General features: G+C 45.4%; 1 protein-coding gene across 1 annotated transcript; it reads left to right on the top strand.

Annotated features, from left to right (window-relative positions):
* Positions 1–31678: 31678 nt before the first annotated feature.
* Positions 31679–119338, top strand: WNT3A (Wnt family member 3A; the record flags this gene model as incomplete). The annotated part of the gene is made up of 4 exons (XM_082307257.1): positions 31679–31749; positions 81925–82166; positions 115592–115857; positions 118859–119338. The coding sequence occupies 4 exons, from the start codon at positions 31679–31681 to the stop codon at positions 119336–119338; spliced, it is 1059 nt and encodes a 352-aa protein (XP_082163383.1).
* Between the last annotated feature and the right edge of the window lie 14973 nt (positions 119339–134311).

Here is a 134311-nt window from a genome sequence, read left to right as displayed (position 1 = left end):
ATTTTTCATTCATGTTTTGCAACAGTTTCTAGCCATCCCAGTTGTCTGTGGATGTTGCCATCCATCATGGGGTTTTTTGAAGTTCCCCTAATTAATTACTGTTCTGATATTTTTTTTTTTAATTCCTCTTATTGATTTCATTTTGGATCTCTCCCTGCTGGTAAAGGACAGGTCGTAGCATCTGCTTTACCTGGACTGCATTTATGCACATGGGTCGCAACAACACAGGGCCAGACGTGGCTGAGATGGGCTGGTGTGTGTTGAATGCCAACGTGTGGTCACGGGAAGCGAGGGAAGGAGCAGGGTACGGGTTGGTGGATGCTCATCCTGGATCCTGTTCCCTCTGTTGGCTCCACTGAGAAGGGATGCTGGGTCAATTTTTAACATAGCAAAGAACAAGAAATCATAATAATAGGGGATGAGGAGCAGGTCTGTGTAGTGCCTTTTCTCTATTTTTATTTTTTTTAACGAATAGTGAATTTTTTTGAAATGGAGATTTGGAAGGGACAGAAGATATTCATAAATTCATATTGAAATTCTGTGGGCTGGAGAAAAGGTGGGAGAAAGTTTCTGGGGAAAAAATGAAACATTTCCCTGCAACGTTCTCAAGGCAGGTCCAAAATGCCAACAGATTTCCTTGGATATTTCCAAATATGACCTTTTTGTTTGAAAATTACATTCTCTCTTTATAAAAAAAAAAAAATCCCTATGTGCAAAGGAAAGGCAGTAAAGGGAGGAGTGAAATGCCCTGAGAAGGAAACAAAACTAGCAACTGAGCTCAAATGGACTGTTACGAGCTGAGCTGAAAGGACATTTGCTGTTCTCCGATTTCATTTTTTGCTGAAAAGCCTGAAAAAAAAAAAATCAAACCCTTTGGTCTTTCCAATCTACCTGAACTTATTTCTGACACCATTTTCCAGTCCCTGTTTTTTGGCTTCAGCCTCCCTTTGGCTGTCCCTCAGGAGATCCACCTCTCTCCTCCCCAGGCTGGGGCCGTGCGGGTTGGCGGAGAGGAGCCAAGAGCATTGTCCAAAACCACTCACTGCCAGCTCTTGGATGGCGGGCATCTCCCCGGGGACCTGTCCTCCCGTGCTCCTCCATCCTGCGAGCAGCCACACGTATTTAAACAAAAGGGGAAAGCTGCTGCTCCTTGGTCCTGCTACGCCCTGTTTGAAATGCCGAAGCAAGAAGATGATGTTGGTTGTTTTTAAGCAGCTCTGGGCAGTTTCTCTGAAACTGTTGACAGTTGCAGTGATTCAAAACAGTGGGATATTTCTAGGGGGGCCATTTCCCGAGTCCGGTGGCACTGCTGTCTCTTCAAGCCACATGGGTAAGCTAGCGAACCCATCTTATTGAATGCCAAAGCAGAAGGTATCCAGCCAAGAGATCTGGCAACCCGTCAGCTGCAAAACAGCCAGAAACAAACTGAGCGAAAATATTTTTGTAGTCACAATATCAAGCCCACCCATTGAACATGTCGGGTATTTTCCAGTGCTGCTGAAAACTCTCTCTTTGCTTTTATTTTTAGATGAAGGGTGATTTCGGTCATGTTATTTTACTTTTTGGATGTTTCATGCTAATAAAAGGAGTTTATTTCACAGTGTTTAGCCTTCTGTTAAAGTGGGACTTACGATTTACTGCTGTAACTGAAATATCATTGTCTTAAAGGTTGTCATCTGTCTGGTCTTCAGCCAAAGAGTCTAGGAGCTTGGTGCTTTTACCTGCGTTAGTGCGTGAGTAGACTGCCAGGTTCTTGCTCATGAGCCCCGAGCTGGAAGAAACTTCTCATGAGTAAGTAAGTCCCCATCCCTGTGAGCAAAATGAGCCTTTTGAAAGAAAACTCAAGCTCAGAAGTCAGGATTGCAGTCACTGGGCTTGTCAGCTGTGACGGTCCTGAGTGGATATGCGGCAAAACACACAACCCCTCAGTGGGACCCAGCCCTCTCCATTCAGAGGTCTCCAGTGAAGGTGTCCCATGTCTGTTGGGCGCCTGAGCTTGGGCCCCTTGGACATCCACACAGGTGTGATGCAGGAGACCTGTGTCTTCTTGGACCAGCAGATGAAGGTCACCAGGACACCTTAGGGCATCTCAAACAACACTAGATGACCATGTCTGGACACTTGAATCCCACCCCATTAACTGCACTGAGCATCTCCATTGGCTATATTGCCTTTAAAGGTCCCTTCCATCCCAAAGCATTCTATGATTCTATGACTCTATAAAGGGAGCTCGAACACCCAGGGTGCCTGTAAAGACTTAAATGTTCCTAGGGTTAGGACTGCCTGAGTGGCGAGTAGAGGATCATTCTTGCTGTGCTATTTGTCTGCTGCCAGTCCTGCTCTCTGCTTGCTTCCTCGATGTTTAACACCTCCCTGCACAGCTGGAGTGATGAAATAATAATTTTGCAATGTGCAAGCTGCTGCTCAGACTCTTGCAAACCTTATCCCAGCCCACTACATCTCTGAAATACTTTACCACTTCTTTCCATCTAAGTAACAGACAGAATAAAAATGCCAGATCTCAATAGGTAACTCACTGCTGGGGAAAATCTGAATATCAGTACTGAGCTAGCTGGTGCAGCTGGGGTGGTCTCCATATACAGCCGATGCAATGACTCAAGGCTGAACTCTGTGATGCCATCATATTTAGGCATTCAGGTACCATTGGTGGTGGGACACCATCATGATGACCAAGGATGATGATAGCGTGTACTGCTTGATCCAGTGTAACCCCTTACGAGCACACCATTGTGTGCCGTCTCATTGTTTCCTTCTGTTGTCTTTCCTCTCCGTAGCCCTTATGTCCTAGATTGCAAGCTCAACACCTAATACAGCCAGTTTGAGAGACAGCCTGAAGCCCTGTTATCTTGCAGCATCCAGCTTTGTGTGTCCACAAGGCTCTTGCAGATGGGCTGAACCTTCCCACAGTCCAAGAGTCCAAATCTTAGGAGGAGTCCCAGGCCATATTGTCTGTTTGATGTCTGTGATGTGACATTACTATGTGGGCAGGCTGGGTAGTGGATAAGCAGAGCACTGAAAAGCAGGGTCCATCTACACTGGTAAGCTGTGATCTGCATGCAGCCTATAGGGCAGGATACTCATCCTAGATGTACCAACTGGGTCACTCCAGATCTGGCCCAAAATCCACCAGCTGGCATATATTTGGTTAATCTGTCTTCCATCCAATCCTTAAATGATATTCACTGGGTTGGATGTAGAAGTCTACAGTCGAGATACCTCCATCTGACCTAGTCGCTCATGTCAGACTCCTTTTATAGCTATTGGAGATCTACGCAATATATGCAATGGAACCTAAAGGGCAATTCTTCTCCCCTTAACATCTAAACTCTCGTCCTAGTTGGTGGAGACATAATCAGTACAAGCCATATGTGGGAATCAGTTGTCTTAACACAAATGTCTTGGGCCATTTGAGAGGACCTAGGTTATTCAAGACAGCAAAATGTGGCTGGCAGATGTGACCCAGGTCCTCCTGGATCAGCACCTGGAGGCCAAACAAGACTGACTGAGACAACATCTCCAGAGCCACAGCCCTGAAGGGCAGGGCTTGAGAGCCAAAATATGCTTAGTCTCTTGCAGAGCAATCTTGGTAGAGTATTGGCAAGTAGGCACAGGAGCACAAGAGAAAGCACGATAAGCCAAGCCCTGTCTGACACTAGGATACTGAGCACGCCAGGGATTTAAAATATCTTGTAAAATGTCCCTTTAGCATCCAAAGCTGAAGGTGCACTTAACTCCTGCTCTCCATGTCTTTGAAGAACATACATACCTCAGGTTGAAAAAGACCTGGGCAAAATTTCTCACCTAAAAGAAGGGGGAGTTGTTGGGAATGAAAGTTTTCTTTTATTTTTCAAGCAGTTTGTGGGGGGAAGTAGACATGAAGCTCAATATGTAGAAAAGCTTGTCCTTATTTGTTTCAAATAGATGTTTTGTTTCAAAGTTTCAGTTCAAATGCTGGACTTTTTTTTTTCCACTCTTTTTCTTCCCAGTCCCAAAACAGATCTTTTGTATCCTATTTTCATCTTTAGAATACTAAATACCTTTGGAAAATTGACTCTTAGGTAACTTTGAGGATCCCAGACTTAGAGCTGCCTTTAGGAATACTGAAAATCCTGGGAACCCTGAGATACACCAAGGAATATCCCATATACCAAATGTGCAGCTTGCAGAACATCCACCCAGTCTACATCCATGTACTAGCCTGAAGAAAAAAAAAAGGTATCTTCCCATCACAGTATCGGGTCTTAGTGTCACATCATGATTTTGGTGACATCCAGATGGAAGAGATTCCCCCTTCATATCATCACATCACCGGTTTTCCTTCTCTTTTGACATTAGAGAGGTGGGAAATTCAGTGTCCTGAATTCCCAGTAGCAGCCGCCAAGGAGAATGATGGGTCATAAGTACTGGACAGCTGAGCATGCACAGAGGAAAACCACGAGGGTTATGGTTTGATGAGGAAGGCATCTGACTGACAAGGCAAGGGTGGTATGCAATGCAGGGAGTAATTAGTAATGCTACACTAGAAAGGAAGGGGGAGTTTAGATTGGATATTAGGAAAAATTTCTTCACCAAAAGGGCTGTCAAGCATTGGAACAGGCTGCCCAGGGAAGCATTTGAGTCCTCATCCCTGGAGGTATTTAAAAGACAGGTAGATGTGGTGCTTAGGGACATGGTTTAGTGGTGGGCTTGGCAGCTCTGGGTTAACAGTTGGACTCGACGATCTTAAAGGTCTTTTCCAACCCCAACGATTCTATGATTCTATTCTATGATTCTAATGGATGATTAATTCTGCCCTATGCAAGAACTGATGGGTGTTTGGCCAATACCTCCAGATGAGTAAATTTTTGTGCTTTAGCAGCTACTGAATTCAGTCACAGCGTTTCTGCAATGTGTAGACACATTGCATGCAAAAGTGAGGGTGAAAAATGAGTGGCAGCTATTAAGTCTCCCGGAGTTTGATACAAAGCACGAATTCGGGCAAGATTAGTTTCCAAGGTCAACGCAGTGCAGGTGAAAATGTGGGGAGCACTGGCCTCCGGCACGCGATTGGTTGCATGAGAACCCGAACTGAGTCATTACATCGCAATATCCGCACGGTCTGTCAGCAGCGGAGCTGACGAGATGGACAAGTCGGGGTGCTTTCTGTATGGGACCCATTGTTTAGCAAACCAGAGGGCCTTCCTATTTGGTTAATGGGTCAGCAAACTCTGTTGCTTTAATGGTTAATCATCTACTTACATTGTTCAACAAGTAAACCCACGCAGATAATGCTCCTTGCCTACAGTTCATGTGACAGGCTGACTTCCCAGCTGTGAGCAGGGAAAGGATTTGACACTGGGACAATAAGAGAGAGGAGAAATGCCAGGCTGTGAGGCTCTGACTTCAAATTGGTGGAAAGAATGGGAGAATAACACACATAAATACATATAGCGTATATACACACAACCTTACGTGCACGCACATGCAAAAATGTGTGTATGAACAGACACACACACACAGATCCACATAAAATCCATATTTCAACCCCAGACCATTTTCCAACAGTTAAATTAGCTGACTATCAGGTATCACACAAGTGACTGCAAGCTGACACGCAAAACTCACTCCAACCTCTTTTAAGCAGCAAGTCAGGTTGAGGGCCATCACCATTCAGGATTTCAGAATCTCAGTAGTATCTCTTATTCTGGTTGCTTGAACATCATACAAGTCCAGACTTCTAGATCCCAAACTTGCACATTCCCACCCCTGCACCAGTTACAAGTGTCCTTGATTTCCTGGTGTTATTTAGGAGGTGTCTCTTGCTTGGACATCTCTAATACAGGGAACACCTGGAGTCATCCAGGTGAGAAGTCAGAGCTTGTCAGGGTCAAAGCAGGAGTCACTGCGTCCTATTTTCTGATTTACTGTGTTCAGGCTATCAAACTGCATAATTACGTCTTGACCTAAAAATCTCTGTCTCTGTGTGACAGTGACAAATATGCACTTTAGCTGGTTGAGGGTAATGGTGATTTCACTCCAAGCTTCCCTAATTTGACAGGAGTTTAATTCTACACGTAATCGAAACTGAGCATCCAGCCCCACTCTTTCGAGATGGTCACTTCCAGAGCATGATCTGTCCCTTCCCAAGACAGATGTCTTTGAGTTGATGGGAGGAAACACCAACCACAAATATGCTGGGGAGATGTCCTTTATAACTACCTTTGATACATTCCCATCACCCTGAGTAGGATGCAATGATTTTCCTATCATCTGCTAAAGCACACAGCCAGGCAACCCAACACTGAGAAAACCTGGCATTTACCACTAGATGAAAAATGACACATCTCAGACAATAACGGCTAACAGTCCAGACAAAGGACTCCCCATGGCAGTCTTGAAATGCTTGTGACTCAATATGGTCAATACACTTCAAGTGCACTTAGGAACAATGGCCTTGACTTCATGTCATCATCTAAGGTGGTAAGAGGTAATAGGAGAATGGTCTACAAACACTTGGAGTGTTTGTTCCTCCCCAGCGGATACTTGTCACTTGGGAAGTACTTCCAGCCTTCCAGGGCATCGATGGGTAACCTTTGAAGCAAAGGTCCCCTTCCCGCCTGGAGAGGCACGCCAACACCGCAGCCTCACCAGATTTTTTTGTTGTTAAGCACTGAACATTGCGCTGGATGACGGGGAGAGGTCATGGCTGCCAGGTTAGAGAAGAGGATGATCCAGGGAGAAAATGTGCTTAACTTGCATCCTAAAAATGCAGGGAAAGGGACAGTCTGTAGTTTCTCCACAAGGAAGCAGACTGAGATAAACACTGACCGTCTGAGCTGGCATGGGTCCATTTGCCCTGGTTTCAGACATGAGCTCGTCCACTTGTCCTTGTGCCAGAGGTTCCGGAGGAGTTTGTGGAATAGTGCCCACAGCCCAACTACTCCAGATGAGCTCACTCCCTTGGACGAAATAGCCAACCCCACTGTGGGCAAAGGGTAACGGAGATGGACCTCCCTCCTACTTTTGCTCAGGGACCATGAGACAGAGCCCTCTTACCCTGTAGTCCTGGATTTGACCTGTTTCAGGATCCTGTCCTCATCCCAGCACAGGAATCCACATGTCCTTCCTAGCAAAAATAAGTCTTGATCTGTCTCAGGCTTCCTGCTGCTTCAAGGAAGGATGTGTCCCCCCTAGGGAGGGTCACAGGACAGCAACTGAGATGGAAAGAGGTCTCAAAAGAGGACCTGTGAAGGGCAATGGAGGAATGGACTTGTTTGGTGTAGGGGAGACCGAGAGGTGATGGGGTCAGTGTATCCACTTGCACTGCTGGGAAAGGGAGGGAATAAACCACTCATCAGGACGGGAGGCAACAACAGGCTCCGAATGCAGTGACACAGGCTGAAGTTAAACATTAGTGTGACCCGTCTGCCAGCCCGGCTGGCTGCAACGTGGACCGGGCTCAAGTGTGAAGGGGTCACTCAGAAAACACCAGCCTGGGCCTCCAGCCCCAGGGATCTGAGGACATACAGCAATGCTCTGGTGCCCAGTGAGCTAAAACTCCCCTGCTTACCAAGGCAAATAATTTAGTTCAACAAACAGTATTTTACTGAAGGGAGAAAAGGCAAAGCTAACAAGAATAAAAAAGCAAAGGAACACACAAAATCCCTCCCCAGCACAAAAAATTAACCTATGTAAAATAAACACGGTTCACAACTGCCTGTTTGTCCCCCCTATTTTAGCTCTGCTCCTCTCCATCCAATGCCAACACACCCTCTTGTCTTTGGGATCCTGTCCCCATTGAGGACACCTGTGATGAGTGGGTTGCTTTGTCTTTCAAACCTTGGCTACCAGGCTTCTGTTTTCTAACTGGGAATCCAGTTAAAGCCTGGAAACCACCTGCCTGTGGAGGTCCTTAAGGGCACGTTCCTGCCCAGGGTGGTTTGGCAGATGTGGTGCTGTCTTGGGGCAGGGCAACAGGGTAGGTGAAATCCTCAGGGTTTTTTCCAGCCTGGCCGGTTACAGCTTTGTGAGAGCCACCCCTCCCTTTTCCAAGGGCCCTATCTCATGAAATTCAATTCAAATTCAAATCTCACCTCATTTTCTGCTGATGATGTCTGCAAGGTACAGAAAAAATATGCAGTCGAGCCATGCGTCGGTCATTTCTAATAGCACGTCTGCCTGCAGATTGCTCTGCTGCTTCTTGTAGCTGGTCTCCAGTTCCCCCATCTCACTCTTTCAAAGTTTGCTCTCTCCTTTGCACGGTCTGAAAGACTGGAAACTGAAATGCACGGCTATGCCAGGGAAGAGAGAGGCTGATAGTTCCCCCCAAAATGCCCAATGCAGATAATTGCAATGCAATGCAAGCAACTAATAGGTCTCACCTCACCCAAGTATCTTCTTCCAACAGATGCAAAGAATTTGCCATACTAATTGTCAGCTAAGAAAAAAGCTTCAGAGTTTAAACTTCCATTTCTTTACAATGTGATTTCTCTTTACAATGTTATTGCTGTAAAAATAGCTTGGCTAAAGCTATTGACATTGATTCTCGGTGGTTCCCCTTCTGAATGTCCACCACTTCCCTGTAGCAAATGGTTTTATTTTATCGGTTCTTAAGTCTATGGCCAAAGGCAAGACTGGCAGCAGCCCAGGGCAGTTCATTCAGAGCTAGCTAGGAGACTGCTGGCGACAGAGCTCATGCCCAAGAAAACAATGCAGAGGGTGAAGACCCACCTGCAGGTCCCAGTTGCCAGATATTCACCAGTTTGGCTGTTTTCTTCGCATTCGCCACTGTCTTTAAAGCTCTGCTGACCATAGAAAGCCTTTGGATTTAACCTCCACCTTGAAAGAGCCATAAGAGTAGGATTTGGCTACACATTAAAGCACCTAAATTTTGGTGTCTAGGTCTGGAGGCACAATTCAGTTACTTAATCACAGGTACCTACTGCCATCTAAAATGCTCTGTGGGATGCCCCACGAGCCTCCAGCTGCCATCCCACCTGAATGCAAGCCTCCAAAAGGTCCTGTATCCTGCAGGCCAGGCTCATGTGGACGTCTTAGATGCCCCATGGTGTCTCATATAGCACTGGACACCTACATTGAGGCAGCTGATTTGAGCTTTGGGGTCTCCATTTCAGCGGATATCTACGCTCCCATAATAATCAGCGGAGATCTGATCAATGGGGACTGTGGAGGAGTTCAGGCGGCCACATGCTGGTATCTCTGAGTCTCTTGCTCATACCAGTATGAGGGAGAGCAGCCTGGATTGTTGTCAGTGAAGGGGGCTCAGCTGCCATGGCACTTGCTACCATCACAAAACACATGGGCAATCCCTCAGCTGCTCTTGGCAGCCACGCAGCAGCTGCTTATCTCCTACTTATGTACCTGGACCCCATCGAGCGACAAGGAATGACCCAAATGTAAGGAAATGTTACTTGAATTTGCTGAATTCATCACAGCCTTTTTCTGGGAGGTTTCTGGGGCCCAGAGGTCCATAAATGGCAGGTTAACTTGCACATTGTTGCCTGATGCCCTCAGCTTTGACCTGGAATGAGAAGCAAAATTTGACCTTGGAAGGGGCCACAAAACCAACTGACAGTGATTCTGCATTTGCATCTTTCCCTGCCTACCAGGGAGGTTATGGGAGCCTTGTTCACTAAGTTCTGGTTTACTTTATCTCCATGTTACTTTTACTGTCCTTCATCTTCTGGCTTTTTTGAATCAGTGCCGGGTTTCCAAGGACGAGCTAGTAGGAAAATGTTCTGCTGTGCGCACTGCAGATGCTGGATGCTCAGGCCTGTTTCTTTATGTTGCTCCAAAATAGTCATACCACAACACTGGACCATGTGCACGAGTCACAGGTTGGGTGGTTTGCCTGGGAACATTTGTCCAAGCTTTTTGTTGTTGCATGAAACTAGTACATGTGTGTATCCGGAGGAAAGGATCAGAGTATGTATGTATACGAGTATGTAGTTTTTTGCTGGGTGCTTTTATCTTCCAGTGCATTTCTGGAGAAAACCTAATTTTCCCAGGAGCCAATTTGGGGAAGCCACCCTATTTGGAGGGAGGATGCCATGCAGGTATCTGGATGTGCTTTGTGCCATGCTGCTTGCTCTCAGATGCAGAAAGCATGCTCTAGATTGTTTTATCTAGTGGCACAGGTGTTGCCACAGGGTCCTGGCTCAGACCTCAGGTTGTTGGGCAAACATGGCCAGCATTGCAGCCAGCCTGGCATACATGAGTTCAAAATGCAGCGTAACATTTTAAAATTGCTGCAGGCATTCAAATGTGATGTGCAGGGTTCACCTCAGGTTCCTCCTGCAGCCGATTCCCCGTCACCCATCTGCCCTCCCCTCCTCTCCCCTGTTTTGGTTGTTGCTAAACCTCAATGCAGAGCAAGAGGGCAGCAATCTGCTCTGCCCTCTTGCCTTGCACAGCTGACGGCATTGGACCAGAGAGGCAGAACCTGCCTGTCCCATGCCAGGGCATCCTGGGGGATGGAGGAGAGGGCATAGCTACCAGCACGCAAGGACATTTCAGCACCTGTGAGAGTGTGTGTGTGTGTGGGCATGCAAACCACTCCTGGCCTGTAAATCATTGTCAGCATTCACAAATATTAGGCCATAGTTCAGGGACTAACCAATGAAGCATCCACTCTCAAACATGCCATGGTACTGCTGATTTATGAGCAGTCGCAGCACAACAGTCCCCAGATGGCTCCTCATGCAAGTTCAGAGGGGCATCAGGCTTTGGGGAGCACAAGATGCTTTCAGGTGCTCCTGTGGGGGAGAAGAGATGCATCTTTGTCACATTCAGATGCCTCACACATTGAAAATGCTGGTTTCACCAGCAAAGAAATGATAGAGCTCACCTACATCATCTGTCAAGAGTAAGCCCAGTTGGCCACTCGTCCACTACATGACCGCATTTTTATTCTTGTGATTTGTGTGGGTAAGGCATGGGCAAAGCACACCACACCACGGTCCATCAGCCATATGCCATGGGTCTCCTTCAGGTTATCTACCGAGAGATTTTGTGCTTCTCAAGCACAATGTTGATTGTTAATGTGAGCTGGAGCCAGGCAAACAGCGATGTGAATGGAAAACACAAAGATCATCGTGATCAGCTTGCATAAGCCTCTCTTAATCCCCTTAACCTTTTTATCAGCCCAGGTCTTCTCTTTCCTCCATTCCCACATTCTTTCTGCATCCCAGCTCCAGGCCAAACAACTGTCTCCCTTCCATCTCCCCACAACATCTGTCCTCACCCCTCAGACACCTCCTGAGATCCCTACCAACCTGAATCATTCTATCTTTCTGCAATTAACATTAATTTCAGTCTTAACCCCAACCCAGTTAGGACAGAGTTGTGACAGGGTTTCCATGCACCGCAATGGTGGCAGAAAGGGGCTGACATGGGTATCTCAGTAGGTCTGTGCGATCCCACGTTCAGGGAAGGTGCAGCAGTTAGGCTTCCTGCAGAGAGGGGTCTGGGTGCCCTTAGTTCCCTCCACTGTGGCATGTTAAAAAGCCAAAAGGCACGTGCAGCTTACAAGTGCGTGTTTCTGCTGGCCTTTGCTCTTGGGCAGATAAAAGTAATTCTCATCTATTTTAACCACTGACTTTAAATCCTCAAAAATATGTGAGTTGGACAAGGTTTGTTGGCACTTTTAGTACAGGCTGGACCTAGTCCATCCTTCCTTCAGGTTCTGTCTCGAAGCAAAGCCATTCTGAAATTTGTAAGGACTCATGCAACTGCGAGTTGCAGCAAAGCCCGGGACTGGCAGGCCAAGCTGGAAAGCACTGAAATAGGTCTACAGCAGCAGACGCTTTTATAATGAATGACGGTTTAGCTGCTGAAGGTGGCCTCGATGCTGAAAGTAGGTGTCCTTGTAGTCTTGGCCAGAAGTCATAGTAGGAGCCTAGAGCCTGGGAAGAGGTTTTTGGGTGAACCGGTTGGCCTTGAGAGAAGATGAAGGACATGGGGACTGATGGAAGAGAAGAACTAGGATAATACAACATTTGTTACGGTTCAAAGTTTGGGTATTTTCTCCCTGAGAAGCCCAAGACCTGAACCACCAGAGAAAGAGTGGGAAAAGGTTTCTTTTTATTTTTGGCAGCCAGGACGACTTATCTCCAGAAGGTGGAAGGGTTTCTTTGAAACTTCACCTCTACACATTCCAGAGAAGCGAATGCAGTTCACTCCTCTAGGAAAGGAAGGTTTCCTCAGCTGAACATTTACCTAAATCTGTGGTGTGCAGATGTTCACAGAGACTTATGGCATTGAGAGGATGGCTAGTCTAATAGGTGCATACGGTGTATATATGAGCGGTGTACGTCCTGGGCCATCTTGTCCTGCTGATATTTCCTTTCTGATGGGCACCAGTGCCATGCTCCTCTGTCTTGCTGTGATTGCTGAGCAACAAGAGTGATGCTGTGAGGGAACACAAGGCTGGAAAGAGAAATACTTCCACAGATGTGACTGGCAGTAGCCATGTAAAAATATAGTACTAGCACTCACCTGTGCTGCTGGGTGATGGTTGGGTGACTCAGAAATGTCCTGGATTAAAACTGAAGCTTGCTGGGCTATTGCTGGGGGGCGAGTGTTTGTTTTGGAGGCTTTTTTTTTCCCCACAGGACATGAACAGTAATTCAAAGGTCCAGACAATGAAATCCACACACCAAATGGTAGCTAGCAGGCCAAAGCAAGTCAGAGCACTACTCTCTTCCCCTTGGCCATTGCATCACGTCTAAGGGCAATTAATCAGCAGGAAAATTCTGCTGTGGCTGCCTTTATTTCTGCTCTTTCATGTTCAGGTCTTAATGCACAAGGGATCAAAAATGACTGTTGAAACTGGAATAAAAGAGGAGCTCCTATCTTCCTCTCCAATTAGCGTTTCTCCATTTTCTCTGCTTTTCCAGATGTGGGAGAACTGGGTTTTTCTGCCATTCTGATGGACCCACTGCTGGTCCCAGATCCCAGTGTGGGAATTCTGTGATTTATCAGTGAGTACCTGACCTCTTCAAAGTGCCATGAGTCATTAAATTAGTAATAGCTCAATTTCCTCAAGGCACAGAGATGTCCCATATCACTACAGGAGGAAAGTTTGGGACAGAGTGGGTGCATTGCCTGTGGCCCTGGTGGGTGTGGAGAGCACTGGGAAAAGCTCTGTGCTCTTCCCTGCTGGGGTCCCCTGCTTTGGCAGGCTAGCAAAGCCTTGCTTCTCCTCTGAGGAACCAACGCTGCCCTCAGGTAGTTTCTCCAGGTTTTATGGGGAGAATTGGCAGGTTTTTTATCTTGGGAAAAAAGTGGAGCAACAGGAGACTTACTCCTGCCTGTCTGCTGGTCTTTTGCAAAGGGAAGAAGGGGAGACCAAGCATTGACCTTCCCCCGACAACATTTCCTAGCCTCATAGATAGGAAGCCTTCATACCAGGAACCACCTCCTTGCAGGCACTGGGAGAACCTGCTCTGGTGGACCTGAAGGTAGTAGGTGTGGAAATGGCCCCATCTATTGGCCACAAAACTGATCTAGAGCACAGTGACTTTCAAACCATGCCGACATAATGCAAAACTGCTCCTCTGCCGCTGGATAATGGTCCTTAGTCTCCTGCTTCTCCCATGGTCTCTGTGGACTTCTCCAAGCAAGGGCCTATCATCTGCTGGAATGAGCAGATGTACATCTCCTGTGGCTGCCACTTAGCTGCAAGTGTAGAGATAAACAGCAATTAACCTAAAACAATCCTTGTCCTTGCCAAGCTGAATAAACTTATTTCAGATGCTTTTTCTCCTTAAGAAAGCAAGGCTTTGGGATGAGGGAGTGAAATAGTGCAGGAAGAAAAAAGAGATGGATTTTTCATATGTTCACGAGAAGGAATCCACCCTGCAAGTTCGGCATTCATTACATAGGAAGAAATGTGACTCTCCAGGACCTGGGCTTTGGCCAGGCAGGGATAAAGCTGCCCTTGTGTTCCCAATAAGCCAGCAACCTGCAGGATCCCGGGGAGGGAGTGTCTTGGGGAAGGGCTTTAAACCAAGCTGAGGAGCATGAGCTGCTGGGAAGGATGAAGATGCACCTGTTACCACATGCAGCTCCATGGAGAACCAGTGCCATCTTCTGGCAAATGAGACCTTTCTCACCCCAGCACCAGCAGGCAGGCAGCACAGGGCCGGGGGATTGCTCACTGGCCAATGCGTAACACCAGATTTTAGTGCTGCTTTGGACAGGGAGGTCTCCAGAAGATGCACTGACATTGTTTGTATCATCACCACACTTAGCCTTGTATTACAGCTGCGTTTTGCTAAAGTGTGTGCAGATGTAGAATAAAAGATTGTCCATGCCTGGAAGAGCTGGAAATCCACTCTTTTCCTTGTCCATGCAGTATTATGTGATAATACAATGTTGTGCTAGCTCAGTTTTGGGCTTCTCAGAGACAGTGCGATGGAGAGCAATAACATAGACTCCCTTGGCCTTTCACCCTGAATGATCCAGGGACTAATTGTAATTTCAGTCCCAATTTGCTAATCCGCTAAGACTGAGGCTGAAATTTTGTGTCTGAGATGTAGTTTGGGACCATCCTGAAGTAATTCATCTCATGGGAAGCTGAGGATGAATAGCTGGGAAACAGACCCCTTAAATCACAGTCCTTCCTAGAAGTGGGTCCCTCTTACACTGCAGAAGACAACACTATCAATTAATGTAATTAACACTCTGCTAAGTGAAACTGTTGGATTGCATCAGGAATAGTGTGGCCAGCAGGACTAGGGAAGTGATCGTCCCCCTGTACTTGGCACTGGTGAGGCTGCACCTCGAATCCTGTGTTCAGTTTTGGGCCTCTCACCACAAGAAGGACATCGAGGTGCTGCAGCATGGCCAAAGAAGGGCAATGAAGCTGGTGAAGGGTCTGGAGCACAAGGCTGGTGAGGAGCGGCTTAGGGAGCTGGGGGTGCTCAGCCTGGAGAAGAGGAGGCTGAGGGGAGACCTTATTGCTCTCTACAACTCCCTGAAAGGAGGTTGTAGCAAGGTGGGAGTTGGTCTCTTCTCCCAAGTAACAAGTGATAGGGCAAGAGGAAATGGCCTCAAGTTCCTCCAGGGGAGGTTTAGATTGGATATTAGGAAACATTTCTTCACCAAAAGGGTTGTCAAGCACTGGCACAGGCTGCCCAGGGAAGCGTTTGAGTCCCCATCCCTGGAGGTATTTAAAAGACAGGTAGATGTGGTGCTTAGGGACATGGTTCAGTGGTGGACTTGGCAGTGCTACGTTAACGGTTGGACTTGATGATCTTAAGGGTCTTTTCCAACCTAAACGATTCTATGATTGTCTGCACCTTTGTGGCTCAGCTCTAGCTTGAGCCAAAGGGACAGCTATAGCAGCTGAAAAAGCAATAGGTGCATAAACCCTGCCAAATCACCCTCTCCATGGATAGGACAGCTTTTGCTGAGAATATGAGCAGCTAGTTGAAGTCCTCAGAGATGGTAGCTATTAAGGACACTTCAGTGGAGTACATTTTCCATTCCCACCTGCTCAAGAAATGACGAACCAATGGACAAGGAAACACTGTCTCCAGGTGCAACCCTAAATTAGCCTCACGTGTACCTACACACAGGCTTATAGGCCTTTGACTGAGGCTGACGGGTCATCTCCTTTCCCATGTCCCCTTGCAATTGCCCCTCAGGAAGCCAGAAAAGTCTTCCAGTAGCTGTGAGCTGTTCCGTGGTCACTAGATGGCAGTGACTGTTTACATTTGCAGCTCTTGGCAGGTGAGGGCTATCTGAGGGTGACAAGAAATCAGTGTCACTTGGAACAAAGATTCTCAGCGAGGACATTTTGGTGGGCTGCGGGGATGGATGCTGACTGGTAGCCCACTGGGGTAAGCTACCTAGTGAAGCAGAGAAGCTCCTTCGTCAGCGGTTAAGAGCAATTTTGGATCAATGTGTCACAGCAAGTCGGAGCTGGGGGCTCTGCACTCCTTCCCCACCTCTGGTCATGGGTACCACCAGTAGCAGTAACAGCTACAGGCTGCTGCCCACTTAGTGCGGTAGTGTGGATGGACTTAGCTTTGCATCAGCAGAGGACACAGGGATCCTGCCAGACGTTTAGATGTGCAGCTCCAGGGGCTCGGACAGATGAAATGGAGTCATCTGAGCTCGTTCAGCCTCTCTGCAGCACAGGAGACATGGGGCTCAACCACATCCCTGAACAATCTTGGTTCCTCGGGACACGTGGGTTCACATCTCCTTCACACAGGTCTGAGTTCTTGGCTGGCCTCATGCCAGTGCAGGACTTGTATGCAAAGCCATGGAGTGCAGCATGGCTGGTGCTGCCCAAAACCTGTGGGAATCCCCCAATCATTGTCTTACGCTAACAGCAGGGGAGGTAGCAGAGTGTTTTGCTGGTGACCCCTTTTTCCCTCTATAAATCCCACATTTGTAGTCACATTCAGGACATGCTTGTGGCTAACAGTTTGGGAACCATTGACTAAAAGGTCACAGTGCTATTCCGGACGCTACGTGTGAGATGCTCCTACGCTTCTGAAGCCTTCTAAAGTAAGGGTAAGTTTTGCCATACATCATTCATCAGTGGAACTCACTGCTGCAAGATATTGAGGCAAGACAACAGCCAATAATTTATTTCAATAGAAAAATGGATTACACACTTATCCTCTTCACAAAAGCATAGGAGATATAACAGCAAATGGAAAAAAAATTAACATTGTGACAAGGTGAGAAGCGTTCTCATTCCAGGGCAGAAAGCAACCCATAAATGCTGCGTGTGAGCAGTCTCCCACAAGATAATTCCCCAGGAGAGCCCTTAATTGGGCACAATGTGTCGATGATGGCTTTTAAGTGAGGCAGACAACTAATCTAATCAATTATGGTTGGCCCGTGGTTGCATTCTTGCCACATATATTTATCTCCTGAGGTAGAAAAGCCTTAGGTGATGTAAGGAAACCTTTGAGAATCTGGGCCTCAGGACATGGAGGAACCTATCCCTCCTTGGTTAACCACCGCTCTGACACCTTTGAAGACCTGGGTCTGAGATGCTGAGGGCACATCTGAATACAATGCTTTGCCTTTGTGTTTGAATACAGAGCATCGGTGGAGACTGGGCATGTCCTCTTCTGCGTTTGTCCTCAGCTTGGTGTCTGGCACAGGTCTTTCCAGCTCTACAAGGAGTGGGTTTCCTCTGCAACCTCGAGTGGACACCTCAGTGTCTCTGACAGTGCAAGGAGCTGGGAGAACAGAAGATGTTGTCCACTGTGTTGTCTGAAGCACCCTGGAGGATGGAGAGGAGAAGGGGGAAGGAAGAGATTTGCTCCCCATGTGAGGGCACTGCCCTCTCCTCTGCCAGGGCAGCACCTGAGCACTGCAAGCCCGTGGCAGTGGTTAATGCCATACAGATAACACTGGGAAAGGAAAAGAATATCTTAAAATAGGCTTTTTTTTACAGTTATGGAACATACATCCCATTCTCCAGTTTTTCTTGAAAAACCTGAGACGGAGTTTTAAAAAATCATCAGAATCCAAATAGTTATTGCAAAAACCACCCCTCATCTGTCCCACAGAGTAAGGCTGTCATGGTGGCTGGGACGGTAAGGGCCTACCCTAATAACAATGAGAAAATTTGTTTTTTCACAAGATATGTCTCAAGGTGATTTTCAAGATGGTCGTGCATTTTTCTGTCCAGATCTGACCAAGGAATACAATTCTTAAAAACCCAACAAAAAAAGAGATCAGTGGATTTGGTTTTGTTAATTTTCTAATCAAGTAAAGGCTTGAGATGGCTGGAGGAATTGTTTTAGTCTAATTTTTTGGGGGTGGTCAGATCTACAAGCTTTAAATACGATCTGAGACCAGACCCCACTTGGGGTACATGCCAGGTGGGCATAGGACAGTGGGTGCTCATCTGGGATGGATATATTTAATTTTGGATGTAATATCCATTAAAATTGTACATTATCCTTTGTAGTCAGTGAATTCTCATGTACTGGTATGGGGGCGGGGGGGGAGAAAGAGAAAGTTATTTGCAAGCTCACCTCCATTTAATCTGTATCTGTGATCAAGTGCCATCACTTTAGGAACCACAAAGCAGCCTCACAGATGCTAGAAACCAGATCCAATGCAAGCCAAGGTTGAACATCCTCAAGGGACCCCTAGCGAGGCCCAAAACAGAGACTCCAAGCCACACTGGAAGTGTTATTACAACATTTCTCCAAAACATAATCTGGAATGATTTGATTTATCAGAGCATAAAACTGCTTTTTCATTTCTTTGAGGATTTTTTTTTTTATTTGAATCCTGCTAAATGCCTGCGCTGTCGCGTGGCAGTGAGTTCCTCAGTTTAATCATTAGCTATGTATATAAAAACGTCTGCTTTTACTGGTTTTAATTTTGTTGCTTTTAATTCCATTGGGCTGGTATCGTGAGTCAGAATAAATTATAACTTCTTGACTGATTTCTGTCCTGTTCATTATGTTGTACATCTCTTACTCACCACCTCTCGGCAATGAAACCCTGATATTTTTAATCTTCTCCTCTTCTTCTCTCTCTTTTTCTTCTTTTTTTTTTTTTTTCTATTTTGACAGAGGGTGACTGGAGCTGAATACAGTTTTCATGTTTAGGCAGTCTCATGAGGTACTCCCAGCATTATTCCCACTTTCTTCCTAGATATATTCTGACTCCTTTTCTCTTTTTTTTCAGATTATTCCTGTACAGGGAGCTGTCCATGAAGGACAACAGCTTTTTTCGGAGCGGTGGCGGTCCGTGGAGAAACCCTGCATGGTGACCACCAGGCTAGGTTCTTCAAAGGCAACATCACCTGCTACCTGCACTGGATGCTATCAGCCAGTCTCGCTTGCCCGATGCTAATCAAACCCTGATTAGTCTAAACCATTAATAGATTTTTTACCACCTTGTTGCCATGACCATAAGCTATTTTTTAACCAGTATGTTTGACTTGGATGGTTCCCTCTTCCTCCACCTCCTTTAACAGGAACTGACATTTTCCCTCCTGTCCACATGCTTTTATCTCTCCTTTTCCCTGTTCTTCCCGTCTCTTCATCTTTCCATCTTTCCTCAGCAGAGTTTAGTATTTTCTTTCTGCTTTTGCTGTTCTGTTCTTCTGGACAGCTGCTGGTTTCTCTGTGAGCCGTGCTGCCCCTGAACCCTAAGAAATCTATCCCATATTTCATGATTCATGGTGTTGCAGTAATCTTCAGTCTGAAGGAGATGTCAGGCCACTACTTTACAACCAGGATGGTGCAGAAATCTTGAAAATGCCATAGGAACCTTTTTTACCCTTTGCTGGCTGTTGTCTGTGGACCCAGGGAGAAGATGTGGTGTTCAACCTGTTTAGGCATGCCATGGGTGATTAACTGCAGGGACTGAGCAATGATGGCCCTGCTTCATCATGCTGTCCATGATGGACAACAGCATTGAGAAGGGTTATCAGGCAGACCCTAGAAGGCTGAGTTTAAAGTAGGTTCAAATGACGTTCTGTGGTGTTTGATGGTGCAAAGCTCATGAGAGCATATTTCCTCCCACCATCCAAGGCAACGCTACATTTCTCACCCCACACTGGTCTAAGAGACCTCTCATTTCCTGCCAACCCTCTACTGCAATAGGAGAAAGGTTTTAACCTTCTCTTGTCATGTACCTCTCCCTTGAAAAACCACTGATGCCTTTTCTTCAGCTGTAGCCTTACACTGGGAAATACGCTCCGTAGCTTTGAACAAGGTCATTGGGACCTTTGCTTTAGGGCATATTCCAACTGCTTAACTGCGATGAGAACTTCCTTCTGTTGGCCCTCCTAAAAGTCACTGCCTCCTGTATCCAAGGGAGCTCCAGAGTTTGCCATGTTCAAAACTGTGCAGGAAGTGTCAGGCAGACTTGGGATGGTAGGTAGACTTTGGGGGCAGGTATGGCAAAAAAGACACTTTGGATAACATGGCTTTTTGTCCTCTCCCACCAGCAGCTCCCTCCCAACTTCCCTTAACTGTCCACACTGAGCTGGCGGGGACTTGCTCCAAATGCCCCTCGCCCCCAGCTCTGCAAAGAGCTTCAAGGAGATGTTAGAATTGCAAAGAAATTATGGGAGGTGAATGCAAATAGAATTTTCTTCAAAAACAAAAATGTTTCCAAAAATTTGCATTCTTTATGACCAGTCTTGCCTACCCATTCTGAATATAGCTGTCATTTTCTCCATTTCATGCACTACTTCTCCAAATGTCTTTATCTCCAAATTAAGTTACCACATATCTCAATATTTGATGGGGATTTTTGTTTTTTCTTCTCAACACATCAGCTTCTGGAGTCATGTTATTTTGTGCAAATATACAGCAAGTTTCATGATATGCAAAATATTTCAAAAACCATCTTCCCCACCTATTTTAAAAGTTCAGAAACTAGAAAGCAACTCATGACTAAATATATCTGATTCCTTAAAACCTTACGAGTTCTGAGAGGAGGAAACAGAGGCAGAAAGAGCTGACTCCTGATGTCTGGAGTGCCAATGGTTTACTGCTTGATGTCTTCTGTATTTGCAGGTTCAGATTTGTGCAGCTTTAGCTCCGAGGAGTCCGCTGAGGGAAAGAGAAGGTGAGGAGAGGATGAGAAAGCATCTCAAGAGAGGACTCGGCAGCTGTAAGCTATCTGCAGGGCTTTCCTAGCAGGTGGCTGAAGATCTCACTCCTCTCCAGCGCAGGCAGTATTGCCACCATGGCCCAGGGACGGGAGCAGAGCAGCCCCTTTTCTGGGAAATGCAGGGCTGGGAAATGATGGGCCAAGTCCTTCCAGGAGACCCAAGACTTTTGAACTGACCTGAATATCCCCAACATTGTATAGTACCCACCTTCCACAGGGACATGGTCACAAGGTACCTCTCCCCTCCAGTCCACCGGTCTCTGGGAAGTCCTGCCTGGAGCCAATGAGTCAGGGCCATGAAGAACTGATGGGAGTTCAGCAGCTGCCTAAAAAGAAATAACCTGTGGAGTGGGCCCCACTGCAGGCTCCAGGGTTTAACACTTGCCTTAGTAGATAAAGGTATTTTCCAGACACTGGACCCACTCATCCCTGGTGTGACAGCAGCAGGGCAATGGCACATGGGTGACCCATGCCCCGTGAAGACCTAAGCACTTTTTCTACCTGACATGGCTGCAGAGAAAGAGTATAACCCTTTTTTCTTGTGAAAAAATAAATAAATATTTTTTTAAAAATCACAGCTGCCAGTGGGGCCAAGCCCTGCAGATTTTCCTCCCTTCTTATTCCGCAGAGCCCATGGGATTTCTGGGTAGGATCGAAGCCAAGTAGGGCTGTTAGGAGGCAAAGTTCTTCAAGCCCTGTGATTTCCTTGCCATTCCCATGAAAAAACCAACTCCAGCAGAGCCCAGCTCTGCTCTCTTGCTGAATCCAGCCAAATACAACCCACATTAAGGGAGTTGCTCTACATTCATATTGAAAAGCAGGTGCTTGCCAACGGTATGTGCCTTAAAACTTCTCGTTTTAAACTCCTGAGCACTGGCCTGGGGAAAGGATTGTGTTGAGGAATATGTTCGTGCAGTGCCTGGCACTGGGGGGTTCTGGCTCACGACTGGGGTTTGTAAGCAGCTCCTGCAAGACTTGTAAAGCGCTGTAACGCATTTGAAGTCTGGTTTCCTTGGGAAACTCGGTTTAGCTGATTATGTTGTGTGTCTCTATCTGCTCGTTTCCTCCCCTCCAACTTCTGAACCCCTTGGCCAATCCCAGCCCAATTTGGCAGAAAGATAAAAGTTTCAGAGACGTTAAGTTGTATGAAAATAAGTGTACAGGTAGGGAAGAAAGACTTTATTACTGCATTTCCCTCCTTTCCCCCTGGGAGAAATGGGCTGCAATGTGAGCTCAACCTTTACTAGGCACCAGAGAGCCCACATAGGAAGGGGGAAGATACAGGGGACAATGAGCATCATTAGCATCGTTTCCCACTGAACTGCTTGCTGCTTAAGCCACTTTGATTCATGCCCAGGGCTTGGAAACAACCTTTTAAAGCAATGTGAAGAAGGGGAGGACCTGGACTTAAATTTGATCCCGGAAACGGGAGTGATGTAGCCCCTGCTTTTGCTCCAAATCCCCTGGGCAGAAATCCCTCCCTAAGGTGTCCATTGGGTCTGTACAGCACCCAACACACATCACCCCATCTGGGAGCGCAGCCCTACCTCAAAGCATCCCGTGGACTTTGCAGACCCATGCACCGATCTCCAGTCTTCATCATTGCTTACACCAGAGCAAAACGGGTGCAAAGAACCTGACTCGTGGCATTTTGCCCCATTTTGATACATGGATGCTGGGCAAGAAACCATCTGCAGGTGTCACCCCTGCACATGAAGTAAATGCACCAGAAGAAAGTCCGGGACAGGTGGCCACCCAGCAACTACATTAAGACATCATAACTTTGACTAATTTGTAAACAGGCTGAAAGAACATCCACCCTCCCTGGAAGGGGGAGAAATGTCTCTTTAAACCCTGGGGATATGACCTCTTGTCCTCTTTGTTTATAAGAGGGAAGGGAAGGGGGGGAAAAAAAAAAAGGAGGGAGAAAGGGAGAGAAAGTCAGACTTGTTGCCAGTGTTAAAACCTCCCCCCCACCACCAGCTTTTGTGATGAAAATGGTAAGGGACACTCTCCAGTGCCTGGTTTTCTCTCTTTGTCATTCAGGCTTTGCAAGGGAGAGCTTCTTTCTGTTTATTTATCAACTTGGATCCCTTGTCAACACCTCACTTGACTGAGGTTTTAGCACCTTGGTGGGGTTTTGTGCTTTTTTTTTTTTAACTCTCTCAGCCAAATCTGTGTTCTTTTTCCTCCCCGGAGTGCAGGCAGATCTTTTCTTCCCATTACTTTTGCAAGAATGCACCTTCTCTCGGCATGAGCGTCTCCTACAGCAAAACACCAGACAGTCCCGCACCCAACCCCGTCCAGCCCTTGCCGGTGAGAGTGATTTTTGGTGTGCGTGAGAGATACCGTTGCTTATTTCTTTATTTTCCACCTCATGGCAAAGCTCATGACCCCCCCATGCTCCCCTCTCACTCATGACCCCCCCATGCTCCCCTCTCGCACACTGCAGAGGGCTGGTACCCACTGCAGTGCATCATGACAACTTTGCCATCATGATATTTCATATTAAGCTGTTTTAAAATAAATCTAATGCAAAACAATCAGATAATCTAAAAATCTTGATGGTCTGCACTTTTAAAACACATTATAAAGGGGTTTGGAGACCTTGGCCAGGGCACTATTGCAATACCAGACAGTAACAGGAGTGCCAATCTAGGTCCTATGCTTTCCTATGGGAAATTGTACCCAACGTTCCCAGTTACTGGTTTTAATATATCTTAATTAGCCTTGCTGTGTGGCTGAAGAGAAGGCACTCCAGGCTGGGTAGCTTTTCAGTCCAGTACTTGTCAGCAGCATAGAGTAATCCCTGTTTAAAATGCATACTGATTTGCAAGCACAAGACTGAATCCCAACATTCATCATGAGCGATAGCATCACTTGGGTTTCAAAGAGGGGTGTTATGAGTGAATTCACAAAGGGGTAAAATTCTGGTTTCAATTTTTTTTTTCTTTTGTTTGCACCTGCAGCAGGAGTGCGGCTAGCCCTTTGAAAAGGTGTTATTTGAATTGTATCTTAGAATGGGATTAGAAAATTTCATCATCAATGCATCGATGATTTCATAAATAACTGTTTCTGTTATTGATCTTTTTGTCTCGCAAACACTTGGTTTTCCTTTTTTTTTTCTTCCTTAATCCAACATATATCCCCCAAAAAATCACTTCTATAAAGAGGGATTGGGTGGAGCAGAGTAATGAAATTACAATTTTAAAGCCAGTCCTTATTCTGAGTGTGAATTTGGAAGGAATCTTCCCCAAAAGCCCTGTTCTGCTCCTGTGGTTCTCCTCTGAGACCAGCAATATTGCATTTGTAGAAATGCTCATTGCGGTGCTATTAATACTGAGAACCATCTTGCTTGACTTCAGCTTTCTAGATTTGGGCGCACAGGTGAAGGTAGCTGTGCAGGCAGTAGTTAATTAAAGGGGGGCAGAAAACAAGGACCCCCAAAGGACATTTCATTCCATCTATCGAAGGCACTTCAATTCCAAGGGCATGACCTCCCTTTAGATAGGTACCATTAACAAGTTGTCATCCTCCTTTTAGATGCTGAGACTTGGCTAGATGGGTGTCTCCGGAAAGGGATGCGGGATTTGTCCCCAGGAGCCAAAATACCAGACTCTAAAATGTTTCTCTCAAAGAAAGCAGGTGATTATTGTTACTCTCTTGGAAAGATTTCATCGTTCTCAGTTATTAGCATCTAAGCCTTCATCATCCTGTGAATGGTTATTTGTACACATCATAGCAGGTTTGGGCCCCTAGAGATTATCAGCTTCCACTGCTGATTAATAGGTTTTTCATCTGAATCTGGCCTAGAGAAATTCCACATAAGCAAACACACATTATACACGCAGGGCTCAGGTTAGGTATACATTTATTGAATTGGAGTCCTTAGGGGAAGACTTACACTGATCAGATTCTTCAGTTCCTATTTTGGGTTATTTCCTCTATGAATCTGGAGTTCTCAATGTGCCAGAAAAGCAGGACTGCTCCTTATGTATTCAGGGAGTTAAGCTTGCCTTCAAACGGTCAGTTTGCCTTCAGAATAAATTGGTTTTCCCCAAATCTCATCCCGTGAGGAAGATCCCAACTTATCCTTCACAGCATTCATTTGTCAGAGGATGGTCTCCACCAAGTGACTTTGCAACAACCAGGCAACTGCTGGTGGAGACCACCTGGAAAAGTCTTCCTCGCCGTCAGCAAATGGACCTACCGAGCAGAGCACTGATTCCTCTTGCCAGAACACCAAGGGGCTGAGAGAGGCTCTGGAGAAGATGGCTGAAGATGACCAACTCAGTGGGTGTAGGGGGAAGGGACAACGAAAGGAAATGTTTATCTGAACACAGACATGGCACTGACTTCTTGGCTGCTTCTGCTGTCTGATAAAACTGGATACACATGTTCGGTCCCTTTCTGTTGTCATTTCTTGGGGAAGATTTGGGTGAAGCCCGTGCTATTTCTAATTGCCACCATTGCTCTCAGAAGATATTTTGCCTACCTGTGTACTTACTCTTCACCAGAGCAGAAGGCCGGGGCCAGGGGTGCTGGTGTCCCCACCTACCCTGTGCTGTTGAGCGTGCAGGTGACAAGGAAAAAGCTGCATGGTGGCACCATCCCTGAGCACTGATCCCTCCTGAGCATGCATGGAGGAGGCAAGGGAAGAGGTAGCACCCACAATTCATCCTCCCACCTTCCAAGGCAAGACTTTACCATCCTCTTGCCCACCAGGCCTCCCTGATATCCCACCAGGGACATAGAGACAAGCCTCTTCCCCAGCTTGGGCTCTGCCAACCCTTCTGCGGTGGGGAGAGGAAGCCAGAGCCCTGGTGCTGCAGATCCCTGTGCGCCGACTGCATTTTTGGTCTGTGTTTTTTTCTCTCTAGGTTTGTTCTCCTGCTGTACCACTAGGTGGGCCAAAGCTACACCGGTGAGAACCCTACCTCTCCTGCAGAAGATAGGCAAGGCAGGTGCCTGCCTGATCCCTGCCGACCAGGGGACAGGCAACTGAGGGACAGGAGATGGAGGGAAGCAATAGGGAGGAGTGTCAGAGACCCCCAAGTTTCACCTTGAGTCTTGCTGTCTTTCAAGCTGTAGCGGGGCAGGTATCCTGTCCTAAAGAAGTGACCATGTCAGGGAGAGCAACCCAGCTGGGACCTGGAGCAGCGAAGTTGCTTGCACGAAGTCACGCCACAGGCTGGTGGTAAAGGCACAAGCAGAGCCCCTACCACCAGTTCAAGGCCTGGCCTTACCACCTTCTGCCTTTCTAAAGCAGCTCATTGGTGGCCAGGACATGCTCTTCAGAGCCTGGCATGGAAGAAACAGAGCCAGCACCAGTGCCTGCAGGTAATTGCTGGAGACACACACAACATGAGAGAGGAACCCTCCTCAAAATGACATTTTTTTCACCCAAGGTGAGGTGACAGAAGTCACCTATATAAAAGTCCAAAGGAAAAAATCATCACCCATGACAGATCGGCTCTACTCTGCAAAAGGTCTGGCACATAGCAGTGCAGCTCTTTGGGTGCTCTGCCTCCATCAAACTGAAAGCCATGCCATGTATCTAATCCTTCCTATCCTCTTGGGGACATATCAGTACTGGACCTTAAGCTTTCAGCCATCCCCCATTTCTCTTACAAGCACTGTGCTCAGAGAACAACACTGCCTTCACCTTTACGTAGAAATGCTTTGAATCCAGGGGCAGCTAAAATTCCAGTCTGCCATTGGCCTAGAATAAGCTGGGCAGATGGCAGCCGTAGCCAAAGCTGTGGTAGGCAGTGTCAAATGTACGCTGTCCCCTTGCAGTTGGGGACATCTCCTTGCAGCCTAAAGAGCTGAGAAACCCACCCTGAATGTGCTCCTGATTTGTTCATTGCTGTTGGTGCTTCTTTAGAGCCCAGAGAAGAGGCAATGGCCTGTAGGCACCTCACCTAACTTCAGCCATCTGAAGATTAGACACCAAGTCTAAACTAGATCCCAGACAGAAAGAAATGTAACTGCAGAAGCAATTCACCCCACCTACCATAAACTAGTATTTACAGTGGGCTGAGTTGCTCAGGTCTCTGCTGCACCATTGATCATGGAGGAAGCCAACAATATGTAAGTAGGATTTGGACAGCTGTAGTCAGGCAAGGTGAAGTCTGTGCTATCAGTATATTTGGCACATTTCTAAAAACCTTCTCCATCTCTAACACTGACCAACCTCCCCTTCTGGACAGCAGTGACCTTTCTTCGGTAAAACCAGCTGGTCACAGAGAGACCTATCTTGAAGAAGGGATGTGAATCTACCAGCAAAATCCATCTTTTCACCAGTTCCACCACTGAATCACATCATAAGCCAGCCATTATACATCTTCTGCCTCATTCTCCACATCTGATGAGATCAATATTAACCTACCTTGTCGCTATTTGTTCTGCTGTGACTCCTGGTCAAGATGTATGGATGACATGGATGACATGGATTTCAGTCTTCAGGGACCTTAAAAGTCACAGAGGCAAAATGAAAGAGGGAAGCACAATGACATGCCACAAGTCAACAGGCCCGTGGCAAAGCCAGGCCTCCAGCAACCCAGTGCCCAAGCATCTAGGATCCCAGCATTTATATGATATTTTCCAAGCACCAGTCCAGGGAGGAGGTTTAGTGCACAGCATGTTTTGGTATCTGGGTCTTCAGATATCTGTAGCAACTCCTACATGCTATTGGGGTTCCTCACCAGGGCTGGCTTTAGGGAGGGTGGGTTACAAAGCTGCCTGGTGGGGATTTACTGGTGCTCCCATTGTCACAACGTGCTGCAATGTGGGGTTCTTGCCATGGAAGAAAAAATAGGCCATGGCTTTCTCACACGGCCATGGCGGCTCTACCCAACTATGGAGACCAGGGTGTCCAGAGAGCGATGTGTGGGGCAGACAGTGAGTAAATTGCAAATGAGGAAAATTAACCATCTTCCAGCAAGAACTAGTTCCAGTTGCAGTTTACAAAAGCAGATAATGAATCAGATTTTACTAGTGGGAATTCAAATATTAAAGAGAGAAGGGGCAGAATGCACTTCTCTCCTCCACCAAAAATAAGCAAAACCTTCTGCCCTGTGAGGAGCCTTCATTGGCTCCGTGTTTGTTCTCAGTGAGGATGATCTTCCCATCCTGCAGCCATAGCGAATCTTCTCCATGTAGGGTAGAGGGGGAAGGAGAGCAAGAGAAGTGACACAAAGAGTATTTGTGAAGTGTGATGGACTGCATTGCACCAGTCTGCCCACATTCCTGTCTGCCTGGATCCCTCCAAACCTCGTCTCCTTGCCCCTGATCTCTTTACACAGACGTGTCTGGGGTGGAAGCACCCTGGACGTGCCTTTTTTTGAACATGGGCGAGCGCAGCTGTTCCCTCTTGTGACTAACTGTACCGTGAAGCAGTCATGTTTCTAAATCCAGCTCTATTTACACACTCAAGTGGGCCCTGAAGATGCCAGCTGGGCCATCCCCATGAATAAGCAAGACAGGACCAGCTTGCAATGCCTTCATAAGGCATTCCAACCCCATGACGATGAGGCCTGCTCCATGTCCTCCCATCCCCTTTTCCTCATGCCAGCTTGATAACTGAAGCTAACCACCTCCTTTCACAGCAGGCTTATGGGGCTGAGGAATTGGCCCCATGGTGAAGACTTTATTCTCCCATTTGACAGTCAGGGTGATGGACCTTCACCTCCTGGGGAAGTCATGAACCAAAACTGGTGTTTACTTCGCTGGTGTAAGGATGGGCACTGTGGAAAATCTGTGCAAGGCAGGTTGGAGCTCCACCAGGACTGAGACTTGGTGTCTACCACTGAGGACTGACAACCCTGCAACCTCGACTTCCCTCAGAAGTTCTCCCTGGGCACTGATGACCAATGCCAAGTGCAAAGAAGACAAAGCCACGCTGCTGTCACTCCACGGAGGGCTGGATCCTGCCCATGGCGAAGCATATGTGTGAATGCGTGTCCAAATATTTGGGAGAGGGATGGAAACCAACGGACCAGGATGGATGAGCTTAGCAAGGTTTGGACATCGGGCCCTAAAAACAACTGTTGGGAGAAAACACTGCAGATTTGGGCAGCCAAATGCCAGCAGTCTCATATCCGTAAAGCCCGTGGCAGTCTTTTTACTGACTCTAATGGACTGCAAAATCTGCCCCTTAAAGGGCTCTGGTTCAAAGGTGATGTTGATAATAGATAACTAATCTACAGTAGTGTTCCTAGCGACGGGAATAGCTATTATACACCAGACTACCTTTTTATCAGTGTAATTAAAAGCAGTTGGCGTCAGAATAAGCAGCAATGCTGCCTGCTGAAGAAATCAATACGATCCCGCTTGCGTGTGCGTGTGCGTGCGTGTGCGCCGATGACAAAGTGGATTATCTCCATCCTCCCCAAATAGCAGCTGCAAAGCAAAGAGGAAAAGGGAGAGTGGCTGAATTTGTACCTTCAGGTAAAGTTGCCTGGTGCTTCCTGGTGGGAGGGGCAGAGGCTTTGGGGGATGTTTAAATCTCTCCCCAGGAACAAAAGGAGGGGAGATTAGCTCGACCCCTGGAAGGGATGTGTGTCCTGCCCCTTCCTCCCCCTCCGTCCCCCGTTTGCAGGACCCCCGCGCCCGGGCAGGCGTTGGTGTCTGAGCGGCTCCGTGCGTGTGCGTGTGTGTGTTCCAGTCTGCAGCGTGAGCAATTTCACTTGAAAAGACAGAGAAATCCCCTCCTTTGAAAGTCTCAGCGTTTGGTTCTTTCCAGTAATACCATAATTGGATAGGATTTTCTCTAATACAGAGGGAAAGTCCTTAAGATGATTTTTCACACACCACCACCCTCCTCCTTTTCCTCATCCTACCTTATGCAAGAAAACTCCCTTCTCCCTCTCCAGCCTCTTTGGCTCCTCTGGGCTGGGGAGCTGCTGAAGGAGGTGGAGGGGGCTGGATTTAATACACTCAATATAATTGCAACACCAACACCACAGGGATTTGCTGGGAAAGCCGGAGAGAGCATCCGTTCCTCCTTTGGAAGCAAGCGAGAAGCCGCTCAGATCGACTGGAGCTTGGCTACACGGGGCGATTAGATCTCGGAGCACTTGCCAGAGCTCACATTTGCAATCACTTGTCATCCAACCCCAAAGAAAATAATCAGGGCCCGACCCCTGCCAAATTCCCAATGATTTAAATATCCCCGAATGAACTGCATTTCTAGTATAATTTCACTAGAATGAATATATCTCTCCATCTAGCTAAACACAAACATATCTTTATATATATGCATATAAAGCTCTGTGTGTGTAAATAGAAATATTCCCTACTAAGGGAAAATCTATATGCAATTCTTAATGAGAAAGAAAATGCATTTTGATTTGAGCTAATGCAAGGTTGCCAGCCTTCCTCCAACAAAGTCATTAAAAATTGTACCTCTCTTTGTTCCGTGTGAGCCACAGAATTTTTCTGATTCACAGATAAAATGAAAGAAAGTCAAATAAATAAAATCTCATCCAGTTCTCTCTCTTTCCTAAAAAAAAAAAAAAAAGGGCGACAAAAACCAGCAAAAAAACCAACGGGCAGTAGCCGCAACAACCCCAAAAAATCACGTAAAAGAGAATCGTCGTTGTTATTCCAGGGAGAAAATATCTCCTAGCTCATCCAGTGCCTCCATCCCCTCGTTTTCGCCTCTCCAGCCCCCTTTCAAATGACCCCGGGTGAGGGGAAAGCCCGTCAGCTGGGTGACACTTGCTCACAGATACAGCAAGCTTTAAACAATATGTTCCAGAGGAGCAGCAAATCTAACCGCGTACCCAGTCTCGAGGAGCTACGTCTTTATAATACTACTACTACTCATGATTTTTTTTTTTTTTCTTATTTCCACCCCACCGAAAACCTGCAGATTTTTGGAACCGCGCAACCCCAACTCACCCCCCACCACCGCCACTGAAAGGAGAGAAATTGTTACAATATGTAGAGAAAGAAATTAAAAAAGAGCTCAATTACTAGTGCCCCGTGGGGTGGATCTGGTGGATGAAGTCTTTTGCAGCAGCGCCTTCGCAAAGTCCGGGGCTGGGACTCCTGCAAATTGTGATGATCTGGATGAGCCTTATTGAGATTTGCATGGCAGAAGTTGATTTCTTAGCAGATGTCTTCAGTGGAGCTCTTGGATATCTGGCTGGTTGGACTGGTGGGGAAGGGGTGTGCATGTCTGGGGGGTTGTGCGTGTCTGTGTGTGTGCGTGCACGTCTGGGTGTAAATCCTCTTTTTTTTTTTTTAATGAAAAAAAGAGGGGAAAAAAAAAAAAAAAAGAACCAGCCGAAAGTTTCTAGAAACTTAGTTCAAATGCATCCCGACCGTCACTGTGAGGAAACGGGGATTTGAGAAGAAGACAGAATGGCAAGAAGGAGCAAATCGAGAAAATAATAATTTAAAAAAAAAATTTCACTTTTTTTTTACCTTTTTTTTTTTTTTTTTTTTTTTTTTGCATTTTAGTAGCTTCGACCCAGGGAGTGAAATCCGGGCAGGTTGTTATAGCTACCCAAATCCACAGGGGTCCCCCCTGTCTATTTAAACCCCCTAAATCTTCCTTCCCCTTTTTAAAACTACATTTTATCCCTTGGCTTGTGGGCCAACGTGCCCCCTAATGAGTATTAAAACACTATCTCCTTGCAATTAGCTCATTCCTGACTTCGCGCTCCTGATTGACAGAACAAGCCAAAGCATCAGAATTCTCCCTTTGGCAATAAGTGCTGATTGGGTCCTTTTTAAGAGAGCTACTTCAAACTTCTTTTTTTTTTTTTTTTTTTTTTTTAATATTTGCCTTCAGTGTCTTGGCTGAGAGAAGAGTTTTTTACCTCTCTGAGATTTTTTTTTTCCTTGAGAGTAGTAGAGGAAGCAAGAGAGGATTTACCTGGTCGGGTTGAGTTCACTCCATTTGACTTTTTTTTTTTAAATTATTGTTATTATTATTATTATTAAAATAATCATCCTGCCTCAGAAGAAAGGAAGGTTTTTGGCAACTCTGGTTAAAAAAAAAAAAAAAAAGAAAGACAACTTTTCATCAATGGCCTCTTTTGGATATTTCCTGTTTCTTTGTGGGTTGAGTCAGGCTCTGTCAAGTTACCCAATCTGGTGGTAAGTTTTATTCTTCTTTTTTTTTTTTTTTTCTCTCATTTTCATTTATTTTTCCCCTCCTCTGTTTTCTCTGCAACTCCTGCACTTAAGATGACTTGAAATTCTCCTTTCGTTGCCACTCAGCTAAAGAGGTGGGATTGTTCCAGCGCCAGCAAGTTCTTAGAACCTGCATTTCACCTCTTTTATTTATGCATTCACTTTGTTTATTTTGACTGGGTTATACCTGATCTCTCCTTCTCCTACTGTAAAAGAGAGAGAGCGAGCGAGAGCGATCGGAAAGTTACTTTTTTTTTTTTTTAAGTGCTTTGATCCTCTCCTGTGAAGAACAAAAGGCGCTGCCTGAATTAAAGAGATAATGATACAAGTTGACATGAGCATTTCAAGGTGATTTCGAGCTAGTCAGGTGGAAGGAAGGGGGGGAAAGGATGAAAACATTTTTTTTTTTCCCCCCTTCGCTTTAAGGAATATTTAGGGGGAAAGGAGAAAAAAAAAGGGGGGGGGGGGGGGGGGGAAGAAAGAGAAAGGAGGTGAGAGGAGGCTGAACAACCTGGGCTGGTTGTGGAAAGGCAGAGCAGGGAGCAGAGACGGGGCTGGGGGAGATGTGCCCGGCGCTGCCGCGGAGCTGCTCCGCGCAAGATCCGCAGGAACTTGCGCACCCCCCCCCCCCCCCGTTTCCCCTGGGATAACGCACATTTTTGTCGGGGCTGCAGCTCCTTTTTCTTCCGCGCTTTGCACCCTACGCCTTTAAGAGCCTTTTCTCTCTCTCCCCCACAAAAAGCAAATGGTGCTGGGCAAGGCATGTAACTGCAAGATCTGCTCTAATTACCCCGCGGAGGTAATTGGGCTCAGGGAAGCCCTAACGCAGGAAGGCTCCTGCTCCGAAGGCGCGTAGGAAGCGCGGAGCGGAGTTGCGCGGGGTTGCGCGGGGCACGGAGGTGCAGGCAGGTGCAGGCAGGCCGCTGGGACCCCGCGCTCCGCCGCCGGCTGCGCGGGTGCGGAGCTGCCCGGGTAGGGACCTGCCAGCCCCGCACCCGCGGAGGGGAAGACGGGGCTGCGCGGGCGCAGCGCGGAGCGGGGGCTGCTCCGCACCCGGGGCGGTGCTGTAAATAACTCAGAAGCGTCCAAAAAAGTGCTAATAATAATAATAATAATAATAATTAATTTTTCGAAGCGCATTTAATCTCTGCCTCCCCCCATCTGCCGAGGGGCGGCAGCGGGGTTCAGGTGCGATCCGCGGCATGCGGAGGCGATCGGGGGCCGCGGCCGCGCTGCCCGGCGGTGCAGAGGTGAGGGTGTTGAAGGCAGCCTTTCCAACTATTTCAGGTATGTCTGAAAGCAGGGAATTCGTTGGGATGGGAGAAAAGCAATAAAATGCAAATGTGTTCTTGGGAAGACAGGCAGAAAGAGCACCTGGACGGGAGTCATTAAAAAGCAATCTTTTATTCCCAGCCACCATCTAACTTATAATTAGAAACTCCGGTTGCATTCCTGATTGGAGAAGGAAACGCATTCCTCTAATACCGACATAAATATTCCCTTGTCACCCCAGCGAGGGGAGAGGAGCGCAGAGCGGCCGCGTCCCCGTCCCCGTCCCCGCCGCCGCCGCCCCGCAGCCCCGCTCCCGCTCCCGGAGGTGCGGGAGAAGCGGCTGCCGCGGAGGGGGGGGGCGGGGAGGAAAGCAGGGACAGAGGAGGTGGAGAGAGGGGCTGGAGGTCTCTTTCCAAGCCCAGGCATCAGGTGTGTGCAGGGGGACAGCGGCGGCGACTTTGGGGTTTTTTGGGGGTTTTCTTTTTGCCCCCCCTTCCATCCCCCCCCCGGTGCCACCCAGCGGTTTTAGACGTTTCTTTCTCAAAGAGAGCAAGCCCCCTTAGGCCATGGAAATGCAAAGGAGGTTTTGATTGGGGTGGGGGAGTCGGAGGAAAGACCGGGTGCTGCTACATTGGCTGCCAAAATTCCCCCTCACCCCCCCCCCCCGCCCCCTTCCCCTCTTTATTTATCCTCAAGCAAGATATAAACCCACGGCCACCCCCAGGGTGGGACAGCCCTGGAGACCGCAGGGTCGGGGGCTGGGGGCTGGCACCCCAGACCCACCGCGCACATCCCCACATCGGGAGCGCCGTTTCTTTTCTCCTAGTCAAGGACAGCCTGCTTCCAAATCAGCTGATTTAGCAAATCGATCGTGCTTTACTTTATTTTAATTGAATTTCCTTCTTTTCTTTTTTGGGGTTTGGTTTTTCTGGCTTGTTTTTTGTTTGGTTTTTTTTTGTTTTTTTGGTTTTTTTTAAGGGACTGCAGAAAGGGCCAGGAATTTTTTAAGTCTGGTAGTGCAAGCAACAAACATCTCAGCCATCTCTGTCTAAAGCCTCCCCTGTATTAGCTCATGGCGACTTGACTGCTTACAGCAGAAAATCTGTAATTTACCACCCCCAAAATTGTGCCCCCCCAAATAATAGTTTCTAATTAAAGTGTAAACTCATCCTAAAGCACACAGAGCTATGGATACTTACACTGCTTTCAGCTTCAGGATAATTTAAGCAAAAGCAGGGACTGAGAAACCAGGTTTTGGTTAATTATTCTCCCAAAGGAAAGAAATTCGGGGAAACATCAAGTGTGTATTTGTCAGGGGGAGCAAGTGGGCGTGTGTCTGTTGCTGTAATTTCTGTCTACCTCTAAATAGAGCTCCTGACTTGGCGGAGTTGTTTAAATTGCTGTTCCCACCATGGCACAGGGGCACCTGTTTAAAACCAGGCCGTGCGGTGCTGGTGGCCTCCGCGCAGACCCAGAGGCGGGGGACCTTCGGGAAAAGTTCAGTGGAGCAAAAGGGAAAAGATCCCTCGGAGCAGCGATGCTCTCGCACTCCGGCCGCGTCCTTTCAGCGACGATGCAGGGGAAAGCTACGGGAGCTTCTTAAAAACAGAAAATTCCCAAATAACGTCTTTATAGCGAGGGATGAAATAGGCTTTAAAAAATAATGATTCAAAAATAATAAAAGAAGGCGGCAGTGGCTCCCATTGGGACTGATGTGGCAAGTTTTTAGGGACGTGCTGGCGTGATTTATTGTGGCACAGTAACCCCACGGGACCTTCCCCAGCGCAGCGCAGCGTTGCGCTGTTCGACCTAAAGGAGCTACTGGTAGCAGCACCAGGCTCTTCCACACCCGGGGGCCAGATTAAGAGCAAAAATGTGGGTTGTTTTTTTTTTTTTCAAATGTTAGTGCTGTTCATTTTTTGGTTTGTTTTTAAAAAAAGAAGAGAGACCGGAGGGGGTGACGGAAGACTTAGGAAATTCAGAAGGAGAATTCACGGGTAGGGGAGGATGAGATGTAGCCTGTCCCCTGTCCTGTGGGGGCCTGGGGTCCATGCAGAGTCACAGTAGCAGCACGAACAAAAATAAGACTTTTCCCAGCTAACTTGGCTGGCTGGCTGAGTGCACATGGAATGGAAAAAGCATTTTATTTTATTTTTTAATCAGTGGCATGAGGCCTGACTTGGTCTGAGGACAGCCAGAGTGCAGAAATGATTCAGAAGGGAGAAGGGTTTGGTTCAGGAGGAAAAAAACAGCAATAAAAATTAACACAGAGCTTCAGTGCTGGGGATTTTAACCTCCTGTAGCCCAGGAGGCTGGTACTACGGGAGACGATCATGGCAGAGGATCTCTGGGCTGCATTAGAAGTACAGGCAGACCTCTTCACTGTGGGAGAAACCTGCCAGCTGGCATCTCAAATGTTGCTCTTCCTGGGGTGCGAGGCAGCCGGGGGCATGCTGAGGGCTGCGGGTGGTTAAAGCACGTGCCTGGAGAGGGACTGGAAGAGGACGTCTCATGGGAGGAGATAGGTGCTGGCCGGGACCTCATGTGGTGGCATCGCTTTAGGCAGCAGTGTCCGTCCCTTCCTCTGTTCCGCTGGTCGTGGTGGAGCTCCTGTCTCCTCTGCTGCTCTCCGGAACACCTGTATCGCATCCGAAGTGGGGTGGGATGAGATCGGCCCCGTAACAAACTGGGCAAGGAGATGAGCCATAACCGCTAGTGGGAGAGTGAATGCAGTGTTACTGGAGATGCCGGGCTGGTATTTGGAAAGCGGACATGAAGGACGTGTGTTAGGAATATTTTCCTGGATGTGACCTGTGTTTGCTCTTGCTTCTTATTGCTTATTCCTCAAGACTGGTCACAGAAGCTCTATTGGTTGAATCATCCATGTAGGATGAAGCTGGCCAAAGCCCGTGATGTCCTGCAGTAGCCACTTTACAGCCCATGAGAGCTGGAGAAAGTGATCTAAAAGATCTTTCCACCTCTATTTTTTGCGATTCAGGAAATGTAAGTGCATGGGAGCAGGGTGGGAGGGAGCATTGCCAACAGAAAGACAAGTAACCCAGCGGCATTACTCCAGCAATACGCAGGTGCAACACCTGCATGTGTCCCTGTCAGGGTTTGATGGCATCACCTCTATAAAAGCAGCACACAGATGAAGTCCTGGCTTGTGACCCGGTTCAGGTCTCTCCTGGGATCTGTCCCTCTCGGGATGGGTGGATCAGCCCCCAATTCGCACTGGGGTGGGTGAAAGCCAGGCCAGGTTCTGGATCCCATGAGATACCCAATTCTCTTTTTGTTGCAAATCCTGGAGAACCAAGCTGAGTCTTGGCAGGCTCTGCGCTTGAGAAAGCAAAGCTTAGGTTTGGCAGAGAGCAACCGTGTTAAGTGAGAGATGATCATCCCTTGTCAGCCAGGAGGGAGGCAGAGCTGGGGAAGGTCACCCAAGGGACAGCGTGAGCCATGTGTGTTGGCACCAGAGCTCCTAAAGCAATCTCTAGAGCTCAGAAATATGAATTGCATCTACCCGCTTCTCTGCTCGATTAGCCAGAGTTGAGGATTTTGACATTTCTGAGGTGATGGCATTCATCTTCATTTCCTCTGCCACTGCAGCAGGTTGCGGTGCGATGTTAAACAGAGGGGGCTGCATTTCAGCTGTACGCGGTGCAGTCCCTGTACATGCAGCCCTCTCCCACCCTTGCCCCAAGGCCTGGGAATTGTCTTTATATTCGTGTATTTATGTTACAACAGTATCTTACACGACCCTGTTTTGCCAGGCAGCGTATAATTATGGAATGATGTTTTAGCCTATTCTCAGATATCAGCTCGCCCACCAACTTGGATTTTCCGGAGCACAGCATGGGTGACTTGCACCCAAGCAGCAATGGGGATAGAAGGCAATTGCGTCGAGGGGATCTTGCTGTGTAGATGTAAGTGGTAAGAAACAGCCCGTGCCTGGACCATGCATAGGGTATAGTGTGCAAAGGGTAAGGGAAATATTTTCCCATCTCCATTTTTTCATGGTGGGACTGGAGAAACAGATTCTTATGGTATTTATGTTGCTCCTGGCATAGTTCAGGCATGGAGGAGCTGTGCTGGTGAGGTTAAATGGCTGGACCAAGATCACACAAGAAGCCTTTCTCGCGGCAGGAACTGAAAATTTTGCAAGGTCTTAGCAAGAAGCCCCTGTTTCAAACATGGGGAGGGCTGGGACTTTCCCAGAGAGCACAGTGTGTGCTAAAGAAGAGCCCTCATCTACTCAGATTTTAGACTCATTTTATTAAATTGTGTTGTCCTGCTGCATATTCATTGATTTTTTTTTCTTTCAATTTTAAGAGGACTTTATTGGATAAATTAACCTGAAAACCAGCAACTTGATATTCAAAGCACTGAATGAAGGCGTTGCTTCAAACAGGCAAGCCCTTCCTAACTAAGATAAGGGAAAGTGAATCATTTTGCTCCCCAGCCCTTTTCAGGTAGCCCCAGAGGCAAAATATGTCCTTTACAGACATCTGAACACCTATAAGACTTCTCACCTGAAAACCTTTGAGCACCTACTAACATGGCTTAAGCTCTGATATGTGCCCAGGAATGGAGAGGATGTTTTTTATTCCTATTTTACAGGTGGGTAAGCAGAGGCAGAAGAATTTAAAGGCCCTGACCCGGACCTTGCAATGAGCCTGCAGCAGGGCTGGGTGTAGCACCAAGACATTTGGTTGTCTGGTTCACCGAGGGAAGGCAGGTCTTTTCTTCTTTCTAAAGACCTTTCTGCACAGGCCACGTGTCCTTGGGTGCTATTGCAGCGCACAGCACCAGGGCAGGGTAAAGAAGTGTCTGCTTCAGGGGCAGTAGACATTAATGAAATGGGTGGGTCCTGTTCTCTCTGAGCTCCTGTGCCACCTAGATGGGCCATTTCACTTGTGCACATGGCATTTCTTTTTCCAGACTCGGCTCTGCAGCTACGCCTGCTGTAGGTAGAGCAGTTGGAACAGGGGGATGGCCATAGCCCCGCTTTCTGTTGGCCAAAAAAAACTTTTTGACTGTTCCCTCCAAAGGGTTAGGCTGGAGGAGCCTTGACTTTTGCTGTGAGCCTGTGGTCTCTCCTAGGAAAGAAAAGTCAAGGATTGCCGATTGTACCAGGGGAGATGAGGTTGACTCATTGGTATGTCCATCCCAAATCTATGGGATCCCTTTCCTTCTTGCATCCCTGCTCCTGCAACTGGGATGAGCCAACTCGACTCCAGCCCTGCAGCAATGCTGCTGCTTTTCCAGACAGGGACTGCCAGTCTCTGCACCTCTTCCCACATCACTAGTGCTTAGCACGGGTGCAAAGCAGCAGGGAGAGGAGGCTGTTCTGTGCTAGACCTCGCGAGAAGCAGATGGTTTTGCTTTGTGTGTACGGGAGCGCAAGAAAAGCCCAATGGGACAACCATGGGTTGATGCTCCTGCTTCCCCTTTGCTCAGCATTTGTGCTTGCCTTCCCCAAGTGCATGATTCAGATAGCCCGGCCGCATTTCAAAGGGCTTTACTGGGTATAATGACAGCACTTAATAAGCATTGCACAAGTGTGTCACAAGGGGAGTCCTGAGTCATGGATGCTACGTTTGGACAGCTGAGCTGTATGCAGTACGATGAACGCAGTTGGCTGTGTGATGAGCATGCAGTCTCATCCCCAGGGCCTCCTGCGAGCAGGGGTGGACTGGTCCTACTCCCATCAACATCCATGTTGAAATTTTCCTTGATTGGACTCATGATCTTGCTCTGGATCCCAAAGAAAAACTTGTGGGGCCAAAGAGTGCAGCTGGGAAGAGGGGAGGTGGAGCATACAGGAGGTCTGCGGAGACCATTGCTGCAAAGGAGAAGGGCTTTCTAGGCTCAAAATAGGCACCGACTGTCTTCTGGTGATGTGGAGCTTGGTGCTTTCTGCCCAGTCAGGTGGTAGCAGGTGCTGGGGTGATGGTGCCAGTTAAAACCACTGAAATATAGTAGAAAGGAAGGGGAAATATCAGCAGGAAAAGTATTAGCCAGAGCAGGTATGTCTTGTCCACATGCTCAGCTAAGGCTGGATGGGGCACAGCCGCAAGGCTGCAACAAGAGCTGTTGCCATCCTGTCTCACTAAACCCACGTCTGCTTTGCTGACACCACCGAGAGCCAAATGAAGGCCCAGGGTCCGTAAGAGCCAATACAGTTCAGTGGGGCTTAATACTGAAAGGAGATGAATACTCGAGAAAACCTGTAAGGGCAGGACCCCTTCCATGACATATCCACCAGGGCTTTGCTGGATCAGGCCCAGGGTTGGTCTTGCAGAAAAGCCGCTCCTGACACTGTCTATACCAACTGTTTCCATCTAGTCTGGGCCATTCGTAATGCTTTTCACGCCTTCTGTCCCTTTAAAAGTGGCAAGGTTTCCTTTAAGTCCTGTTATCATCTTAGCACAACATGTAAAAATTCTTCAGTTCGCTCCAAATTCTACTGGTGCTTGCAAAAAACAAGGGAAGGGAAGAAGAACCAATGCATTAACTCCCTTGTTCTGAACTCCTAACATAGGGCACTGCTTTTAAAAACAGCCTGCAAACAAGGGGAGAGCGTTATGCATCACAAAGATGTTGTTTGTCTCTTTTTCTTGTTTGTCACCTGCATATTCACAGTCCCCTTCCCACTTGGATGTTGCTGATACCCAGAGAGCACTTTGCATTTGTAGAGCCTGGACCATCAAAGGAGTTCAAGGTGCCTTTGGTCTCCTCATCACAGTTTCTCTTCTGGTGTAAACAATAGTCAGTTATGCTTTATATTGGCATAGAGATAATTCTTAGCAGGGATGCTGTTACACTTTTCCAACATGCATATTCCTCCACACTCTATTGGGGTGAAATGCTTTTCTCTTATTGCATCTTTGCGCACTCTAAGGCTTCATCAACAAGGTCACGTCATGCGGACTTGGTTCCCTTCTCACATCACAGGCCTTGCAAGGCATCCAAAGTGTCTGGGGTGGTCATCTCTCCTCTTCCACAGAGGCTTTGTAGACTCAAAGTGTGTTGGAGGACGTTTGCCTAGAAGGGTCAGAGAGTGCCTCAGGGCTTCCTTAAGCTCAGATCATGGTAGACCCTCACATTGCTGGCCTGGCCTCATGTCTATCACAGGTTTGGACACTCTCCTGGTTGCCATGCATCAACCCTAGTGTTCAGTTTAAGCATGTCTTCCAGGAAAGACATTTAGTCCAAAAATGAAGATGCCTGAGTTCCCATCAGGAGCCCATGCATAGGTTCTACTTCCAATTAAGATGCTTGATGGCATACTGGTTGTCCTCAGAGGCCTGGCAGGGATTGTATACAATCCACTGATGGCATGATTACCCACCTGGAGTACTGCGTCCAGCTCTGAGGTCCTCAGTACAAGAAGGACATAGACCTGTTAGAGAGGGTCCAGAGGAGGCCACAAAACTGATCAGAGGGATGGAAAACCGCTGCTATGAGGAAAGGCTGAAAGAGCTGGGGGTGTTCAGCCTGGAGAAGAGAAGGCTGTGGGGAGACCTTATTGCAGCCTTTCAGTACTTAAAGGGGGCCTACAAGAAAGATGGGGACAGAATTTTTAGCAGGGCCTGTTGTGATAGGACAGGGGGTAGATAATGGTTTTAAACTAAAAGAAGGTAGATTCAGACTAGATATAAGGAAGGCATTTTTTACAATGAGGGTGGTGAAACACTGGCCCAGGTTGCCCAGAGAGGTGGTCGATGTCCCATCCCTGGAAACACTCAAGGCCAGGCTGGACGGGGCTCTGAGCAACCTGATCTGGTTGAAGATGTCCCTGCCCTTTGCAGGGGGGATGGACTGGATGGGCTTTAAAGGTCCCTTCCATCCCAGAGCATTCTGTGATTCTATGATTCTATGATCCTTTCTCAGCAGCAGATGGAGACCAGTCAAAAAGACCCTAGAGCATCTCAGTGGCACTTGGTGCCTATCTGCAGGCAACTCAGCAAAGCCTTGGGGTGGGATTCATTTTACCCATTATGTGTCCGCAATTTAGATGTTTCCATCCAAGCCAGGTGCTCTTGGCTCCTTTCATTGATGGGGAGAAATGGGCACTTTCTTATGGTGCAATTCATGTCTCAGTCCTTTGACTGAGCTTGACTGGTGACATCCTCTGAGACTATGGAAGAGTTGAGGCAACCAGCTCAGAGACATCTCCATCATTGTCATCCAGGTTTAGACAAATTGCACCCAAGACAGGGAATCCCTTTTGAGAGTTTTTGCCTATTTCCTAGCTGTTAAAATATGAGCTCTATTTCTAATTCCCATTGCCTGGCATAATTTCACATGGCTAAAATCAAGTCATGGACTTTTTCTCCATCTTCTTCCTGTATTTTAACAAGCTCTTTAGTGCGCAGTGCTCACTGGTGTGTTGGAATGGGTGCAGCCATGGTATGCTATCGCAGGAACGTGCATGCCATCTAGGTGGGTACTAAAAACCTCTAGGCCACCCCTCTCCTCAGCAAATTCACACCAACTTATATGTCTCAGCATAGCTGCTGAAAGCCTAAGCAGTTTGAGTTTTGCAGCTTTCTCTGTAACGTATTTAATCCTGCCTCTAATCCAGCACACTCCGGAGCACAAATACATCTTCCCAGTGCTCCTTATCCTCAAACACATCCAGAGTCTCCCACCGTCTTCCAGCCACATCCACAAGTCATTGACTCAAGCTTGTAACAGAACTTCATCTCAAAACTTTTTAAAAAGACATGCAAAATGGCTTGCTTTCTTCCCTATTATGACACTTATCTCAGCAGAGGACTCGGTCACTGTTATTAATGCAACAGTTACCGGCGTTTCAGAGAATTCCTCTGACTTTGTTTTACTTTCAGTTCTCTGAAATCAAACCCCTTTCTCTTTTCCCAGTCTATATCTCCTAGTTTCACTTTCTAGGTTTGTATTTCCTCTACATCTCTTTTGGAAGATGCAGCGTTATGGCAGAGGTTACACACATTTGGAAAGTTGCTGTTATTCAACAGAATTCACACTGTGGGACGGAGCAGCAAGAAAAGGCAGAGCCCATCTCCGCTATAGCCAAGCCTGTGAAATGAAGCCAAACAGCACTGAGCAGAGCAGGAGTTTCTTCTGCTTCCAAAAGGGTACACCTTGTCTAATAGAGATATTTACTAAGGGGTGGGAAGGCAGGAATGAAACTCCTTGAACAGTTGCCAAGCCTACCATTCAGTTTGTCCCTCTGCCCCCAGAAGAACAACAATAGAGCCTGTTGCTAGACAGTGTTGTGTGGCATGACAGAAAGCAACTCTAAATCCTTTGCACGCTGAGGGACGCACTTAAGGGAGCGTTTCCGTTTTTTTACGAGCCTACAGTAGCTGGGAAGAAATGGGAGAGTCTAAGCTCTTGCTAAACAGGTAGGACCCCATCCAAAGCCCAGTGAAGACTGGGGAGACACCACTGGGCATCAGATAAGATCTGTAGAATTTACTTGGAGACCCGTGGTTCTTTTAGAGGCATAAAAAACTGGTAAATGGTTTTGGGGAGATGCAGGTTTGATTCCTATCCCTTCTGGAGGAAGAATCATCTTGCAGCTTTAGCAGTCTCTAGCCAAGTGTCTTTTAGAGTTATTGGTGAGAAATAGGATGCAACTCATCTGACGTATGTTAGACATTTACTTTTGGATGAGATGACTCAGATTCCAGCTGTGCCAGTTTTCTCACCATTGCCTGCAAGAGGATCCTGGATGACTAGGTCAGACAAAGATGGCTCCTTTTAGATAGATGAATCCATTTTTGTTGTTGTTGTTGTTTTTTTCTTTGAATACACTCCTAAAGGCTAGGAGCATCTAGGCATTTAATGTTCTACCTAGACACATAGAATACTGAAAAAGGATACTTCCATGGGAAGACCCTTTTGAAAATCCTGGTGGGCATTGCTTTACATCTTTAGCAACCAAATTACCTTTAAATACCCATCACTTGAAGTCCTGGTACTGCATTCCACATAGGTGTAAAAGACCTGAGGAAAAATCTCATATCTCAGAAAGGCGTTTGAAGGGAATTCTTATGAAGTATCAATTTCTTGCACATTCTTCCATGGGGAGAGCAGTCCAGATGCATTTGTCATGAAATAATTTGCTTACGGATCCAGACCGGGAGAGCTGGGTACCTCATTTGATCCTGCATACTACAGGAGTGCTGCCTCTCCTTGTGGATTGGCTTTGTAACAGTGGTGGAGGGCTGTCCGGAAGGCTCTGAGAACAGTACCCTTCTGAAGAGGTGAGGTGCTAGGAAAAAGGACTAAAGATGTTTTGAAGTGTGTGTTGATATAGTCTATTATTTTCCGGCAGTAAGCGATCCAGGGACTGGGAAGCTCAGTCCAGCCTAGCCCATTCACCAGCTGGCTTGAACAAAGTGTGCTGATTTTTTTCAAGGCCTGGATATGCTCCCATTTACAAATGGTGTAAATCTACAGCAAAAGAAAGTGGCAGCCTGATCTCCAGGGCCTGAAAGCTGTTTTGTTGCAGCATTAGCAGAGGTGTAGTTTGGTCACCATCTGGAAAGATTTTCTGGTGGAAGTGCTCAGACGAAACAGTAAGAGGCCAGAGGAAGTGAAGTGCAAGGGTATTTAGACACGTAATTCTTGCTTTGTGCCTTAAACTTATTGACTGCATTGCTGCAACCTGATCAATTAACTGATTTTATTATTGAGCTGCCCCTTGTCAGTGGATTGCAGTGACCGGTCCATGAATACCCTTAGCTCTTTCTGAATGTGAGGAAAAGTGGATTAGCTCTGTTGCTTTTACTGAAATGTTTATTTCTCCTCACATGCCATAAAGAGAACAGGAGTTAAGCAGCACAGATTTAGCTGTCTAACTATGAGGCACCTTGGGTTAGTTGAGATGCATCCCTCTGTGTGTTTGAAATAATAGGTATAACAGCTTCTACCATCATTAAATCATTCGATCCAGAAATCATCCGCATGTGCCTCAGGCTGGATTAAATACACCTAAATCAGAATTGTGAAGAAGTAATGGATATAAGAGGTAGTTAGTACTGAGTCATTACTAACAAGAATATCAGCTGGATAAGGAAGGAGCTTACAGGATCACAGCCTTTTTCTAACAGGACAGGTCAAGGATATTAGTGGATTGATTGCAAAACCTAAAAGTCGCTTACAACAGCTGACTAAGGGCACAGTGGGAACTAGTTTTTGCCTGAAAGAGCATAGGTCCAGACAGATGGGGCTGACAACTGAGTTGAAAGAGAATAGATAAGACACATTAGCAGAAGATTGGGAATCAGACAGGGAAATGCTAATTCAGTGGCCACTGAAATCCTTGGTGCAACTTGCCCACAGGCATATGGGAAGTGTGTGGCAGAAACAAGCATTGAGTCCATCTGTCCTGCTAACATCATGTGTAGTCTCAGTCTCCTGAGGAATGAAAGGTTCAGGCTCAGTCATAATACAAGGCAGTGTGTTGTCAATACAGCTTTCTAACAGCTCCACTAAAATTACAAGTAAGCTGTCATGTTTACCAGAAGAGTCTCCAAACTGTAGTACAGACACTAATTCAAGGGTTATATATAGTCTAGCATATACTTACAGCCACAGATACAGTGGTGCTGTCTGCCACCAACAGTGATGCGACTGGTGGCTCCTGTTGCCTCTGACACTGGTACTCAGACAGAATAAATCAAGAAATTCTGTCCTGCACACAAGATCCAGAAATAGGGCAATACAGGCTCCTGTTTGGATTCTTGCATGCAAGACCCCAGTTTTGTCCATCTCTAGTACGAGAAGGGTAGGGCAATATGCAAGATCTTGGCTGTCTAATGAATTGTAGACTCTGCGATAAACCAGGGGAAAACGATAAGTCAGGGGCTAAAGGAAATCCACAGGACATGGGACATCTGGTCATATCTCTTCTCTGCCCTCACAGAATCATAGAATCATAGAATACCAGGTTGGAAGGGACCTCGAGGATCATCTGGTCCAACCTTTCTAGCACAATCTAGACGAGATGGCCCAGCACCATGTCCAGCTGAGTCTTAAACATGTTCAGCATAGCGGAGTCAACCACTTCCCTGGGGAGATTATTCCAATGATTGACTGTGCTCATTGTGACAAATTTACCTCTCGTGTCCAATCGGAATCTCCCTGGGAGTAACTTGTACCCGCTACCCCTTGTCCTCACCATGGGACTCCTTGTAAAAAGGGAGTCTCCATCTTCTTTGTAGCTCCCCTTTAAGTACTGGTACATGGTGATGAGATCACCTCTAAGCCTTCTTCTCACAAGGCTGAACAAACCCAGCTCTCTCAGCCTATCCTCATGCGGCAGGCTGCCCAGACCCTTGATCATCTTGGTGGCCCTTCTCTGGACCCCCTCCAGCCTGGCCACATCTTTTTTGTCTAACGGGGACCAGAACTGCACACAGTATTCCAGGTGTGGCCTGACAAGTGCTGAGTAGAGGGGGATAATGACTTCTTTATCTCTGCTGGTGATGCCCTTTTTGATGCAACCCAGCCTCCTATTGGCCTTCTTGGCCGCAGCAGCACACTGTTCACTCATGTTGAGCTTCCTGTCCACCAGGACCCCCAGGTCCCTTTCCACGGAGCTGCTCTCTACTCAGGTGGACCCCAGTCTGAGCTGCACTGCTGGATTATGTTTTCCCAGGTGCAAGACCCTACACTTGTCTGTCTTTGTTAAACTTCCTAAGGTTTCATAAACTCCACAAGCCTAAACAAATAGCTTGGTGACCTGGACAGATGAGAATCAGAAAGCTGGAAAACAAGACAGTGTCCTACAGCCTCTGGCAGAGGCAGGCTGCACACATCCCGTTTCAATGTATGGTATGGGGTCACTGAGCAGAGCCTGAGGTACAGGAGGAAAAGCTGTGCTGGAGTTACATTTGACTCACTGTTTCAAAAAAAACCAACTGGGATGAGGATAACAGCTTGGGCAGCTGGACATACATGAGTCAGTACAACAGAGACCATGAATGAAGAGTTTAGCTTTGTTCACTCTCTTGTAGAGACGTACACAATGCTTACGCACTGCAGCCGTGCTGAGCAGGATTTGTCATAGTCCATCTCAGAGCTGGACACCTCATCTGAGATAGTCATCTAAGCTCCCTTTCTGGTCAATGAATGAAAGCTGACAGTTCCTCACTGTGATTCATCAGACCTATCTTCAATGCCAGTCTTTGGATGCAATGACTCTCTCTGTAGCAGCCGATCTCTCTATGTTGGCGATTAAGAGAACCAAGATGACTAGCTGGCTGCCTGACTTCTGGAAGAACAAGGTTAGGTCAAATTCTCTAACTCTATCATGTCCAAATCCTTATGCTTATCCTGCCCACAGCCGTGGGAGCCCATGGAAAAGGAATTTGTATTTCTTCAAAAGTCTATCCTTTTTGGTTTTCTGTAGTGCCAGCCTACAACACAAAGGCTGATTCAAGAAAGGTGCTCTTGCAGAAGCATAATTCGTCAAAGAAATAGTAATTTGGACTGATTTTTGCAACAAGTAATGAGCTGCCAAGTGGAGGTACTGTGACAGAGACCACCCTCAAGGCCAATCATGATCCTGAAATCACCGTGGCAAGACTCACCAACCCTGAGCTTGAGATTTTTATGGTTCTGCTGACCTTGCTGATAAAATCTGTACAAATTTATTCACACACTTGTGCTGTCTAGTCCTCAAATTCCCAGACTGTTTCTGTTACTGTGAATAAGGAAGAGTTTGGCTTATCTTAAATTTCCTTGATCTTAAAGATGTCAGGAAAGATGCCTGGGATTTTCTTTGATGCCAGAAGAATATGGTGGCAGCAATATAATGGAAGAGTGAGAGAAGTGATGTGAACATCCCTTTAAACTGCCTAAATTTCAGGTCTCTACATAGGTTTTGCTATTAAAACTGTCTGGGTGCTAAGTTAGGCATGAACTTAGCCTTAGGCACTACTATGCTAAGTTAGACTTTAATATTAGGAGAGAATAGCTTGGGTATAATTTGTGTAATTTTCAGCCAGCGTTGGCCCCCTTCTCTGTGAAGTTCAGGCCCTTCCAAAGTGTGTTTTAAATGCAGTCCTTTAATTGTAAGGGGAGAGCTTGTGCAAAGGGACCGATGTCCTTCAGGGCATGTGCCTTGTGGCCCCGGAGGGGCTGGCAGGCTGGGGGCAGGAAGGGATTTTTGGAAGGGCTCTCGGACACCTTGCTCCTCTACTCCATCTCTTACAGCTGGGTTCTGCGTGAACCAAGACAAGCAATCCTGCTGCCTGTCTGTTTGTCCCCCTAATGACCTTTGAACCTATTGCCCTAATGAACTTCATTTGGCAGAGGTTCTCAAAGATATTGGCTACCCGCAAGTCTCACAAAAATGGGCAGTTAAATAGAGGAGAGATGTGACCAGTGCCCTCCCAGAGGGAGAGGCTGCAGTGTGTATGCACGTGTGCATGCGTAAGCATGCACATGTGTGTGCATGCATACGTGTGTGTGTGCAACGTTCCTTGGACATCATAAAGAAGGACAGAGAAGTCAGTGCTCATGAGTTTGTGCCACAAAATAATTCCTTGCTCTATTTCTTTTTTTTTCATTCATTCATCTTCTGTTTCTTCCCTTTTGCTTCTCATTCTGGCTATGTGATTTGTGGGAGGAAGGAGAACATGGAGGGAGTGGGAGATGCCATGAATCTCTTGACAGACTTATTGCATCATATGACTGAGGAAGAGATGAAGTGAATGAACCTTCTCATTAAGTTCAAGGAGGATGGAGGGCTTCAACTCTTGGGAGGTCCATGCTTCCCACCCACAGCTTGTCTCCCATACCAGGACACGTACCATGTGTTCCTCACCTGGTAGGCACCTGACAGCATGGCTGTACATTGCAGGCATTTCTGTAGAAAGTCACAAGATAGAGTGAATGAGAGTGATGAAGGGCTTGTGAGAACGGCCAGCTTGTGTTTTGTGAGCATGGGAGCAGGACAGCTGCAGAAATGCACCCACTTCCCTGGTGGCTTGTTGTCAGTAGCTCCCAGTGACATCTCCTAGAAGAGTCCAGTTAACAACTACTCTGAGGATTCTTTGGAGAGAAGTACCTATTATGAAGGTAGTTATATACATATATAATACATATGCCTATGTATACATATATATATATATGCATAGATAGGTACATGCACATATCCCTCTCCTTAGCTTTAGCTTCTACTCCAGAGACAGGCTGAACTCAAGGGAAATCTTCCCTTGACTTTAACAGACTTTGGAGCAATCTCTTTGTCTCATGTCTTAGATTCTGAGCTCCTTTAGGTCTTGATCCTGCAAGTTGCTTCATACTTTGATTCTGGGCCAGAAAAGTGCTGCTTAGCTTTGTGTTTATCCTTAAATATCTGGGCAGTTCTGTTCGTTTTCTATGCACAGGCACCAAGCTGGGTCACACAGGTTGAGATCAAGCCCGAGAGCAGGGTGAGTCTTTCCTGTGTTGGGCTGATACATAGCACATTATTATACATGCTATCAGGGACATGCAGTAATAATGTATGTAAATTACAGGCATATCTCAGTCCCATCTCCTATCCCATTGCAGGAGAGAGAAGGAACCCAGTTAAGGCTTGTATACATCTGACAACATGCAGTAAAACTTGGCTAGGAGCTGGATGGGGTTTTGGGGCATGCAAAGGCAGAATTGCAGAACTTTTGCGTGTATCCTAATGGGCTTCAGCACTTGTAAAATCTATCCATATACTGCCTATCCTGATCTGCACCCAGGTCTCAGATACGACGGGTAAGTTGAGAGCTTCTGCTCTGAGCTCCAGAGGTTTCTGGCTGAATCCCCAGTGCTGGCCAAGACTCAATCAATGTGAATAGTTGATTTGGTAGTTCTGTGGAACAGCATAATCTGTCGGCTAGGGTGTGCTCCTGAGATTTGAAAAATTCGGGTTCAAAACCCTGCTTCAAATCAAGCAGAGGAAACTTATGAAGCTCATTTTCCCATACCATGCGTAAGTGCCCTAACCACTAAGTTGCTGACTATGAGTATAAAGGGGACATTGCGTCCTCTAACTTCACTTTGGGAATGGCACCTTAGGGGATGGGCACATGAACAAATTACCACGAGGTAAGTTAGGGTGTGAACTAATAAGATGCCAGTTTTTCTGTGGTAACTGCCCGTGTGAATGCTCTTACCCTGCAATAAATACAAGATGGTTCATATATACCAGGGGGTAAGAATGTTCACATGGGTGTTCACATGGCTCACACCCTGGTTTGACTCCCAGTAACTTGGGTCTGTGCCTCTAACCTCAGTACCCTTGAGAATCCATCCTGAAAAAAAAAATCAAACTCTTCTGTTTTACAAAAAAAAAAAAAAAAACCAACAAACCAATCTGCCAGTTCTACATTTCCAATTATAATTCTTTTAGTGCATTTTTGGTTTGCCAGAAATGATTTGCTGAGCTTTACTCCACTGTTTTGGCAGAGAACAGTTCCTTGCGGCCAGCTTTAGCCAACATGGGCAGGTAGTCTACCAACGCCTCACAAGCTTTGCTTGCCTTGTAGTCAGAGACCTTCTGGGCACTGACATAATGTTAATATTCCCGTTTGTCACAGCCAGCCCCTGAGCTCTGAAGAGGTTTAAACATGTGGAGATATGAAGTTAGGCACATAAAACATTATTTAGCCATTGGAGAGAAGGTGGTGTGGTTGTGAGATGAGTAGTGCTTGCAGGTTGCCTTGAGGTCACCGGGTGCTCAGCACTTTTTCATGCACTTCCCATAGGCCTGGGAAATGGCCACGAAGGAAGGCAGCAGCTGTGAAGAGAAGCCCTTGATTTCATTTCTTGGCATACTGGTCTGGGAGCCTTCCAGGGTTGCAGAGATAGACAATTTTCCCTAGGAGCAGGCTAAAAAAACCCCACTTGCTTATGGGGTGGGACCTTGTCTCATGATGATCCCAAAGGCTGGCTGACTCAAGCTATCTTGAGGCATCTCCTTTCAAGTTAGATTGGGAAGATTCAGTTCATCCTTGAGGAAGCGTTCCACCAACTTGGGACAGCTCTGTTTTGAAAACAGGGCTTTCTCAGAAAGTTTGAGGACACCTTCTGTTCCCAAGCCTACAGGTCATTGTATCTGTATTCTGTTGGGTGACAGCACACTCCCCTAACAGACCTCTGGGTGGAATTCACTCACTTAATTTTAGCCATGTAATGCTTAACTATCTGAGCTAATCATCTTACCTCCCTCTAGAAAGATGGGCATCTTCTGAAGGCGATTCATCCTTCCTGAGATAGGTATCTTTTTAGTGGATGTGATGAATCACTGTCTGGAGTTGCCTATCTTTCTCCATCCACTCTAGAAACAGCCTAAACACCTACCTTTTAGACAGCTAAAGTTGGGAGGCATGACTGAGTGCCTGAACACCCAACGCATGTCAGTGATGTGATGCCAGTTGGTGTCTGGAAGGTTTTTATCCCTATTTTAAGAGTGGCTGATGAGAAGCCTTAAGTGTTTTTCAGGACCTTGACCTTCCTTGGTGATTTTGCCTGGAGATAAGAGGTAAAAGACTCAAATCCTCTCTGGTGCAAACAGCACAACTCTTCCAATTTAAGCACATAAATAAACTGAAGTAGATACTGCTTTGCAGAGTTACTTCAGGAGAAAGAAAAAGCTTGCCATTAAAAAATGAAAACTGAATGGGAAGGCAGGTCTACTCCAGATACCAAGAAGGTATCTTGGTACCCTTGAATGATCTCCCTTCCCATGGAAAGTAAGTTTTGTATTCTGTCCTGAGGTAGAAGCAGGACCTGCCAGTTTTTAGCTTTGGGGTGAACAACGGGATGTTAATCAGGCCAAAAACTTACCAAGGTTGATGAGGATTTTTCAATAGAATTTTTCAAGGCAATATTTACAGAGATATTACAAATATTCAGGATTGTCATAGTTAATGACAAGTATTTTTGGGCTTTTATTTCTGGGCTTAAGGTGACATCTGGCTATGGAAGACCAGAATAAGATTCATGCAAGGAAACAATGTTCCACAAATGTCCTGTGCAGGGCACTTACATTTTCTTCTGGAGCAGCTGGTTCTGGCCACTCTAGGAAAGGGTTACTGGCCGCAGGTCTGCTAATTCACATTTTTCTATAAGACTGGAGCATTTTTACCAGCCTGGTGTGCAAAGTCCTAATCCATTTATGGCTGAAATGGGGACACCAAGATTTTTTTTAGAGAAAATAGAAGCAATTTTTCATCATTGCACCCTTCAGAGGGCAGCTGATGGTTTGTGACTGGCCAATGGCTCAGTATAACTTTGACAATGCTTTGGAGAAATATTAAGCTGAGTTGCCAACAGTGCGTGCTAACCATGCTGAAAGGTGATTTAAAAACCTCTCCCTCTGAACTCGCTCTTGAACTTTTTTAGCATGTGTATGTGTCTCACAAGAAGGGTAGGATTCATGTTAGCAAACTTCTGCCATCTCAAAATTAAACATCTAGTTTATGGCTTTCATGTAGGCTCCTTTTGTAGGGACTAACTTCCCCAGAAGGCGATTCAGCCCACCTATCCTAGACACCTGTTTTAGGACAGAGCAACTTGCTCTTCTGAGGCCCTGATCTCTCTGTTACGAGGACAGAGGAGGCCAAGATAATATCATTAACTGGATTCCTAATTTTTGGGTGGCTACAGAGAGATGAGATGAACTCTATCCCAGGTGACCAGCTTTGGCGTGAACTTTGGTTTCTGCCCTGGGCATGCGTGAAATTACAGTCGTGGTGAATCAAGAGTTTTTTGCAAATCTACTGAAGTCCTGCAGCCTTGAGAACCTGTTTAAAGCTGAAATGGTGTGAACTGGCACAGCTCTATAGCCTAGAGGATGGGGACCGCAGCTGACAAATATCACACCAACGGTATTACAGTGCAGAGATGAAATATGAGGTCATTGTGGCTGAGGAAGCTACGGAAGCTGCTTGCACAGTCTTATGGCTTGAGAAGTTTACTAGTACCTACACGTCTTTTCAAAGTCTAATTGTGCTAACACTATAGCAACCCTGACTCCAGGGAGGTTTTTAACCAAGCTATGAATCTCTGGAAGCTTCCTTCTTGCTTTGCTTCAAACCTCTACAGTGAGAAAGTCTCTGTCTCCAGACTGATTTCATAAGCATAAACCTCAGCATTTCATTAGGCTTTTGTGGATGTGCATTCAGATGAGGCAACCTGGAAATGGGGAGATTTCCTCAGAACATCCTGAGCAAATGAGAGATGTCATTGCAACTGATGTGACTTTGCAGAGTATGGGTCTGGTCTCCACTGACCCTCAAAGTCCCAATTTTTTGGCAATTTTTTTCATGATGACTATCGCATTCTTACTGTTATGGCAAAAGTGATAATGTTTGAATTTATAAGTAAACGCAAAGTTTCAGCTTTGTAAAATTTAAAGAAAATTGACCTAATTCTTATCTAATTGAAACATTCATCTACTTTCCTGTAACTCCATGACATCTGAACACCTTTCCCTTCACTTATTTCCTGCTCTTTGCATCTTATTTCAACCAGCTTTTAAAACACTCTTTCATTTGTCCATACAGTGCAATCCACACGTATGCGTTGCTTAGGAAGTCAGAAGGAATGATGGGAGTAGCAAGCTCAGCTCTTTAGCATAACACTGGTCCATTTGTCCAGGATTTTCTTATAAATACTGAGAGCTTGGTCCCAAGGTGACTGGGGACCCCTGCAGTCCCAGACAGATAAGGTTTAATTGCAAAATGCTCTGTGTGCAGTGGATTCAGTAAAGCCAGAATTAGCCCTGTTGGACATTTCTGTATGCAGACATCTACATGTATAAGTCTCAGTCTGTGAACTGAGTCCCGCCCTGAGAAACTTCAGCATTAGGTGACTGATATTTCGTCCCGTTTGAAAGTGAGACTCCACAGGCTCATTTCTTAGGATGACAATGAAGATTTCACCACATTTTCCCCTACTCATCCAAACAACTTGTATTGGACTGAAATAATACATTTTTCGGAAGAGGTTTCAGTTGTGATCCTGAAGCTGTCAAGAGAAAGGGAGAATCCATCCTTTCTCTTGGACTTGGCCAGTTGGGGATTCATTGACTTCACTCTGCTTCAGGTCTACCTCTGAGCTGAATTTGGCTGGTTTCAGTGAACCATCATTGGTTCCCATTTCACTGCTAGATTGAAAAAAAGCCCTCATATAATCCAAGTATCTGGTTGGGAGTTTGTCCCCTGATGATGAAGTTGTTTTAGGAGTGCCCTATGGACCACTGGAGGTCTGGGAAACAAGGGTTTCTGTATTCTGTCCTGGGCTTGGTGAGGTGAGCAGGTCTCCCCTTATGTTGAGATTGTTGCTGAACATGTCTATCTTCTACCCGGGCAGCAGACAGCGTAGATGCGAGGAGGGAAAAAAATTGGTCAGTGTGTCTCTTGAAAGTTGTCTCTTCTAACAGGAAAGAGGGGGTGTTTCTGACTTAGAACTAGCTGGACTGTCGTGGTACCTATGGCTTAGGATCTTTGGTGACCTTTCTTTGTTGTTTCCTGGCTCAGAAGCAAGAGTACTATTAAGTTATTGATAACTTTATCTGTAAGAAATAAATGCATTTTATTGTTTTCTGTTAGGTATAGATATGTTACAAGGGATGCCGGCTGCCTCTAGTGAAATAGATTTGTAGCTGTTTGATACAAGTGGCTCAATGTTTTAATCTAGAAAAAGATTCAGGATTTTTTTTTTTTTTTATTATTACCACTGTTACATACTTCATTTGTGCAAAATGTAAGTTTTTGCAGGAATACGGACTAATTCCCACTGTGCTGTAGCATCTCGGTGTGACTGCTCCCTCTCCTTAATACAGCTTTTAGTCAATTTTGTACTGCCTGAGGCTTTAGCAGAAATTAGAATCCAGGTCTAAGGGTTTGCCTGTGTGTGGAAGTTATAGCAAATTAAACTCATGATCGAGTTTCTGCGGTGCAACAAGTTACCACACATCAGCTGACCCTTGGTAACTGTCTGTGTGCTCACTGCTAGCCTGCAGCAAGTGAGGTAATTAGACTTTGCTTACCCACAATAAAAAAGGGTTAATTTAAATCACATTCGCTAGCATTTGCTGTAGGCTAGGAATCCACATATGTAGGATTGGTGTGGGTCAACTAGCACGTAGTAATTTGAGCTTCACTTGCTTGACCATGAGATTGAGCCCTAAGTGGGGATCTGAATTTATCGTGCAATGGTGTCTGTGTACTGATTCCTTCAGGACGCACTCAAGGACATCCATGTTCAGACATCTACAATGGAGACATCTTTTTCTTACTCCTTTATAGTCGATAAAGAGGAGAAATGGATGTATACAGTGAGACATTTTTATCACCCTAAAGATGTTAAAGAAATTAAATGAAAACACATTGAACTGTGCCCTAAACTGGCATATTTCTCTTAATTGCTAAAAAGGAAATCTGGATGACTTGCTCAAATGTAGACCTCTAAATTGCAGATGTCATCAGCTGGGCAAATTAATCCCACCTCCCAGTCCACACTGAGGGATCAATTTTGTTGCAGGCCATAAGGGTCTAGTGCCAACCAAGGGGCCTCCACCTTCCCCTCCCAAAGGGCTCAAGTATTCCAAAAGTCCTGTGTCGTATCTGCCAATCCCACAAGCATATCTCAGAAACTATGCCCTAAATGTGAAGTGACTTGCCCCCTTTCAAAGAAGAATGAGTTACTTTTGAGACATTCCACTGTAGATTATTCAAATGCAGATGCGGCTGACTATTTGTATTTCAGGGTTTGTGAGGAATAGGTAGCAGTTAATATATTTACAATCCAGGTTGCTATGTGATGATGTTTCCTGTAGGTAAATCATTAGTGATTTATATATATGTTCTATAGCTGTGTATGATGACTCAGAGAACTAGAGATTCTCTGCAGCACGCAATTCCTGTCTTCACTTGAGCCAAAATAATAGAATTGGTCAAATTCCAAGGTATCTGGGTACCTGAGCCCACAAAAGATGAATGGAGAGGCTGAGAGTTGTAGAAATAATGAATCAACCAAGCAATTTTTTTTTTTTAAATCAGTATCTTTCAATAGCTTGTGCAATGCTGCAAGTTTCCTTCCCCAAACAGGGATAGCCCTTTCTGTAATCTCACTTTTGTGATTCCTTATTTCTGGTACAATCCTGAGCAAAGAAGAAAAGGAGGACTTTAGTCCTATGCTTCACGTAGTGAATTTTTGAACAGAACAGTAATAGTCCTCACTGAGAGTTTGATACATTTGGCTAAACATAGCTGCCTAAAGCCATTTGAGATTTCCCTGGAGGCCGCGTGCTGCTCCAGAAGGGTACAGGTCTCCCATAGGTCCCATGTCATGTCTGAAAGCCTTGTGTGGGTATCTGGTATAGGGTCTTTCATGTGGAAATATTTAGGCACTGAATTGATTCCTGAGATTCAGATTCAGATATTTTCATTTGGCTTCCTACAATATAGACATCAATGCCTAGCTAGTTATCTGAGTCCCACTACAGTCAGTGGAGATTTCAGGTTCAATACAGTTATGTATGCAGAAGCGTGTAGTGCCATTTGGGATGCTTTATGTCATCTGAGGTATCCACATGCTTTAGAAAGGCAGGCTGGAGCCAGGTGGATACTGTAAAGCACCTCAAATGGTACTCAACACACCTATGCTTAAGCAATGGAATTCCACCCTGAGAATTCAACATGTGATAAACGAAGGAAAAAAAAAAATCAAGATAATTTCAAGCAGGCACATACAATTTCTCCCAAAAAGCAGCTGTTAGCAGGCTTGCTTCAGAATATCTGTTTCCCAAATAAAAGTGGTATTATATAAAATAATGTTATCTACATGCAGCAATGAGCGTTTATCCTGGTAACGGGTGTGATAGTTGAGAGGTCTGCTAGCCTGGCCATGGACTGTAACAGGACATATTGGGAGTCATTGATCATGGAGTCGGTGAGTTGAAATATAAAAGAAAAGAATTAACCATCTTCCTGTGTTTTGGTTCGGCTACTTGGGATTAGGTTTAGCCTATGTTCAGGGAAGTAGAAATTCACTTTGCCAGTGAATGTGTGATAATGAAGGAAGACCACAGTTTCCAGAAACTACTAATCTAGTGCCAGTCACCAATTTCAAATTGAATTTAAATACTTTTCACTTTCAAGAGTAATCCACTATTACTGATTTAGATCTGTGTCTGATTACTGTTGAAGAAGAAAATTAAGACGTTTGTCTTACCAAGAAGGATAAATTGTGGTATTGCATAGGATAATCTTGATTGTACTACCACAGCAGCTGCACTAAAGTTAAAGACAGGGGGGTTATCACAGCATTTAACTTCATTTGTGATAAAAATACGCATCATCTTCAGATGACTGAATGCAATATAGTTTCTTTGGCTTGACATGTTACCAGCCATCAGCAGCACAGCAACACCTATACATGACCTCAACTTAATCTAACGTCAAGGAGAAAGGACGAGACTTACGCCTGTATGTCTCCCAGCTGGTGTAGGCTAAGAGCACGCACATGGACAGTTGCAGCAGCTCTGCTGGCAGGCAGGAACTTGTCAATTACTTGATCTCATTCATTGTGTGCCAATATCTTGCTTCTCGTCACCTTGGTGAGTAAACAGAGGGAGGTAGAGCCCCTAACTCCACATTTATGAAAAGCATTGCCATGTCAACGTGCACAACTTCACGTAGATAACGTGTGAACAGATCAGCTATGCACAGACATGCATCTTTCAGCCTAAGTGTGAAATGCAAGGTGACGGGAAAGAAGAACCCACATGATCCAATGCACTGAGCCCTTGAATTGAGTTGATATGATGATATGGCTCCAGAGTGAGTGCACCTGGACTACTGTATTTCATCCCATGCTCATGCCAGGAAGATGTTGACAAACTGGAGGGTATTCAAAGAGCCAGAGGGCTGGAAGGACGGATACTGATGAGCAAAGATTAGCAAGTACTAATCCGGGCCAAATAATGATATGATAATAGCGCTCAAACATTTGTCAGGTGTATATAGTAAAGGAAGGCAAGGAGGAATCATTCCACAGGGTACCAGTGGGCATAACTAGGAGAAGGAAAGAAAGGGGGATACCAGTTAGATATCAGGGAAGGTAACTTGTCTGATATTCTAGAATGTCAGAGTGTAGAGGAGTGTTTTTTAAATGGTGGAAGTATCACCATTTAACTTATTCAACATGATCCCAGGCAAGACCGTGGAGAATTTGTGATGGAGGTTTCTATTTTATGAAGAGGCTGGGTGGAACCAAGGCAAATCAGTAATTTTTTTATGGAATTCAATGAGGGCTTATCTTCAGCTGGTGTGAATCACTATAGCTCTGCTGACTTTGGTGGAGCTGTTGCAGATATCCAAAGGCATAGAACACGCTACTGAAGAGCTGGAATTCAGGATATGACTGTATGGAGTCCCTAGGCATTAATCCGTGTACTCAACCTGAGGACTTGGACATGCAGTTGTTTAGATATGAAATTATGAAATTGCCAACTCGTGACTTGGTGTGCCAGGTATAACAAAGTGTGTAAACTCATAAATTCCCATTGACTCCAATAATTTGCTGTGACCAGGTTTGTGTGCCTTCACAATGTTAATCACAAAACATATATTCTACCCCAATAAGTAACTGTATTCCATAAATAATAAGTTTTTTCTCACTTAGGTTACGACAGCTCAGACATGGTAGGTTGAATTGCCTCCTGAAGGTGCCTTTCCTTCCATCAAATCTAATAGGAAATGGATGAGCGGGTGAGACTAGACATCTACATCTTAGTTGGCTAATGTTAGGTGAGATGGGTCCTACCTGAGCTGCAAATGAGCATTTGAGAACCTCCAGAGTGTATGAGAACAGACAATAATTTGTCAGAGACCCTAAGCTAAGGTCAATGCTTTACATACGCATTGATTTTCATAAGTTAAGATGAAGTGAAGGAGCGATTTCCTGCCGCTTGCTAGAGCAAGACCTAGATATTCCCCTCTTTGGACACACCCTCGGTGTGAGATGGTCATTTTCTCAACTTCCCAGTCTTACAGAGTGTGTAAGGGTTGTACCTATAGCAGATGTAAAAAGACTGTCAGGATCAACACTATTGAAGCACTGTGCTACTTCTCTCTTTAGCATCCTGATGAAAAGTTGGGCAACCAGCATGCTCATGCAATCAAAGAGTTGGTGTTAAAGAAGAGGCTCCTCACAGGACATCTAAAATGGCCAAAGGAATGCATATATATGGGGCAAAGAGTTAGAGTTTAGTGACTGACTTGACAAGATACGGATAGAAGAAGGGAATATGTAAGTTGCAAACTCATCTGTGCTGAAGTTCCTGTATCCTATTAGCTGTGGAGTTGCCATCAATGCTTAGATCACTGTGTAAATGCACAGGTATGCAGCTGGTAAGAAGGAGGAAGGGTTTTGTCACTACAATCAAAGTGGAGTAAGTATCTTTAAAGACAGACTGGCTGCTAAATGCCTTTAAGGAAACTGAGTCCTAGTTTTCTGAGAGTCCAGGGGTGCTGCTGTTCGACACCATCTGAGGATCTGTCGTCCCTCAGAGCTGATAGAGATCACTGGATTTCAGCAGCGTTGTCATGTTACATTATGTACTGCTCCAAAATGCCTTGGGATGAGATTTATACAGAAAGCTGCAGAGGACAGAGTCTGGATGAATTATGTCTGCAGTGAGTTACTTCCAGCTGAGACAAGCTCAGGAACGGAATCTCGCACTTCCCATCCAGCTGGCGGCCAAATACACGAACAGATCCTCCCCACCCCTTCTCCCAGCATTGGCTGGACTTCATGGCTCATGTGCACATTGCACAGAGACCCTCATGGTTCTTAGGCAGTAACTCTATTAGGTGAGTCAAAAATGGAGCCTCCACCCCGTTGGCCGAGCTGTGCTGAACTTGTCTCAGCTGGAAGTCGCTGTTTGCATATTTTACCATAGCTACTAAAATATGATTGATTCCAGGCTGAGGCATAACATGCAGGTTCCTAGCTCATATAAGCAAATTTGCCTAGTGAATTTGGATTGCCTCCCAGTTGCTGAATTATCCAAGATATATATTTTTTTTCTTCACCTTTGTGATGTTGTATTCCAGGATCTGGGGGGCACCAGGAGCCAAGATCTCAGACACCCAACATTTGGGTCTGGAGTAGTCTTTTTGCTCAGTATTGGCCTATCAATCCTATCTAACTGACCTAATGCCTCCTCTCACAGCCTGAGGTAGAGATTGTGTCAGGCACATGGCAGGAATTCTGCCATGCGACAGCATTCCCCACATTCCTGGGTCATTAAACAACTCAGAGAAGCTCCAAGGTTATTATCAATTATGCTAGTATCTAGATTAGCCCCTGCTCTGTCACCTTATCAGTAAGAGAGTCATAAAGTTGGCCTTTGTGATTCTTATCTCCTCACTTTGATCAAATCCCTGAATCTTGATTGTGCGCTAAGTTGATCTTGTCTGCACTGTATGGGTACCCAAGAGCAGTTAGCTGGCAGAAGCTATGCATGGGACTCCAAGTGTAAAAAGATGACCAAGATCCTGCTTTATTTTATCCAAAGCCCTGGTAAAGCTCTGAAGCCAACTCTTGCCAGGAAATACTGCTTTCACTCAAAACAGAGTGAAGTGATGCGTGTACAACGAAGGGAACATGCAAAATGCCTTTCATTTACCATTCTTCAGGAGCTGAGCTCCTGGGTCAGATAAGGACAGTCTGTTCTGGACTTGTTTCTCCTGGAACAGTGTATGTGACAGTTGTGGCCACTTGAATCCAGGCTTTTTCCCAAGGGACAGCTTGACCACGATTCCTTATCTGTCTCTCTGAAAAAGAGAAGAAATAGCAGAAAAAGCAACCTGAAGATTGACATTCTCAAAAATTAGGGTGCTTGACTTCCCCAATGCTTTCTTACCATATAACCTTTTAAATAAATCAAAACAGAAGCTCCCAGCTGCTTTTGAAGGGGAGCTGCTACAAGAAGACAGGAACAGTATGCAGGCCACATGCAACAGTGGTTGAGGAGAGTTGAAGTGAGTAAGAGAGCTCAGGACTCTTATCTGCATTGTATTTGTGTGATTGACTTGAAGGTCAATGTCTGGTCAGGACTTTTGCCTTCAGCTCTGTGAGTACCAGATCATAGCCAACCATGGGCTGCTTCTTCTCTGGTTTCATCTGACCTTCCTATCTACTTGTGCTTTGCAGGCTGAATTTGGCCTGTTGGCCATCATTCAAGAAGATGCGGTAATAGAAAGAATAGGTTGAAAACATGTCAGTTAAAATATCCATTGTGCAAAGACACAAACATTCCACCTTGGTACTCTCATTTCCTAACTCAGGCTAGTGTATCATGCTTCTATTTGGGCTCACCTTTAAGCCAGCTTTAACCAGCTGCAGAGGCAGAGGTTTCCTAGAGGTCTCTTTATTGGAGATCTCTACTCAGCAGTAGTCTTTGGATTACATGGATCAGACTATAGATCAAGCCTTGCATCTAATGTAAGTGCATGATGTGCCCACTTTTGTCTAGGACTTCTAAAGTATTCCCATAGATCTTTGCTGTCTTAGGAACTGATATGAAAAAATAGTACCCTCAGTAAACAAATTTTGAATTGAATCCATAAATGGATGATTATGGCTGGTAAAGCAGAGCTGAACATAGATTTATTGGAAGTTTTACCTGAAAGGGTTTTTTGTGGTTTGTTTTTTGTTTGGGTTTTTTTTAAACATTTGAAGATTTTCATGCTTTTAAATTCTGAAAGTCTTAATTTAAAACACAACAGCAATTTCTTCAGGGAAGAGTCCAATGTTTAGCATCTAACACAGGAAAACCTGGGTCATGTGTGGGATTACTCACTCTTATTTCATTAAATCTAATCCTTATGAAAACTTTGGTTCACCCAAACACTTAACCACATGTTTAAGCACCTGGGACATCCTGTCCTTACGTACTTGCTTATGTCTCATTGATCCATAGCTCGGCCGGGGCATTGGGTAAATTAGGAACAAATGTAATTGACCTAGGAGTGAGAGAAGGAAATTTCCAGCTTCCCACCATCTGCCCTATCTAATAAAGTGGGTTGAAAGGTTGAAAACAAAAATCCACCAGTGATCAGACAAGGCTTTACTGGAACCCCAGAAAACAACTGCATATGGTGTCACTCCGAAGACTGCAAGGAGAAAACTTTATGGATGAGGCGGGGGGATTCCTACATAGAAATAGAAGTGAAGACTCCCCCACCCAAAATAGTGTTCATAGGTGCTACAGCAACTTGGAAGTCAGGTTTGCATACTCTATCATGCTTACTGTTAAACAGCTGGTTATAGGCAGAGACATGATATGCCTCTTTGCAGCCCTTCTAGAAGAAAATACAGTGATCCATCAGCTACCTTCTGTTCCTGTGTTCCTGTGGTTGGCATGAGCCTCAGTTTACCACTGCAATATGGCTCATTTATTAATAATCCATCATCTAAGTGTTAATGGCCTTTGTCTTTAATTCCTTAAATACATGGCTGTTTTCTTGAATGTGTATGGTAATATTATTCCCACTTCACAAATGGGAAATTGAGGCAAACCAAAATGCCTGATTTGCCTCAAGTCCACAGGGGATCTTTTTGTGCAATGAGGTATTGAACCCGCAGTCCTCTACCCATGCCTTAATAACTACGCCATCTTCTCTCCTAATTAAAGTTAGTCACTGATATAATTGATCCATGTGCACGCTGGAAGGATTATTATCTCAAATCTAATGTCAGCTCCATTATGAACAGGTTCATAAATCACCTAATCTTTTGATGTTGAAGGTTCTTCATCTCAAACAAGAGGGTTGTGGGGTTTCGTTAGTCAGTGCTTGTGAAGCTTCCATCTGTGCTTAATCCGGAGTTGTGAGTCTGAAATTATCATTCTTAAGGTAAAACAAAAAACTGGGGAAAATCTGCTGCAGTTCTGATTGGCAGTGTTTGATGATTAAAAACATGATTCATCCAAAACCAACCCACGCCTTTCAGTCTGTTCCCAGAGCTCTGGCGCCAACCAAATTCTGGGTACCGAAGAGACATTTCTGTCCTGTCACAGCAAGCAGCATAGAAATTGCAGCAAGGCAATTCCTTTTCTTCTACTAGCACAGGGTGTCTTTCACAATGACGACCCAAACTGAGTAGAATATCACTGACAGGGAGAGTCTGGGGTGCAAAAGCCTTTCTTGAGCAGGGTGCCGCAGGACAATGGAATGAAAGGGCCACAACTGAGACGTTTCCAAACAGCGTTTTTAGTTTAGGACCTTTGCTGATAAGTGATTAGATGCTCTAAACAAAAAGGTGGTGCTAAAAGGATCAACAAGGAAAGTCAGTGCTGAGTGGGAGCAATTTGCTGGTGAGAATCAACATCCTTATTCCTGTAAGGCTGAAGAAGGCTGGTAATTTCAACGCATAAATCCCTTTAAGGCTTGCCACATCCTGGTTTCAGCCAACGCTGGGATGGGTTAAAAGCAGGAGGGGCAGCATTGTAAAGCCATGATCTTATCCAACTCTCATCCAACCAGCTATTTATATGGTTGTAGATATATTACATCCCATTGTCTAAGGAAGATCTTAGTACTCAGCAAGTACTTGAATGCTCCTCTGATCAGAGAATTTTATAGTACTTAGTGATAGGGGATTTTATGGCCTGAAGCCATGGACCATCTTGGGCCTGATCGTGTCAGATTCCTTACCTAAAACAATAAGGAGGTTGAGTCACTACTTGGGTGGGAAGCCTTCAAGGAAAACTCAGTATGATTCTCTCTCTTCAGGACCATTATGACCATGATGTCTGAGAGCTACACCTGGTCACTCCTTCATCAGGTTTAATAACTTGTGTTTGAGCTACAGCATTTAGAAAGAGGTCCAAAGTGGCATTTTCTAAAATTCCTGTAGTTCTCTTTCAGACCACTATTCTTAGACCTTGGAGGAACTTACTGGTGCATACTATGGCATTGGCGATCAAGAAAGGAATGAATAACTCGGGTCATAACTGTAGCTCTCTCTGACTCACCAGAAAGAAGCTTTGGTAATATTCAAAGCATCTCCTCTATGCGACTGGCTTCAATCCTGTGTCCGCCTTCTTTGTTGTGTATAAAGGGAGGAATGATGTAGCAGCTATGGACTGCAAATGGTATGAATCAGTCAATCTTCTCAAACTTAGATGTCTTTCTACTGCTCCGGGCCTTCTGCGGCTTTTCAGTACATCTGGATGTGGTATTTTGGTAGTGTCCTCACCAGTGCTGTGTGCAGATGTTATACTCTCCTCTGTCTTCACTCTCCTAGCCAGCCCTGTCATGCTCCGCGTTCACATCACGGGGGTCAGTCCCCAAATCCCTGCATCCTCTTGGAGCCTCGACATGGCTTATGTCACTCCTGCAAGCCTGACTTGGCATCTGGGGCAAGAAGGTGGCTTTAGGTGGACACATCCTGAGCCCTCACTTTGTGCTGCTGCCCTGTCCATATCCTTCACTCTCACTCCTCCGATGCTTCAGTATCCTACAGACTTTTTCAATAATGATGTGATGGAGATTTTTTTGGACCATTGGTAAGAAAGTTAAACAGCACTGAGATGACCTCAGAGAGTTTCAGTTAGAAACAGCCCCATCTGATGACGATTGTCTAGCAGAATGATACTGGAGAGTTCTCAGCTGTGCATCTATTTATTGTGTACTGTATTGATCCTATATATCACCACTTTGAATTCTTTATTCACTCTTTTTCTTTATATTCTGAATGCTATATCAACAGAATTACTTTTAACCATCATCTCATTTAAAAATTGCATGAAATTAATTTTCCATATAACTGTGGTTACTACCACTAATTATATTACAACTCTCTCATTCTCTATGGGCTCAGCCTTCTATCACCCATTTCCCTTTTGGGCCAGATAACAGATTTACAGTTATCCATTTGCTCTTTAACAACACAGTAGATTCCTAACCTATTTGGCATTCTCTTGTTTTCCATCATCACTTTGAGATTTATTACAAATGTTAACAGCAGTTATCCAGAAATATCCTATATTCCCTTCATTCTTTATCTCCTTGTTTATCTACATACAGTTAATATATTATTAGGGACTATAAATGTATGCGTGTGTATGAGTGTGTGTGAATATCTCTGTATATTCTCTAACAATATATTAAACAATTATTTATTGGTCATTCTCATGTTCTTAGCACTGCTACTCATGGATTATTCACTGATGGTTTGAGCTTCCCTTATCACTTATCTGCCTTAGTCCTAATTTATATTCACTATATTCACAATTTCCCACTCTTCTCACATTGTTTTTGAGTGCATGTAGAAACGGAGTGAGTTTGAGATTCATGGGCAGTGCTACGAGCTGTTGGATGATTTTTAAGCTATCCCATGGGATTTCACTTTTACATTGTCATTTTTTTGTAAGAGCAAAGGTGTTCACTTAGGGAATTACATTCAATTTACCTAAACTTCTCATGCCACTCCACCTGGACAGACTTTTCTTTTAGCTCCCTGACCTAGGCTGTAGTTCAGTGCTCATGTGTCACAAGCCAGGTAGGGGCATTAATTTCCTTTTCCTGTATATGGCCTGGAAATGTGTGCATTTTTTTTAACATTTACCAAAACAAGAAGCTTTCAAAACAATTTTAGAACCCTCCCAACCCCTCTCAGTCAGTCTGTTGTCATTTCACGTCTCACTTTTCGAGATCTTTCCAATTATTTATTAATTGCAATACATTAGCAGTTGGCAGTTCCAAGGAAGTCGAAAGGCTTCTTGTCCTAAGCACCGTATGTGCATATAGTGAGAGACAGTCCCTGCCCTGAAGCACTTCAAATCTAATCCAAAGAGACAGAAAAAAAGGTGGGTGAAGTGAAGAATTATTAGTATGGCACGATGTTAGCAACTCCTTACCCCAGATCCCTGGCAGCTTTCCAGCCTCCAAAAGGGACATGACTGCAGCTATCTCATCTCAAGGTAAGAGTAATGTAGGGGTTTTGTGGTGGAAAGCTTTCCACCCTGATTTTGCCACAGAGGAAGGTTTTTTCTGAGCATTTGATGTACTTGGAGCAGAGCTCTATCAGTGAAGAGGCAATGGCAGCGATCAGACCTGTGTGTAGCTGCTAAAGGCTCTCCCACTGCTGTGTCAAAAAAATCCACATTTCTGCAGCGGGGAAATTCAAGGGAGCATTCCCCTTCTCCCTGCTGAGATTTGACATGTGTGGACACAGACAAGGAGCGGGGTTTGCTTAGGCAAGGCACCAGTGCTGACTCCTGCTATTCTGCTAACTGCTCTTCATTTTCTACTTACTGCTGCGTCTCATCCTACCTCATTCCTGGCCCCTTTTCTCTGTTTCATTCACCCCTTCATGTCCTGCCTGAATGCAGACAATGAGCTTTCTACAGCAGGAATCAGCTCCTTGACATTTCTCCATCAAGCTCTTAACACAATGGGAGCCCTAATCTTAGACTCAAGTTCAAGGCATAATAGTAATAATTATTGTTATTATCATTATAATAACAATGATGGAAAGATTTAGAGAAAGCAGGAAAAAAAAATGTTGCTAACAGCAAAGGAAGATTATCCTGATCCTGGAAAGAGGTGTGTATCAGCAACTTTTATTCAACAGGTAGTATTCCTCTTCCAGTGTGGGATGATACTAGAGTCTGGGAGCTCTGGTTGTGCTCCGTGATGGAGCACGTGCTAGGAGCTGTATGAATGGGTCGGTGAAGTTACAAAGAGGTGCAAGAAGCCGTTTTCTTAAATGCAGGTGCACAGAAAGAGAGGGAATGGACTGCAGGCATCCATCCAGGTTCATCAGCAGACAGTGGCCCAGACCTCATGCGGAGAGAGGTCAATGTTTGGCCACTTATGGGGTATGTAGTACGGGGTTAACAGCCAATATGGGCATATAGGGCTTTCTCCCTCTCTCTTATTTCTTCTGAGCACACCAGATAAATAGCTCGAGGTGAAGGCCTGCACATTCTTTATGAAGCAAAACGTGCTGTCGGTGTAAGGAGGCGAATCTGTGGCCCGGGGCACCATGTGCAATGTAATGTGTCTCGAGTCCCTTGCACGGGCTTGTTTGAAATATGTGTCAATAACACCAGCAGCAGCAGCTTGCTGCTCAGAAAGTAAAAGGAGGTTAGTGTGGTGGGGAGCTGAGGGGAACGCAGCATGGGGTGGAGGGCAGGTAGGTCCCCCGTCCTCCCCGACGAGCCTCCTTAAACAGTGCAAACCTTCCCCTCCTCCCCACCACCAACTCCCTCTTCAGTTGGTGAGATCACCCTCATTAAAGCAAATACCCAGCAGAAGCACTTCCAGGAGAGATCCAGCGTATTTTCTTACATACTAATTTTTCAGCAGAAGGAATAAATGATCTCTTGCAGGGAGTGGGTGAAGCTTCTAATTATTATTTTTAAGGAAGGAAACCAAAACCGGTTTAAAAATTATGGGGGACAGACTGTCTTCCCCTTCTTGCTTCCTATCCTAGACAGGATTCAGGTCTCACTGATTTCTGTGGAGTCAAAATTAGCACCTGCAAGGCCCACATCTGGAAAGCCATATTCCTTTTGCACAAGTCTCTGCACCATGGTCTATGATTGCCACTGCTGCCACAAGTGATTGGCTCCAGCAGCGCTAGCAGCTCTTACCAGTGAAGGTGGTTAGCCATCAGAGCACATCCCCAGGGGAACTGGTAGATTCTGGTTATCTTTGGATCAAGACTGGGTACCTTTCTGAAGGAGGTGATTCAGCAGAACAAAGCTCCTGGGTTTGTTCCAGGTGAATCTAGTGTCTGAAATGCAATGGCTAGTGGTATAGAGGAGACAAGCTAATGGGTGGCCTGGCTTAGAAAATGTATACATTGATGGATCAATAAGATTACAGTGCTGTTAAAGAGAAATTCAAAAGAAAGAAGTTATTTTTTTTCCTTGAAAAATTTCAGAAGAATTCCTAGACTTTTGTGATTGCCTCTCACCAGTTCCCCTGCCTGAGTTCAGCAAAACTATCTCACAAGGAGGCAAGTGAAGGGAACAGTCCTGAATCTTCAATTCAGAATTTCTTGTCTCAGTGAGAATCTCCCTGTCCTGGTTTAGGCTGCTTTGGGAATCGCTGGGCTTGGGTCTCTGTTCCTGTATTTGTTACACTTCCCATGGAGGGAGTTCCTACCCCACTGCAACCCCCCTTCTCTTCTCAGCAAGTCTCTCTGGAGCTCCTCCAGAACCATGTCTTTGTTTGGCCAAAGAGTTTGGTACAGGTGAACATAAACCTCCTGTTTATCACCTGACCACATGATCCTGAGTTCAAGGTGGGATTCGTCTCACTAAGTACCTACAGTGTCAGCAATTCACATCTGAAGTATAACTCTTTTATAGCCAGTGGAGTCCAGCACATGGCTTAACTTCGTCTTGAAACAGATATCTAAACTAGGCCAAATTGCTTGTTGTCCTAATTGTGCCCTTTTCTTTCCAGTGGGCACATGGGAAATGTAGAATGGCACCCAGTTCTGCCACAGATTGCCAGTGGTACCCAAGACACCCAAGTGGGGCTGGCAGCTACCACACAGGTCATACAGAGTGAGACCTGTGCCCTTTTGGTGTGGTACCAGGTAGGATCCCCAAGCGTAGCTGGAAGGGTTTGAGATACCCGTGTGCAGTCAACCAAACTGACCCATGTCTTGAAATACCTCCCCAGGTTCTGGAAATTTGACCCACCTAGTTCTGAGGTCCTGATTTCCAAATATTATTAGTCAGTATTAGCAGGAAGAAAAAGATGTAAGAAAGAGTTCCTTGAGGGCACTCAATGTTTCTGGTTGATGCTTGGGTGCACTAGAGCAGAGAAATTTTAAATGGTGCCTCCACACACAGGGATGTGTCAATAGGTGTGTCTCTGCATGGGTATGCGCAAAAGGGGAAGGGAACAGAAGGCAGAAAACATCTGATGGTGGCATCAAGGGTAAACATGTTCTTGTGTTCGTGTTTTTGCTTCCATTGCCATTTTCAGCCTTGCAGTTAAGGAACAGACTCTTCCTTCCAAAGAAAGCTTTCTCTTTGCCCTCCTAGTTGGCTATAAATGGGCTAATGTCCTGTAGATGAAGTGCTTACAAAAGTGCTTTTAGTCCTTTAAAACCCTGATATCTTCATGCTGTCAAATCTCCAGGCATTCCTGCTTTGTGGAAAATAGCCGATCCCTTCTTATTCCTGCTAAGCTCTGAACCTCAACAATAATTTGTGAAACTGAGTTCCATTAATTAGTTGAGCATTGTACACAATAATTTATTGAAAATAGTAAAACCCAGAGCTGTGCAGGGCCTTCTAAGGTAGTAGTTGTAACCTCTGTATACCACTTACTATGTTGTTCCTGTAAAAATCCTTGAAAACTGAACTTTCTCTTTTCCAGTCAATATGGACAGTTGGAAATGTCTTTATTTCTTAATCAAAAAAGCTTGCTAAAATTCTGAGTGATTTGTTCAGTTAAGTATTTCTGACCAGACAAAATATCTCCTTTAGATTTTTACTTTTCAATGTTCTAACGCATGCAGGACTATAGTAAAAAATCATAATGCTAAAAGTTGTTTCAATGTAGAAAATAAGCTACTTGTACCGCAACGAAACATTTCATTTTTTTAAAGTAAAAAATAAAACCTTAGCAGGTTAAACCCAATAATGGCACAGGTTTAGTGTTCTGTATACCACCTGTACACCACGGAAGAAAATTGCAAAAACACACAAAAAGCTCGGGGGGGCTTAGGTTTTAAGGATTTCAGCACAATCACATCCAGAGCTTAAGGTTTTGATTCAGTACTAATAGAAAAAAATGCAAGGGAATATTCCTGCAGACTTTCTGTCTCTGTCCCTGCGATGACAGGCACCACTAGCTATTTAGGATCTACGAGCATGGCAAAGCCATGCAATCTGGTTCGTTGCTCCTGCAGCTCTTTGGTGAGACAGAGCTGCTTCTGTTGCATGAATGAAAGCAGCTTGCTGGCAAGCGGCGAGCTCCTGCTGCAGAGGGCTGCGTGGTCCCTGTGGCTACTCAGGCTCCTTAGACCCAAGCAAAGTCCACAGGTTCCACATGAGATCCATGGGTGGATTTGATTTTCTCCAGTGGAGCTTCCTTCCCACAGCCTCGCATTGTCACTGTTCAGATCTCCTGTGAAACCTAATTATTAACATTGCATAACCCCCCAGATACATCAGTGCATCAGTTCTGCAGCTAACGAAGAGAAATCCAAGCTGGAAGAAATCCATCTGCTAAGCTGAGTGACCCTGCAGCTTTATTATTATTATTATGATGAAGAGGAGGGCTCGTCTCTGGTTTCTAAAGTAAACACAGGAGGTATCTTGGCAGAGGAACGTGCAGCAGAAAGCTGGGATTGCTTTCCCAAATTCTTGGCCGCTTCCCTCACTGCATGTCAAAGCTGGTATCTTTGCCTAATAGTGATCACCCCTCCGTGAGCTGATCACTATCTGGCAGCCTGTCTGCATTTCCCCAGCCACTTTCTTTCAGAAAGAAATCATTAAGGCTCCGATGCTGCGCAGAGAGGTCTGCAGGTGCAGCTCCTGGCTGCTGCCACCCTGTGAGAGTCCTTCTGCGGGAGGCTCCTTGCCCGGAGCACTGAAGGGTCATTTACGCTCACCAACCAGGGAAAACAAGCCCATTGCTATTGTTATTTGCTCTTCGCCCAGCATCTTATTTCATCCTCCAAGTCAGGGATTTGGGTTAGTTTCTCCTGCTCCAAGGACAGCTCCTTACTCACTTTCTTTCCTTCAAATCCTACCCCTCCTACATGCTTCCTCTCTCACCCGAGTTTCTTCCCCATTCATCAGCCTGACCACTGCCAGCCTTTTTTCAGCCAGGCACTGAGTCACCAGTCGCACTGAGAAGCTACTAGGCTGGAGAACAGTTATGTTGTTCTGAGGAACATCAAGGCACCGCATCTGCTGAGTCACTTGGAGAAGAAACTCTTCGAGCCACGGCTCCTGGTGTGCAAACATCAAACACCAGTAAGTTTAGAGAGAGGAGCCTGGAGAAGAAAGCTTGGTCCTTGTCTGCGTTGTCTGGTGATGCACACATGGTGCCGTAAGTCTCCAGCCGTGTTGCAGGAAATCAGACTGGGTCTGTTACTTGATCACTCCAAAGACTGGAAGAGCTTTTCACCCAATTCACCTTTTTTCAACCAAGAGATCTGGAGACCCTTGGAGTGGGTGACCTTAAGAGTCCACAGAAGATGGCTAAGAAAAGCAAGCTGATTGTGAATAGATTCACATTACTTTTAAATAGGGCTTCCTATCTCACAGATTATAAAACCTTGACTTAATGTCAGGTCATTGCCATAGATGTAGGAAGTTGTAGGGTTTTGCTTAGCAGCCCACGAAAATTAAGCTGCCTTATGGCTGAAACATCCCTGCCTGTTCCATTCACACCAGAGTAAATTTGGGGCTGAAGGAGACCCAATACCTCCATTTCAGTAGACAGGAGGTATCTGCAAACAATGGTAAAAGTCAGTGCTGTAAAGCAAATTAAATCTTCCTCTTCTTTCTCTGCATCAGGTTTTATTGCTGTTGTTATTCTTTCTGTTGTGAGAGATGATCTTTGAGAGAGAATTTTTCTCTCTCTCAAAGTGTACACAAATGCCAGGACATACACTGGCATTTTTCCTGTACCTTTGAGCGACTCATCAGTCTGTACCTCCTTAATTTTACTGAGATCTAGCTGAAACATGTCAAGGAGCCATGAGGATTTTTTCCCATGCAAAGTAGTTTCTTTGCAAAAAAAAAAAAAAAATCCAGTTGTTCTGTTGCAGCAGAAATTGCTGTTTCATTTTAGAAAATAGTTTTATAAGCAGCAAAAAAAGTCTGAGCTCTTGTCTCATGGCAGTCTTGCAAGAGTCCAGCTCTAAATAAGAGTTGCCTTCTCTTTGGGTTGGGGTGTTCCTCATGGCCTTCCTCCATGTGGATTCTCTGTTGTCTAATAACAGGTCATCTTCTGCTGCAGCCCTTCCAAAACAGAGGGAAGGAGAAGTTAAGGAGGTCTCTGCCCTCTGCTGCTTTCCATTTTTTTTCTAAAAAGAAAAATAGAGACCTGTAAAGCTTCAATGTAATTTTAGAGGACAGTTTTTCTTCCCTGACCAATTCTCATGTTCCTTTCCCATACACGTTTGGAACAAGATCCAAGTAAATATTGTCCCTAGTCCTAAGTCCATCCTGTGTACAGAAATGGTCCTCAAAGAAGATGTAAGATGTATTCATATCTATGTATGACTTTGGAACAGTTGATTCAGTATCGATCAGTTCTTGAGCATTTCAGAGGGACTGAATGAGATGAGTCTTGTGACATTTCAGACCGAAGGAGGAGCAGATTCTGTGACAAATGGATGATATGAAAGGAAGCACAACCATAATTTATTGCAAAGTACTTAAATAGTATTTTGATGGATAGTGCAACTAGATGAAAAGCTCTTTTGGGTTTGGGATCTTTTTTTTTTTTCAGTAGTTCAAAATGGAAGCATTTTTTGTCATGGTTGGAAAATCAAGCATTTGATCAGAAATCCTTTTTCCACAGAAATCAAAATATTTCACTTAAGTTTTGAGGTTCTGAGTATTTTAAGATAAATATAAAAGATTTTTACACAACGCAAAATTGTATGCAAAACCACCCTCCATAAAGCGTTTTTTTTACAATGGTCAGAAAAATTAAATTTATTCTGAGTGCTTGGGAAATGTGTCAAACTACATAGATATGTGAAAAATACTCAGAAGGTTTCAGGGTAGGGTTTTTATATATATATGTATTTTTATTGGAAATAGATTAACGTAAAAAAAAAATGGCGCCCAATCCTAACTGGCAGTTTCAGTAGAGTAGACAAACTAGTATAGGAGTTTGTTCTTCCTCAAATGATCAGGGTTTGGACACAGCGACAATGAGAAATGCCAAAATTCCTGATGCAACTGGGGCTGTGCTCTGGGTCTAAAAAGGAAACAGTCCCTGTGATTGCTCAATCAAAACCTCTAATTTGGTATCGATAATTAAAAAAAAGTACACACAAGTGTAACAGAAAGTTCCTTACTGACTGTCTTGGTGCAATAAAAGTCTTTAAACACATGCTCAGTTTTAAATACATGCTTAAATCCCATTGATTACAGTGTTAACTTGAAGCACAGACTGAAGTGCTTTTCTAAATCAAGGCTTCCTGCCTTTTCCCTAATAGTATTTTATGACCAGAACAAAAAGTATCTGTAGGATTCATTAGAGGGATAAGGGAAAAGAAAAGAGAGAGAGAGAGAGAGAGAGTGCAAAAGGAAGGAAAAACAAAGAGGAGGAAACTTTATGGCTCCGTAAACAGCTGTAAGCAATGTCTCTGGTCGGGTCAGACCGGTCTGAGTTGACAAGGCAGTGTCTCCAATTATATAGCATGCTGTAGCCTGTAAAAATGAAATCAATTTGTTATTTTTCTGGGAGAACATTATAGCGTGAGTTCACACATTTGGCGAGCCTGATGACTCAGTGAAAACCAAAGAAGGAACTCGCAGACGTGTGTGTGTGTGTGCACAACTGAGTGATGGCATGTGTGTGTGTTTAGCAGGACCAAATGCGTATTCAAAATACATTCTTGGAGGAAAGGGCAAGAAATATAAGTAACTTGCTGCATTAGAACAGTGGACAGTGAAAATCATGTTGTTCTTGTAGGGTTACCTAAGCACCACAATGACGGAGCTTTCCATCCATGGTTCTCATTTCAAAATTGGCTTCAACATTAAGGAGTTTCAGGATAAAATTCCCCCAAGCACTTAAGCACTTAAGCAATTTAGAAGTCCAAATCCAATCTTCACAAGGATCTGAGGTCTTTGAGCCCAGTCCTCCAAGGTATTTAGCACTGACATAGCCCAGAATAGACCCGAGTTCAGGGGGATGAGCATTAATGAGAGGTTTGAAACCACTATATGTAATTTATATTGCTGATCATTCAAAAAAGGTTCAAGTTGGGATGCTTTGGGGGTTGGGGGGAACTAGGAGGGTTAAGACTAGCCACACTCCTAATTATTATTGAAATTCATAGCAGGAGTCTAAATGTCTTTAAATACTGTAGGCATTTTTCATTGCCTAATATGTTGCCTTCTCTCTTCCCTCCATTCCCCTAATTTAGCACACCTGACCCAGAAAATTTGATCTATTTTCATCTAAAACTTGATTCCAATGCCCAAGGTATATAAGCATTATACTGGGTAGAAAGAGGCAGGTTCTCTCGCAGGCCAACCAGCCATTGCGTCGCGAACACACATATATACATACTTTCCATTTGTCATGAAATCCTGATAGGGGTTAGGCTGGGAGAAGTCAGAAGTAAGGCAGCAAAGGTGTTTACATGAAACTTTAAATTACTCTTCTTTCATTTGCAAGTAACTGTTGTTCCTCATCCCAGGTAAATTTATCCATCAGCAATATCATTAGATGAGTACATTATAACCACGGGATTTACAGCGCTCATAAACTGCAGTGTAGGTGGCAGATTAAAATGTTAAGGCTTATACATCTCTAATACCCTGTACTGCAATCCTGGCAAAGCTTATAAAATAAATGGCACTGGATAGAGGCAGATCTTAGCAGGGAGACCTGCAGGGAGAAGCCCAAGTTATAGGATGTGGTATGGAAACAATATCAGGGTCACTGTGTCCTGGAGCCAGGCTTGAAAACATGGTTTGAGGGGCCATTATTCTGCTGGATGGGTTGTTTTTCAGATGACATGTATAACAGAGGAGTTAATTGCCTAGGGTAATTAAAGAGTTCCTGAGACTTTTTGCAAGGAACCGGGTTGTTAATACTCATTCTGTCCTTTTCTATTCTGTTCTGTAGATCCTAAGGGAAGACAAAGTCAAAGAAACATCTCTTGTACTTAGAGTGGAAGGTGCTGAGTGTTGTGGTGTGCCTTAGTTCCTGTGGGAATTCACTGTCCTGGCCAAACCTCAACTCAGATAATTACACTCTGCTTTCTTAGCATCCACTCGAAGTTGCCATTGAGTATGTTATTTTTCAAATTTAGACTAAAACTACTATTGGGTGTTATAAATAAGCTGTGTTGGTCCATGTTAGAGATAGCTACCATCTATCCCTCAGCAAAGACTTTCCTTGGTGTCCTCTTACCAGCCCTCCAGGGATTTCTGAAATTCAGCAAAAAAGAGTGAACTTCCTGGTCCCTACCTTTAGCTTGCTAAAAACAAGGTGTCTACTTTATGCTCATCACTTTTCCACAGCCAGTGCCGCCTCCTAGGCATTTCCAGTGATTCAGCCCACCTGTCTGAGGCACCTATCTTAGGATGGGCTGAATTGCCCTCTGGAGATGCTGATCTTCTTCCATGGACTCTAGCAGACAGCTAACTTGGCTAAGATGCCTAACTTTTAAATGGTCAAAGTCAGGTGAGATGAGTCCCACGCTTAGAGATCCTCTGATGAAAGGTGCTAGAGAAATACAATGCCGCATCATCATCACCATCATTATTATTAATGCGGGGCAAGGGTGAGGGAATTATTCATGGGAGAAAAGTTACCTCCATGCCTGCGTGTTTGCAGGATCGGACCCAGCCGCAAAATTACGTACATACTTTCTGGGCTGGAAGAGAAAAAGAATTTAAATATAAAGAAAAAGAATTTAAATATAAAGAAAAAGAATTTAAATATCTGGAGCTCTACTTTAGGATGAAAGAAGAGATATCTAACAGGAGAAGTGGAAAGAACAGTTATTACAGTAGGTTTCAGTCTTTTTTTTTTTCCAGACTGGAAGAAAAATATTCTGGAAGGACAGATACCTGCACAGTGAATTTGATCTGTCTAACAACAGGCTTAGATTTCTTAGTTCTTTTTGTGAACCCCTTAGGAATAATCTGTCGATAGCCAGATGCTCAGAGACCAAAAGTTGAAGACCCCAATGCAATCAGTTACAGACACTCATCATTTCTGAATTAAAATATGTCACTTCTGTAATTAGCGTTAGACTTCTTAGGCCTAGGTTTGATTATTACTGGGCAATACACAACCAAAAAAAACCCCTTCAAGCTGAAAAAATATTTTTCATTATAATTAGTTACTTGATTCTTGTCTTCTAGAGCTCAACCTATTGCTTTCCTGATCTGCGTTAAGGTGGTTTTCAAATTTTCAACTAAAACATTAATTAAAAATTTCATTATTGTCCACATTTTGTAACTGCTTGGGTTTAGGATAGTTTTAATGTCATAAAAGAAAATCAGTTCCATCCAGGAGGGACATTAGTTAGCAGAATGATTTCCTTTTCCATTTAAAATGATGGGGTTTGTCAAGTTCCATTTCCTTTCTTTCCATTCTACAATTTCTCCAGGTTTTATTTTAATTTTCTTAGGAAAACAGAAAAATGATCACAACATATGCTAGAATATTGATGTTTTTCCGTGGAAAAAAATGCCATTAAATGAATGTAGATTTATTATTTTTTCTGCCTGTCCACCCACCTGGCCTCTGGGCTGGTGGTTCAAGTCTCTGCAGAAGAGTTTCATGGAGACTGGGAACTGATATACGCTATCAGAGTGTAAAGGACACAGTAGGCTCAACTACATCTCCTGTGCCTGGTCCCTAGCTCCGGGGTATCCTTCCCAGCTTCCAGTTGTGCATGGTAGGTGGGCACCACAGTTCTTCTGTCATTTATGCCAGCCCTGTGCGGTGAGGGTTTGTGGGCACCGAATCAAGGCTGACACAGATCCTATCCCGTGAGCCTCTTGAACATTCAGGTGCCATTGGCCATTCATGGCAGCCTGCATTTTTTGGAATCTTCACAGCCTCCTAGTTGCTCACTTCTCCTCAAATGTGTTTTTAGGCAGCCTCAGATACATGAAGTTCATGTTGGTCGATCTTAGCAGCCCATGGGGGATTATGGTTAGGGCACCATAGAGGGCCTAATTGGGATGCTGTAGGATGATGTAAGGGGTGCCCACTCATCACTTGCTAGCAGCTTCCCTGTGAGCCCTTCTGGCCTAGTACCAGGAGATGGGAGACAACCCTGGATGGGTTTTCCTTATAGCTTGACAGAACCTATGAAGACTTCTCCAGCCACTTTCTTCATTTCACTATTTTACTGTATGATACCAAGGGCGTGTTGTGAGTATGCATCTTTTTAGATAGACAGCTCTGTACAACTTGTCCCCTCCTTCATCGTGTGGCTGAGATTCATCTTCAAAGAGTTAGATGGGGGACCACGGAGAGGCAGCCAAAATGAGTGAGAAAGGAAAAGAGAGTGAGGTGAAACTCTGGAAATCTGAATGGATTATGAGAAAGGATTTGGAAGAGGTGTGACATCCTGCTGTTAGGGAATCCCATGGTGCAGTGTGGAAGAAAACCTAGGGCATCTGCAAGCGAACATAAATCCCCTCTAATATAAGCAGATGGACATCCTTTGACTTAACTTCTTCAGCAGGATTGGCTGCCACCTTATATCTGTGCAAGACAAAAGGAGCAAAGTCACTGCTATTGCTCAGTTCTCAATATTCAGTGGGGACTTAGGTGCTCTCTGGGTCTTATCCTGGGTCATTAGACAAGTTACACTCTTGCTGTACAACAATAATAAATGCAGTTATTTTACCTGTGTTGGGAACCCCAGAAGGATGTCCGCTGAGGAAGCTCTCAGCAGCACTTGGAGTCAGCAAAAGGCCTCTCCAAGATGAATAGCAAAACAGAGCTCCTACAGAGTTCAAGAATAACAGAATTCAAGAAGAAGCAAGTAGGTGTACGTGTCTCTACATGCTGCTACTGATGTGTCAAGGACTTTTGACAGCCATACCGAGCAGGTAGTGACCTTGAAAAGTCAGCAGAGTGGTGCTGTACAGCAGGGCCATCCAGAACTGAAGCCTTCTCTTTTTCTGAAAAAGCTATGAGCATAAATTTCCTGCATATTTCTTCCTCATTTCTTCCTCACTCTTGGCTGGGGTGTCCATTCCAAGAGGGAGGGTACATGTAATTTATTAAGAAGGTGGCCAGGTACTTATTTACAACGGCTCTGCTGAAGGAGCAGATAGATTGAGATAAGGGAAATGAAGAGCTCTCTAGGTGTGTTGGCAAAGAAAAATGCTCACCGAAGGTTGAATTAAACACTTCAGGGCATGCAAGGCTTAAAGATAAGCCAAGAACTTTGGCTGTGGACATACAGAACAGTGTTTTCATGGCTCCTCCTGAGCTAATGGGAAGAAAAGGCTAATTGGTTTGAACAGAACAGCTCTTTGACCCTTTCCCTTGGTTCAAATTTGAGCAGTACCTGTTCTGGGGATGACTGTGTTTGTAAACTTGGGTGCTTCATGAATTCTCCAGTGGAAAAGAAGAGGTTGGTGTCAATGCATCCAGGAAGTGTTGATGCTTAAGACATTTGCAGATGCTGCCTGGTTAGACCACAATAGACAGCACTTGGCCTGTTTCTTGACACCACATTTTCAAAATTACCCAGATACAGAAGACAGTTTAGAAGCAGATTGCAGGAGAGTGGAAAAATGCAAAAGACAGGTTTAATCATTGGAAACAGTGAGAAAAATGAATGATGGAATCTAATAGAGAGTTGAGTAACACTGAAATGAGATTCTGATCTATATAGACTTTCCCAATCTTTTCTAAAGGTTTTGGTTGTTGGGTTGTTGTTTTTTTGGGGGGAGAGGAGGGTTGGAAGGTTGATAAGGTTCATACCTCATGATCAATAAAAATGACAGGAAGCTGAAAGAACTTAGTTCTCTTAAAGATAAATTGACTTGAGAGAGAGAGAGAAAGTGTTTACACCTGGAAGCTGGAAGCAAAGTAGAGGCCAAAAGAGGGTGCTCTGATAGACATTATCACACTCCGGAGTCTGCAAGTGAGCTAGGAAGAGGACTGTGCTTAGCTGTGTTTAACAGCAGAGGCACTGTTCATGGAGAGATGTTTTGAGATTCCACCCTGTATCTTCAGCTGAAAGTCAAGTGACTACACATTCCTCCATGAAATGCCAAATTTGCATTACACCGTCTCAGTGCCTGATGACGCCTTGAGAACAAGACTCTTGCTGGAGATTGTCTTTTGCAGATTAAACTTTCCAGACTGTAACATAGATCAAAGCAAGGTGTGACTGTTTCCCTACTGTATTGAGAAGTGAGCAGTGTGAAAAGCAATTAAAAGTATTTCTACATGGTTTTATTTTTTTTATCTTAGATGATCTTCCCAGCAACGGAAACGAATAGTTGAGGGCACCAACCTATAAACTCCTCTTCCTATGACTGGTATTTTCATTCTACCACTGCAGTAACCACCAAAAACCAGAGACAGGCTAGAGTTTGGCTGTTCACATAACTAAAGTTTATGAGATTGGGATCCTAAAACTTCATCCAGGTCCTATTGAAATAGTTCAAGAAAGTCCTCCTGGCTTCACAACATGATGGATGGAGCCTGCAGCAGGTTGATTCTATCTCAATGGATACTTTATCTTTGGTGGGAATCGGATGGGGCACTTTTGAAAGCTTTGCTGGTGACTCTAGTTGATGTGGGAACAAACTCTACAGATGTTTCTACCAAAGTTAACTTTAGACACTGGGAAGTGTCCGCACTCCCCGTATAGGCAGTGGCTGAACTATTCTCTGAAGGACAAGTCAGAGCAACTAAATTAGTGTTCTTCTCTGGTGGCTTCAATGAAGGCATCTATCTCTCCCCATTTTTTGCAGCAATAGGACCATCTAGCTCCTGAGCCTAAAGTTGGCATCTGTGAATACCTCCTAACTCCCAGTCCTCAGGGGGTTCAACAGGTTGAGATTTGGAGATGTGGCACCCTAAGACTCTGCATTCCCAACAAGGCCACAGAGGCCACCCATTCAACAAGTCCTCTGAAGCCTGAAACAGTGTTTTAGAAGGTGTCTTTACTCCAGAAACTGTGATCCAGTGTTTTGTATATAACTTAACAATGAAACAAAAATGTACACAGCACAGTCAAAGTTAAAACACCCTTTGGCTTGGCATGGGCTCCACTTCACAGGTGCTTTTCTGCCACTAGTTGTTCCCTGAATTAATCTAAAGCTCAAGAAAACCCACATCAAGCCACTTAGATAGGGAAAACAAGTTAACTGGGTCCTTTCTTTGGTCTTCTCCTGTGGGTTCCTGCAGGGTCCTGCAGGAACTTGCCTCCTTCCTACAGCTGAGCTCTTTGAATGGGCTTCAACACAGCTTTCCCGGGTGGGACTTTTTCAAGGAACTTAGCCATACCAATTTTTAGGTATCGTGGCATGATTCATCTGGAGATTTTTACAGTGCAGACATATCTCACTCAACCAGTCACCCAGGCTGTCTTGATAGTCTAGCCAATACAGTCAATGGAGGCAAGGCCATGATTCACATCATCCCAAAGCAGACATCTAAAATGGTCAGATGAATCGTGCCCTAGAAGTGCCTGTTTCACTCCACTGAATGATTACAAAAGCAGGCTGAGGTGAGCAGATCAGCTAGAGATGTCCGTGTTGCAGACATCAGAAGGTAGGTGATATGAACGCAGTTCCTGGTCAGCGTGAGCTGCCTGCCTTCCTCCTTTAAAGCAATGAAAAGAGAGAGGCACTGCTGGAGGGAAGTTCATGCTACTTATCTCATCCTCCCTCCCTGGGGTAGGATGAATTGCCCTCTAATATTACGTGAGATTAATCTTCTCCCGAAAGTGCAGCTGAAGTGGAAAGAGGCACCTATGTTTAGGAAATCAGCTGAAAACTCTTTGCTTTCCTAGGTACCTTCTACCTTGCCCATCTAAATTTAATTTACTGGGCAATGTCTTGGAGAGCACATTCTTGGCTGAGCTGATTATCTTTGTTCTAGACTCCTACCTAGAGTCATTTGGGATCCAGAAATGGATGTCCCTATGTCTCATTTGCCTGGAAAGACTGATTTGTAAAGGCTAGTCTATGCACACTTAGTAAAGCCACTGAGTTCAGCCTGAAATCCCCTGGTACCTGACCATCTGAATGCCCATCTCCTTTTCACTTCTGTCCCCTCTTGACTGGGTATCTACCAGGAAGGCAGCTAATTGGCTGCAAGTACCCTTCTCCCATAAAAAAGACAGACATTTTAAAACAATTTTTATCCTAGTCTAGAGAAGTGCTAAAGTCAAGCTAATTTTCTTCTGAATTCCAGCAATGATTGATAGAATTCTTGTACTTTTTTTTAGTCAGAGCAAAAGAGAGAGAAGGCATATTCCCTGACTGCCCTGTTGATAATTCAAACACACCGGGCTGTTCCCAAACGAAAACCACATAGCAAAAATGAATGTAAACAGAAATACACACTGCCCAGGCAGGTTTCTGTCTGTCATTAATTCTGAGCAGAAAAGTCAATCAAGAGATTTAATTAGAAGAAAAGGAAATTATACTCTAAAAATCCCTTCAGTTTTAGTAATCAAGGTTATTATTAGAAGCACCAGTGAAAACACTTTAAAAATCTATATAATTAGCTACATATCTGCTGATCTCTCTGCATAGCTGACTTGTTTGTCTCTAAGGCTTCAACCAGCATAATGGTTCATGGACACTCCTTTCAACAGACTTCCATTTGGCTGAGCGCAGAATTTATACTCAAGTTTTGTTCATGGTTTTTCTTTTTAATTTCCCTCTCCCCACTTTAATTAAAGCGATTTATAGATTGATGGTCAAAGCAGGCTCTCTGTATCATTGTGGCAGTACAGCAAAGCCGGCATTCTTTTGTGAAAATACAGCTCTACTTTTGAAAATTCCCAAATTGAAACCGGTCTGAAAGTAAAGTGAAAATGTGCTAAACTAATATCCAGAAGGACACTGGCAGCCATTTTAATAATTTAGTTTTAAAATACTTCAACCTGATTAGAAAGCCCCAGTATAAAGCTTTGCAAAGCATACGTCTGGATTAAACAGTTGGAGAAATACTTTGCTAAAGTATCTTTTCTAGACCATACTTTCAGGGATGTTACCAATATGCCAACCATGGCTCCCAACTTGCGTGCACCTACGCATGAACGTTTCAGTAACATGAGTACCATCGTTCACATGGGGGAATAGCATTGACATTGGATCCATATTACTCCATAGGAGTTTTTCCCCAGGTGGTTTCTATTCCAGCAGGGCTATATTTCCATCCCCCTTCCTCTACAGCACAGGAAATTTAACTGCTTATGAAAGCATCATGGAGTAGTGTGGCGTTTATGTAGCATTCCTGCAGCGTTTAGCTCAGAGTTAGGTTTCTTAATTTCCCAAGGTCCAAACCGCTTGAGTCTTTAGGGTCAGTTTCAGTGCACAGAAGTTACCTGGTAAGGTTCAAATATAATGGTCATACTGCTGAATTTTATGATGGTTGTCAATTTTTGGTGTTCCCCTTCCAAAGACTTTGAGCATGGTTTCTTCTACTGTTGGTGTTATTACTTTGCGCAGCTCTGAAAGTGCTTTTGACTCTCTGATCCCTGGGCTTCCTCAGCTGCCAAAATTTCCTATAAAATTTACCTGATCTTGTACAGGCGTACTTGGCTTTCAAAGAAAAAAATATGGGTTTGACCCTCTGGTTGCAAAGGGAACTAGCTGTACAAGCTGAGCGTCTTTGGGAAGAAGCAGCACAATGATGGATTAAGGCTTTGAGATGATGAAGAAAAGGGAAGGAAGATATTAAAGATAGAGTTGCTTGCCTTGTTGGGCCTGTAGGGAACTTCAGGAGAGAGATGATGTTGTTTTGGGGAGGGATGACAGTGGAAAGGACATTTTTGGGAGAGGGGAATGCAGAGGAACTGAAGGTGTTGATTCTCTATCCCCGTTCTTTTGAACCAAGTACAAAGCTGAAAGCCAGCCTGACAGCATCTCTTTTTCCTTGTTGTTTTTGTTTTTTTTTTTCCCAGGTCCTTGGCAATTGGTCACCAGTATTCCTCCCTGGGGACTCAACCCATCCTCTGTGGGAGCATCCCGGGACTGGTACCCAAGCAGCTACGCTTCTGTCGGAACTATGTGGAGATCATGCCCAGCGTAGCAGAAGGGGTGAAGATTGGGATCCAGGAGTGCCAACACCAATTTCGAGGGAGAAGGTGGAACTGCACAACTGTCAATGACAGCTTAGCCATCTTCGGGCCCGTGCTAGATAAAGGTGAGTGCAGTGCTATGGGTTTGCCAACAGCAACATCTATGGTGGAGTAGCAGCAGAGATCTTGAGAAACATACTGTGAACTCATTTGCTTGTGATAAAGTGCCATCTAAAATGGGCTGCTGGAGACAGGACTTGAGCTTGATAAAGGAGACAAGTGCCACAGGCAGGGAAAATTTTTTTGGCCCAGGACCTCATCCAAGCAGTTCAAGCCTGACCCAGAAGGTCTTTTGTAGACATAAGAAGATAATTACAGCCTTGTCAGAGGGATAGCAAGTAAATCTGTGCCTTCCCAATGTAAGGAGTGTGGTTACCCACCACCTCCGTTGTACAGCCAACATCCAGTCACAGGTAACCACTATTTTTACCTCAAACCTCATCGGGATTGTATAGGTGACCCAGAAAACTGGGAAGTCCCCCATTCGGCAGTGCACAGAAAGTGGGGTCATCTCTGACCCTGCTTGGAGTAGGAGGTTGGACCAGAGACCTCCCAGGGTACCTTTCAACATGAATTATCCTATGATCCTATGCCCCTTGGAAGGAACACAAAGGATTATTGTGTTTTCAGTGGTCAAGCTGGATGTCTGGCTCCTTTTCTGATCACATGGAATTTCATGCCACATTTTCAGGTCTCTCGATGATTGCAGAGGGGAAATGATGAGCTGTTGGGGATGGTTCCTAGGGGCTGGACTTATCGGATACCATCAGTTTTGATACTGTAATGGGATACAATGAAGATCAAAGGCCTGAGGAAATTGCCATCAGTTAATGGTTCAGCTTTCATTGGTTATGAATGTGGCAAATTAAGACAGGGTGTTAATTCCGGCAACTGATTGTGACACAGCACCCATCAATATAAGTGGGAGCTCTTAGAAATGTTTTGCCCTAAGTTGTTGAATGCAGTGGGATTTAAGCACTTGGCTAACTCTGAGTATCTGGTCTTTTCCCCTGTACGTTGGCAGGAGCCTATTTCAGCCTGTAAGAACTGTTTTATCCTTCTTTGCCCTTGTAGCCTGCCTTTTAAAGCCCAGCCTGCTGCTGCTGGTCTCAGTAAGTCTGAGTCAAGCTCTGCCTTTCCCTTTAGCACACAGGGGTTCATCCAAGAGGCAGACTTGCTTTGCATTTGGTTCCTGCCCAGATGGTAAGTCCAGGTGCCCTGTGCAGAGCTGTGCAGGAATATGGCTGCTTTCTCTTAGGAGAGCACCAGCAGAAGAGGCTTGGAAATCCTCTTTTCTTGACAGTTCCTGACAGTTTGGGAGTTGGAATTACTTTGTCTGGAATAGCAGAGTAGCACCGTTTGAAGTTGTATGAGGAGATGAGGGAGCATCTGGGATAGTTTCAGGGAATCTCCTGAATTGGTGTATGTAGCTGATCTACAGCCACCTTTGTGGCACGTTCGTCCAGTGCTTGCTATCTGGAGATGGGGGGTTTTGTTTGGTTTTCCCCTGCTGTATTACTCAGAAGAGACTTGAGCATTTCCTCTTGCATGAATTTTGAAAAACAGGGCAGCCAAGAAACAGCAAAGCCTTGGTTTGTATCATGGCAGGGCCTCCACCAGCCAGAACAGGCATTTCACGTTCACCCAGCAGGAGAAGGGGTGGTTTCACCTGGTGGGGTTACCCCATGAGAGCTGGGGAGCTGAGGAACTGTATTAATGATGGTGTCACTATTTGGGTTTAGGGGTGAGAGGTCACCCCAAAATAATTCCACCTGTAAGATCGGCAGTGTGGTGCACTTAAGCCCATATCAAAGTGTCATACCACAACGTTTTGCATGCAATTAAAATGCCCATTCTGGGTACATCACTCCTGGGTGACTATAGCAGCTGAATTAGGCCAGCACAGCCAAATTGAATATTTTTCTCATAGGCACAATCCCAGCATGATTTGCCCAAGAGCATTCACTGGGCACAGGCAGTAAGTGAAGCAGGCAACCCAATGCCTTTGCCTGGTCACAAAGCTGGATGTCCTTAAGGACACATGGAGCGCCTTGCGCTCCCAGATGCTCTCGGATTAGACGCTCCACATCTCCTGTAGCAATTACACCCTGGGCACGAGGAAAGCTACCCTCACCTCCTCACTGACCGAAGGAGCCCCAATCCCACAAGCCGCCAAATGCTCTTGTCTCACAACGGTGTCGACACGAAGGGTCTGTCCCTGCTTGAGACTGCAGGCTTTTGGTAGCCAGGCTCAGGGAGGGAAAGAAGGCTGGGACGATTTCATAACTGAAGAATGTTGTTCCTTGAGGGAGAATCAAACCACCCTTCAGTTTTGCTTCACCTACAGCAGAAGGGGGGAGAAAAAAAACAGCTCGGTCGCATTCTTGTGCGGCAGATCCCCCAGGGTAGGAACATATTTGAGCTCCTACCCAGAAAGAGAGAAGGAGAAAAGGAGACAAAGAAAGAAAAAAAGCAAAACTCTACTTTGCAGCTTAATTTTTAAGTCACCCAAGATCTAACTGCAGCTTCTCATCTGAGTCAATAGGGACCCCGTCCTCCTTCAGCACAAACCAGCGTAGTCACTAAAGCAACTCCCTTTTGCCTTACACGACTATCTGCAATTCTTTCATTGAAAAGGACCAATTTTAATGCCTTCAGGCAATACTTTCTAGGCCCAGATCTCACTGAGGCTGCCTCGCTGTCTGGGCTGCCCTTGCTGCTTTGGTATCTCATTGCTAATTCAGGGCTAGGCTTGAGCTGTGATTCAGCGGTGCCAAACTGTCACCAGACTCTGGTCCCATTAAGAGCCATATTCTAATATCTCGTCTAAAACCGGACTCTTTTTCCCCATCAGCCTGTTTATGGAAAGAAATCCCACATGTTTTAGCTACAATTATATTTATGTATGTACATTTTTTTTACATTTCCATAGCCAAGCCTAATGAATCATATATTAAACAGCAATGGTATTCATGAGCCCAGCTACAAGGGAATGGTGATGTTCAGGGGCTCCAGACCTGCTGCTGTTTCAAGGCAATACTTGACAGGCTTGGCCATATGTCCCTCTAGCTCTTCATATGTCACTGAGGACATATGAAGAGCAGAAGTCCCCCATCCCATCCAGCTATTCGATTACTCAGTTTTGCCTGTCCTTGGCTGTGGACTAAATGTTCCTTATTCAAAAGGAAGAAGCACTTTCCTTGCTGTGCTGTGGTACCTGCATGGGGAACGATTCAGGCATTAGCAGGAGGTGAAATTGCTACGGGGCTATTGGAAGAGGGTTTTTCTCCTCCTTTTTGGTCTTGGGAGCATATAAGCAGCTGTGCAGCTCCATGGAGAAACATTCAGATAGGTGCCACTGTTGAGTATTCCTTGCAAAGAGCTAGAAAATTAGGAAATAGGTGACTCAGGTACCCTAAGCTATCGGGAATGCAAAGAACAGGATGCCTTTATAGGAAAAGAAGTGAGCCTGATGTCTTTCCCTCTACATAAACCTCCCTGTCTGTCTCTCAGTCATATATAAGAGGCTAGAGTTAATGTAATTTCTAGTTTCCCAGAAGTTCAAATTTCAACTACTGGACAGCAGAAAGAACTCCTCACTTGAACTTTTCTAACAGAGTAATTTCTAGAGGAAAAAAATCTGTTCTCATTTATTTCTTTGGGACTGATATGGTTACGTCACCTGTATTGTGTGAAGCAGTGGAGCAGAACATGGCCATAGCTACATGACCTTAAGTGATCACCTTAGCCACAGCTCATGCCCAGCCACTTACCTGAGAGGTCTGGCAGTTTGTAAGGCAGTTGCCACATCTTGCAGTTTCCCAAGAACAAGGGAAGGTTTTTGAGTTGCCTTTAAAAATATACAGGATAAAACTTTAGAGGATGTAGTAGAGGGACATGCCGTCACTGGCAACAGAAAATGAACCGTGCAACCTAACAGGCATCTTCCATCTCAAACTTAAGTGGCATTTACTGGGAATTGTGTCTTTCTCCCTGTTTTTAACATTTATGGACTGGAGATGCTGTTCATGTTTAAGTTGTGGTGCATTTCCTAGTCTCTCAACACTGTGCGAGCTCTCTTTGAAACTCCTCTGGGCAGAAATATGAACTGATCTCAAGAGAAGTAATACAATAAAAGCTTATCATGGCCCTGTCTCTTTAAAGGACCTCAGCACATAATTAAGTCAAAATAAAAGTTTCCTCCCTCTCCTCCCCCCATTCAATAAAAGTAAATTACCTCAAACTATTTAAACCCCCAGTTCGTTTAAATTTAAAAAGGGAGCCCTTGTCTATCTATTTCTTTCACTCACTCCCACCTCCTTCTGCTAAAGACTGGCTGGGGCTTTAAACCTGCCAGCTGGACTGAGAAATGGTTAATAGTTATTGTGGAGGAGCAGCTTTTAATGAACTATTGAAGAATGATACATTGATGGAGTAATGGGAGTTTAAGTCACCCTGTAATGAAACAGGTTCTCAGCGCAGACCCATTGTGGTGTAAATACGGCACGTCTCTCCCACTGTTTGGTCAGGACTAAATAGCAGAGGCCAGAGGGGGGTCAGCTTATGGGGTCTTCGCTTTAGTTAATCAATCTGATTGGATTAGGGTCACTGCGATCCCTAATAATGTCAAAGGTTACGCCAAACTGGATTAAATGCTTTGTTGGAGAGGGCTCAGATTCTTTCAGCTTTCACCGACGGGGCTTGTTTATTAGAGTTTAACACTCGTGCAACCTTGGGAAGCCACACCGTCCCTTTTTGTACGTCGGGACGTTTGCCGGCGTGCGAGGGGGTTTGAACGAGCCGGGGCGGGTGCACGCACGTCCCGTTGCTTTGTCAAGTGTCTGTGCCCGTCGGATGTGCCCTTTGAGGACATATATCAAATTCCCCACCGGACAAATGAGAGCCTAATGGGTGATGCAGAGGCTCGGAGGCATAAATTCATTCCGGAAATAATTGTTGGCCGTCGACCCTGCTAGAAGGCAAATGACAAGAGCCACAAAAGCGGTGGAGTGACCCACTGTTCGTGCCCCCCTGGGTTAACCCTGTTCTTGTCCAGCCAAGAGATGTTCTTTTTGATACAGCTCCTGTTTGTGCAGTTACCAGGATGAGCGTGGAATGAAATACGAGACCACTTGGTTGCTTCATTATTAAACGGGCTAGATGTCTTGCCTTCCAGCACTTCCAACTCAAATCAAGGTGGGATGGGATGGGATAGGGTGGTATCTCCCTGTCATCTTATTCAGGGAGACCATGAACCCTAAACAATTACTATTAATTACCTTCTGCTCTCTCATGATGTTCCTGCAGATGACTCTGTCCTATAGACATGGCAGAGTGTCTTCCAGAAAATGATACCAAATAATCTCTTTCAAGGCCACTTGGCAATGGGCAGCAATAATAGTGTGTTATTGGTAGAGATATGAGATCTCTGGATCTCAAATGCCTCTTTCCTTCCTGCAGTAGAGCGCACACGGCATGTTTATAGCCTGCCAAGACTGTCAGATTATCCAAGCAGACTTCTTGCATGATGCAGACTGGAGAATTTCACCTCAAGACTTCTGGAATGGAAACCAAAATCTGAATTTGACTATGACATCTGTTCCCAAAGGACATCTTGCCTTGACATACCACCAAAAGACAGACAATCTATCTACCTCCCCTTTTACAAGTCTCCTCATTTCTAATGCAACGTGGCTCTGGTGTTGACAACCAGCCACTATATTTTTCTTTGCTAGATTCAGAATAAATCTTCTAGAACAGAGAATTTTCTTTGCTAATTACACTTTATAAAAAGTTAAAATTGAGGCCTGCAGAAGAGCAGTGGGTCAGCAAAAGTTTGGGTCCATTATGTCAGACAGCGAGACAGGTCGAGGGAGTTCCATTTGATGCTGGGGTCCTCTGGGGCATGATTCATCTGATGTATTCTAGACAGTTAGGATTAAATTATTCACACCCTGAAGTTTCTACATCTCTTCATCAATCACTGAGGGAATCCAGGGAGACCGGCTCTTGATGAGAAGACTCCTGCTCCCAGGGACCACATGAAGGGCACAGCAGGCATTTGTCTAGCTCATGAGAGATGTGGGATTCAAGTCACATCCAGTTTCATATGGGATGCAGGGCTCTGTTACCTTTGCAGCTAGGTTTATTTTGGACTAGGCTTATTTGGCAGCTAGGCTTATTTTGGACTCTAAACCCTTTGGGGATAAGCCCCATGTCTTGTCTCTCAAGAAAGCCAAAACATAGCTGTGTTCATGGGTTGACTCTTTTGTCCCTGTTACTACTGTGGATGAGAAAGCCCATCTTGTGTCTAGTGAAATCCATGCGAGTTTTTCCCCAGATTTAGCAAGAATGGAACAAGACTTTTAAATTCAGTTATAATACCTTGGAGACACAAGTCTCCTCCGTATTTTTTTTCTTGCTGTGTCGTAACAATATCGCTCCACAGACTCTCTGATAGGCCTGATCTCATCTACCAAAGTTAGATGTCAAAGTCTGAGCTAGTCACCCCAGGCTCCCTTTGTAGTCAGTGGAGAGCAATCGGCATCTCCGGAGAGCAATTCATCTGACCTATCTTAGACACCTATCTCAGGATAGCATGAATCATACCAAGATGTTTATTTCTCTCCATTGACTATAGAGGGAGCCTAGGGCTACAGGCTCAGACTTCCATATGTACTTCTTAGAGGCCCAGTTTGGGGGCAAATAGTTCCCACCCCCCCGTCTTGCTCCTGTTAGAAAGCAGTCCTGACATCCAGCCTCTGTTGGAGAGGCCATTTTACTAATGCAAGAACATGGCACTGAAAAGGATCTCCTGGACCACTGAATACAGGCAGTCCCTTGCTATTTCAGGCGTAATACCATCTCATAATGTCTTGCATGATTTAAAATTAATATGTTTAGCAGACCTCATCATATTTTCCTGATGGCATTCTGGCATCTCCGTTGTCTCTGTGCCAAATGCTTCCCCCCCTTTCCCTGCTCTAGATCAGACTTCTCCACTTCTGCAATAAAGTAAGGCATGAGCAGAAAGCCACAAGATACTGATCCATCCAGGAGGTTAGTTACATGTAGGAGGTACTCTCTGCTCTCTCATGAAACTCTTCCCAAGAGGATCTGATTTCCAACCACACCCCGTCTACCTCTCCGCTAATGGCAATTTGGGCAGCTGCCCTGGTATCAACAACGGAGATCTACAAACTCTACCCTGTAACTATGGGGAAGGAAACTGGAAGGATCAGGATTGAAAATGTGACTATGCAAGCTCCACTCAGCCGTCAAGATGCATAAATACTGTAGGCCAGAGATTTGCCAATGGTGCTGAGAAAAAGACTGGCAGATCCTGGCTTAACACAGAAGCATCAGTTGTGTTTAATGTCAGTGTAAATTGAGCTTGGAGCTGGGGATTACTGCAGGGGATGAGACCGTCATAAGTGCCAGTATATCGCTGCACTGCCTGAGTCCATGTTCCAGCCCACAGGTACAGAACAGCCCGTATTCATGGTTGCAGCATTTCTGAACTGGCTTTTATGTAGCTACCTCAGTACAGGCAGCAGCATTGGGGAGGAAATGCAGTCTGGGGAGCCCTAGATGAGCTGTAGCCACATCTCTGGTTTGTAGCCCACATCAGTACTGGGAGATTAGCAGCTTCCACTGAGCCTTGGCAAGATCTGCAAGTTGCAACGGCAGCGAACAGAGATGCTGAGGAAACTTGCCAACGTGTGAGTCCCTCAGCCTTTGGGAGCAGGATACCAATGAGGTGGTAGAGGAGCTCCTTCTGTTACTGCTAGAGCTGCTGCTAGGGCCAGGTCACCATCAGAAGGGGTCACTTCAGCCCCTTGTCACTTCGGAGGTGTTTAATGCCAAGCACTGGGCAGCCCTGTGGCTGTAGGACTGGTAGGATAGCACTCAGAAGACTATGGTTAGCATCACATCTGGCTGCATTTGCCTCTCCATCCCCAATGCAACTGGAGGCTGCACGTGGCCGGGGTTTGGTGGGCTTAAGTGTAGCCTGGGTTTCTTAGTGAGAGGCCTTGACCTCATCACCTCTCCACCTGCAAAGTGATCCTGGGATAAAGATCTGGCTCTTGTGCATCTGCACAGTTCTTTGGAGATGAGACAGCCCATGTAAACAGCTGCAAACAGGCAACACCCAGACGCAGGCTGCAAAGCTGGGAGAGCAGTGAGAGTGAAAAGGAAATGGCAGCAATACCAGGAGCCGATCCTGTTTGCTTTCTGTGCTCCCTCTACCTCCCACTGCACCAACCCTCATCTGTCAGCCCTGACATGGAGATTTTTCTGGCGACTAAAAACATTAGACAGGGGATCAGGGAGGGGAGAAGGAACAAGACAGCCCGTGGCTATAAAACCGGTGGCGTCTCTCCCGGCGGTGGGAGGCACTGGAAACTTCTGCCTCGGGCGGCGTGCAAAATGCGACGGGCTGTCAGGGAGCGGGCTGCGTGGAGTTATAGATTTATTTCCTTCCCCCTCTCCTCCCCTTTCCCTGCTGGGTACATTGCATTCCCCAACTGGGCTCCGGCTGGTTGCAACAAGGAGCTCCCTCTGCCGCATCCCAGAGTGCCAAGTCCAAGCGTGGGAGCTAGTCCTAGACAAAAGGGAACAGTAGAGGGAGCTGATTAGCATCCCTTTGTCCCGGGAGAATCCCGGCCCCAAATGGGCCCTCGGTGCACAACAGGCGGCACAAACACACACACGCATGGACGGGAGCCAGGGAGGGAAAAAGGGACGGCGGAGGCTTGGTCACCTTCATCCAAGCGCTGGGGGGAAGGGGGATGCGGTGGGTTACACCCCTAAGCACCGCTATGGGATGGGTCCTGAAGCGGGGTGCAGCGTCCTCAGGTCTGCAAGGGTGGTTTTCGCCAGTTGAGGAGGTAGACACGCGTCTGCCCGCACTCCTACATACCAAACAGCCAAAACAAGCAAAGTCTTCTGACAAAGAGGGATCCAAGCCCGTGAATGTGGCTTTTCTTCCCTGTGAGATGTGTTATGAGCTGGCAGTGCTGAATAGATGCAGGGATTTTAAGGCCAGAAGGGGCTGTGGGATGATCTGGTTGAACTCCTGTCTAACAGAGAATTTCTTCCTGTTCCTCCCCGAGCAGATATGACAGGGCAGCAAGAGGAAAAACAGGGTGTATAAAGATGCCCTGCGTGCTTCTTTCTGCACTGTGGACTTGCACAGCAGGGGAACGGGGCTGTCTCCTGCAGGGCAGGCAGGACAGACAGACAGACGAGGCACTTCTCGCAAGAGAGAGGTTAGCATGGTTCCTGCTAAGGTCTGCTGCAGAAGGAAGCGTGCACCTTCATGGATCATCTTCTCTCGTTCCTTGCTCCCTCAGCCCCATCTTTCAGGGAGAATCTCCTTCGTAGGAAGGACTCGTCATCCAAGAAGATCCATAGGATTAACAAAGAGGAAGGGGTCAGCCACCAGGAGAGGGAACGGTTCAAAAGGATTGTTATGACTGTGTTTGGATTTCTGTTATGCATGTGAACGATGTGCTCATAGGAATGATTAGGGAACAGTTGACTTAAGACTGAGCAGTGAGGACAAAACAGGAGTAAGAGCAAAGCAGACTTTTGGGGGCTCCAAAGTCTTGGGAGATGCAAAGTCACAGAATCAGAGAGCTTCATGGGAGGCAACAACCAGATGAAGTAAGTAGGGATTTCCACCACTCCAGGCAGGGGTGCAGCACAGAATTGGCATTTTTTGGAAAAACAGCATGAGATGGGTGAAGCCACAGTAGCTGATGACTGTGTGAAGTAGATGCCAAGACATTAAGCAGGGAAGAGTAGGGTGTAACATCTCCTGCTTACCTTCAACGTGCTCCCATGGGTCACTGAGATGCTTCTGGAGAGTGTTGCCTACAGCAGATCACTGTAAGATGGGCCCATAAAAGAGGGCTATACATATGTCACAGGATGGATATGCTTTAGGGAGGGACTTGAAGGAAACTGTCATGGCTTTGTTTTGGTTTGGGCAGGCTTTGTTAGGAAGTAGAAGGCAGCATTGTGAACCTCAGGGAGGCTCTGGAGCTTTGGCTGCAGGTGACCCTAAAACCTGATGACAAAGCACAGACAGAAAGCCAGAGAGCCCACCAGATCCTGGGAAACACAGAGGCATCCATGTGGGTTGAGGTAGAACTGAAGAGTGGGTACAGGTCATGGCTGGAGGAATGGAGAGTGTCTTTCAGTTTTTATTTCATCTTTACTCATCTCACCCTTCCTGGAGAAGAAAGACAGTTTACAAAGCATATGTGTTATTTGGCTGGCTTCTCCAGACCCAGCCTGGACCAGTGACGGGGAACAAGGCAGAAATGAGAGGTTCTGGTTCTGGCTCGGCTTTTGGCTGTGACGGAGACAGCGAAGCAGGTCCTCCTTCCTCTGCATCTCCGCTTCCCACGGAGTGTGCCACAGAAACGACTGGATACTTCAAAGAGAATGATACCAAAGTAGGTCATATGTAGGGCCCTGCAGCTCTTGCAACATAATTTAGGTAGTTTTATTGGCCTACTTATGACTGTTGCTCTCAAGTTTGATCGACGGGTCAGTAATGCTTCATGGAACGCTTCCTGGTAGGCTGCAGTTTGTTGACTAAGCATCTGGCACAATTTCCTCTCCATTATTTCCAGGTGCTAAATCACATTAAATGATAGCTAATAATTATGGTTTATCCTTTCCTAATCATGCTACTTTCCCAGGGAAGCTGTTGCCACAGGGATGTTGTGGGAGTGTGAATGGGTGGGGAGGGCACGAGGAGATATTTCTGCTCACCCGGAGCCATAAAAAAGTTGGAGACCCCTTAGGCTAGGCACGCAGGATCCAGCCTAGGAGATATTATATCTTGTCAAAACTGTATTTTTTTATTTTCTGGGCCAGTTTTCCATCAGAAAAGGCAGCTGCATCAAAATTGAGATGTTTTGCAGGACCCCCTCAATTTCAAGGCAAAAATGCACAGCTTTGGCTTTCTTGTTTTGTTTTGCACATTTCAGATGATAGTTTCATCTGAGTTCTCGAAAAGAAGCCATTTTACTTCTTTTTATTTTGAACGTGATCTTATGTCAAAATAGAAAGTCATTAAACTATCAAAGAAGCACACTGCCGTACCTTTCATATTTTATAGAATATTGGAGTGTTTTGATATTATTGAAGCTGAATGATTTTATCTTGTCAAACAAAAAATTCTGACATTAACAAGACAAAATACTTCAACAGCCTAAAATACCTTTTTTTTCCCAGTTTCTTATCACATGCAAAAATTCAGACTCTCATATTTTCCACTGGATTTTCAACTCTTTAAAATAAAACAACCAGAATTTCCCATAATATGGTAATTTGATTTTTTGTCCCTCATTAATATCCTTAGGCATGACATGCTCTCCAAACTCCTTCATTCTGACATGCTGCCTAAATCCAGATTGACTGAGAGCAAAGTATTAGCAGTGCTCTCCTAAGGGCTCCCCTAAATTCATAAAGCAGCCTTACAGCTCTATAAAATGAGGGCTGTAACAGATAGGTCCCAAATCCGTGACTTATTCTCCATTGTTATAAACACTGGGTTCTGTCATGAAGATGCTGCAAGAGGAAATTGCACATATTCTTCTTAGAGAAGAAAGAAAAGGTGGAAAAGTATTTTAGTGCTGTTGGGTTTGGTGGAGAAAGATGTTTCTGTTCATACAACATTTTCAGTCTGCTTTCCTAACTGTATTTCGGATATAGATTCCTTGACAGATGAATTTGAAGATATAGATGTATCTTGAGAGAGGTAGATAGGAGCTTTGTGGAGCACGGCCAGTCTATGTTAGATGTTCAGCCTGTGTCCAGCACAGCGGCACTCTGATGAGATTTGTAATTGAAGTACCATCTGTGCCCCGCATCTCAAATGGAGAATATTCTCTGTATTTATCTCACCTGAGCACAGTGTCTTCTCAATCAAAAGTTAATGTGCACATCACTTGCACCTGAACACATCAGAGATGACTTAGTGAGCTTCTGAAGGCAAGACCCTGGCAAATAATAGGTTTTGTAAAGTTCTGTTTATGGCTTTATTAATTATAATCCTGGTCCAAACACATCCCCATATCTTTGATTCCTGCAGATCAGGAAAAAGTTGAAGAGGATACAAATGTCTTATCATAAAATACTTTATACTTCCATTGAGCAAGACAATGGAGTCTTGCCTTCTTGTGATGGTTCTCAAGAGGCCAGACAGACATTGAAGCTTTTGAACTTCTCAGCCAGAAGAAAAGCACCATTTTTCAGTTCCATGTTGCCAATGTTTGTCCCAAGGCTTCAGGAACCATATCAAATAATCCATAATCAATGTGTAAGAATAATTAAATGTAAGATTTAAAAACTCTCCTTAAAACCTCCTCACTTCAACCAAAGCCAACCACTAACTTTCAGAATATTCCTGTCCCATCAGTCATTAATACTTGTGTTCATTATTCATGTTAAGGTTACTGTGACTTCCCTGAAATCTTTAAATCAGCCTGACATAAAGCCAGCGTTTTTTCAAAAAGAACAGAGAAGGAAAAGTGAAAAGGGTGTTTGTTTTGTGGTTTGTTCTGGTTTTGTTGGTTTTTTTTTTATTTAAGGTATCCAAACATATCTCCATGTTTAACTTGACTTTTCATGTAGATACTTCATAAATGGATGATACTCTGCTCGAACAGCCATACTCACCATTACGACTCTGGCACAGGCCTCATATGCTAGTGCTGGCTACAAAATAATAGTGATTCAAAGTCTGCAGAGTAGGATAGATGCAATTTAAAAATATATGTATCAGCATTACAGCTCTACTGGAAAAGAGGCTGTAATCACTGGTGTTGCAACACAGTGAGGTCACTGCGTCAAGCACTCTGAACTATTAAGTAAACGTATTTGCCTATTTTATGGGGTTGACCACTAATGTAGTTGACCAAGAGCTGGAATTATACTGGGCTTTTCTTTCTAGGGCTGGGTCTTCTGATATTTGAGAGGCTGTGGGGCTGACTGCTAGTTTGTTAATTCAGGGCTGCACCGTCTCTTGTGAAGCTTATGCCTGCTGATGTTTTAGATTTTTCTTTGATTCCATCAACGCTGCCAGAAGAAGAAAGGTGTTCTTAATTCAGACTGGGCAACTGAGCCAGGTAGGCTGGCTTAAAATAACAGAAGAGCTAAACTTGGTACTGATTGGGATCAGACAGCTTGGGATGAGCCCCAGTGCAGGATGGTGGATCTTCTTCACTTTGCGAGCCACATGTGATGTACATCAGGAAGTCCAGGGTAGCGGTGTACCGGGACTGCCTCAGAAGATGACAGTGGCTCCTCTGGACCTGGCCTGGGTGAATGAGCCTCATCCCAGAGTAATACAGCCCAGCAATACTGGGCTTCGGGCCCCCACACAACATAGCCCTAGTGCTAACCAACCACATGCCATAGCTGGGGCAAAGAACCATATGCAAAACTTTGGAGAGCCACATGTGGTTCAGGAGCTGCTGGGGAGCCACTCCTGCCCTAACAGCTTGAACTTAAGCTACTCACTCAAGCTAATACCCAAACCTGCCTTGAACTTAAGTTACTCACCTGAACTAATACACAAACTGCTTTGCCTTAAAAACTGTTTTAACCTGACTTAGCCAACCGAGGTTAACCAGCCTGCATGAAGTATCCGTCTTCTTTGTGTAGGGCTTACTGGCTGGGAGCTCTTCATTTCTGTGCTTGATCTCTAAGCAGCTCTGTAAGACTGTGGGAATCTGCAGATCATGGACATTTTGCTTCTTAAGTTAAATGTATTTACTCAACGGGACTTTGAGCTTCAGAGACTGGCATGTTGCACTTGGCATTAAAATAAGGGCAAACACAGGCCCTGAAATTTGAAGAATGCCTGCAGTTCCTCACCAGAATCTTTCCTCTCTAAATGAGACCACATCTCCAGGGTGAAGTGGAAACCCATTCTCAGCTCTGCTTTTGCTCAGCTCTGCTCTCAGTTCCTGAGCTCTCTGCAGGCTTCCACCAATCCCCCAAATTAGCACCAAAGTTAAGGGTAATGCCCATAGCGCCTATGCTTATCCAGAATAGAAGACCAAACATGCAGGTTAGAAGAAAAGCATGCCAAAATCTTCACCATAGCCAAGAAACATGGCAGAAAAACTGCACATATTCAAGAAAGCAAAGAGGACGGTGAGGCCCAGGAGTGATTTACGGGCAGGACGTAACATCTCTTTCCAGCATTGGCATTGCTCCACTGCAGGATAGGATTGGGCAGTTTATGGGTGACCCAACTTCAGCAGCTCCAACTGGCTGACTGCCTTCTGCACCAGGAGGTCCAGCAGTGTCCACAACACCTGAGCCCTGTCGCTGGTCACTGGTGACATATCCAGTGTGGGAGCCATGGCTGAATTTCTGAAGAGTAATGCTCAGCTTAAAAGCAACAGTGTGGTCTCCAGGAATAAGCCAGGGACCAAACCTGATTTCCTAGAGCCCACTGACAGCTTTCCACCCTCCCCAGCTTATATCCATTGTCAGCACATGCAAAGGCTCCATATCCTATTGCCAGTTGCTTAATCCATTCCTTCCCGCCCCACCGTCAATACAATAATACCCCACAGAGGAGACCCACCCACCAGGAAATCCCCCTTTAACACCCTGCAAAGGCCCAGCCAGATTTATCTCTGCCGCTGTTCTGGAAAACTAAATGAGGACTCATCTGCTCTAATCCCCTCTTAAGATTTCAAGATGAGGCCTGTGTTCACATATTAGCATATCTAACAGCTCCTACGTGTGCACTGCAAGGCTGCTGCTCCATGGAGGTAAATCACGTACCAACACATACTTCAGGTACCCTACTATCTCCCTGTGAAGACATAAATGACTAAGTCTTTGCAACCACCTCATAAAAATGCCTGAAATGAAGACTTGGGTTAAATGGGCTTGGAGATCTCCATGAAGAACAAATCTCATGACTCATCCACAGCCTCCTGCTAGAGAGTTTGGGGACCACTCCTTACATGTGATGCACAGCATTTCCATTGGCCTCGTTTTTGGCATGGCAGCCATGACTTCTTTGGTGTAGGTAGGAGACAGGCACTCCAGTTTGAGAAAAATTCTGAGATTTCTATAGCTTCTTTGGGCTTGCACTGGAATGACAGTAAGGCCTTTCAAGACTTTCACAAGTCTTGAAAAGCCTTCAAAAGACCACAGAAACCTGTAGGTAGATGTCAGCCATGGAGCAACTGAAGGTTTGGGGTGAAGGTGTCCGCTTGGGATGTAGGTGACTGAACATTTTGGTCGTTGCTGTTCTTGAGGCTTTGCTGTTTCATCCTGAAAGTCTTAAGTTTGTTAGGTGGCACTGACAGTGTTAGGGAGCGCAAGTTTTCATGGCTTGTGGTGGATGGCAGGAGGCTGGGAGGGGGTAGGGAGGCCAAGGGCCACCATCAGCACTGACTGGTGTGGCACCCCCTTGTGAGTCACGCAAGACTTTTGTGTCCTCACGCTTATACCACCCATTGTGCCCTGTGCACAACACACGCAGCCTTGTTGTGGGGAGCTGTCCTGGGCAGACTTTTGAACTGAACTGCTATTACACAGTTAACTGAAATTGCTGGAGACCGGACTTTCTGACCAAGGTTGTGAATCAGCTCTGGATGATGCTAAACTGAAGACTGGGTGATTTGATCTCAGCCTTTTCCCAAGACACAAACCAAGTTCATCCTCTTAGGATAAACACATTCAGATGTTTGCTGTGGTTTTTGGGGCCATGGTTTCCATCCAACTCCTTCATTTTGGTAGTCCCTGCCTATCTGGAAGCAGGAAATACTAACATATCCACTAAGCTCCTGAATGACGTTGTCCACTAAGAGACTTGTTGGGCCATGTAATATGCAAGCCTGAGAGTTTTTACTCCTCCCAGCTAACCTGGGAGAAGCATCTGTTTCGAGGGATGCATTTTCAGGCCCATAACTGTCAGAAACTTTGTTGTGCCAGCACAAATCCCAATTCCCTTTTCCATACTCAGTCCTGCAAGCCTTTTGCTGGCAAGTCTGGAACTGCACTGAAGACCTGAGCCATTTGCATGATTAAAGGTTGCAGGACCAAGCTGATTAGAAAGATTCAGCAAATTCTCCAATCAGAGCATTAGCACAGATCCACTAGGTGAGGAGCTGGCTCTGGGTATGTAGTTGGCTTCTCCTCAGAGTAACTTCCACTGGTTTCCACCGAGAGCTGGAAGTTCTCAGCTTCTCTCAGGATTGATCTCTGCACCTGCAGAGTGAATGCCTGTAAATATTGTTGTGGTTTTGGTGGCTTTTTCTTTATAATATCAAAACCTGCTGCTTTGATTAGAGATGGGGGGAAAAAAATCTGACAGTGTTTTCTGGCATTTAGTCCCTAATTGGAATATTCCCTTTGGGTATTTAAAAAAAAATATTAAATTGGCCCAGATATTTTTTTATGAATAACACTTTAATTAAATTTTTACGTATTAAATGTGCATCAGTTGAAATAGTTAGACAAATAGCATGAGTATTAGTCATGTATAAGCAAAGGGATGAATCAGTCAAAGACTGAATACGTTACAACGGCCTCTCCCTCCGAGGGCACATGTGAGACGCTGAAAGGCAAGGGAAACTAACGTAAGAGATGGAAGTGAGTGAGAAGAGGGAGAATAGAAAAAAGGCCAGGAGAAAGGCGAGGTACCCAGGGGGATTAATAAGGTAAGGGCTCCCTCGCTTACGCAGGTGTAAGTCATGGGGTCAAGGGATCTGAGCTCCATTCCCAGCTCTGCCGCTTACCTGCTACACAACTTCACAGCATTACTTCATTTTCCTCTCTTCCTTGCACTTCCACCTCCTCCTTTGGTTTGCCCAGGTTAATTTGACAAGTTCTCCTCCACGTCCACTTCAATCGCAGCCGAGGAACTGGGGCTAGACTTTGGGAAGAGCAGTCTAACGGTAAGGGTAGTGAAGCATGAGGATAGATTGCCTGGGGAAGGGGTGGGAGCTGCGACCTGGGAGGTTTTCGAGAACAGGTTAGACAAACATCTGTCAGGGATAGTTTAGGCAGAGTGGATCCTGCCTTTGGGCAGAAGGGTGCGGGGTCCAAGTCTGATATCTATGATTTTAAGGTTTTCTGGAGCAGGGGCTAAGCCTGCCAGTGCATCTAGATATCAGTTTCATGCAAAATAACAGGAAGTGAGGTGTCTTATTAGAAAAAGTAACATTTTTGTAAGAAAAAAATACTCCTACGCCAAGATGCACCCCTTATTACACTGGCTTAAATTTTCTGCCACCACTGAATTAGATAAAGGTTATTCTGATTTACACCAGGTCACAAGGAGAATCAGGCCCCGTGTTGTTCTGCTGATGGCCAAAATATATTTTTTAGTTTACCCAATTTATTCAGTAACTGATTTTCAAAGACATTTCCTAAGGGTTCTTGGTTGTTTTTTTTTTTTTTTCCTTCACTTCATATATCATCTATCCCCACTCATTACATAGGGCAGCAGCAGTGTTGGCACCAAGGGAGCTTACATTTAACAGCAAGAGAGGAATCTTTAGCAGTTTCCATCCCAAGAGACTGCAGGATGTGTAGCTTTGATTTCGTTGCTGTAAGATAGGCAGGGATGAAAGCGATGCGCACTGTCAGTAAACCCTTAAGGTACTGGGTTCCTCCAGCAGTTTGGCAAATGCCTTCCACTCCCACTAAAGTAAGTCACCAAAGACAGTGTAGGCAGAACAGGTCATCACCCTTCCTCCCCCCCAAGTTAATATATTGGATAAGGAGCCATGAGTTGTTCCCACCAACTCTGGAGTGCACACACCCATAGCCGTGGGGTGTGGATGCTCTTTAAGAACCTGTAGCAGAACAGCAGATGCAAAATCAGGAATAACATCATGTCCAGTCGTCAAATATGAAGGCAGGGTTGACATAAGAGCGAACAGGCATTTGGTGAATTAAAAGCAGCAAGAATAAGGAAGTATAAGCTGGAATTGCAAGTTTTCTTGCAATCAGGTTGGCGAAGCTCTGGAAAAGACTCACAATGTGAAAGAGAAGAAGCAAAAATACCATAATGACGTATAGCCCGAGGAAGGGAATTCTTCATCAAAGGAAATGTTATCATTTGGCTTAAAATGGGTGAACCCAGAGACAGAGATCGAAGCTGGATCAAAACTCACAGCACTTGCCTCTTCTTCCCACTTGCTCACAGCCCCCGTCTCTCTTCAGAGAGACTCCAATCCCTACCTGGAGGTTATTCACATTCTGGGTGCCCATCGTTTTCCTTGCCTGGGAGGGCAAAACCCATGTGCAGTTCAGACTGGAAGAGATCATCTCCATAGGAGAGAGCATCTCTGCACAATCCCAGCTCCGTTCGCCATGAAGGCTGACGAGTGTACGGCACGGGGCTGGGCGAGAAAACTGCACCTCTGTAATTAGGTAGGTGGGTGTTATTTGAGCTTAAGAAACGTGGGCAAAATAAGGTAAGTATAAGATTAATGAAATTGGCTTGTCTTATGAATACAAATGATCACTGGTTGAGAAAGTTGTCTGGAGGTGTTTGGTATCCTTTGCTTCTACAACAGGGGGTTTTTCTGAGGTCAGGTAGCTATCTATCTCATGCTGCAACAACTGTGCTGCAGTTCTGATTATGGGAGGGATCATGTAGCAGCAGGAGAACTGAGTCTTGACAACATCTATCCACAATTTTGAAATTGTTTTGGGGTCACTGCTTCAAAAATCTGCGTGGCTCAGTGAGGAACTGAAATCATCATGTCTGAGAGCTTCTTGGTGGGCATCAGAAAACCCAGACCATTCTCCTAACCCAGGCTGGATGTTCCAGTTGAAGACAGCTCCCTCCTCGAGCTGGCTCCTTGTCCCTGCAGTAAGAGCATGTGGCACTTGCTCACGCTGCAGGATGAGAACTGCATGTCACCCACTTCTCCATTGTGGCACAGGCATGTGGGTGGACAGTTGTCCAGGATAAGTAGCCCATTCACATTAGTGTGGGCAAGGTAGACACTGTTTGTGTGTGTGAGAGCTTCACTGTTTCAAATCACAAGTAGATACAAGTTATGGCTATTTTACTGTTGGTATTATTATTAATTAACCTCTGTCTATCATTTGACAATGAAGCTGATGGAAAACTTCCATTTATCTCATTTCTGTGGTCTTATATTCACCAAGCTCTTTGTCTTATTCTGGGTGTGACAGATTGCCAGGTGGTCTCCTAGCCAAGTATTCACCTTGCACATTTTTTACTTGGCTTCCCAAATCAAACTGATGACATTTGCAGTCCAGCAGGATGACAGGCTAACTCTGCATGGTAGCTAAAATGAACCATTATTAGGACATACATGCAGTAGAGGCTGAGGTCTAATTTGAAAGCATTGTGGTGCAGATCCTTTTCTTCAATTTTTAAGTACTAGGACTCATTTCTCCATGTCTGGGACCAATAAGAGGCTGATCACCAGTTCACAGACTTGTCTTAGCAATACTGTCAATGCACAATGGTGTATGGAGGGATATCTTTATTTTTTTTCACTTTTTCTATTGTCATTATTCTGATTGTGTCTTCCTAGGACTGAAAGATTTAAGGGAATGCCTTTGAGAACATGACTGTTGGTCATAAGAGTTCCTGCAAAGGCTTGGCCATAAAAGATCTATGCATGACAAAGTTCGGGGTCTGCACCCACTTGGCCAGCAGATGTTTTTATGGAAGGTATAGCTATTTCCTTCAGAAAAGGGTGGCGTAGTTCAGTTCTTGAGGTTACTGTTTTGGTTGGGTGAGCCGGGAGATTTGTTAGTTTGCCCACATGCACTTCCTCCGTGATGGACAAGTGCAGAACTGAATACAACTTTAGACAAGTGTTCAATATATTTAGCTCCCTTTTCTGCTTGCAAATTATACAAGAGCTTCAACTATAATCAGAATATCTGTCATCCAAAGCTTATCTCCTGACTTATAATTGCTTGTAAATCATCTAGTCTGTGTCTGGGGCTTTGCAATTTTCTTATTCCTCTCTGTCTAAATAGATCTGCAATCCCCATAGCTTTAGCAGCTAGCTGCGTCCTCAAGTGCTTGGGATTAGAAAGCAGGAAGATAATGATTGCTCTCCATTTCACAGGTGGACAACTGGGGCAGAGGCAGGGCAGATGAGCTTCTCAAAAGTCATGCTGTTTAGGACTGAGCCCCTTCTCCCTCAGGAACCACACAGATCCATCCTCCAAGCCATGCTCCCTCTCACGAGCTATTTATAAAAAGTGGCTTTTGTGCTTTGGGAGCCGCATAAAACTTTTCTGCTTCCTCAACTGGGTGAAACTGAAACCCACAGGGAAAAAAAAAGTTTGCCAAAGCCTGCTGCAGGGGGGAGAGCAGTTCCCTGCAGTTCCCCCAGCACCCAAAACCCCCTCCCTTCTCCAAATTGAGCCTGTAAAGCAAAAACTTCTGCAAGCCGAAAAATTGCTTAATTGCCTCAAATTGATTCCATGGTTTTATTAAGATATTTGCCCAGCTCTATTATGGTTAATTATTTGTATTACAGTAGACTCTGAGGCCCCAAGCAGAGATCAGGGCCCCATTGTGCTAAAAACTGTACAAGCACATAATAACAAAATCACTCCTTGCTCCACATAGCTTACTATTACGTGGAAAGCTGCAGTGGAAGCATACCACAGCTCATGTGAACACCTTTTAGGAGAGGCTAATGTGGTTTTCAAAAGCCAGAAGTGTCCCTTGTGAGAGCCTGGGCTGCTTTCATTGTGCATGCTCCCTGCAGCCCCGCTCTTCTTGCTGAGCTCCGGTGGGAAAAAATCAAGGGACAATATTGACATACAACCGAGGAACCTCCGACCTGGCCCAAGGCTTCATGGTGGGAAGGGGGGGAAATAGAGAAGAGGAAAGAAAAGTGGGGAAAACAAAACAGGTTCCCGTGCTGCTTTTCCCTTCACCTTTCATTTGTGCTTGGAGGCTGCGGGAGGTTCATGAGGGAGCTCGTTTCCCTGGGGATTTCCAGCCTCATTTTGCAGACGCAAAGCGTTCCTCTCTTTAGGTAAATGTTAAGATGAGCACCCGGCTTTCAGCTAGCCTTGCAGAGACCCCACACCCGCTGCCACTGTGCTCCTCCTCTTCCCAGCCCGGGCGAGGAAGAGGAGCAAAAATGCAAAAGGGGAACCCTACACTTCTCCTTTCCCCTCCTCCCACCCCACTTCACAGCCAAATCTCTGTGGCTGCATCTTGCCTGTGCGTGGGAGACCTTGCTTATCGAGGGGGCAGCACTGGGGGAGCTTTTCCACACCTGCAAGCGAGTGGGGAGAGTTTTGAGACCTTGAAGTCTTGCTGGAGGTGATGCTCAGGGCTGGGAGCGTGGCAGGTTTTGGATGAACGGCCAGCTGCTGATTCAACCAAAGGTCCTGCTTGTACCCCGGGCACTGCTGAGCTCTGGGTGACCCTCTGGAGATGCTCAGGAGGTGTCTTGCAGAGAGACCACGCATCTCTGCATTGCCCACCTCTGTCTTGTGCTTTTCCTTGCGTCACAACCCAGGGTTGAGAGGACGTGAAAGGCAGCAAACTGTAGCCCAAAACCAGGGGAAAATCCAATTGTTTCCAAACACTAAACTCAGGATTCAAGCGGAGCAGGAACCTCTGGAGATAACGCGGTGTCTGTGTGTGTGTCTGTGTGTAAAACGGCCTTGCAGAATCCCCCAGCTTTAGCAGGGCTTTGAAAAAGATCTGGGTGGTGATTCAAAATCCAGGTTATGACCTGTGACCTTTGGATGAGAAATTGTTGCCATTTAGGATGTGTTAGGAGGTCCATCCTTTTCATCAAATGCGTGTTTCTTCTTGCTGCGGGAGGCAATCACACCGGTATATCATTAACTCGCAGAAAAGGAGGCTGTAAAAGAAGTTGATGGGGGACCTTAGCCCACACCCTGCTGGGGTCTGCTCAGAGCACAATATCCCAGCGACCATGAGATTAAGCTAAAGAGAAAAGTGAAAATGCTTTTCACGATTCACACGCCCTTTAGATTGTTTTATTAAACCATTTGAATAGGGATTTCCCTTTCGGCCGACAACGGGGCCCGGCCAATGCATAGTTCTAGGTTGCTATGACTTAGTTGGTGCTGGCTAATCACAAGTGAGGGCAAATTTCATATAAAATATCTCGGGCCATTGTCAACCTAATGCAGCGTGACAGTGCCAGCACAAAGGGGGATTCATTCACCCCAGCAGGTAATAAGGACGATTTGCCATACCAACCAGGCAGTCTCGAGGGGGGCTGTCAAATACGATCAGAGCAGCGAAATGGAGCCTCACATTCCATTCTCAGGTGGGCGAAGGCGATCCTTTTGTTCGACCATGTTGCTTCTGATAACAGAATACAATTTTTTTTTTTCTTCCCCATATCCTATTGACCAGTGGGGCTGTTTTGCATAGCAGCCTTTGGGGCTTGCCTTTTTTTCCTTGCCTTTTTTTTTGAGGCCAGAAGGGACCCTGATGATCCTTTAACCTGGAACGCACCCCGGAGAATTTCACCCCAGTCCTTCCCGACTCCTTTTCCGCCTTCCCCTTTCATTAAGGACTCAGTCCTGCCACAATAAGCGCGCTGTATCTCTGCTAATAACCCCCAATTGGCACACAGCTTCCTTTTGTCTAGAGCCTCCCAGGGACATCAGGCGTTGGGGAGACGAGGGGTCGGGGTAATTTGGGGCGGTTCGAAGGGCCGAGAGGACCGTGCTGTTTCAGAACTTGAGACGGCAATGAAATATTCAGAAGGCGGTATTTACGGGATGGCAGGAGGGGGGGGATCAGACGCCGAGTGTTTCACACATGACCAAGCCAACAGAAAGACAGATAAAACGTGCTTGCATTAAGGAGGGTAGGTAGGGAGACATACATGGTAATGATTAGATTGACAGAGAGATAGGGCGATAGGGAGAGAGATAGAAGGATGTTTGCTTTGCAGGTATCAGACTTGGGTTACTGATACCAGACCGTCCTGCTGATTTGCCTATCTTGGGGTCTGGTTACCTGCGATCACCTGGGGTTATTTTGACAGTAGCTAATTAGCGAGAGCATTCCAGCCCTCGACCCACCCTCGGCTCACACGAGGGCTCAGAGGGTGGCAGGGAGCACCGGCCCCACTCCCAGCACCCTGCACGAGGCTCCCAGGCTGCTCTGGCATCTGACAATCTGGCTCTACCTGAAACAGGTAAAGCCTGAAAGGTTTGGAAGCGCGAGCACCGCCCTGGAGGTTGCAGCTCTGTTGTGCTGGGTGCAATGATAACCATAAGCAACCAGCAGAAAAAAAGGGGGGGGAAGAAAAAGAAAAAAACCCACCGTTCTGATGTTTTAGGGGAACTCAGCCTTCAGGATTTTACAAACTGTGTTAATCCAACCTCCTTCAATCCAACATTCCCTCTTATCTGTATCGCCTTCATGTTCCCTGGCAGGAATTGCCCATTTAATAATTTCCCTCCAATGATCTGAATTACAGCTAATCTGATCAAATGTCTTTTTAGGGCCTTTCATCTTCCCAGGGATGTGTTGACACTAGCATGCTGGTTCAGAGGAAACAAGAACTCAATCAGAACTTCGTTCAAAACACAGATGGGACCCAAACCTAACCTTTCCTTTAAGATATGCAAAAGTGTGGTTAGCTTCTTGTTATTATGCTTTGCATTTGCATAAGTCTTTGCATTTTGGGGCCTGATTTTTAAAAGGATAAAAAAGTCGAACAAACCCCCGAGCTGGATTTTGATGAGAAACAGTGCAGAATCAGCTGGGCATGGAGTTGGCATGGCTCTCTGTGAAGAAGGGCATAGGCTGTGGCATCACGCAGAGCCCAGCATGGATCCGCAGGGCTCCTGGCTGGCATCACTTGAGGCAGTGTGGGTGCTCCAAAGTTGCATTTCTCCCACTGCTGCATCTGCTCTTGGAGCCACCCCAACCCCATTTCAAGGTTCGACCTGAAAGCCTCCATTACCTGCAGCCCCCAAGGACTGCTGTTTTTGCAAAGCGGGCTTCCCTAGACTTGGTGATAAACCCACTTGGGAAATGCTGCCAAAGACTAGGGGACCTGACACAAGCCTACACATTGGACAACGGCAGCAGGTGTTTGGGTTTCACTGGTGTATGGCTCCAAATCGTTCAGGTCAGTCTGTAAATCTACACTGAGACTGCAATCTTGCAAACAGATCTTGGAGGAATGGACTTAGTGATCCTTCTGCATCCAAAGGATACCAGGCAATCATTTAGGCTCTGCTCTTGTCCAAAGGATCCCATGCAATCATGCTCTTCTGGATAAGATTGATGGGGGTTTATATAGCTCTGGACACGTCTTCTCTGTGCAACGCAGAGCTGCTCTGGAAAGTCCTGGTCCTACTGCCAAGACCTATAATGGCTATAAGACCAGATGAGGTGCTGATAAGAAAGTAGCCATGCTCACACAGCTCAGCACAGAGGCAGCTCAAGGTACTGATGTTCTCTTGGAAGGCCCTATAGAAAAAGAGTGATCCAAGCATCACTCCTAGGATAATAAGGCATCATGCAGTACTGGGTGAGGAGAAAAGTCCTCCCTTTTGCCCCTCTCCTCTGTAATGTTGTAGGCTGAAAGGATGCATGAAGCTCAGGTTATAGAGTGTAAGTTGAGCTTTCTGTCTCTGTCCTGTATGGACAGTATGCCAAATGTGGTCTGTGGTGTCAGTCACTAGTGATCACCATTTGAATAAATTGATGAGTGTTTTTTTATGTGCCATGATATATGAATTTTGTCCATTTTTGCAAACGAGGAAACTGAGGTAGAGTTTCAGAGTCACTCATGTCCAGAGAGGGACTTTGTGCAGCATTTGTAGCCCACTGGGTGAGGCAGTCACCAGGCTCTGATCTTCCTAAAGCCTCTAGAGTCTTCTCAGAGTAACAACAAGGACTTCCTAACTGATGGTGTGCTGTGACCAAGCAGAAAATCAGGGTCAGGGCACTCGGCTGCTTGGTGTTTAGACTTGGGAGTAACACCAAGTAAAGAAATGAAAGGTTTAAAGAAGCTCAGGGTCTGTTCCTAAAGCTTTAACTTTGGAAAGCATTTTCCAATATACCTACTATGAATACAGCACGTGCTGTTGAATTTGGGAATGTGCTCTGTGGAATGATTCACCCTCCCACCAGGAAGCCTGACTTGTCCCCTCCTTTTATAGTCCTTCTGTTGAGCACATCCAAGGCCACAACTTGCTCCTCTCCACCTTTCCTAATGGGTAGAAGATGCATCTTTGAAAGCAAACAGCAAGCATGGTACAAGGATCCCCTTTTAAGGGGTAAGGGGGTAACTGAGGAGCCTTCGGTGTCACGCCGGGAGATTCTTTTGCGGGAGACCAACATGTTGAGGTTGGTGAGGATGGGTGAGGGGAAACATGAACACTGGAAACAGGGGCCTCTGCGGAGAGGAGCTGAAGGAAGCTTGAGGCTGAGCCAGGCAGCTTATGTAAAACCCTTTCAGTTGGTTTATCTGAGATGGGATCCTCTATTGCTACAATCGAGAGGAATGTGGTGAAACTGAAGCTTGCTTGCCTGCCTCCAAGGCCGTGAGAGCCAATATTTTGTTTCCAACGTTCCCAGTATTTTCCCCACAAGCAATGTCAGGCTCACAGCAGCCGTGACATCTCTGTGATCCTCCTCTACGATGGAAACAATGCTTATTCCCCTCCAGCGCTTGGGCACTGTCTCTGCAGCATGGATGGATCTGTCAGCTGGCGTGTGCCAAGGCATTCCCTGTTCTCCATCTTCACCTGGTGCTGAGCCAATATTTAATAGTTCTGATTGGCAAATGATTTGCTTCCTTGTGATCATAAAAAAACCAAAAAAGCCTTTTAACATTTTTTTTTTCCACCTTCCCTCCTCCTTTCCCTGGGGAGAAATATGTCCTGTGCTCTGAGATGTGACCCTTCATTTCTTAGAACCATAGAATGCTTTGGGATGGAACGGACCTTTAAAGGTCTTCTAGTCCAATCCCCTGCAATGAGCAGGGACATCTTCAACCAGATCAGGTTGCTCAGAGCCCCGTCCAACCTGACCTTGAATGTTTCCAGAGATGGGGCATCTACCACCTCTCTCGGCAACCTGTGCCAGTGTTTCACTACTCTCATTGTAAAAAATTTCTTCCTTATATCTAGTCTGAATCTACCTGCTTTTAGTTGAAAACCTTTATCTACCCCTTGTCCTATCACAACAGGCCCTGCTAAAAAGTCTGTCCCCATCTTTCTTATAAGCCCGTTTTAGTGCAAAGAGCATCGTAAGGCAGGGGACATCATCCTCATGACCTGAACCCTTGGTTCTTGGCTCTGAGGGATCTGCTGGTTGGCAAGTTTAGCACAGGGGCCAGCTGGGCTGAGAGACTGGAGTATCTTCTGCTGGCACCTGGGACAAGCAAGGCTGCATTGCTGCAGGTGACCCTTGCTTATCCTGCACACAGATTTCAGGGCCAGCAGGTAATGTCATTCATGTTAGTATAAGCCAGTAGTGATGTCTGCATGTGTTTTTGCAGCTCCTGTGAGCTCTGACTCACCAGTTCCATTGGATTTCCCTTTTGCTATTCAGAAAGTAGCTGCACCTGCAAGGCTGGCAGTGTGAGCCTAAAGAAACCCACTTCTCCTGGGGGTCATCATCTACTTAACAACTGATGAGGCTTTGGCTCAAGGTAGCTCTGAGAGGTGCCCTTCAGAGCTGAGGCGTTCTTCCAGCCTTGGCTTCAGCGTAGTTGCAAATAAGGAGCAGGCACCGACTTTTACACCATCAGTGCTTCAGCTCCTGCATCCATGGTGAGGAGCATTTGGTATTAATCTTTTCTGGCATCCTTCTTTTTCATCCAAAGTGGTGCAACATGGCCTTTCATTCAAGCCCTTCTGGTTTAGCTTTCACCATGGAGGTGTTTATGGGTGACCCTCCCTATGAGGGAACGGCACAGCTCTCCTCCCACATCTAGGTAACGTGGCTCTCGATGGATTCAAGGAGGAAACCACAGTGTACTGATAGCAGCTGGGTAGTCCTCTTTATACTACAGTCAAAACCAAAATTCACCTGACCTGAGTCAAAGACTGGCCTTCCAAAACTCTCAAAGCTCACTTCACAAATTCCTCACCATCTTCCTCCATTAGACAATGCCTTTCCCCCCTGCAATCCCCATGATGTCTAACCTGCAAGAAGGACCCTGACCACAGTAATCAGGGGGAAATTGAGCTGTTAGGACAGGCCCCTGCTGTAAGAGGCAGGGCTGTGCTGGCTCCAAATACCAGAAGCACTAGTCTGCCCCCAGTTTTATTTCCAGATTCTTGGGGTTTATTTAGATTTTTTTTTTTTTCAATCCAGAGTCAAGGTAGTGTCAACTGTTGTGCGAATCCTAACATGACAGCTGTGGGTTTGTATCCCCTCGAGCCAGGGAGGGAATTGAAACCCTTTCTCACACTCCCCGGGTACATGCCCTACCAGCCAAATGTTGGAAAGACTTTACACCTTCCACCCCTCAGAGATGGGCGTCTGGGTGTCTGAAATAGCTGACACAAGGTAGCTTTCTCTTGTCTTTCAGCTTCGAAAAACGAAGCTCAGAGAAAACAGCATGTCTCCTTCCCGCAGTGCTGCTAAGCAGATATGACATTTTCTCCATTTTACCCCTCTTGCTAAGTGACTCTCCCAAGAGCACTCAAGAAGTCTGAGGTGTCAGAAAAACAAGGCTTGCAGCCACATCATTGCGGTGTCTTTCCTAGTGTCGAACAGGGAGTAGGATCCTCTATTCAAGAGCAGACATGCTAATGATGGCTGGGAGGAGTGGCTAAGATGTGGGAACTCTTTCCTTCACTGTCATACATCTCCAGAAGCAATCTGGGACAATTCTATTCTTTCCCATGTTGTTTATACATTATCCAGCCCGAAAAGGCATTAAGTCAGTGTTTCACTCCAAGGGCTACATTTCAGAAAGGATGGTGACAAGGTCCTAGGTAGTAAGGGGTTGTCGGCGTAGGAGGTTTGTCTCCACAGAGCAGAGTCAGTAGCTGTCCTGGAGACATAAGGTTCCCTTTGCAAAGGAGCTTCCACATCTTCAGTAGGACCATCTAGAAAAGTGGCATGCTGAGTGGAAAACCCTTAGAGCAGGGTCCATCTCTACTGCTTGGCTATCTGTTCTCCAGCTGCTGAGGTCTGCTTCTTCCCTCGCAAGATGTACAGCCCAGAACCACCTCAAGGAAGACATCTTCCCTCCCTCCCTCCCTCCCTTCCTTCCTTCCTTCCTCTCTTTCTTTCTTGCCCTTCCTTTCCTTCTTTCTTGCCCTTCCTTTCCTTCTTTCTTGTCCTTCCTTTCCTTCTTCCTTCCTTCCTTTCTTTCTTTCTCTCTTTCTTTCTCTCTTTCTTTCTTTCTCCCTTTCTCTCTTTCTCTTTTCTCTCTCTCTTTTTCTCTCTTTCACTTTTCTTTCTCTCTCTCTTTCTCTCTCTTTCTTTCTCTTTCTCTCTCTTTCCTTCTTTCCCTGTCTTTCTTTCTCTCTTTCTTTCTTTCTCCCTTTCTTTCTTTCTTTCTCTTTCTTTCTTTCCTTCCTTCCTTCCTTCCTTCCTTCCTTCTTTCCTTCCTTCTTTCTTTCCTTCTTTCTTTCTTTCTTAGACTGCACAGATCTCACTGCTTTCTTTTAAAGAGCAGTCAGTGGAAACAGCAGTGCCCCCTTTCTAAAATGCCACCTAGTTCTTTGAGCTGTGGTCCAGGACACAGGACTTGCAACTTCAGCTGCCAACACATCTGAAGGTGGTTGCATTGCCCTGTCCCAGAAACCTGCTGTTACCACCAGACCACTGTGCAGGGAGGAAGGAAACATTTAGGGTGTCAAGAGTGGGGACAACAGGGCTCAGTACTATGGTACAAAGGTCGTAAAAAGGGACTGTAGCTTTTTAAGACCAAAATAAACCATTATGTTCATCCTTCTACATCACCGTAGTCCTTTCTCCCACATATCTGGGATATCTGCCTGACCTGGGGTTAATAATTTGGTCATTCAGAGAAAGATTCAGGGAAAATAAATCACTGTCTGGGCAGAAGAACACGAGAGCAGGTTTCATATATTAGACAGTTGAGATATCTATGCGGTTATTCATTTGTCTTCCTCATCCCACAACTTGATGACCCTCTGTTCGGCTCCAACACCTTCTGCCCATGATTCCGAAGACATCACTGAACTTAGCATTGCAGGCTCCTGAGGAGATAAGCAGGATTCTCCTCAGGTGTATGGATAAGGAAGCAGAAGCACAGACTGACTAAAAGACTTGACCAAAGTCATGTTAAAAAGCCCTGTGAAAGCAGGAAATCAAATCTTAGGTCACCTCATCCTCAGGCCTCTGACTTCTCATATTGATACAGCTCGGCCATGTGTTTTTGGATCCCAAGATATTTCTGCTGCTGAGACAGGGTGGTCAGAGGTCTTCTATACAGGACATTCAGGCTCTCAGCTTCACAGACCGGGCTCCTTAGGAAACAATTTCCAGAAGTGACCAGTGACTTGGAGACCTCTGCATTAGGGGCCATCTACGAAGCATCCCTAAAGGCCCTCTGTAAGTCTCAGCACCTTTTTCATTGATAGCCAGCCCCCCTAAAAGGGTCCAGAACAGGGTACCTTGAAGCACCAGCCATCCAAGTCTCTAAGCCCTGCAGGGAAACTCAGGAGCAGGCAGGAATTAATTAAACAAGCTGAAGCCAGAGCTTTGGTGACCTTGTGCTGCACTGAAAACAAAGTGGTTAAAATGCTCTTAAGTCAACATCCCCATGAGGTATTAGTCCCTATTAACCTTCTTTTGCCAGATGACTTTCCAGAAGCTCTCTTCAGGTCAGAACGAGCTGCTTGTCTCCTGCTACCAGAACCACGCAGAGGAATGAGGCGACCTGACAAATATACTGCACTTTCCTGTTATCTTTGCTAAGTCTCTTGCATTTTTATATGGCACCTTAATAACCCCTCATTTCCATTACAAGTGCATGCTTTCCTTCTGCTTATCTGTATCTCTATACACTCCTTCTCCATTCCTGCAGCCACACCGCCTCCGGCTACAACCTGGGGAGCTCTTCGGAGCTCAGCAGGGTCAGGTCTGCTTAGTAATCAGAGGACAGTCCTATAACTTAGGAGGTGGCAGGACGTGATTCATGCGATGGCAGTCTTCCATCTGCGTCAATATTGAACTCGGTGCCTTAAGATAGGGGTAGGAGATGTAAACCCAGTGCCCTAATTTCGTGGAGTCATTAAGAGATCGGCTGCAACTTTCTCAAGAGACAAACTCCTAACCTCAGTGCCCGGGGCCAGATCTCAGCTTCTTTGCTCTGCCTGCCTGCATTCCCCAGGTAGTTACGATCAGATACAATGCTATTTGCTTCCTGTTGTGTGCTGTTAAGTGGTGGCTGTGCTCCACCCCAGGGGTGGCTGCATTTCAAAAGCAGGGGAGTGATTACGGCGTATACGGGCTGTAAAAGACATTGGGCTCTTTCTGGGAAGAGGACAGCCACGTATAATCGGTGCTTCTTAAGGCAAATCCTATCAATACCCTCCTGGAGCTGTAGGCTTTCAGTAAGGGCTAGCAACAGTGGAGAGTTTAGGTAACGGACCTGGGATTTAGGACTGAATATCTAAAACCAAAGCTGTCCTCCTGCAACTCCTTGTTCAGCTGCAAGCAAGTCCTGGCAAATGCAGAAATTCTGCAGACCCTCTGGCTGCGCTGCCTGAAGCTCCCTGGGTTTTGGTGAGCTCTGCACTTGTAGGCACAGAGAAACATCTCTGTTCTGAGCTAATGGCTCCTGCTGAAGCCCAGGTGGGATCCACAACCTGTGGACTCCTAAGCCAAGGCCGCCCCTCTTATACTTACCTAGGAGAAGGTTTTCTGCACAGACACCATGGCTGTAGACACTTTCTTTTCAGTGCCAGCATGGCAAGGCACAGAAGCTCTCCATGGCATTTGCAAACATCAGTTCAGCACCTACGACACCTTCCCAAATAGCCAAAGGCCTGGATCAGGTCTCTCCTCCTGAGCAGAGGAAGGGGTGATTCCCAAGAGATGAGAGCTAACCTGGTGTGATTTTGGGGGTTGTCCTATGCAGGGACAGGAGTTGGACTCGATGATCCTTGCAGGTCCCTTCCAACTCAGGACATTCTATGATTCTATGGTTCTACCAAAGCAACGTGCTTTAGCCATTACAGCTGTCAGACAGAAGGGAGAAGAAGAAGAAGAATTATCATCTTCCTCTCCTGCCCAAGGCATAGCAGCATAGCAAAAGGTTTCAAGATCAGTTAGACCACAATGGGAGGAGGTGGAAGGTGTGTCAGCTGTTCTCTGGTCAGGCACTATACCCTCTACCTCCCTACCAGAGGGTAATGATATTCATCCCACCAGCTTATCTGACTGGCTTCTATGAGAAGCCTTTGCCTTTCACAGACCCCAGAGCTGGTCCTCAGTGTCCTTGGAGACATCATACAAAGCTCCTCACTCTCAATATTTGGTTTCTGGATTCCATCTCGGCTTAGGCAACCGCAAGATGCCAAGTCCCCAGTCCTGTTAGAACTGGACTCATCTGTTCATGCTCAAAAGCTGAACTTTCACACAGCTCAGGAACTGCATGGTCACCATTTGCAGGAAGCTGGGATCCTCCAGGCTGGACAGATGCTGAACAAGGGTTTTTCAAAATCACATTGTGGAACTGAGGGTTCCTGCATTTTACTTTTTTGGTTCTAGCCCTCGGTGGCTTACTAACCTCACGATGCGTATTGACAACATGTTCCAGGACATTGCTCATACCTTCAGCTTGTAAGTTCATGCACATTATTTGATTTGCATATTGTTGTATTTGGTAGTCTTCCCAAAGCAAAGCAGTGCTGCACAAATTCTTGCTTAAGCCTTCAATCCAGACGGGACTGCTCTGCAAGCATGCAGTTTTGATTTCTCCCCGAGAACATGTTGGCTTTTTGGCTTGGCATATTAAACTCTCTTCGCGTTAGTAAAGCCTGGAAGCATCTAGAAAGTAAAGATTAAGCCAAAATGCCCAGGGAAAGCTCAGATCAGCAAAATATGGTGCAGAGAAGGTTTGAGTGGTTTTGAGTAGGCACCTCGTCAGCTGATGCAAAGCTCAATAGAAGCTGGTGAAGCTGCATCAACTGAAAACCTGACCTTCTGCCTTTATAGATCCATTCATAGTTCAACACTGTCGTAGCCTAATCATCTGAAAGGTGCCAGAGACAACATACTTTCTTGGCTAACCGGTCTATAGGCATGAGGTGAGCTTGTGTGGGGAATGGTATAGGAGGTTGAAGGAGGCCAGTTATCAGAATTGTTGTGTCTTCTTAGAATTGCCTCAAGGGTTTAAGAATAACCTTGTTCATGATAAAAATGCCATTTTGCTGAAGCCAAAAAATATTGCAGTCATGTTTTCTGAGGAGTGGTGTTGAACTTCAGAGTCATTTCTAGTGAGTGAAGAAACAGAATGAGACCAAAACTGTGGGGTGGGGGGAGTAAAAATTGGTATTTTGGTATATTCCTCATTTGCAAAGCAGTTTGAAATGTTTGGTTTTCATTTTGGCACAGTGTAGAAAAAGCACTGGCATCCAGGAAAGCCAGGCTAATGCTGAGCTGCCCTTCCCCACCCAGCTCCAGCTAGGGTGAAAGGCTATGAAGGAAGGTCTCCACAGAGACTAAGGCTCCTCAGTCCCTAACCATGACATCTTTTGGCTGATCCCACCCACCATCCTGAGGCAATGGGCAGAAAAAGAAAGGTCATTTCCAGTCCCCTTGGCAGGGGCCTTAATTAGGCAGGTGAGCAAAACTTTCCATCGATGCAAGATGTCATATATTGAACACTATCTCTAAGTGAGCTAGACAGCCTAGGAAAAAGAAGGTGGCCTCAGGATGGAGGGTGGGGACAGTGTTTAGTTTACATAGTGAGGATTGGGGAGTATCTGGCCATCCTGGCATTTTCCTACCTTCCAGCCATCAGCAGCTCTTCCAGTCGAGGAGGAGGAGGTGCTTTACCTAGTGCTGGTCCCACCACTAAGGATGGAGGCTGTCATTAAGTATAGATCTGCATTTTCCATGTTATGGGAACATAGCCCAAATTCTGTGCATCCGAAGCCAAGACTGCAGCTCAGGGTATGGCTATGTGGTGCATTGCCTGCAAAGTACCATACAGAATATTCTGTATGCCCCCTGAAACTCAGGTTTGCACTGCTTTTTGTTTTGCCATGGCCCTATCCTAAGACCTTAGGATGACTTTAGTCGAAGCTTCTTGGCTGACCTCAGTGACCTTGAATCAAGCCTGGTCTTGTCTACATAGGAGCTTATTTCCTCGTATAAGAAAATGTCTTTGGAATAGGTCCAAGCCGGACCACAGGGAAGAGGAGAGTTTCCTGGCCTTGTGCCATGCCCTCGAGAGAAGGTGTTCACAGGGCTGACCATGCGCGGTCCCTTCACTGGCCACTATTCATTGATCTCTCTCTTTCACAGCTACCAGGGAATCGGCGTTTGTGCATGCCATTGCCTCTGCTGGAGTGGCTTTCGCGGTGACCAGATCCTGCGCCGAAGGCTCGGCCACCATCTGCGGCTGTGACACCCGCCACAAGGGCTCTCCTGGGGAAGGCTGGAAATGGGGGGGCTGCAGCGAGGACGTGGAGTTTGGGAGCATGGTGTCTCGGGAGTTTGCGGACGCCCGAGAGAACAGACCAGACGCTCGGTCTGCCATGAACAGGCACAACAACGAAGCTGGAAGGACCGTAAGGACATTTAGTTTCACCTTTCTTGATCTCCCTTTAAACTTTTCTACCTGCCATAATGAACAGTGAGAGGGAACTGAGGGGAATAACCAAACATAAATCTGGGCAGTTTTACATCATGAAACGATGATACCTACCCTATGATAGTTCTTGTCAGGGAGGTGATCGATGTACCCGATCTATGAAAGCTATAAGTAAATTCACCCACACAGATGTAAATGTCTACCTTGGAGTCAGTTGTCCAGACCTTTTTTATAGAGAACGGATCAAGACAGACAGGTCTAGGATGGGATTTCATCCCCACTTGACGGAGACATTTGAAATACCTGAGTTAATGATGCCTTGACTCTGCCTGTTCCCCTCCATTGGCTGTAGGAAGAAGGTGAGCTGTACAGCCAGAGATGTCTGTGCTGTAGACACCTGAAGTTAAGAGAGATGGACCAGGGTTTATGGGCAGGATTCAGCTGCTTAAGCAAATGTATTTTAGTATAAACTGAGATATCCTGAAGTATCCAGCCTCTCCTTGGGCTGCTACTGGGGAAGACTGTGTCTCCTGCAGGTCCTCTGCCATCTTGGGACTGATGTCTTAGACACCCTGGAGCTCACAAATGGTATTAGATGCATGTGTTTAGGCAACTGAATCCTAGTTTAAGTGCAACTGTCCATTCTCCTGGGATCACCACTCTGCTCTGTAGGCTTGAGGGTGGTGAAGAGCAGGAGAGCATTTCCCAACACCCCTCTTCTTAACACTGTTCTATTTCCCAGAGAATATTTAAAGAAAATAAGAGGGAATATGACTTTGGTACCTCCTGATTAAACTTGGACCATGCCCCAAAGCCAGCTAATGTGTTTTCACTTCAAACACTCATGGAACAAAATGTATAAGGGAACAGAGAGCACAAAATCTTGCCCTCATCACAGGGACTGCATCGTACACAGTGAATCTTTTCCATAAGGTGGAACAATCCCAGTAAGAGGACGTTCTCTTTTTCATCTCAAGAAGAGCCCATAAATGTCAAAAGAATGTAAGCTATGGGAAACAATTTGTGAAACTGAACCACAAAGGTCTTGCTAATAGAGACCATGCCGCAGCTTCTCTGTGATAACAGCATTTTTTCTCATGTAGTCAACTTGAGACAGCTTATCCCTCAGTGGAAGAAAGATACCTTGCTGTAATCAGAAGAGATTAATATGGTCTTGTTCCCTCAGCAGAAGGCCTTACACAGGTCTAGGAGGACATATGACTGCGCAGTGAGCTATAGCAAAGCCACCACAGTTGCGCTGTGCTAGGAAACAGCTGTCCTCAGGCAGGCTAGGACTTTGGTGTGAGCCCCTCAGGTGGACACCGTCAAACCCTAATGGAGTTATCCCACCTCACACCACAGGAGAGCTGGTCTGAAATAGGGAATACAACCTTTCAAAATTAAATACCACCAGAAACAAAAATTGTCTGCAATGTAGATGACTACAAGCAGTAATGTGGTTTCCTCCAGCACTGGCCCAAATTATCCCAGGTGCCCCAAGGTATCGTGCATTGCTGGTGGCAGTTGCTGGGACAGATAATGAGACAAATAGGACTGTGGAGAAGCTGGGTAGAGTGGAAAGAATGGATTTGCCTTAAAGTGAGAATACTTGGAAAAACTGAGCTTTGAGCAAACATCCCTGTGGTCACAGGCCTGCAGAGGTCTTTTTACTGTAAGTCTTGTTACTTGACACTGAGTTATTTTCGGACATTTTACAGATGTCAAAGATTAGAGAGCAGATGTCACACCATTATCTGAAATCCTACTGTTTTATAAAGCAGTAGTGTTTTCCATTCTCACTGTGCCAGCACTCATGGGGTAGGTCTTCCAGGCCTCCATACTCAAGTGTTTCCAGCTAAACCTGAGCCATAGGCAATGTTTCATATTAGTTCCCATATGAACTCAAACCCTACCACTATGCCAGGAGCTTTGATTAAGTTAAGTTCAGCATGATTATATGAACCAAACATTTTGTGGTTCTCTCTCATCGCTAATTACAACCTCCTTTGCGGCGGGTGATACTCTGTAAATAACACAGGAAAGCACCTGGTGAACACCAAGGTGCTGATTCATGGCAAATCTTTTGGACTCAGGCTGGCACTAGTCTGTTCACGTACCTGGAAATTTGCTGATCAGTCTGAAAATGCAGATTATCAAGTAAGTTGCATAAGGCTGTCTCCCACCTCAGTATACTGGAGGGCAACACCTCTAGAAATCTTTAGACTAATTTCATAAGAGGTAAAAGCCAATAGAAAACTTCTGGGATCAATAATCACCTTTCCATTTATTCCAGGGCAATGTTGATGTTGAAGTCTAGGCCTTTCAAAATCAAAAGTTGGACTCCTCATTTTTTCTTTTAAATGTTTTTAGAAAAAACGTAATTCTGGCTTAAAAATAAAAAATACATTACATTTCATGTTTCTGAACATAGCCACAAGCAAGGCTAGAATCTTATTTGCTTAATGTGAACATACATAAAAGATGGAATTCTGGACTAGATCATTAGGACGTTTCATATTTCTTTAATTTCCAATGGAATAGGTGTATATTTCAGTTACGAAAACATTGGTTTAGAAGATTTCTGTGTTCTTCGCTTCTCTGCCTAGATGTGTCTGAATTGTGTTCCTGGGTGACAGGGCAGCAATATTCACCCACGTACATTGATAAGATAAAAGTTGGTACTCACAGAAATAACTTCAGCCCTTAGTGAAAGCACTTGGTAGATGCTAAAACATGGGGTGGGAATCAGAGATAGTGATTGAAAATAATACAGTTGTAGAGGTTTTATCTGCCTCAGATCCAGCACCCGTGCAGGGCGTTGACTGAAGGATAAGATGATTTTTGTTCAAAAGTGTGTAAATATATCTATGAAAACACTGCAATTCTTTAGGAAATCCTGGCTAAATAGCACAATGCAATATGTGTTTTGATTACAGGCTAATGTCTTCCTTCTTTGCCTTTCCTCTCCTCTTTTTCAGTCTATTATAGAACTCATGCATCTTAAGTGCAAATGTCACGGCCTCTCAGGCAGCTGTGAAGTGAAGACCTGCTGGTGGTCTCAGCCAGACTTCAGGGTCATCGGTGACTACCTCAAGGACAAGTATGATAGCGCTTCTGAAATGGTGGTGGAAAAACATCGAGAATCCCGTGGCTGGGTTGAGACCCTCAGGCCCAAATACAACTTCTTCAAGGCTCCAACTGAGAAGGACCTGGTTTACTACGAGAACTCACCAAACTTTTGTGAGCCCAACCCTGAGACAGGTTCCTTTGGGACCCGTGACAGGATCTGTAATGTCACTTCCCACGGGATTGATGGTTGCGATCTTTTGTGCTGCGGCCGTGGGCACAACACAAGGACTGAAAAACGGAAAGAGAAATGTCACTGTATCTTCCACTGGTGCTGCTACGTCCGCTGCCAAGAGTGCATACGAGTTTATGATGTCCACACGTGCAAATAAAGCAGGCAAAACCCTTCGCTGGGCTTCAAGGGGAGAAATGGATTCGAGCCTACTTCCTCTGAGGTTGCAGACATGAGAGAAGTCTACTTTTTTGATATTAAAAGAATAAAAACTTAAAAAAAGGCTAAAACTGGTTGGATAGAATAGGTCTAATGACTTCTGGGCTATCCTGAGGTACATCTGGCAGTCACACAAGTTATGCCCCAATGATGCCTCCTGTAGGAGACAGCGGTTTTTCAACCAGCTGACAACACAGAGCCGGAAAGAAGGGCATCAGCAAAAGCATGGATTTGCTCTGCTCTCACCCACCTGAAGTGACTCGTGTGATTAAGTATCCTTTGAAAGACTTGCATCTTCCTAAGTATCTCCTTTTCCCTCAGCCAGGCAGAGGCTGTGTTGGACAGCAGCACTAAGCTTTCTGGGATCTATCTACATACCCAAATGGCCAGACTCTGTGTATAATATGAGCAACAACAACAGCAGCAAAAGAAATAAAAGCAGATAAACTAATGATTTTTTTTAAAAAAATAATGCAAATACTCCTTTGCTTTTGCCCTGGAACCAGAGAAGTCTACAAATATGTAATAGAGCTGTAGAGTGGGCAGGCTCTTCATGTGAACTTTTTAGCATAGTAGCTTCTGCCAGTTTTGACATAGGATTCAGGATTCTCTGTAGAGAGGGAGGGAGGGAGAAGGAGAGGGAGAGAGAGAACTGCTGATGGTTTCCTGCAAATGCCCTGCTGGCACACAGATGATGTGCACGGTACGGAAATGTTCAGTGCCCGATATGTGAAGTGAAGAGGACTCGGTGTGTGCATTGAGAAGGAGACAATCCCATGAAGGGAGACGTTGCTCCAGCTGTGGCCCGGTATGCGGCTCAGCCAATGAGCCTTCCTCGGAAACATGAGGTGCAGAGGGAATCTCCTGGGGCTGGACACTCGCTGCTGGGCATGGGACATCCAGCTCCTCAGCATCCCAGCTTGTTCCCATAGAGGAGAAAAGGGAAAGTGTTTACCCCTCCCACCTCGTTAGAGGACGCGGTCACCAACAGTGGAAAGTGCACTTAGTCCATCTGCTCTCCGCACTTCATGCAGGCTTCCCCCGGGCACTTAGCAAAACCCTTAGACCACAAGTCTGTCAGGAACATGACTCTGAAGGACTGCTTGTCACCCATTAATTTACATGGCGGTAAACCAACCCACCACCACCACCCCTCACAAGCTGGAACAGTTTCAGACTCAAGACAAATTTTGTTCCACACCTAATTTCTACAGACATTCCCATCTCTAAAAGTGGCACAGATTAAAATGCACAAAACTCGGATTCTGAACCAGCCCAGAGTTTTGGGCAATTTTTGACACAGAGCCAAATCCCAACTTTGCAGCGCTGCCCCATCTCTGCTGTTCACCTCTGACTCCCCGTCTTTGCATGCTGCTCTACTTCTGATTTCAGATCAGGATTGCCAGTTTACAGAAACAACTCTCACCTCCCCCGTGGGCATCAGGGCTTCCTTCAGCCATGTGGGTATCAGGCATGAATCTCAGCCCATCACCCTGGTATTTACAGCACTGTAACTCTGCTTGAGTTATTCCTCATTGATACTGGCATAAATAAGTGGTAATCAAGCATGGAGTTGTAGCCTGTTTAGCCTCAGATGCACTTGTCCTGTGTCCTCTTTGCCTTACCCATACCTTTGCATTCCTATCTTGGGAAAAGGACAATGGATTGGTATTTTTTCTTTTCTCTTCGGTACAGGAAGGGAAATGGGGCATGATCTAATTCCCAGTGACCCACAAGAGTTTTTTCATGGCAATGTAATCATGGCTGTTGGCTAGTTCACACCTATGTAGAGAAATCAGAGTGCTCTTCTCTCTCTGCATGTCAGCTTATTCCCGGGAACCAAAGGAGGGAGTATGCAGAAGAGGCAGGGAACAAACAGAGCTTAGTCCCATCAGAGAGAAAACAGGAGGAAATGATGCCTCCAAGGGTTGACTCTGAGTCATGGCGTCTCCTGGGACTACTCCTAGGCTGGTGCAGTTCATGCATCACCCATTTGTCTCAGGGCTGTGCCCAAGAGCACAAGCAAGCTCTTTGCCTATTGATGGAGGCACTTCTATCAATGCTCTGCAAAAAAAAGCTGCCATGAAATGAGAGCAGAGGCACAGAAGGGAGGCAAGGAGAGAGGAAGAGATCAAGAGAGACAAAGAAAAAAACTGGGGAGAAAACCAGTCAACCATATCTGTACAAGTAAACATTGCACCTAATGGATGGCCACACACCAACTGGTAGAAAGCAATAGATCACTAAAAACTGAGAGAAAGATGGACCAATTAATGGATGCATGACTGAATTTTGTAGTAGAGTCTGGGAGAAAAGGAAAATCTGATCTTTATGGCAAATAGAGAAGGAAGCCACTGCAGGGGGAAATTGCCACAGTAACCAGTATTCAAACACAAGCTGTCAAGAAAGCAAACACTGAAGAAAACCACATATGCGGTGGAAGACATTGATGAATTGGAAAAGATGGGACAAGGGAAGATACGTCTGATTTACTTAATATGATGCAGTGGTAGCAGTCACAGCGAGAGATGTTAGACACGTCCCACCAGGTACTTCTGTCAGTGAATGGTGCCCCAACAGCAAAGATGCAACTCATTGCAGGTCACAGTCCCTGTCAATCCATTGAGTTCAGCAGGGTCACACCCACAACTAATTTTACCTTAATGTTTTTAAGCAAGGTGGTTTCAAACTCCTTCTTTTATACCATATCAGTGAAGAAATGGGTTGAAGGATTTGGCTTCCATGCGTGGGAGCCGGACTCTGACCCCAGCCCATCCACAGCATGCTAACATCTACGGTTTCTGCTTTTGCACCAGAACCAAGCCCAACATCACTAGCAGGTGAAGCTCTTTGGGAAGCATGGGGGAAAAAAACAAACAAACTAGGCATTTGCTGAGCAATTGCCTCTTAAGGTGAACAAACAGATTTTGACTGCAACAGTGGAATTTATTTCATCTGGCCATGTCATCTAGTCTAAGCTATTTATCTAGTTTTCTGCTAGGATCAATGGCAAGAAACAAACAAGTCCAGAAGGTGATTCATTATAGCCTAGGATGGTATCTAAGCTATGTTTGGTAAATTGCCCTCTGGGTGTTCCTCTGTCTTTCCTCTGACTTTAGCTGATGAGCTCATACTAGGTGATGAGCTCTTAGATGGGTACAGTCTGATGATGTGAAGTCCACCATGAGTCAAGGAGGTGAAGCTACAATCTGATCATCAGCTGAGACGGGCTGGAATTGTACTCCTGGGGTCAGGCTTGAAACAGCTCAGTGGTTGGGGACTTCCACCTCATTTAAGGGATTTTTAACGAAGCCTATGCATACTTGTTCAGTTTTATTATGTAATTAGTCATCCACTGCAATGATATAATGGAAGGGGTTACAATATCCTATTGGGATCCAGCCGTTGCTTCAATGACATAGGACTCCCACGAGTCGTAAACCTGGGCAGATATGTCAGAGACTGCAGGGTGTCCAAAATGACACAAGATGCCTATGTGTACACAGTTAAATTGTGTACTTGTCTGGAAATGGTTTTCTGTCAAAACTTCACCTCAGTGGAGCTGGGCGATGCACCAGTCTATAGTCAAAAGGAAAAGATCATTCATTTCCCACAAATGGGAGCTGGCCAACTCAACCTCCATGATCCATGGTGCCCTTCCCTTCACTCTTCACTTCTGATGAGGTTTGTCCTCAGGCAGATGGTTTGTATCAGGGATGTGTCTAGCGGTACCAGGGAAAAGGGAGAAGATATCCAACCAAGTAACACAGATGTAAAAAATAAAAATAAAAAAAGGAACATAATTCCATCCTCTTACATGCTGCTATCCAACCTTTCCTTTAGCTGAACAGATGGGTTTGACAGGCCCCATCAGTTCCACATCCAACCTCATTAAGGACAGTGGAGTTACCTGTAAGGGGTGAATTTGGCCTCATCTCTTTTCTTTCTGTGAAAGAAATGGAAAGTTTAGGAGTTTTTTTTCTTGTTTTGGTTTAGGTTTAGGATTTGGGGGCTTCTCTTTCTCAGAGAAAAGAAAAACACGGGGAGGGAAATGCATGACATTTTCTATTACTTGACCCCTGATGGCTAAGTGTCATGCTTAGCACTGACAGTCTTCTTCAAAGCATTTTGAAGTCTCCAGAATTGTTTCTACTTCTTACGAGGGATTTCATGTGCAGAACTAAAGCAGTCAGGGTTTAATCTTGGGAGGGGACTGCAGGGACAACCACACCACAAAATGCAATATGGTAGAGAAGTCTCTGAGTCAGCACTGACCACATCAGTCCTGCAGACAAAAGTCCTGTAGTCTTAGCTGAGCATTACAGGATTTCTGTATTAGCAAACCTCAGAGAGTAATTTCTTCTGCCACTCAATCTAAAATATTTTGGTGTTTTCCGTGCATTCAGAATTGCCATATTGCCACAGAGACATCCATGGATTATAATACATTTGTCATGTGTGTTCATATGCTTGTCATGCCCCCATCCTTCAATTCGAATACAGGAGAAGCACTATGAGCTTTGGGTCACTTTTTTAGCTTCAAGCAGAGGTTTCAGTGCTGAAAATCTGGGGTCTGATGTTCCTGGGGATATTCAGGGTTACAGCATGAGCACTCTGCGGGAGCTAGAAGTTGTGAATCCAGTCCTGGGTTCTGCACTATGGAAATTACTCCAGGCTTCCCTTGATGCCTTAACGATATGCTCTGGGAAGATAAAACGGGGCCATGAAAAGGCACCAAATCAAACTGCCCTACAGACACCAGCCATTGCACCTGGTTAAATAGGCTGCCCATAGGAAAATGACTCCCAGCTCTTCCAGAGACCTGCTCCAGAGCTGAGGCTGCTGAGAAGGCAACGCTCTGCCGTCAGTGGCATAGCGAGTGAGTGGGATGTTTGCTCAGAACTGTCAGTCGTGTGCCCAAGAAGCTGTTTGGATGAGAAGCTGTAGAGAGAGTGTTAGACGATGGGAGAGAAGGTGGGCTGGGTGGGAGGAGGTCCTATCCCTTCTTCATAGCTATATGTCTCCTATTTTCTACCTCCCTCCAAGCTAAATCCTGGCTGTTATAACAGAGACTTCTTAGTACAGGAGAATCTCTTTTCTAGATTTCCTCTCTCTCATTGGGCAGCAGCAGTAGCTGCAAGCAGGATCTGGCTTGCTTTTTGCGGAATTGTTTTCTTCATGGCTTAGCCCTGCCATGCTCATGTTTCCTGCCCTCTCTTACGTGCTCCAACAAAAGCTACTGATCTGCAGTCCATCACTACTCAGTAAGGGTACAGACCCTCCCGCCTCGGGCCTCTGTTAACTGCTGTGGGGTGCAGATGCTTCCATTTGGCGGGAAATGGAGGCTCCTGTGGCATCCATCTCGAGAAAGAGGTGTTTAGTCCTCATTCCTGACACTGCCAGTGTCTTCACGGACTTGGCCAAGTCATTCTGCTCCCACTTTGCTGCATTTTCCAGAGGTGTCTATGGTGCATCTCCACCTTGGAGGGGGAGATTTGCTCAAGTACAAATGAGAGGCCAGTAGTTAACTCCCAGGCAGTGGTACCTGGGATGGGATTCGGAATACAAAGAAGTGAGATGCTTAAATGCAGGTATCTACATGTGAGCTATGTGCTTAAACTCCCATACAAGCTCAATGATGGACTCCATTTGCCTAAACATAGCATCTAAGGCTGAACTCAATTATTGAAGATAGGTGTCTAGAGCCATTTGGGATGCTCCAGGGTACCCCACTAGCTTCTAGCAGCTGCTCTGGAAGACTGTGGGCTTCCCTTAAGTCCCATGGTGTATCTGCCAGCTCCATGCAGATGTTTCAGAAACGCCATCTCAGATGGCATCTCAGATGGCAACAGATGCCTGTGCATGAGCAACTCAGTTGAGCTCCATAGGCAGTGGAGGCTAGAGAACAGTTCAGCTGGCCAAATGTAAGTGTCCACTGTAGGGTGAGCTGAACCACTCTCTGGGCCCCACTGACTGTGCTGACTAGATCTCCTTCAGATATGGGTGTTTAGGTGTCTAACTCTCATGGAGACCTGTGCTTGTGGACATCTACAAGTGTGTGTCCTAATCTATGAGCTGGACCCCACTCCAGATGCCTAAATCTCATGTCTTTAAGACTGAAAATTGTGTGTGAGCTCAGTTCTGCTCTCACTTAAATTGATATAAATCCAGAGGCATCATTTCCATAATGCCAGACTTCTTACAAGTGTATCAAAGGAAGCAGAGGGTGGACCTATTCTGTAAGTAGAATTATTTGAATCCACTTTACTGACTTCTGTGTAATGGGTTTGACCTCAAGGGAGCATCTCTGGCCTTCCTGTTGGTGAGCGCATAATGAAAATGCACAAGTACCACCAAGTCATCTGCAGGCAAAATCCTGCTGTTATGTGAATACCATCCAGAGAAAGCTCCTGAAGCACAACAGTCACAAGGGTCTTTTCCACATGACTTGGTCTCCTCTTCTGTCTCTGTAGACCTTGCTTTTCTTACACAGGTTCTGTGGACCAAGGGAGCCCTTGGACAGACCTGCGCGGAAGTGGAGGGTGGGGAAGGTGTGAGGAGATGCTTTCCTCATTTTCCTTTCTTTTCCAAGTTTCTTCTTATTATTTATTAGTATTTATTTATTTCTCACCACTCATTCGACTCCACCAAAAATCCTGAAGGCATGTCTGCTACAGACATAGGCTAGCAAGCAGCTGAGTATCACCCATGTTTTTGAGGGAAGGCACCATCTTGTCAGGGCTCCTTCCCAACATGCACTTGCCACCCACTGCTGCCACTTGGAAAGCACAAGAGGCCTGAGTCTTTCCAGGGCAGGCTCCTAAAACCTCCAAAATCCTCTTGTGTGTGATGAAATCCTCCCCACTGAGAACCCTGGTTCCCACTGGTGTGCATCCCTCCAGACCTGGTTGCCCCACTGTCCGCCTGTCCCCAACTGACTGCCGCTCAGCCTTACACCTCAATCTTGGTGGAGACCCACTCGATCTATCTCTTATGGCATCGCTTTCTGTCACTCCCAGGCCAAAACCTGCCCGAACAAGACCTGTCGTAGCTTTGGACTACCTGACAAGCCCACCAGCAGTGTGGAAGACATAAAACACAGCCCTGTAGCACCCCAGGGGATTCCCCCATGGTACAAAACATGCTTGTCCGGCAGTCAAGGACAAGTATCTTCTTGTGGGTGGGTTTTTTCACTATTGCTTTCCCTTCCCACAGACTGTCTGCCTGATTACATCACCTTTTTCAAAGCTACATCACTGTCTGTAACCCTTCCCCAGCCTGCCGCTGCCCTCACCCCACCTGAGCACCCCTTTGTACAGATTGCATGTATGATACAACCTGAAATTCCAAAGCTATTGTACAAAGTAGGATTGTCACCTTTTTTTCCTCAGTATTTTGTTAAGTCTGATGATTTTTTTATGATTATTTATTTTATGAATAAATGTATATATTAGTAAGAGTATATATTTGCGGAAATAACTCATCGGGACAGTGTTGTTGCTCTGCTGTTGTGCTTGTGACCTCATTGGCTTTTACCCTATTTTCTACTGACAGCACACTAGCGATGTCTTGTAACTGTTTTTTGTTACCAGTTAAGTTTGATAGATGTGTTAACTTTATAATGAAAATTAAAAAAAAAAAAAAGCATTAATTTTAACCCGTGTTTGGGTATTTTTCCCACCATTACACAGTTTTGATGGGATGGTATTTCATATCATGGGCTGAAATACACCTGGGGAGAAGTACAGAGCAAATATATCTTCCTCTTGTGGGACAGAAACTGTGTGCTTTGGAAGAAGAGATGCCACCCGAGCTGGCGCCATTTAACCCATGCCCAGCTGCTGTGGTAGGCAACAACCCAATGATGAGTAACACATGTACACTTAAACTGCCATAAGCCCATTTCTCAGCTGAGCATCACTAGGACAGGGACCCAGTTTCCCTCCAAGAGTCCAGCTGCAATGTGAAGAAAGGTGGCCGAAAGACATTGCTTTAAATGTGGGGAGGACAAAGACCAACCACAGGGCTACTCATGGCTGAGAGCTAGTACATGGTGAACCGCTACAACCTCAGCCTGCGACTGCTATAAATATTTCTTCTCCGGAGCAAGAAAAGCCCAACATGGGCAAGACATGACTTTGCACAATGCCCCTGGAAGGCTCTAAGAAATTTTGTGTTGGTTCTGCTATTCCCTGCCATTTTCTTCCTCTATTAGTGCATTAGGTTGGGGGCCTGCTAGGCATAGTCATGCAACCACTAAGGCTCAAATCATGCTGGAACAGTGCATAGATTGCAGGGACTGAGCATCAGGATACAATTAGGGGGAGACGCTGCTGACAGGCAAGATGGGGGAACCCATGTTGTTCCTTTCATTGGAACCTACCATGGCTGGCCTTCCATTGCACCTACCATGGCTAGTATGGACTGTGTACAGAGAAATGTGCTCCCAAAAGAAACCGTGCAACAGCCTTTCCCATTCCTCCGTCCTTAGTGAAGAAAGGCATCCCCATGAAATGGGCTCACTTGATACAGAGAGCAGCACAGCTTCTCTTCGAGGCTTTCAATTTGACTGCATTGCCTGCAGAGATGATGGGTTGGTTGCAGAGGCGATGGGTTCTCTGCAGAGAAGATGGCTGCAGGTAGACAGGACAGCATTTCCAAGGACTCTGTGCCTGTTCACCTCCCACCCCACTCATACAAACAGAAACAGATCAGATCCCACAGGTCTTCCTGTGGCCTTCGCCATTCACTTAGGAGAGATTCAAGCCACCCAGCTTTATCCCTCACAGACCAGGTATCTCCTCTAAGCTCATTCTTGATGACTCCTTTATAGCCAATGGAGGGCTTTGAGCACATCCAGAGATTTATCCCACTTATTTAAAACATAGACCTTAGTTGGTATAAACCATCTTCCAGAGACATCTGTTTTTCTACAGAGACTCTAAATGAGCACATCTATAAACAAAAAAGCGTCTTTCCTATGAGAAGGGACTGGGAGGCAAGTGGCATACTGTGATGCCCCAGACAAAATATGCCCCCACAAACACACACCCATGCCTTGCTTTGAATGACACCAGTCAAACACCACAGAGAGCTTTTGGCATACCGGACTCAGCATATTTTCCAGAAATAAATGATGAACATTCTTATTAAAGAGCACTTGAGATAAGCTTATTTGTCAAGCTGTATTACCTGCTTCACCAGGTTTGAGCAAGAGCCTTTTTTTATTGGCTTAAATAGGAAAAACTAAGAAATGAGTGGACATGTCAGTCACTCTTACCTTATACACGCAATTAACCCCTACAGACCCTTTTATGAACCAAAGAAGAAAATCGGGTGTTGATAACTCATTGCTGCCCTATGACCTGGACTTTTCACCATTAGGGAAACTGTAGAAGTCCTCTCTTCTGCAGAACAGTCCTTTCCCTCTCTGCAAGTAGGCAGCACAGCCTATGGTCACATTTAGCCGTGGCAATGGGCTTTGCTCATGACAACCTAGGTCACAGAAGTCACCTAAAACTGTTCCACTACCAAGTAGCAGCTATTTGATACACGGAGCCAAGGGTCTAACCTCATTCCCAGGCATAATTTAAGGACTGATGTGCACACAGGTCTTGATGCAGAGAGGTAATTAGGCACCTAGTTTCCTTGTAATCATCAGATTTGAGAGCTTAACAATTCTTTGAGAAACAGTGCACTGAACTTGAATGAAGGTTTGGTTCCCAGCAAAGAATCAGTACTGACTAGACTACTCCTAAGCAAAACCGTGGCCAAGTTCACATGTCACATTGCTGGTTGTACTATACCATCTCTCCAGACTGCTTTCCATGCACAGGCATCCCAGTCGTGTATGAACAGTAACTCAAACCAGTCTGAGATGTGCCAGACCCATGTGCAAATTGGTTTGTACATGCAGAGTGAGCCCAAGGCTCCTGAGAGCCCCCAGAGTCCTTGTGCACTAGTCTGGTGGAAATAAGCCACCCATAGTCAGACAAATCTGCATGTGAGCAAGGCATCCAAAGCCTCCACAAACTTGCAGACTTGCCACACAGGCTTCACTGATTACAGGGGGTGGGATTCAACTCACAGATTCAAACACACAAATGTAGGTGCCCACAGAACCACAAAAAGGCATATCGATGCCCTCTAGGCATTTCGATCTGGAGTATCCTGCCTGTCCTCCAGGTGCTGTTCCAGAACCGCCATGGGTCTCCTCCAGGTCTGTGTCATGTCTGGCAGCTCCAGGAAGATGTCTCAGATACCCCAAGATATGTCAAAAGGCACTAGACACTTTAGTCAAGTGAATTGACCCCAATTTGCCTGAATTTGAGGTCTGACTTTCAAGTTCCCGTTATTGTTAGTAAAGTCTAGAAAGGCATTCATTTCCCCATAAGGTCTGAGTGCTGCCTTAGATCCCTTAGGACATCTACAGTATCATATGGGCTTGGCACATATAATGCTACAGACCCTTTAGGAGATCCATGTCCTTCTGGATTGGCAGGGGGATACCCAGAGGAATTACGCTAAGACCAGTGTCTAAGACTGCAGATGGTACCGGACACCGGTGTTTAGGCAAGCACATTGAAAACTTGATCTCCATTGGCTGTAATGGGAGCTTAGACTCTCCGAGCACATGTAGGCAGCACGCTACATATTGCTGCCTAAATTTAGATGTCTTAATCTGTAAGTTGAATCCCGCTTGAGCAATCAGTCCAATACAGCATCCTTTGAAGCTGTGAAAACCAGCTGAAAGCAATTGCTGACCAGTGGCTAACCAGGCCATAAAGAAATAAGCTGTGACCCAATATAATTTGAAAGCTTTGCCATCTCATTGCTACCCAGCCTGGCTTTGGAATTTGCTTACTGATCTCTTTTATTTGCAGGTGTGGATTTTTTTTCCCCATCGTACAGTCATTTGGAGGCACATAGCCAGATTTGCATTCCACAGGGCTACAATCCGGTCTGGGATTTGCTTGCGAGTGTCAACAGGTGAAGTGTTAACTAATGAACTTGGTGGTAGTGTTAAGGTGAGGTCAGCTCAGTTCCTCTGCACGTTGGTTTTGTGCAAGGACAGCAAGGTTAAATAGACTTTAACAGTGATCTAAAATAGATCTGTGTTCTGGACCTGACCCTTTGAAACTTTGTTCCATTCTCCCTGGTTCATGCACATCTCAACGCCTTATATTTCATCTGCTCTTTTGTTGAAGAGGAGGTACAGCAAGGCTGTGTTGAGTATGTCTCACTGAGCACCTGAGCTCTGAGAAATAAAGTGGCTCTATGCTATTTTTTCCCGGGGTATGTGAGGCTATGGTCATTCTCAATTCTACAGCATCAGTGTGTGTGTGGGAAACAGCGGTGGTAGTGGTGGGGTGCCAAATGTTATAGTGAGAATTTCTTTCATGCAGGCATCCAAGGAGAGTCTTGAACCTGTTTTTTCTGTCCTAGTCAATGCTGCTGGGTTATGCAGGCAGTGTCTTTCATCCTGGGAATATCAAGGTCTTTATGCAAAATGGGATAGCTTCAGTGAGAAAAGTATCCCAGAACAGCCACACAGCAAGGACAACTGGCAGCATATGGAAATCCAAGTGCAAGCTTCCCCTCCCTATCAGACAGAGGCTTGAACCTACAGCCAATATCCTGGCTGAGTCACCAGCTGTTTCTGAGTGACTGATAGCTCCAGTCTAGTCTTGAGCAACCTCAGTGGAATTCTAGTTTCAACAAACTACTGCTTTTCGGTGAAAAAATGCTTCCTCTGAAATTGCTGCTCCCTCTCTGTTCCTCATGCTTCTCCCTCACAAGCAGTACACCTGAATTCCAAGTGCTCTCAAAAATAAAGAAGTAACTTGGGTCCCACCCACTCTTTAGACCCAAGTTCACAGTAGAGACTACACAGTAGCCTTTGGCTAGTCAATGTGAATGAAGTTGGGGGAGTTTTTTGACAAAGACTTGTCCCTTTGCATATAGACTCTGATGAGACACAGCCCCTTCAAACACCTAACAGATGGTTTTATCTTCCACATTGCTAAGCCAGGCCAGAATAGCAGACTGGACTTTGCAGGAGATTTCTCTCAGGCATGCTTTCCGCAGTGTCAGTCGGGACAGTAGGGTATCTCAATGAAGTGGAGAGGGCAGGACAAGTAAATAACCCTGAAGTGGGTAAGGGAAGGAGGGCTTTGGCTGATATTAACAGCTAAATCAACAAGCATGCTTGTTCAACCATGGAGTGGGAACACCACCCCCCAGGAATCGCAGTCAGGAAGAAGGAGTTTGGCACATGGAGGGCTGGCAAGGAGCTAACCTTTAGACTTGTTAATGAATGATAATTGAGTGGTCCTCAAGAGCTCTGAATAAGTTCCTCGGCTGCCCAGCTGCTCTTGCAGGCTGGCAGGGACTGCTCGACACACCTCGCCTTAGCAGCAGATGTTGTTCCTGCAGGGAAGAGGAAGGTTACACATTAAAAGGCAGCAGACACTCCAAATTCATGTGGAATAAAACACAATCGAAAGGCTGGCTGCGCAACTTTGTTGAATTATTATTTCCTCCCCTTTAATTAGGATGTTTCGATATCTGAGGAACACAACGAGATCCAGGTGTCATTGTTATTATGATAATCTCAATCATAATCATACTCCTTGTCTTTTGACGGCGTCTCTGGTGCTCATCACAGCTGAAGACCACTCCTAGTGCTCAAATACAGGTGGTGGACCCTGTTCTAAAGAACTTCCAGTCCGAGTGGTCTGTTTCTACCTAACCCTGTTTACATCCACCAGTGATGCTGATAAATAAAAATAGCTCATAGCCATTGCTGTAGGCTGCCTGAGCCATTTTGCCTGTAGACACAACAACCATACCCAAGGAGGCCACAAAGCTGCATATATCAAGCAGATGTCTTGCAAGTCGTCTGAATGCAAAAATAACACGAAGTTAGTAACAGTAACAATGTCTGGCTTAACTAGAGAAAAGTGAGGTCCACCTTTTAACATCATTTATCAAACATGTCATGTCAAGGAAATTTCTTTTTTCACTTGTGGCTTGCAATTAGTACAAGCCAATAAAAAAGTTACAGTTCTGCTAGCTCACCAAGCATGTGGTTATACCTTGCTGGCATAAAGAAGGTGGGAACTGCTCTGTAAGCAGAGGCCATAGGGTACAAGCTGGCATGATCTGCAAAAGAAATCCTTGGAGCAGCCAGGCCTGGGGAGAAAATATGGCTGAAAGGTGAATATAGAACAAATATCCACCGTTTCTCGTAATATTACAACTAGGAGACATCCACTGTAATTAGCAGGTTGAAAACAACAGAAAAGAGTGTTTCTTCTCATAGGACGTAGTTCAACAGTAGAAATCTTTGCCGCAGGGAGCTGTGGATATTTGAATTTACCTCAGTTTAAAAAGCAACTAGACAAAATTCACTGAAGAAAAATGCATGAGGAGTTTTTCCACTCAAAGATGCAACCCCTCAATCACAAATCCCAGACAGGGGTTGCTGGGAGTTGGGCATATGCCAGTGGAAGTATTACCCTGTGTTTGTCCTGTTCTTCTGCTCTTCTCCAGACATCTACTCTTGGCCCCTGTCAGAGACAGGAGACGGGGCCAACACAACTTGCTGTCTGATCCAGCACAGCTGATCGTATATTCATTGACAAGTAAATGTCCATGAAACAAACTTGGGAGAGACTAATATTCTTTCTACACTTCAGCGGAGAATGACTTTCAGGAAAAAGCTGATTTATTCTTTCAGTCTGGCTAAAAACCTGAAGACAGCGGTCATTTCACTTAACTTTAAAAAGATTAAAAGTCTGACAAATCTTTACAGCCAAGGGAGAGAACGGGACATGTTCAGCAAATGATTTGCATGACCAACCTTGGGTGTCTGTCTTAAGAGATGAATCTCCCTCTAGGGGTGACTCTCCTTTCCCTTGACTACAAAGCAAGCCTGGGCTGACTAACTTGGACCTGGGCATCTAACTTTTAGAGACGTAAATTAGGGCTGATGAAACCCTCCCAGAACTGCAAGCCTCACCTCAAATTTGCAGGAATCTCAACTGTGAGGTACAACATATAAAAAGTATCAAAAAAGGTATTAAACACTAAAGAAAATGCACATATATTTCAAAATTGGGTTGTATGGGCTAACTGAATTTTGGCACTAAAATGTCCTTTGGACGCCTCAAGTTTACATGCCAGCTCCTGGCCCAGCAATAGTTCTCCCTGAGAATTTTAGATGTCTACAGTGTTTTCTATAAGAAGGAAAAGCTCTTGATAATCACAGGAGCTGAAGAGTGAAGGCTACTTCTAACTAGGGAGAAACCTGTGGCTGAAGACACCAAAGCAAATTTCATTTCTGACCAAAAAATGGCCTTAATGTCTGTCCAGACCATGAAACAATATATCCTTAATGGGACTAATCTGAACAGACTCTACTTAGCTGCTGAAGAAGCACAAAATGGTTGAGTTGAGTCAGCTGGATTTTGACTCTGTGGTTGGAAAGAACCTAGGTAGTTCAAACCTAGCACTCATCTTGCTAAGCCTTCCTTAGCAAGGAGTCTTTCAAAGTATGCCAGAGGTGGTGAGTGGACTCCTTTTCAGATCCAAAGTCATAGGAGTTGTTGTCTTTTCACTTCCACAAGTGAAGGGCTTCCTGTCAGACTCAGGAGCTGTTGTAAATCTGAATTGGGGGTGACTTTGAAGAGTAAATTTAAGGGACTATAACTCTGCAAGTGCCACAAACTCAACTCATACTGCAGTTTTTAAAGAAAAACGTGAAGGTACTATGGAAAAAGACAGAAAATGCTTTGGGACATTTCATTCCTAACCTGCTATAGACTGACTAATAAGCAGAATAAAATGATCTATCCCATTGGGAACTGAAGTCAGTCACAATTTGTGAGGACAGAGGAAGCTGCACTTACTT

This window comes from Platalea leucorodia (genome assembly GCF_965183815.1).
Source record: "Platalea leucorodia genome assembly, chromosome: 1".
NCBI lineage: Eukaryota > Metazoa > Chordata > Aves > Pelecaniformes > Threskiornithidae > Platalea > Platalea leucorodia.
The sequence above is the reverse complement of the archived record's forward strand: the minus strand, read 5'-3'. Positions and strand labels throughout refer to the sequence as shown.